The sequence below is a fragment of the Tenrec ecaudatus genome, chromosome 11, assembly GCF_050624435.1.
Source record: "Tenrec ecaudatus isolate mTenEca1 chromosome 11, mTenEca1.hap1, whole genome shotgun sequence".
In the NCBI taxonomy this organism is placed as follows: domain Eukaryota; kingdom Metazoa; phylum Chordata; class Mammalia; order Afrosoricida; family Tenrecidae; genus Tenrec; species Tenrec ecaudatus.
Genome location: NC_134540.1, coordinates 66,808,705 through 66,920,742, shown reverse-complemented (window position 1 = coordinate 66,920,742; position 112,038 = coordinate 66,808,705). Strand labels below are relative to the sequence as shown.

Genomic DNA, 112,038 nt, shown 5'->3' with positions numbered 1-112,038 from the left:
AGAGAATTTTAAGCTCCCAGGGTAATTCTGATGTGTAGTGAGAGTAAGAGTGCTAAGAGTCCAATGGTCTCTCATTTGCCATGAAAACTTAGCATTGGATGGGCAGGGTTCACTTCTGATGCTCAGAACGTAACGTTTTGAGTGCGTTCTTTAACTTCCGTGGACAAGCCTCGGTGTGTCTAAAGCCAGAAAAAGTTGAGGAGTGTTAGTGTCTGGCGTCCCTTTGCTCCAGGACACACCTTGCCACCTGGAACTTCAGAGCTGTGGCTGTCTGCTTGGCTGGCATTACCCATCAGCGCCGTCCAGAGCGCTCACCCCTTTGCTTGGAGGTCTTCCAAGGTGACCAGGTCGTTGGGCTGCAATTGTGGCTTGTGACCACCAGGGGGTGGCATTGCATCTTCCCAGCTGCCGGCAGCCCAGGCCTCCCTCCAGCTGCAGAGCTGGGCTCAGGGGAAGAACCTGAAGTCGGAGTTTGTGCCCCTGTGTCTTCACCAGGACCTTCATTATCCAAACCCACTGTGGCCAGGCCAGGACGCCCACCCTCTGGGCTTGTCTCTCTCAAAACAAAAGACTGGGACTCTGATACTCTTCTGTGGATGGAGAGGAAACGACTTTCTGAAGCCAAACAGGGATGCCTGGAGCTCCTCACAGATGGCGCCAGGTGACCCAAGATAGTAAAAATGGAGTGGCTCCCTACGCTCAATGTCGAGGCTATAGACCCTCAAACCAAACCCCTGCCAGCCAGTCGATTCCGACTCGTAGTGTCTCTACAGGACAGAGGAGAGCTGATCTTTAAGGGTTTCTGAGACTAAATCTTTACAGAAGCAGCCAGCCTCCTCTTTCATCCATGACACAGCTAGTGGGTTTGAACCACCAACCTTGGGGCTACCTACCCAACCATAACCTGTGGGATAGACCGAACCAGCACAGGCACAGCACTCTTGTGCCCAGCCCACCTTCTTTCCCATGCCTCCATCTCATTGGAGGCGAAGGGGGTGGGCAGTAAGGGCAGGTGAAGTGTGTCTCCTGTGTCTTCCATCCTGGGGGAGCTCAGCCTCATGGGGCCCTCTGCTATCCAGGGTGCTCTCCCCGATGTACCTCATCCCACCTCTCCTGATCCTGCTTGCCAGCTTTCAGCTGGTGACCCCCAAGCGTGCTGTTAGACAGACACCACAGGGGAGCTAACAGTCACTCCGGCCTGAGCCTTGGGTCCCTTTCTGGGCGCTGGGTCTGGGGGAGCTGACTGGAGCGTAGGGGTGAGGGAAACACAGCTACAAGGGAGGGCTGAGGCCAGAGCGTAGAGGTCCACGGCTGCACAGCCAACAATAATATTTAGCTGACAGCGAGCAAGGAGGCTAGTTCTCATGCTGAGGAGTGGCAGGCTCACGGATTGGGAGTTTTGCTTCATGAAGGTGGAATGACTAGTGAGCAGAGGCCAACTAGAAAGGTCGACCGCGGTCTGCCAGCACTTTATGCCGCTTTGTTCGACGTGCCTGTAAGTCTAAGCTTATTTGGGGCTCCCTGAGAGTTTACGGCTAGAATTCTCTAACCTACCACGTGGGCCCTTGGGGGTATTGTGGGTTACGAGTTGGGTTGCTAACCTCCAGCAGTTTGTTGAGACCACCAGCCACTCCTAAGAGAGAGAGAGAGAGGCTTTCTATTCCTATAAAGAGTTCCAGTCTGAGAAGCCCGCGAGGCAGTTCCACCCTGTCCGATGGGATTGTCATGAGTCAGAATTGACTCAATGGCAGTGAGGTGTTTTTCCTTCTTTCTTCCTTTTCTCTTTTGGGTTTTCCATGTGGGTGACCTGGATTCCACTGAGGACCAATGCCACTTGGGCGCAGCCACCACTCATAGGTCATGGCACCTGTGTGGTGCCATGATTTCCGGGGAGCTTCCCCGAGCAGGTGATACCACTCCCTGGGCAGGGGGCAGGGGGCTGGCAAAAGCAGATGCCGACGCTTGACCTTGGATTATGGGCCTTTAGTCCTTAACTGTTTAATTGCCTAAAGTGTTTTTCCTGAGAAGGAGGTGGTTGGGACACCTGTGTTCTAGACTTAGGGGGACTAAGAAGAAAGGCCTGGTCGACTACTTTGGAGAGCTGTCCAGTGGAAACCCCGGGGATCATGACGTCCGACTGAGCATGGGGGCCCCACTCGCTGTGGGCCTGCTTAAGGCAGCCGCCTCGGCAACACATTTAAAAATAAAGAGTGGGGACAGGGACCGTGGCCTGGACCCTTGGGAGTCCCCACGTGACATGGACTTGGGGACTCACATGTGCTTTCCTCTCCTCTTAGCTGCTCCCCCCCCTCCCGCCCACGTGTTCTCTCTCTCTCTCTCTCTCTTTGTGTGTGTGTGTGAGAGAGAGAGAGAAATTCCTGACCAGCCTACAGCATGACCCTCTGCAGTAGGTCCCTGACCATCCTTCTCCTCCAATCCTCCTGAAGCCATGCCCCTGCTCAGCCCACAGAGCCTCACCCCTGCACTTTTCCTACTCCACTTCTACCTGCATATGGTCAACTGACCTCTTCCCCTGCGAACAGGCCCTCTTCTCCTGTCTCAGAGGTTCTACCTGGCCTCTTTGGGTGAGTCCCAGGGAAAAAAGGCCAGTGGCTGAAGGTGGACCCTCGATAACCTGTAGCCGAGATCTGCATCTCTCCTTCCAACAAATGCACAGGACCTGTGACCTTGGCCCCGTCCTGACTTCCCTCACCTGGCTCTTGTTCACACCTTGAAAACTGGCTTCTGCCCCACCCCTTGCCCCCCCCCAAGAGCCATCAAAGACGTGTGTGCACATGCACACGCACACATGGTCACTAAATCCAATGTCTTGCATCAGGCTTCATCTCTGCGCTGGTCAGTGCCCTCTGATCTCTACCCCAGATCTCTGGTGCTCACCAAACCCAACAGGATTTGGTTTGAGGCAGTCAGGACCTGACGTGTGACCCACGGCACTTTCTAACTACCTGACCTTGGTCCAGCGACTTAGCCTCTGTGCTTCAGTTTGCTTTTCTATAAAATGGGGCTAATCGCAGTACTTACCTCACAGGGATGTGAAGCTTAGGTGAAATGAGGCAGGTAAACATCAGAGAACAATGCCTGGCACAGAAGGGAACTTGGTGACCTCATGCACCCACCTCCAGCCCCTGGTTTTCTGGGTTTCCGCCGAGTCTCTGCCCTCAGACACACCCGTTCAGCTTTGATGCCAGGCCCCTGTGCCTGGTTTCCTGAAACTGCCTCCTAACACTGGACCAGGCTGTCTAGGTCTGTGCGGACCCATTCTCAGGCTCTGGAGAGCCAGGGCTCGGCGGCTCTCTGGTCTGGGTCTCCGTTGTCTTGGCTAGGTGCCGTTGGGGCAGTTCTGATTCTGAGTGACTGCACAGCAGGTCCAAACACAGCCCGGGCCTTCCTGTGCCGCTCTTTCAACTGTTGCTGCGCGCAAGCCGGGTGCTGTAGCCCAGGACGCTGCCGCAAGCGGCCTGCTCCCAGCGTGGCACCAGGTGCTCCTGAAACCCTGCCGTGGCACAAGCCTGGCAGGTAGCTAGATTTATGAATCTTGTCTAGATTTATGAATCTCCTGGGGTGACCCTGCGCAGGCTCATATGCCTGTGCCTGGACAAGTCACCAGGGTGAGGCCTTAAGATAGGGCCCACCTCCAGAGAGATGGGGGCCTAGAGGTAATAACACCCGAAAGCTGGAAGCAGTGACCAAATGCTGAGGGATTTCAGGGACTGGTAGGAGTCCTGGTGGCACAGTGGTGACGTGTTGGGTGCTAACCATCAGGCCAGCAGTTCAAAACCCCTCTGAGGGCAAAAGATGAGGCTTTCCATTCCCGTTATGAGTTACAGTCTCAGAAACCCACAGGGATAGTTCTGTGTACTGTAGGGTCGCTATGCGTCAGCATTGACCCAGTGGCCATGGATTTTATTAAGACAGGAACTCACTCGCTCGCTCGCTCGCTCACTCACTCACTCACTCACAGCCTTCTGGTGCAGGCCGGCTCATAGCAACCCTACAGGACAGCATATAACTGTCTCTGGGAGTCTCAGAGGTGTAATTTTTTGTGTGGGGGGAGGCAGAACAATCCAGTTTTATTCTCCAGACAGACAGCATCAGCAGGTACACTACATACACCCACAATGAGTCATCCAGCTGCACAGCCTGTGGTGTGTTCTCTGCAACAACCCCCTCGCCCCACCCCTGAACAGGTACCATTACCTTGGTCACTTCGATTCCAGAAGGAAAGGCACATCTTGGCAAAAAACAAAAGCAGCACTTTAAAAAATGTTTTTCTTTTCAGATCCTAAGAGGTCAGGTGCAAGCACAATGGGGACAAGAAGCGTTTTTGGTGACAGTCTCTGTGCCCCTGTACAATGTGGGGTTGCCTCCTCCTCCGCAAGGGGAGCCGGCGCTGTGGCACTGTGCCCAGGAGCTGCTGCGAGCCCCTCCTGGCACCGCTTCTTACTGAGAGAGCACCTACTTAGCACCCAGTCGTTATTGTTGCTTTATTACAAGCAGGTAAAGGAGCTGCAAAGAAACAAAAAGCCAACAGCAGAAAGATCCCCAAGGTCCCGCGGGTTTAAGGCAGGGTCTGGGGAAGAGTCCAAGATCCAAATAGGAAAATGGAGACTGGCTACAAAACTAAAACATGCACGAGGTAGAGGAATGAAAGCTTTCCCAACCCAGGACTTGCCTGCTCTGATTTCCCAGCAGAGGCTGCGATTTTATGGGAGCAGAAAGCCTCACGTTTCTCCACAAAGCGGCTGGTGGTTTTGAACTGCTGACCTCATAGTTCACAGCCCAGCTGATCATTCACTGTGCCATCAGGGCTGCAAAGCCGTAGGAGAGTCAACCAACTCACTTCCAAATGTCACACTTCCCAGCAACCTCCTCCAAGTCCCTCCTCTTCCCCTTGGTTTATCGCATCAAAATGTACAACTTCTGGGCTCTCCATTTACGGTCCCGACTTGTCGGTTTGTTTTCTCTCCAGAGCACATCAACTTTGCCAGGTCCAGCAAACAGGGATTTTGTGCGTTGTGTCCACAGCCTCTGTTGGTTCTGGAACCTTGAGCTGAAAAAAAAATGCACATTTCAAAACGTTCCCCTCTCTGCTTCCAGCACACCACGATTGCCCGGGTCTGCCATTTTCTGGGTGGCGATTTTTCTCTGCCTCCTTTTGTTCCCCAGACCCCTAATTGCAGCCTTTCCAAAAGACTGAACGTCAGCAGGCTCACCGAAGTAGCAGCAGAGCCTCCATGACAGCTCCTAAGAAAACAGCCTCTGAATCGAAGCCTGGGCCTCCAGCTCAGCCGGGCGTTCTAAATGCCTGCAGGACGCAGAAGGGCCTTCAGGAGTGTGAACTGTCAAGCACTACAGAGGCCTTATAATCTTAGGATTGAACTTAATGTCCCTTCTCCCAGCTAGTCCTTTTAAAAAATTGTTTTCCAACTTATTTTTTTTTCTTGTGAAGCCCTCCATGCTCTTACCCCCGCCCATCTCCCCTCTTTCCCTCGTCCTGTCCCGAGTCCCCTGCTTCAACTGAGAAGTCTTGCTATTCACCCACCACTTCCAAAGCTCCCACAGTGCGCACTGAGGGCGTCTGAGCCTCCCCTGGGTTTCTGATGTTCTGACTTCCTACTCCCCTGACTTTCCTTGTCCCTGTTGGTGATGTACTCACGCCGTGAGCTGCTAACCACAAGGTCAGCAGTTTGAAACCACCAGCAACTCTGCAGGAGAAAGATGGGGTTTTCTACTCCCAGAAACATTTAGAGTCTCAGAAACTCACAGGGGCAGTTCTGCTCTGTGCTTCAGGGTTGCTATGACTCTGGCAGTGACTCCACGGTGGTGAGTTGTCTTTTTGTTTGTTTGTTTGTCTCTTGACACGTGGATTCAGAAGGAGATGTAAGATAGAAAGGTTCCTTCATTCGGGGTTTGTGGGACAGTCTTGCCAGGTCTCCTGGAACCTTCCCACAACCCTCTCCCCTCAGCACACACAGCCATCACCTGGGCTCTGGGCAGCACCGAGCTGGGACCTTGGACTTCAGCTGCCCACATGTCCTCTGGGACTCGGGCACGTGCATGTGCCTACTGGGGTCTAATACAGAAGGAAGCCCCCATGCTGGAGGGAAGCTTGAAGAATCCGGGTCTTTCTTTGTTCGAGGTAATCCTGCATCTCAACACTGGGTGAGCTTGGATCTGGGGTGACTGCTTCAGCTGGTTGCCACTGGGTGCTGCCGGGCACAGCGGAGCTGCACACCCTGGGGTGCCTTTGTGGGCACCGCGAACTCATGATTACCTCTTTGCAGGCCGGCGGGCAGTCGTCTTAGGTGCTTCCTGCTAGGCACCCCACTGCTCTTTCTGAGCCCGGGACTGCAGTCTCCTTGTGAGACCTGAGCACCAGGTAAGTGACTGTGATGGGCCTTCTCGTCTGGCCACCAAGTCCCTCGAAGCCAATGCCCAGCCCCACTTTGCAGCCTCCCTAGGCCACTCTTGCGCCCCGGGGCTGTGTTCTTCATTGGGCCCCAATGCTTTGTTTTACATTTGTATCTCACTCATGTAGTGCGTGCATTTCCGGTGAGCGGTCTCAAATCCTCCCTGGAACAACGTGGGGAATACATTAATATTTAAAATAAAACCAACACAGTGTTGGTGTGTGTGTGTGTGTGTGTGTGTGTGTGTGTGTCTTAGGCTGGAAATTCCTTAAGGGCAGGGACCATGTCTGTTTATATAGCACCTGGCACAGTGTCAAAATGAGGCTTAACGAATGAATTTTGATGAAGAGGAGAACGAAGCTGCCTGCACTAAGACACCCACAAACATTTAGGCCTCACCTCCCAGCGAACCCTCCTCCAGCACCCCCTTTTGCTGTTGTCCTCAGTACCCTGCCTCCTGTCTGATGCAAATCCCACCGGACTCCTCACCACCCCTCAGCCCCCCTTTCTTCTTCCCAGCACCCTGCCCACGCCACCCGTCCAGCTCTCTGGCAAACGAAAACACTCACCATTCCCACCCTCACTCAGAGCCTCACCCTGCAGCTCCCAGCCCACCCTCTCACCCACTGCCCTGGCCCTACCAGCTGGCCCCAGGCTGGGCAGCGGCGCATGATGCTAGGAAATACCACGCTGCCCGGACCTGGAGGTGCTGTCCCCACGCGTGCCTTGGCCCTGTGGGGGCCTCCAGCCAGGCGGGGACCTGGCAGAGGGAGGGCGAGGATAAGCGGCTTCAAAACCCCAGATGCAGCAGTTAAAAAGGGGACAGAGGCAATGATCCTTCAAATTGCCACATCTGTATAATCTGCCTTTTATTTTCTGCTTCATGAAGTTTTATTTCCTATTATTTATTCACCTCCCCGCCCTCCCCTCCCCCGCCTCTGCTCCTCCTTAGTAGGCGACATGCTCAGATGGGCCCCTGAGCCTTGGCCTGGGCCTGAGCCCACCCGCCCCCCTCTCAGCTCCCCTGGCTAGGCTGCTGGCACCTGCTCTCCCCTCCTCTGAATCCCATTCTTGCCTCCCTCCCGCTCTCCTCCTTGAGGGCATATGGGAACTGCACCAACCCCCCTACCCCCTACGCATACAGTCCTTAAAGGCCCTTCACTCCACTCATCCAGAGAGAACTGAGGAGCTATGTGTGCGGGGAGGCAGTCCTGGTTAGGCGGAGTGACTGTACCACAAGGTCAGCAGTTCAAAACCACCAGCTGCTTTTCAGGAGAAAGATGAGGCTTTCTGCTCTCATGAAGAGTTACAGTGTCTGAAACCCACAGGGGCAGTTCCACCGTGTCCTGTAGGGTCACTCTGAGCCCGCTCGATGGCAGTGTCTTTGAGTTAGGGGGCGGTGTTAAGGGAAACATGAAAGTGAGGCCTGTCCCCAAGCCCGTGTCATCAGCAGAGCTGAATGGGGAGGGACAACCTGAGATACTAGAAACCTCATTCAAGCGATGCCCCTCCATCACGCACCCAGCTCCACCCCCACCCCTTTATGCCTATCAGTTTTATTTTCCACCCTCTTTATCTGCCTCTTTCTCCCCTCTGTCCCTCTAGCTCCGGGGGCAAGTGGTCAGGGAGCTGGGCTGGCCCCAGCCTGGGTGTCTGGGGGATGTACTGAGGTGGGAAGGGAGGAAACCAGCCAAGCCTGTGCAGGGAGGGGCAGGGTTTGGTCTGTTATTAGGTCCTGAGCAGCCACCTGCCCCTTCCCCACTCAGCTGAAGGGATGCAGAGCCAGCCTGGGAAAGGCCCAACCCTTCCCATTCACCTTCCAGTCTGGAAAGGCTGGGGGCCAGAGAATAGTGGTGGAGCGGGTGTTGAGGAAAGGACACTTAGATCTTGTGTAGAGCCTCCTTCTCCCTCCATGGGCCCAGATTGCAGGCAGGTGAGCAGCCCTTTGCCAAGGAGAAGGGCCAATTTGCAGGCCTGAGCGGTTCTTGGGGTGTGGGTGGGGGATGCAAACAGCATGCTTGGCTGCTAGCTAAAGGGATGGAGATTCGAGTCCACTCAGTGTGGTTCAGAAGAAAGGCTTGATTCGCTATTATAATAACAGTATAAAATAATGACAACAACAACAATAAATACCTAAGCCATCAACACCCTACGGAGCACAGCTCTCCGAATACACATGGATGCCGTGAACTGGGAGTGGGCTGGGGGCATGGTGGAGCAATGCGGATGAACGTGACTCGATAGCACAGGGTAGGGCTGCCCTGTGAGTTTCTGAGACTCTCTGTCCTTCTCCCATAGAGCTGCTGATGGTTTTGAACAGCCAGACTTGCAGCTGGCTGCCTAATGTGTCACCCTGTGTCAGCAGGGGATGGGCCCGAGGGACATCACAGTCTCTCTGAACGGCGACTGCACTTTGTATGCACCTCTTCCATGCGCCCCCCACCCCCGCCACCCACACCTTGCTCTGCATCGGGGCCTACATCTCATTCAACACGACAGTAAAATCCCCACGCTCCGACCCCTAGTGTCTGTCCCTGCCACCTAGCCAATGCCGACTGGCAGCCACACCTGACAGGACAGAGACTAGAAGTGTCCCACAGGCTTTCCTGAGTGGTAATCCAGGTCTTTCTCTCTGGAAGTGGCTTGAGAAGCTCAGAACTTCAGCCTTCTGCTGAGCAGCCAAGCATCGGTTTCCCCTGACACACCAGGACTCTGTGAAGCTTATAGTCTCCGGGGCCCCTGAGCCACCCTCTGCTTTCCGAGAGGCTGTGGAACCCAGCTTTTAGCGCGCGGGGAGTTGAGTCATGGTCCAAGCATCCCGCCCCGAGTCACCCCACCTCCACCCCAGAGACCAGATTCCACATATGGAAATATGGTGGCTGCCTGATGGAAAAATACCTGGGGAATTTGGGAGACGGAGGAGGGTCTCATACCTGAATCAGTCAGTCAGATGAGGCCCTGAATGCCTTTCACTGACCCACGGAACTATTGAATCACAATGTGCGACTGGGGATCATTCAGGCTCAGGCTATGCAAATTTTACAGATGCAGAACACAACACAGAGAAGGGGTGTCCCAGGGTCAACCGTGGGTGGTGGCAGGTGAGGACACAGCCCCACACTCCAGCCCTTCCTGGGCCTGCTCAGCAGAACCCTGGGCCACTATTGGGAAGGGTGACTGAGTTGACTTTGTAGGGATCGGAAGGATGACCAGAAGCCTCCGTGTTACGGGAAACCACAGGCTCTTGTAGCACCTGCAGCTCCATTGCGGCAGAACAGCCCCTTCCCGCTCAGCAGGAGAGAGGCTGGGTCTAGGGCGACAATGGCTATACTTTCAGAGGTAAAGTCCTTCATAACCCCATAACTCAAAAAACCCCAAACTCACCTCTAGGGAATCGATCCCGACTCGTAGTAGCCCTGTTAGGACAGTGGAGAACTAACCCCGTGCGTTTCTGAGACTGTAACTCTTTACGGGGCAGAAAGCCTCATTTTTCTCCCAAGGAGTGGTTGGTGGACTCAAACTGCTCACCTTGAGGCTAGCAGCCCAATGCCTAACCCACTACGCTACCTTCACAGCTACCAAGGGGCATTTCCACCAGGTTCCTTCACAGCTACCAAGGGGCATTTCCACCAGATTCCTTCACAGCTACCAGGGGCATTTCCACCAGGTTCCTTCACAGCTACCAGGGGCATTTCCACCAGGTTCCCAGCCCCTCTTCCTTCCCTTCTCCCCTTTGGTGGGGAAAGATTCCACCCTGGCTAAGCTCATCCGTTTTATGGACGATTTTCTTCCCGCGGCAGATGAGTCTCTGGCACATGGATGAGAAGATTAGGCCCTGGGAACCTCCTGTCCCCGGGAGACCTGCGTGCCTGAGCCAGTGCTGCCGACAGCTGGGGTCCAGACTCAGGGTCCCCACCGGGGGCGAAAGGCTGGTGAGTTTGGTGACAGAACTACCAGGAGTAGGTTCCTAAGATGCTTCTAGCAAGGCCTCGAGTTGTCAGTTAAGTTGCGACTAATGCCACCCCCTGCACCCCCACCCCAAAAGCAAACCAACATAAATGAACAAAAACACTTATTTTTAAATGAGCGTGCATCTCTCTTGTTTTAGGACAGCTCCTGGAGTAGAGCAGTGGACAGCGGGCAGGCATGTGTGTGTGTGTGTTTGTGCATGTGTGTATGCATGTATGTGTGGAGGTATGTGTGTATATATGTATTCGTGTATGTTTGTGTGTGTACATGTATGTATGTGTGTGTTTGTGTGCATTGTGTGTGTATGTGTGCGTGTACGTGTACCACACTCAGTACCTTACAGGGCAGGGCCCCTTGGCTGGAGGGGAGAGCGGCTTCTTTGATGGGAATAGGGGAGGACCCAGGAGAGGAGGGGAAGGCAGGGTCCTCGGAAGGGTGGGGAAGGGAGGCGGGCTGGGGGGAGGGTGTTGGTTTCATGCTGTTACTAGTTTGATTTATCCCTAATGAGTTCTCAGCACATGGCTGCTCCCGGCTCACTCCAGGGGCCAGCGAGGCCTCCCGCGGGCTGAGCCTGCCCGGCTCTGCCGCCGCAGCCGCCGCCGCTCAGAAAAGAGCCAATTTCCACACTGCACAGTCCGCTTCACTCAAGGGGAAATCACATTTCCCTGCGAGAGCCGCAGGCAGAGCGCTCCCCTCCACAGCCGCCCGCTGCCACCGGGCACAGATGCGCGGAAGCTGGGCCCGCTCCCCCTCTCCCCAACCCAGGCTGTCACCCCACGTCTCAGGAGGACCCCTTCCCACAGCCTGGGCCTCAGCCTTCCTTAGCGGCTCCTCCGGAATGGGGTGTTGTCCGAGGAAAGACGCCAACAGGAAGAGACTGGGCGAAGGGCCGGCGGGCCTCCTCTGGCTTCCTCCTTGAAGCCAGGGGCAGGCTCTGTTCCAGGAACGGGGAGATGGTGGTGCAGGGGTTGAGGTGGTGGTGGGTGTGCTTGGCCTGAGATCTGGTGTCTCCTCTGACTTCCGGCAGAGCCATAAGGAAGGGCGGCGCCAAGTCAAAGGGAGAAGGCGTTGGGGGGAAATGGGAGAAGCAACTCCTTCCTGGCTGGTGGTTCCTAAAGCAAAGGGGCACACGGGAGGGGAGCCCCTCTCCTAGCACCCAGCCGGCCTCCCACGCCCCGGACAGCCCCGTACGTACAGCCAGTACAGCCCAGGAGACACGGGCCTGTCAGGTGAAGGGGGAACGAGTCACTGAGTGAGACTCCAAAGAAGAGGGAGTGAAATAGGAAATTAAGCAAGACAGAAGAAAGAAGCATCAGAGAGAGAGAAACCGCTTCTGTGGGACGCATTCTTTCATTCCCCTGAACACCACCAGGAGCGGGCGGACTCCAGTGGTCAGGGACTTGAGTGGAACAACGATCTTCCTGTGCCAAGGACTCTACTGCCGTCATGGTCTGGGGGCTGCCACGAGGCAGCCTGAGGGGCCCAAGGGAGAGACAGAATTGGGGTTCAGCTTGGCCCCCCCTCCCCCGCATGCACCTCCCAGCTTTCCTGCTCAGCTGGAGGCTGATCTGGAGCCCTTTCAGCCCGGGCTGACTTGCAAAGTTTGGGGTGTGTGGCTGCACCATTGGCGGTGGCTGGTGGGGCAGTTGCTCCTGTCCCTCCCACACAGGCCAGACCCCAGACAGAAAGTGGGAGTGTCAGGTTTGGGGTCCAGTTAGGCCTTAGACTAGGGATCAGCAGCTGTGGATGCTGCTTCTCTGCTGACAGACTTGAGTGGCTTTGAAAAAGCCAAGTGTTCCTCTAGGTGCCTGGGGCTGCCAAGTGGGGTGAATGCGGTGAGTCAGAGGCACACTCGGAGGTGAATGGATTCGTAAACAGGAAGAAAGTAAGCCTGTGTGACGTGTGTGTGTGTGTGTGTGTGTGTGATGTGTTCTCTGTTCGAGGAGAGACATCAATGAGGCTACTCGTGGGCAAAGGAGAGAGGCACTCCCTCTTCCTGCAGACTCCTGGTGAGGTCTGCTGCCCCTCCTCTGACACCCCCCCCCCTCAAGGTCACCGTCATCATGAGCGGTCCTAAAGAGGACGGATGACTTTTAGGTGGTACAAAGGTTGATCTGCGTCCATCCCACCCAGCGGCAACTCGGGGAAAAGGCCTGGAATCCAATGGACTGTCGGGAGTCCAGTTCTGCTCTGACATCCGTGGGTCGCTTTGAGTCAGAACCGATCAATGACAGGTCAACGGCTTGGCCTTTCTACGGACAGAGACAGAGAGAAGAAAGGCAGGTGGACATGGGGAATCGCTACCAAGTGTCTCCAGTTCTCTCCCTCGAGTTTTCTAGCCTGTAGACTGTGGCCACAAATTCCTCTGCCCAATACTAACCATGGCGAAAATCTTGGAGAAGGGATAAAGGATGGGTCACCGAAGGAATGGGAACTAGCCTGGAGGCTCGCCGTAGAGCTAGAGAGTTCCCCAAGGCTGGACCAGGGAATCACAACAGCATCAGCCCACCTTTCTCCCAACCTAGTGAGCCCCTTGCTGTGCCCCAGCAAGAACCCCACTGTCCTCCAGGGGCTGCAGGTCCACAGGTTTCCCGAGAGCTCCCTCAGTGGTCCATTGTCTTAGAAGGCCCGAGGGTGATGGGCCAAGGAGAGCTGGGTGCCTGGAGGGTGCACAGAAGTCTCTCTATACAGATGGAGAGAGGGGGTGTTCCTGGACTGCGGGACACCGTGCAATACCAGGGAGCACCCACGTGGCCAGAGAATCCGTCAGGCATAGCAGGCCCCCCTCTTCACACTCAGCTACCCCAGGGTATTTCCCACTACCCCCCACCCCCGCCCCTCCAGCACAACCTCTGCAGCACTCCTGCATGTCCCTCATCCTTCCCCCACCCCTCCACCCCACCCCCACCCTGCCACACACGCACACACCCCTCCCCTGTGGTACTTCCACCTCCTGACATGCTACTCAACTCCTCCCACACCATCCCCCATGCTGGGGCACCTCACATCCTCTCCTCCCCCACCACCTTCATGACTGTATTGTCCAAGCTCCAAAGAAAGACTCGGGGTTTGACCATGGGAAAAATGTCCAGGTACACAGGTACCTGCTGGCCTTGTGGTGTACCACAAACCACATGCGCGTGCACACACACACACACACACATACACACACATACACACACTCCACCCCCCATCTGAGCAGGGCAGCCTTGCATCCTCAGCTCCCCGCAGGCAAAGGAAAGATGAGTTCAGAACCAGGTTGCCATTCAAGAGTCCGTGTGGGTGTGGAGTGAGGGTTGTGACTATGCATGTCAATTGTGTCTTTGCAAGCTCCATGCACCTCAAAACAATTAGTGTGGTGGTGGTGGTGGATTCATCATGGTTCCAGAATCAAGAATCAAGTGGGTGCTTGTCTGATGGTTGGGAACCCAGGGGTTGAGGAGCAGGACAAGCCTCAGATATAATGGGATCCAGACTCCTGCTGTCATGCCAATAGCTAGCGGGAAGTACTGTGACTGGAAAAGGCACCTTATCTCAGGTTGTACTCAGAAGAAAGGAGGAACAGATTTGCTTCGGGGGGAGGTTCACCATGACCCGACTCTCTCACACCATTCTTGGTGAGCATCCCAGCTCTCACAGCTAAAGCCCCGTCTCACTGCCTCTACCCGGTCTGGGAGTCCTGGATGGATGAGGTGTCCCCTTCATCTGACTCTGCCCTTGGCTGTTGTCTGCCTGGCTTCTCCTCGTCAACAGACGGCAGCCCCTCGTCCCCCTCTTCAGCCTCGCCTCTCATGGAGAGGCACCAGGCACACCCTGGGCAGCCTTGAGTGCGCCAAGCATCCTGTGGGGGCAGAGACGCTGAGGTCACCTTTGCATTTCGTCTGTTCCTCAAAAAGGGTGGTCCCTCATCTCTCCCTTCTAGCTCCGCCACGCTGTGCCTCTCCACAGCTCACTCATGCTGAATTTAGGAACTCGATTCTTAGGGAGAGCCACAGGGAACTTCTCTTGGGGCCAGAACGATCCGGTACCATGGATGGGAACCCAGTGGTGTGGCATGAAAGGTCTGGACATAGGGAACTTGGTTGACTCTATGACTTCTCTGGGGAAATCATTTCCTAGTCCCTGAGCCTCAATGTTCTCTTCTGTAAAGTAGGGCGAACACTTAAGTTAACATCTGTAAAGCCCTCCACCCTGTGCCTGGTATATAAGAAATGTCTCCCAGGACTATTTATTTGGGCGCCAGTTGATAACGATTCTCAGGTTCATGGCCAATCCTCCCAGCTGACTCTGACTTCCTATTGATCACAAGAGTCACTATTGGTGAGGAGTCTATGATGGACTGGCCAGCAGCTCTGTGCCCTTCCCTCATTTCATCTCCATGCTCACTGAGACCCGAGGAAACCAAGACCCTGGGGTAAGTGCTTTGTGTAGAGGAATGACCTGTGAAGGGCAGAGAGGGAGTGCCAAGACAGGGCTCTTGGGCATCATGTGGTCCTTTCGAGGCCCCTGCTGTGCCTGGGTAGCACGATGGTTAATGGACCTAATTGCTAATCACATGGCTGGGGGTTGAGTCCACTCAGAGTCGCTTTGGAAGAAAGATCTAGGGACCTGTTTCTGAAAAACCAGCCACTGACAACCCTCTGGATGACAGCCCTTCTCTGATGCGCATAGGGGTCATCAGGGGTCAAGTCAACCGCAAGAGCCACTGGCTTGCTTTCACAACCCGCAGCCCCATCGTGAGCTCACCGAGGACTTGGACCTTCCCCCCCGCCTGCCCCCAACCCCGCCCCGGAGAAAGCCCACTACCAAAGCCCAGTACCTTCCCTGGCCAACCCCAAAGTCAGGCCTGAAGAGTAATGGTTTATTGAGTCATGTGGCCATGGCGAGTGGTCTTTAAAAAAGAAAAACACATCAACAAGAGAAGCCTGACATGGCAGGGAGACAATTCACTTGGAGGTCAAAGTCTGGGGGGATGGCAGAGGGAAGCTTGTCGCAAACAGAGCTTCATTTACAGTATTTACAGTCAGGTGTGGGCCAGGCGCTGGGCGGCACCTGGAAGTGTGAGCCTCTGTTGTCGGTTTCCAGGGGCTACTTCCAGGCTCTCTTCAGATGCAGCGGGGCTGGACTGTAGGAAGCACACTGGCTTGGAAGGAGCGCTTAGGAAAGGGAATTGGGTTCCCAGCTCTGCCCTCAGCCGAGATCTACTTCACACCGTCCGAGGGGCCAAAGACCCTTTGGATCATCGGTCGCAAGCTGTTTTCGGCGGTCTCAAGCTGTGATGGCAGCTCCCAAGCAGAGGATCCATCGGAGAAGAACTTGGGATGGTGTTTGTACATTCACCGCAGCAGGCAAAGGAAAGTCATTTGGTAGCAAGATAAGAGTTTTTGATTGGCCAGCCCCAGCCCTCAGCCCATACCCAGAGGGGGCACGGGAAGAGCCAAGCAAGGGGAGTAGAGAAGGTGGACAGGTGGGAGACTGAGGGAGGTGACTGTCAGGGACACTGGGGGCAACCACATTTGCATGGGCCTATGGCTTGTGGGTTGCATGGAAGTGCTTACAGCCCACAATTGTTAGAGTTGTGTTGGCAACCGAGCCAGGAGGCACCTCATTCACCCATAGGTTCCTCCGTCTTGCCATCCCCTCAAGATCGTCCAACCGTGCCCTCTTCTCTCCTTTGGTGGAAAGCCTCTGGGGCCAGAGTTCTCCTTCGAGTCTGTCTCTTGCTGAATGCGATGGTTCGATTCCCTTGGGCCTCCAGCCCCTCATTAAGGAGTCTTGTAGGGCAGTTTGGCTTTCTCCAAGGTCACTGTGTCCTTCATGGTTCATTAAATCAACCACATCAACCACGCTGGGAGTGAGCCGCCATGCTGGACTTGTGGTTATTTTTCATGTAATAAATAAAGATTCCTTTGTGCGACTTTCTGGGGCCTGTCCCAGGCCGAGTCCTCCTGTTGCTTGGTCCTCCCACTGTCCCCATGGCAACTACAGATGGTCAAAGGCCGTAGCGGTGGTGGGCGGTGCTGCGTTCGGCCTTGATGTGGAACTGTAATAATATGGGGAACCTGGACATGTTAAAACAAATAACAATGATAACACTGCTGGGCAGAAGGGGAAATTACACCACAGCTTTCCCTTCCCCGCATCTGCTGACCTTTAAGACAGCACCAGTTAATCATTGATCCCACTGGCCTATCTGATCATCAAAGATTAACTCCTCTCCGGCCCTGTTTCCTCCTCCTCTGGCCTCACCTTTGAGTCTCTGGCCAGAATGAGCGCAGTTGCCTCTCTGCCTCCCTCCCTTGGCGACCGCTTTGACCTTCAACACCCTCCATTCAACGCTCTTTGTTGCATCTGGAGCCCCGAGGACCCACGCACTTTGGAAGGGATCATCTGGATTCCCCGCAGCCCTGCGCAAGCAAGGCGAGCTCGGCGAATGGCCATCCTGAGACCCATTGGTAACGATCCTAGCTGGTTACAGGGGACCAGGATTTGACTGAGGCTTGTCCTGGGCATGATGGGCATCCAGGATGGCCACATAAGGTGCCCTGACACTTTCACCCACACCACTGCCCTCATCCTATCTGGTTCTGCTGAATAGAAGGGAGGCTTAGAGTTGAACTCATCTGGATAGCAGGGCCCAGGTCATCCTGGTGGCCAGTTCGGCCATTTCTGGAACACTCCACAGGTGTATAATCAGGAGAGGGGACTCTTAGGAAGTGCATTGGCTTGGGAGGCGCTATGAGGAAAGGGGATTGGGTTCCCAGCTCTGCCCTGCCCTGCCCTGGTCCTGACTGGCCTGGGAGTGGCCTGGACTTGACCACTGAGTCTCCGGCTTCAGATTAACTCCGAGACCCACAAGGCTGTCATGTGAGTGTGAACCTTGCAGCCTCTCTTAAAAAAAAATCTCTCCCCAGCATGGTGTCCCAGAGTCAGGGAAGGATGAAGAGAGAGCTTTCCGCTAACTTTCTGGACCTCACTCCGGAATATTCTCCTCTCCTTTCAAAGCAAGTGTCAGAGGACATGGTGGAGCAATGGATTTAGGTATAAGGATTTGGATGCTGAATCGTTAGAGGATCCACAGGCACGGCAGGGCAACAGCCCCAGCCTCTGGGGCCTCCCAGTAAAAAAGGCAGCAAGCATGCCTATAGATTCCTCTTAGTCAGTATCTGCTGGTTTTAGACTGTAAGCCCCTGGGGGCGGGAGGCCTTCTCTCCAACTTGTCTGGTCTCCACCCTCTCACCTCCGCTCAAGGCCTGAGCCCAGAATCCTACAAAACACTTACTAGACATGGCTGTGGGTAGTAGGAGGGAGAAGGCTTCAGGGAAGTCTCTTCCATCTTCCCCACAAACAAGCAGGGATACAGGCCTCCCTGGTCTACCATCTTGGATACTAAGAACATCACCGTTTCCCCAAGCCCTTCTCATATCTTGATGCACATAGTCCCCACTGCGTGGTTCATCTGATAGTTTCCTATGCCCATGTGTGCCTTATTTGCATGGGCAAAAAAGCTGGGTAACTTAGGGCCTCTGAACGTTCAAACGACCTCTGACTCACTCTGGAACCCCCACCCCACCACACACACAGCAGAAGCCCTTCCTGGCCCCAGGGGTGACTTACTCAGCAAGCTGGGGTTGGGGAAGCGCCAGGCCTCGCCATAGGAGGAGTAGGGGGCGTGGCCGTAGGTGTTGCCAGAGTACTCACTTCCTGTGGGGGACAGGACACAGGGAGAGAGCTGTGAGGTGGTGGGTATCACAGTGGAAGGGGTGCGGGGCGCGGAAGCGAGTCTGCAGGGCCAGCAGCAGGTGAGACTGGGGACCAAATGGCTGGCGGTAGTAGGGTTCTGTAGGTCCTGCCATCCATCTTTCGGGAGTCCTTCCGCCTGCATCGTTTTGAGTGGTCATTTCCCTGGGTACCACTGCCATCCTCACAGATACCCCGAGAGGCAAGGAGATGACTACTTCCATTTTCCTGATGAAGAACCTGAGGATCGGGGATCTGCGGAAGCTTATCCAACTGGACAGTTGGGTGGCGTTTGGAAGTCAGGCTGCGACACTGTAGCCCGTTTTCTGACTGCTGCTTCTTGTTGCCTGCCTCACTGGGGCGGGGCGAGAGGTCACCGAGAAATCTGTTTTATACAAATATACACACACACATAGCTCAGCCCCACCCCCCGCCCCGAGTGGTGTGCATGGTTGGTTAATGCAGTTGGCTGGAGGTCTCTCCCACCCAGAGGCCCCTCCGAAGGAAGACCAGCCACTGAAATCCTCATGGAGCACTGTCTGACACACGTCAAGTCAGCTGGAGTGGCCTTGGTGTCACCTGGTAGGTGTGGCTGTATGAACTATCTTAGCTTAATGCTAAGCATGAGTTTGTTGAAGAGTACGTGTGTGTGTGCATGTGTGTGTGGGGTGGCGAGGGATTAAGGACAGGAGAGGAAGCAGGGACCCTGGGTCCACAAGAGCTCTTGGGAAGACTGGACCCTGGGCTTTGAGGACTTTGTGATCCCATCCTAGGTCTACCCCGGAAATTAGATCGCCCTCTGAGACAATTGGCTTTACCAAAGGGATTACTACAGGATTCCTTTAAATAACAACCAAGCGATCCACAACACCACAACTACCACTGGTGTGACCTAGAGTCTGCAGCGCACTTCCACACACATCCTGCCCTTCATTTTCACAACCGTCCCATGACGCGCGCCTGCCAAGGGCTCCAAGAGGAGAGTGTGCGTGCAGCAAGATGAAGTCGTCCGCCTTGAATCACACTGTTGGCAGGGGGCAGGGAAGACCTCGACCTTGGGCTCTCGAGTCTGAATTCCAGATAATCCCTTGATGCGCTTAAAATATCATTATGTTTACCCAGCAAAGTTCTTGTCAACCCTGTGATCCAGTGCATGTCTCCAGTCTTCCAGGAGCTCATCGACTACTGTGAGCGGGTTGGGCTTAAACCCCCTTGTCCTGGAGCTGGACCGCCTACAGTCACGAGGCCCCCATCCATTCCCTGCATCCGAGGTGGGTAACCTTTGGCAAGGCATGGAACCTCTCTGAGCCTTGATTTCTTCATCTGGAAAATGGAGCAAATGATGGACCTCATCTTCCTGGGTAGCAGCAAGGATTGAGTGAGTCATGAAATCTTTATCAATACCAAAAACTCACTGCCATCAAGTCGACGCCCACTCACAGGGACCCTACAGGGCAGGGTACAACTGCGTCTGTGAGTTTCTGAGACTGGAACTCTTCACAGTAGAAAGCCTCGTCTTTCTCCCGTGGAGTAGCTGGTGGTTTTGAACTGCAGATCTTGTGATTCGCATCACAAGGTGTAACCACTATGCCACCAGGGCTCCTAAATCCATGTAAGTACTCAATAAATTTGCTTTTTATGAATTTCCCATTGAGCAGGTTCTAAAATAAAGTTCTATCATCCATTATTCCCTTCAGGCTGTAACCATGCTCTGGCATCTACCATCTTTGAAAATTCCTCTCCTCTCCTCCTCCCCACTCCCAGCTAGCAGCTCAATGATCTGTTCCATGATCTCTTTCTTCACCTTCTCCACGTCCCCCGTGCAGGTCAACAGAGATCCCCGCAACATGCCCGCAACTCCTGTGCCAACAGCCACTTCCCTGTCACTCACTTGACTTCTCGGCAGCCTCAGAGTCAGCTCACTACTCCCTCTGATGCCCTTGTTCTCATTGCATCCAATCTCCTGGTTGCCTTCCAAACTCACTCGTTTTTCCTCCTCAGGCTTCTTTGCCGATTGATTCCCTGTCAGACCTCAGAGCGTTGGAGAATCCCAAGGCTTGGTTCATGGGCTTTCTGTTCTTTTCTACTCCCATTCTTTTTCTGGTGATCTTGTCTAATCCCTTGGCATTAAATAATATCTCTCACAGGGGCTGACACTTGTACCTCTAGTCCTGATTCTTCTTGAGTTCAGACTTACCCATGGGCCTGTTTCCTTATGTAATCGTTTTTGTCGTAAAAATCTCAGTTCTAAAACAGTAAGACAGAACTTCTGATTCCTGCCTCCCCTTCACCCAACTTCTACCTCTTCTGATGTCCCATTCTCATACAGGCTGTTTCCTAGCCCTCCAACCAGGAGTCACTTGCATTTCCTCTGTTTTTCTTTTCCCTATAATTGATCCACCAGACTATCTTACTGGCTCATCCACCGAAATGCGCCCTCAGTGTTTCTATCACCCTTCTTTGCTTTTACCACGCTGGCAGGCTATGTGATTGCCATTCTTGCATGAATTACTGCATTGCCCAATGGGTATCTAGGTTTCCTTTCTTGACTCTCTACAACCCAACTCCAGCACCCCCAACCAACTGAGTAATCTTCAAAACTGGACCCCACCACTATCAGCATCTCCTCTTCCTGTAGAGATTTCTACCCCCACTGACTATTCTCTAAAAACCAGATTCCCCTTCCCTCTGCGGCAGCATGCTCAACTGGTTCCTGCCTTAGGGCCTTTGCACTTGCTGTTCTTTCTGGCCAGGGATGAGCTGCCCCAGTTAATCACTTGGCTAACCGCTTTGAACACCTTCTCAGAGATCACCCAATCTGAAGCAGGCATCTCTTCTCCCTATGGCTTTTCACGACATCACCCCATCTTATTATCTTCATGGTGGCTATCATTATCTTCTGAAATTATCTTGCTTTTTCATTTCTTTACTTATTCACTGTCCCTTCCCTCCCACTATCAGATGAATGCTCCGTGACTAAAGGAACATGTCCTGTTGGCTGTTGTATCTCCAGCATCTCACACAGGAGATCCCCAAGCAGCTTGTTAAATGAAGAATTAGATGGGCAGGTGGGTGGAACGAAGCCAGGATGGAAGGATGGGTTATGCAAAAAACAGATGAATAAAAGGAAAGAGGCACAAATGGAAGGATGAGTGGATGGATAAACAGAAAGATGTAAGATAGAGGGAATGGGTGGATGGATGAACAGATAGATAGAAAGACACACCAATGTATGAAAGGGGAATGGGGAAGTAGGTGGAAAGATGGATAGATGGATGGTGATTCAGCTTTAGAACTTGGCTGAGAGTCATTAACTCTGTTAATGAGGTAGGAACAAAACAAGGAAAAGGCAAACCATAAGGTGAGTACACAACAGAAAACTCTCTCTTGGCTCTGTTCCTGTGCCTCTCTCTCATTGCTTATATCTTCATTTCCGATACAGTTGGAGGCAGTGTGTGTAGTGGAAAGCATCTGAGATTATGAAGCGAAAAGACTTCTGCTTGAACAACTCAGGCCCTTAGCATGATGATGACTTTGAATACGATGTCCTTGTTGAAACCCATTTCCAGATCAACACAACTGGAAGCATACCAACCCAACCGCTTGGATTTAGAGTGGAGATTAAATAAAAAACAAAGTTATATTGGTGAATGGACTGAGTAGCTGAACACAAAGATGTGTTTAATAAGTGAATGCTTCCTTCCTTCTACACTTGATTAAAACACGCCATTGGCATACTTTTCTTGAAGAATTGATTGTGTATCTAGCGCAAAGCAGAGCCCCTGGTTGGTGCAGTTAATGTGCTTGGCTGCTAACCAAAAGGTTGGAGGGTTGAGCCTCCCAGAGGGACTTTGATCTACTTCTAAAAGAAAACCAGCTCTTCACAGCCCTGTGGAGCACAGATGCACGTGCACACACGGGGTCCCCGTGAGCCTCGTGGACACCACACAGGGCACTGGTAGACACGGTGGTGGGGCACACAGTGGCATTCAATGGATGTTCACAGGTAGGAATGGAGGGGATTGCCATTCTGTCAACTGGGAGGTCACAAGCAGTCATACTAGATAGATAGTGATTCCACAAAAGAATTCCTTAAGGATTCATTTGGGGAGTGGAGTTCTGAGGCACTAGATGGTGGATGTTCAAAATACAGCATTTTCTGAAGGCTGATTTGCAATGTTATTTATTGTGAGCCCTTCCACATCATAAGGGAGGGCCCCTCCCTTTTGCAAAATAGTACCTAACTCAGCCCCTAACTGTAGCACCTAACTCAGGGTGAGATCTTTCTGGAAACCACCTGAGGGCCTTTGATAAGAGGCCCAGGCCTTCAAGCTACCTCCCAGGTCAGACTCGGTGCCCCAGGAACCCCGTGCCCTCGGTCTGCCCCTGGGAATGGTTCATAATTAAGAGAAAAGCCCGGTGCTTTTCCTTCTTCGTCCTCCTCAGAGAGCTAGAAGCAGGGGAGGGGCGGGGGGGATGGGAGGGGGATGGGGGGAGCAACTGAAGCCTGGGATTTTGATTGAGAGGCCCCATTATCCACACTCTTAAAAAAATAACCGAATCTTTTCCTTTTTTATCTTGACCAATCTCATTTCACGCTCCAGAAGAGGAAGGAAGGGAGGGAGGGAGTCTGGGGCCAGGAGGGAGAGAGGAGTCAGTATTCTGTATTTTCAACACTGCATTAAGCACATCTCCACGGTAACCAGGCAGCAACAAGTGCCAGCTCAGCAGGTTCCCAGGGAGTGCACAGCCTTCTTCCCCCCTCCCCTCCCTCTGTCCTGAAGAGTCCAACCCACCTGCCTCAGCACAGGGCACCTGGGGTGGGTGGGTGGCAAAGATTAACCCCTGCCAGAGAAGGAGGGAATCAGCTCTGGGAGGATCTACTACATCTGAGCTCAGAACCAGGGAAGTTAGCCCTGGGCAGGCATGGGGATCATGTTCAGATCAAGTTCAGACCCAAGTTCTGAAAACACCAGGTCCTAGGACTCTCTGGGCAGTAGAAATGAGCCAATTCTACCCTGTGTCCTCCCTGTATGGTTCTCAAAAGAGCAAGACTTGTCCAAAGAAATTCTCTCTGTTCTCCCATGGTCAGACCTTGATAGCTTGAGTCCCTTTGGATGCTGATCAGAGTTATAGACAAAGAAACCCAAATAGCCACCAGGCAAGACTTCAGGACAAAGCAAGATGGAAAAAATACTCCCAGTTCATTTCACACTCTATGGTAGCAATTGGAACCTGGATTCTCACCACCTAGGGTTGGGTGAGGGTGGGATGGGATGGAAGATCTATTTTAACCATCACCATTCATGATTGGCACAAAGAGCAGGCTGGGATCACTCAAGGGTAAATCATGAGGAGATCTGAGACTGCGTAAAGGGGGAGCGGTGTTTATATTGGGTTCAAAGTGGTTGTGTTGAGCTTAGAGCATTCTCCAGCAGCGCTCACGGACTTGAGGAAAGAGAGCTGAGTTCATGTCACCCTCTCAGCCCTCCCTTTTCCTAGGTGATGGCAAAGGTCTCTGGGAAGAAGGGGGCCTGTGCTGGAGGAGGGTGAAGACCAGAACTGCACGGAGCTATTTCCCCAGGTTTTCACGAGAAGCACCCTCTGGTCTACCTTCTGTGCCTTATCCAAGTGTGAGGAACCCTCCCCCCTCACTTTGTCTCCTTCTGCTCCACCTGCTTCCAGCCCCTTGTTCTTTACACTGCTCCCCTGTCCTGCCCAGTCCCCCATCTTACCTGCCACCATGCCCGCGATGGCAGAAGAGGCATAGCTGCCCTGTCCGCTGGTGGGGATATGGGGTGGGTATCCGGGCAGCGTGGACCCCACCATCTCACGGCCTAGAAAAATACAGCAAAGAGACATTAGTTGAGAAGGCATCAATCTCCTAGACTTCCAGTCTTGCTTCTCTGAGGCTCAGCACACCTGCCTCATTCACACGCTCATCAAGGCCTTGCTCCAAACCAGTCTTCCCTCCTCCTCTGAGCCTGAGTTCCTCTTTCCTCCTTCCTCTGGTCTCCCAGAGCACAGCAGCTCCAGGATGCTCTTGTATTGGAGTCAAGGACTGTTCATGTGCATCTCATTCATCCAGATGAACGCTAGGTCGAAGGAGGCTGGGGGGCTCTGTCTTCTAGGTCTTCGTTCCCCTCAAAGCCCCTAGCACCAGGGCGTTGAATGACTCTTCCTTGCCCAGCCACAGCCATGAAGAGAAAGTAGAAAGGACTTGACTTTGTAACAAATGGGGAAATGTATGGGATGACACCTACTGGGAACGTGATCTCCCTTTTAGAAGACAAGGGAAATGTGCTTGATGCATAGCGCTCCCATCTCTTGACAAGCTTCAGCACCCAACCCAAAGATGGAGGCTGGCCATACTGCAGTGAATGCGTGGTCCTCTCCAACGGCCAGGTTAAGAACCTAATCTCTCATGTCACGGTCCTGCGAGAACTCACTACCCCTCTTCCAAATCTTCCATTCTGCTGCTTCTACCTGTCATTTGTCCCATTCCGACTACTGTTGATTCGATTCGAAACAATCAGGCTTGCTCCAGTTTGGCTTCATCAGCATGTCCGAGCCGGTGCAAAGCCTTGACTGGCCCAGCAGTGGGCACAGTGTCCTAAATACATGCACTCGAGGCTGGTGACACCGAGCTCACGTCCATCTGGGCCCCTTGCTCTGAGGAGTGCCGAAGAAACCGCATCTCGACAGAAGGATGGCAAGGTGCCGTCCACTGGCCCATCACTATCCTCTCTAGGGCCTGTGGCAGACATTGCTAATCGGTCACCACTGCCGTGATTGTTCCTACAGAGAGAAGGCTCCTACACCTATAGCTGGCCTTCCAGGGACTTACAATCCATCTGATTTGCAAGGGACATGAAGGCTATTAGCTATCTCTAACTTAGGAGGGTGGGAAAAAGGTGGAATGAAAATCTTTACCATTAACTCATGGTCACAAACCACACATCTTTACATCCAAGTCACCAAAAGAGCCATATCCAGCAAAACAGACATCAATTTCTCTTTGGTTAGCTCTACTTAATGGGTAACACCTCACTTTGCATTGACACTGAGGCAACTCTACAAAGACCCAGTTTCCCTGAATTAGCCTCTCCTTGATAACAGGAGCCCTGGTGGCGCAGCGGTTACTCAGTGGGCTGTCACTGCAAGGTCAGCGGTTTGAAATCGCCAGTCAATTTTCAGGATGAAGACGAGGCTTCCTACTTCTGTAAAGAGTTATGGGCAGTGGTTTGATAACCACAGGCTCATTCTGTTTGGTCTGATAGGGTCACTGTGATTCTATCACCACAACTGACTCAGGGGCAGCGGGTTGGGTTTGCGTTACATCAGGAAGGCCAAAGCTCCAATTCTGCAGCCTCCACCCAGCCTGGTGAGTTTCTCCCACTTTCTCCCACATATCTCACATGTCAACAACCACAACCCTTGGTGAACAGCTCTTCCTCCATCCCTCCTTGTCCTGCAGGTCCAGACAAGACTCTCCCTCACCCGAGGATGATTGAGAAGGTAGGCATATGTCCTAATCCGCCCAAGTCAGTCCAGGTTGTACCCAGTGCTCCGGAGTCTTTTATTAATATGCACGTTTTACTCTCAAAACATCTGAGTATGAATGATGAATGATCCAGTCATCCTAGCTCCCGGTGGTATGTGCAGGGTTGTCAACCTTGGCGCTCCCGGCCTCCTGCACTGGATGGTTCTTCGCTGTGGGGACTTTCCTGTGCACTGGGGAGTGTTTAACAGCGTCCTGGGCTCCTCTCCACTGTGCCGGTAGCACAGTGTGACATCCAAAAGTGTCTTTAGAGATGGCGAACGTACACATAAAGGGTAGAATTCACCCTAGTCGAGCACCACTCTGTTAGAAAATAAGTTTTACCAAACGTCTTCTGCCTCTTCCATACTGGGGGCCGCTTTTTCTCCCCAGAATGTCCAAAGTCACCTGTGAGTTCCTGTCAACCACCTTACCAAGCCCACCCTCTCCCTGGCACTGCAGGGCCAACTCTCCTGCCATCAATCCCCCAAGGTCTTTAAGAGCTCAGTCCTTCAGGGGCTGCCCAGGATGATGGAAGAGAAGGCACACCCCTCTGGAAATGTACAGCTGTCTGTACCATGCCACAGGAATGAACTCCTGTCTCTGGAGTTTCCTCTGGACCATTCATTCATTCATTCAACAAAGAATTATTTAATAAGTACTATGTTATTGCTATGTGTTGTCCAGTTAATTAGGACTCACTCTGACCCTATATTATGAAGTAGATATGCCCCATCGGGTCTCCTAGGCTGTAATCTTTATGGGAACAAATTTCTGGGTCTTTTGTCTGGTGATATGGAGGGCTGGTGGGTGGATTTGCTGACCTTCCTCTTAGCAGCTGAGTGCTTAATCATGGTGCCATCAAGGCTGCGTAACTACTAAGTACCACATACTTTTCTAGGCACCAGGGAGCACAGCAGAGAATAAGAATTCTACATGAATAAGGTCGGGCACTAAATAACATTTGGACACAGACTGCAAGGTGCATGTGGAGCCAAGCCTAGGGGTCAACAGGCAAGACCAGGCATATTCGACTTCACTCCTTCCCCTGGAGGAGAGCATCTGGATTGAGGGAATATGGGTTGTATCCTGCTCCTTCACGAATTTTCTCAGTACTCTCAGACTGTCTTTCTGCCTATCCCAATCGTCCCCTTCCGCACATGGAATGAGTAGCTTTCTTTACCAGGCATGTTATCATCAGGATGATAAAGAGTCTTACAATGATTGGCAGCATTCGGAGACCCGGTTTCCTACTTTGGAGGGATATTGATACCAATGGACACATTCTCAAAATAGCAACATGTTCGTGGAACTTTTACCAAACAAATCCTACTAAAATGAGCCATCAGCGGTGCTCATAACTTGAGTATGAATGTTCTGGTAGAAACACCCCCACCCCCCGCCGCCCTCCACTTTTGATACTCATTACAGTGTTCAGTTATGGTTGGCACAGACCCAAATACGGAGGACCTTCCCCTCCCCACCCCACCCCCAACACCCACGTTGGAATTCGACAGGTGGGTTCAGTTCAGCTGACACGGGTCATTGCAGGGACAGCTGAACACAGGTGGACGGCACGGGAATGGTGGCGCATTTCGCAGTAGAGGAAGGACTGAGCAGAAGGCATGTTATTACCGATGCTCTTGGGTGCCACTGAGTTGACTGTCAACTCAGAGCAAGACCACACGACAGAGCAGAATGGCCCCCGAGGGTTTCCGAGGCGGTAATATTTAGGGGAGACTCTGCCCTGCCCCCTAGCATGGCTGTGAGTCAGAATTGATTCGGGGTAGCGAGTTTGGGTTTGGATTTTAATATTTGAGGGAGCCAATCGCCAGGTACTGCTCCTATGGATCCACAGCAGGGGTGCAAACCACCAGCCTCACAGTGAGCCACTGAGTGCGAGAGCATTGTGCCATCAGGGCCCTGTGTAAACGATACACCAAAGGGAAACCCAATCTCTCTTTGAAGAAGCCTGCATTACGACTGACTCATCAACTCCCCACCCCATTGTTAACTCCATGAAGCACCCGGTGAGCCACACGCAGGAGTATGTCCGCGAGGAGTCGTCAGGTGGTGGAAGGGAAGGTGGCCACGGTAGGCCTGAGGTGGGCTCCCTTTCTTCCTGACTCCCTGCCTTCTCCCTGCCTGAGAACGCTTAACCGATGCCACCAGACTGGGGCTAAGGGGAAGCCACTTAATCGTTTTAAAACCATACCTTTCCGTCTGTTGCAAGAGGAGCTAGTTTAGAGCAGATTATAAATAGGGTTCACTTTACTCCTCTGGTCAGCGTTGACTGCAGTTCTTCCTCGCTTTCCAGGGCACTGTGTTGATAAGGGTTCTCAGGCTGCATTCATGTTTACTATGGTGGGGGGGGGGGGGGTTCCACAGACTCCGATACCAGTACTGAGACACACTGGGTCTGCTTCAAGTCCTTCCCAAACCCAGGAACCTTGCAATCTTCTTAGAAATGAAAGCAGAGAAGCTACGAAGGGAGGCCTTTCCATTGTGGCCTACTCCTCTCTACTTATTTCACGGCATCTCTAGATATCAGTGACAGTGGTTGCACACTGGGCTGCTAACCACAAGGCCAGCAGTTCGAAACCACTAGCCACCTCCATGGGAGAAAGATGAGGTTTTCGACTGCTGTAAAGCATTACAGTTTCAGACGCCCCCAGGAGCAGTTCTACCCTGTCCTGTAGAATTGCTATGAGTCAGAATCCACTCAATGTCAGTGAATGATTTGTTTTTATCTGGGTACAGTCACTCCACGTCGGATTCAAGGTAATAGTAGTGAGAGTTTTGTTGGGGGGTACAAATGGTTAAGTGTTCTACTGCTAATCAAAAGGTTGGCAGTTCAAGCTCACCCTGAGGTGCCTTGGCATTCGGGTCTGGTGATCTGTCTCCCATCGGTCAGACTGGATAAGCTAAGGAAGCCCAGTCCTAATCTGACATGATGGCAACTTTTTTGAAATCAGGATTTCTCCTTGGTGTAGAATTCCATCTCCTCTGCACTCCAGTCCACCGGAGTTGTTAAGAAGCCGACGTCAGCACAGGTTCATTTTGGCAGGTGGTAGAATGGAGTGCTTTAAGTGTTTTCTCTAAGGAAAGCCTGGCAGTCCAGAATTGTTGGCAAGTATTCCAAATATTGGTAAAGACGAGGGTCAGAGAACTATTACCGGGAGGAATTCAGAAGGTGGAGGTGACTTCAGACCATTTTATTTGCCCCCTTTGATGTCTGCCCTTTGAGTGACCCCTTTTTCAGTGCCTTATCTTGTTCTGATAGGAAGGAAAATTTATGGCGATCCAGAAATCTCTCTGGCAGGACTAACTATAATTCTGCACAAAAGGATGGAGGAGGGTAATGAACTCTTTGAAGGGTTCCTCTGCTGATAAAACTTAACTCAGAGTCTCCTGGTAGCTGAGCTGGAGCCCCCAGATGAGGGCAGCCCGAGAGCCGGGCATTTGCCAGTGTGTGGGAACCCCGGATTGGACATCTGAAGGGAACTGGCAGGATTTCTTCTCAAACTCAACTTCCTTTTTCTTGGCTGTCTGGGAAACACCGGGATCTGAGAAAGGCCATGGCTCTGGAAATTGCTATTAGAGTCACTGGGCAGGAGAGGAGGTGGCCACCAGGGGACATTATGGGAGCGGGTCAAAGAGCGCTGGAACTGGCAGGGAGGGGCAAGCCCACTTCATATCCCTGCCTGAATCTGTGTTCAGAGACACCAGCTTCCATGGCCACCTGGGTTCCCGCTCCTCTTGTGTAGTCCTGCCAAGTCTTTCTGCAGAGCGAAACGGAGGCAGGTTTCCCCAGCATCGAACACTTATCCACACTCTCGTCTTTCACCTGCTTCTTGCCATTTGCATGAGGCTCAGCTCAGCATTGATCGGTGTCCAACCACCCACCCCAGGTCTGAGCCTTCTCTACTCTCTCCCTGCCACCCCCTCCGCCCCCCAAACACAGACACACACACATTTTCTCTAGCTGACATCATTCCACTCAGCTCACAGATTTTTCCCCTTTAACCACTTTGGTCAGAAACAAATGACCCATCTCTGCTGACTTCACCCTCCTTTGAAATGTCCCACTTGAGTGGACCCTTTCTTCCTTATTTCCGATCTTTACCCGCTGCCTCTGCCCACATGCAGATCTTCCTCGATTCCCCTTTGCTTCTGTGCCCACCTTTTCCAAGCAGATCTGCTGCCTTAGATGCAGAGATGCAGGAACAACCGAGAAACCAGACAGGCTGGCAGAAATACGGTCCTTTATAAGAAGGTTTGCTAGGCGGACTAAGGTGACCCTGTGGACCTGCTGGGCTGGCAGAGATCTTGGGCTGGGGCAGCAGTTTTTAAATCCAAGGGTTTGGGAGGTGTAGAATTCTTCCTTCAAACAGATTAGCCCCACCATTTGCCTGCTTCGCAGGCGTCCTATAACGGCATTCATTGAGGAGTGCGGTGGGGCCGACGGCTATGGAAACCACTGGTCCGGATGGCCTGGCTGACTCGAGGTTGTCTCTGGAACAGCTCCCATGCCTTCCTCCTTGTCTGCTCTCATGGGTAGCGGCGCCGAAGAGGGGGAGACATTCACCCTGTCACTAAGTACCCACGCTCCTTGCAGACAGCTCTCCTGGGAAGACAATTCCTCCTTACACTGAACTGGAATCTGTCACACCTCTGGCTTCCTCTCTTGGTCCTGGTCCAGTGCCTTGGGCCCTCATCCAAAGCAGCCTCATCCCTGCGGAAGCCTTCAGGCTTCTGAAGACTCGGACGGGTCTTGGCTTCTATCTACACTCCACGTCAGGTCTTCTGCTGTTTCGGGGGCCTGGCCACCCACACAGCTCACCCCACTGAGCCCCACCTTCCTATTCGGGACCTTCCTCAGGGCCTTCCCCTTCCTGTAAAAGAGGGGACTCGCTCTTGGTGGTGCCTCCGATCTTTCCAGTTGTTTGAAAGCCCATGGAATTTCTGACAATGACATCTTTACATCCCATCTCCCAGTTCAACAACTTGAGTTGATCCTACTTCTAAAATTCCTGAGTGGCCTCACTAGAACCCACCTTTAAAACGAGCACGAAGAAAGCAAACTCAAGGAAGTCACTGGGTCAGGCTCCCACCTTGTTGAGAAACCCGGTCCAGAGAGTGGTCTTTCTAAACCAATAGCTGTTTCCCCTGCAGTTTTCTGGATTTCCTTCCACCCGGCCTAAAACTACCTATTTGGCAGCATCTGACCGCTGGCGGCGGGGCCTTTGGATTTCCAGGAGGCTCTGTGGGAGCAGGGTTTTTGGAACCCCCCCCAGGCACCCACTTTGCTGGGATCCCTGAGTTCCTGCCCCTTCCTGAGACCTGACTGGCCAGCTTGGAGCTCCTCCCAGCTTCCGGGGTGGAGGCGGAATTCAGCAACCGGGTGAAAGAGAACATACCTGGAGGTCAAACTGCTCTGGACCCCAACCTGGGTAGGAGTGGCTGGCCCTGAGGACGCCCCCCTCCCGCCCCCCCCGCGACACCTGCACGGCCCAGGAACCTCCCGGTCGTACCTGAGAGGAGGGCCTGGCCCGTGAACTGCCCGTACACGGAGGCAGCATGGGTAAAGGCATTGAAGGGCGGGACCGAGGCACCGGCTGGGACCCCGGAGCCGACTTGCTGCAGATCCAAAAAGGCGGAGCTAGATAAAGAGGAAGGGGTGGAGCTAGAACTGGACACATCGGGGGTTTCCTGCTTTATGGCGAAGGGTGAATGAGGATCTGCCAGAGGGAGGGAGACAACAAGGAGAGAGGGGTGTGAGATGAGGGGGCGGGAACATGCACACACCAAGACATGAGATGCGGGGAGGGATGCGGTGGGCGGGGCGCGCTGGGGGTGGCGGCCGACCTGGCTCCTCTCTGAGTCTGGGGGCGGGTGAGGGGGGGCCAGAGGAGTTACTGGGGGCTGGGGCGGAGGGGGGGAGCAGGAAGGACAAGAGATCAGCTTTACCTCCCTGCTGTGCCTTCTACTGTGCGGACATAGTGATTGTGCGAGACGAAGTGTGCCCCTCTCCCCACTGAGCAGCCAGGAGATGGCCACCTGGACCCTCGTGACCCACCTGGAGGCCCAGCCAGCACAGCCCATGTCTGTCTGTCTCCTCACAAGCCCAGGGCCCCAGGCGCCTTCCTCACAGCCTGCCAAGCTCTGCCTTCCCACCCCCACCCCCACCCCACAGGCCTCCAGTCAACACTCAGTCGAGAGGATGCAGGACATTCTGGTCTCCATACCTGCCACCACAGAATACGTCTGGTGAGTTGAGAGGTTGCGCCCCAAGGGGGTATTGGAAGGGGTCAGCGTGGCCTTCCCGTCATCCAGGGCGCTGTTGAGCAAGGGCAGCGGGTAGAGACCCTGCAGAGGAAAGAGACATCTGCTCACAGCAGGTCCCCCTTTGGGTGACCCTCCCCACCCCCTTACCAGGCAGAGACCCTGCAGCCTTATCCTCTTTGCCCCTGTCTTTCCCTTTCTTTCTTGACTTCACTGGGCATGCTGACGAAGTTCTCCAGCTCACAGCTCTCCTCTTCAGCAACTGAGCCCCTACCCAGGATTTCCCCTTCACCATCCCGGGAATGCTGTGTCACTGGTGGAATGCAAACCCAGCCTGGTGCAGAGCAACTGATTCCTTCCCACCGTGGTGGGAATGCTGTCTCCTTCCTTTGTCTCCTGCACACCGTTTGGCCCCACAGAACACACGATGGCATCTGCTCACACAGAGTGCGTCATCCATCTCAGTGAATTTAATCCTCTCCAGAGGGGAGACTGAGGCACAGCGAAATGAAGAAATGTGTCACACTTCCATACGGGGCAGCCCAGATTCAGAGGCAGGCAGCGCGCCTCTCATGCCTCACCAAAACCAGCCCTTTGGAACCGAACTGTCAGCATCACCTTCAGGCCAATGGGGGACCCCTTCAGCACCAGTGGATTTGCTCTTCTCTCTTTTCATACCAAGCAAACATCGATTTGCAGGTTCTGCTTGATGTCGATACGGGGTGGGGAGTGGGGCACAGGGATACTTCTACTTGCAAAGGCTCTTCATGAATTTCCGGGGAGTTTGTTCAAGATGATCTCATTGGAAGTTCCCATTGGCCTTCTCCAGCTCTGGCACTGCAGTCTCCTTGAGCGCTCTTTCCATAAAGAATGTGTTGCCTTCAAGGGCAAGTAGACAACATCCTCACCAGGATTCTTCTTGCTGTGCGACCGTACAGTACCCGCAGGCACACTCCCCCCTCCCCACATTACGGGCCCCGCACAGCACAGACCTGCTATCCCAAAGCAAGGCTGCCCCACTCTTATGTAACTGCATCGCCAGGGACAGTCGTCTTTCCTGATTTCCACAGAAGAGCCACGTTCTCTAAGGAGCCACGGTACTTTCCAGTTGCATGGCGGGCACTTTTGGAAGCGCCAGTCCTGATGGCCACCAGGGCACCATTAGCTCACAGTGGCAATTACTGATTAAACGGGTCTCTGGGTCCGTGCCTGCCAAGAGGGCCCACTCTGAGGCAGGGTGGAGATACTCAGAACTCACCCTGTTTAATGAGATTGAACAATACGCCTGATTTTGAGAGAGGGCTAGAAAAGCATCAGATGCCACATGAATGCCTCGATACGGCACCTAGGTCATCTATGCAAGATCCTGTGACAAACCCAAACCCACTGCCATCGAGATGGGGCCTCTGGCAGTGTACAACTTTATAGTCGCAGAGAGCCTCATCTTTCTCCTGTGGAGTGTCTGGTGGGTTTGAACCACCTGACCTTGTGGTTAGCAGCCCAATGCTCATCCCACAAGGCCACTTGAATTCATTCAGAGTCCTGTAGCTGCCCCCAAATTCAGTCAATTAAGTGAGAAAACAATCTAAATAGTCAAACACTTTGGTGCTGCTGCACGGACCAGCTTAAACACTCAGGTGACTGCTTTTCCTTCCCCACTCCCCCTAGACTTGGTCTTCAGTTGAGGGTTGGGGTAGTGTGACGTGCTTAGTGCCATTGAGTCAATTCTGACTCATAAGTGGCCCCACGAGGACAGGATAGAACTGCCCTTGTAGGTTTCTGTGACTGTAACTCTGTGGGACTAGAAAGCCCCATCTCTCTTCCTCAGAGCAGCTGCTGGTTTCTACCTGCTGGCCCTGCCGATCACAGGCCAACACCAAGGGTGTGCAGGGTGAAGCTTCCTATTCTTGGGCTCTGGCATCCCAATCAGGAGCCCTGGTGGCGCTGTGGGTTAGGAGGCATCGATTGGGCTTCTAACTGCCACATTGGTGGCTCCAGCGCATTGCTGACTGCCCGGAGAAAGGGGAGGCTGTCCACTCCCATAAAGAGGCCCAGTCCTGGAGCTCTCTGGCGGCAGTGCGAGCCTTTGTTTCTGGGCACTAACCTTTCCCAGTTGGTTGGACTGGTTCTTTGTGAATCTGTGAACACGGGGGACAGCTGTGTCGAGTGCCACCTGAGCCCAGTGGAGAAGGACTCCCCAGGAGCAGGCCAGAGGATGTTTCTGGCCAACATTTCCTTGCTTGTTTGTACATAAAAGGTGACTCTGTGTCGGTCCCATCCAAAGGCGAGGATGCACACCTGTGCTTCTCTTGGCTGCCCAAGCCCACGGCGGGAGGACGAGGACTGCTGAGTGGGCAAGAGAAGTCGGCATGATGAGGGGCAGCAAAGGCAAGCGGGAGGGGCCCTGGGCACCAGCTGGCCCCTCTCTCTCTCCCAAGAGACCAGGTCAAATGAGTGAATGAATGAAGCATGATGACCGCCTGCAGAGTGAATGAATAACTGATGGAAGGACCATAGACCTTATGAACGGCTGGCACTCAACTGTAAACCTCGAGGTTGACGGTTCAAACTCATCCACTGGCGCCAGGAAGAAGGGCCTCACAGAGTGCTTCCTTTAGGATTACAGCCAGGAAAACCCCACGGAGCTATTCTGCCTTGTGACACACGGAGTTGCGGTGAGTCAAAATGGGACTCAACAGCAACTAAGGACAGTGACACTCATGACAGACGGGCTGGACCCCAGTCTCCTCATCTGTAGGCTGAGGGATTGGAGCAGTTCAATGTGTCTCATATGTTTTTCCTGTACACGCTTTCCAAAGAACTTACCTAGAAGCAGACTATAGAAACAGATTAGAGTGGCCTGGTGGGAGGAAATCAGGGAGGGCTGGCAGAGGCCTGAAAGCCGTAATGGGCTGCTTGTCCCTGCCCTCCAGAACCTCTCTGCTCCTGGGTTATGTCCGCACAGATGGAGAAACTGGACTACATGGTCATCAAAGTGTCCTCCAGCTCTCAGACTCCCTTATTCTAGGGCTCCCCAGCGTGCACGCCATGCGGTGCTGGGATCCGTGTCAGCACAGAGTCGCCCAGTACCCCCGGAGAGCCCCAGAATAGAGCCAGGTCTGGGGAATGGCTTTATGTCATAGCACATGTCTGGGAACTCTGCCAGGTGGCTGTTGCTGCAATGGCTCTTCATTGGGCTGCCTGCTAACTGCAAGGTCAGCAGTTCAAAGCCACCAGCTGCTCCTCAGGAGAAAGATGAGGCTTTCTACTCTTGTAATGAGCTATCATCTCAGGACCCGACAGGGGTAATTGTTCCCTGTCCTGTCAGGTCCCTCTGAGTCAGAATCGACTTGATAGCAGTGAGTTCGTTTGGTTGGGCTGATTTTTTGGTACTCCTCACTTGGCTTTGCAGCTCACTCTCCCACTGTGACTCCCTAAAGCCCCCTCTCCTGTGCCCCTCGCCCCCTGCCTCCCACCGTCAAGGCCCCACTTCTCTCCTGGAGCCATATGACCGCTGCTGAGCTCCCAGGCTCACCAACCTGAGCTGCTGACACCTGCCTTTCTCCGCACCCCTCATGGTTGCCACAGTGCAGGCCGATAAAATCGCTGACGCAGATTCCCTGCCCAACTGCAGGTGCTGGCAGGAGCCCAGACTGTCACTGGCAATGGTTCAGCTGGTTCTTGGCACCGCCGCTATTTGCCCTCCTCGGATCTTAAAGGCACACGGGCCTATGCCACTCTGAGAATGGGCAGTTAGGGGTGAGCTGAACCCTAAAGAAGCTCCTCAAGCAGTTGAGTTGGTAGGGTGTGAGGGAGGGAGAAACTAAGACTGCTGGCTGACCCTAAGGAACCAAGAGACCAGTGGCTGTAGAAGGCCTGGCTTTTGACTCTCCCTTCTGCTGGACTCAGGGTAGGCCACCGACATCAGGCTGGATTCTCAGAGCAGCTCAGACATCCATTCCACCTGTCCTGAGCATTGGGAAGAACCATTCCCTTGTAGGCTGGCAATTGCTTGTCCTTAATTTCTTGAATCATCATTTCATAAAACTTTGTTGAGTCCTCGTTGGGTAGTGGGTTTTGCTCTGGGCTGCTAACCCCTAAAATCAGCAGTTCAAACACAGCAGCCGCTCCTCGGAAGAAAGTTGAGGCTGTCCGCTCTCTTCTGATCCCCTAAAGATTTTCAGCCTCAGAAATCCACAGGGGCAGTTTTATTTGTCTTACAGAGTCGAAATCAGCTCGATAGCAGTGGGTTTATTATACCTGGAGGCGTCGCAGAGTGGAGCTCATGACTCCTAATGGACATGTTGACGGTTCGAGCCCACCTGAGGCACCTCAGAAGAGAAGTCTGGCCGCCTGAAAGGTTACAGCCACGAAAGCCCTCCGGAGAGCAGTTCTACTCGGAACAGAGGACTGCGGAGAGTCGGAATCAGCTCGATGCCAACTGGTTTGGCTGAGAGGCTTGGGTGAGTATAGCTAAGCGTTTATGACGCTGGCCTGTCCTAAGAACCCCAATGTCTCTTGGCCCCTCTGTTCAAATGATGACATGCCCTGTGCCGGGGCGTGACCGCAGGCGTGGGGCTGGATAGACCGCAGCAGCACAGAGCAGGAGAGCTGCCTTCTGCCTGCCAGCCAGGGCAGGACTCCCAGAGTGGGGCTGTTAGACTGAGCTGACTCATGATGGCCAGGTGGTATTTTTCCAGGCAGAGAGGTGGGAGGAAAGGCATTTGGCGAAGAGGACACCCCATGGGCGAGGGCAGAGGTGTGGGCGAGGCTGGCATGTTCAGGGGCATGACTAATGCCAGCGAGCGGTCAGAGGTGGGGCACAGAATGTTGACTGAGGCCCCGTGGCTGGGCTTTGTGCTGCCGATTTACAGGTGGGACGCAGCCCCGCACTCGGGGACGGGGGTGGGGCACTGGTGGCAAGGGGGCAGCATGACCAGGCTGGGCTGAAAGGAAAGGACCAGGCTGCAAGGTCTTGGGTGGAGGAGGGTAGGGAAGGAGGACTGGGAGGAGAGGGAAGAAGGTGTCTGGACTGGATGAGATAAAGCACCTGGCCAGGTTTGGTGCTGCACCTACCACTGGCCTGAGCCCATTGAGACAACTTCTGGGCTGGCCTTGGTGCAGGCTGCTAATGGACCTTACAGAGAGAGCCCACTACATTGCAGACCCTGCCCCCCACCACCCCCACCCCACCCCATAGGTCCAGCATCTCACCTGCTCGCCTTTGGTGTGGCTGGGAGAGGCATAGGCCTCTGGGTAGTGCTGCCTGTCGAACGGGCACTCGATGGGCTCAAGGTGGTGCTGGCTGAAGGTGTCCGTTCGAAGGTGCTTTCGGGGGCCGCTGCTGCTGTTCTGGGAGTCGGCACTCAGTCGGCAGCTGTCCTGGTCGCCTGGTGCCCCGAGAAGGAGAGATCTCTCAGTGAGACCCATCTCCCTATGCCCTGCTTCAAGGCTCTGTACAGCAACACTGGCGTGAACGAGCAGATGAAGCCAGGCTCCCGGCTCCCGGGGACTGTGACTGCCTTGGACAGGTCATGCCACTCTGGGGTCTGGAGTCACAGAGCCATAACCAAATCCTGGGCATGAGAGGGGCCTGGGTCTCATCAAGCCTCAGCAGCTGCCCTTCTCCCCCTCCAACCTCTCCCTCATCCCTCGTCCCCCTCAACACTCACTGTCATCCATTTTCCTCTTGTTGTCGCTGCCAGGCTGAGCAATCCCCAGGAGCCCGTTGATGGAATAGGTGGAGCCCAGGGAATCGGACTGTGGTGATTCCGGGGGTGTCACGGCTGAGCTGGGGACTGCAGGGGTGAGAGGCAGGGGGTCAGCACTGTGGGAGGGAGGGGAACACCATCTCTGTCCCAAAGCCCCAGCTGCCCCTGTGTAGGAGGCAGTTAGCAACCTGTGAAGAGCTGACCCCAAAGGAAGGCCATTCCTTCCAGGGATCACTGGTGGCAGGGAGTCTTGGAATCAACAGTGTCTGAAGTTTGCCTACCACTGAATATTGCTTCATCCCTCTAGAACTTTCCTTGGACCCAGGCAAGCCTTTGTACCAATGGGACAGCTCACCCTACATTGCTAAGTGGCATGGGTGTGTAAGTGTGGGTATGTTGGTGCGTGATTCTGCGTACGTGTGGGGGCCGGAGACACTCACTCAGTGTGTGTCCCGGACTCAGGGACTTGGTGGCCACGCAGCTGTCCATGGGCAGGTTAAAGGGCTGCTGCACTTTGGTCCGGATGATTCTGTGGAGAAGAAAGCAAGTTTGTCAGAGAGAAGAGGAAGAGACAGCTCTCAGTTGTCTCCTAACTCTCACGCGAGTATCTCAAACTCAACCGGCCCACCGCCAAACCCATGACCTCCCTCCTCCCTCCGGGTTCTCCCCACTGTCCCCATTTAATGATTGACCCCCAAGGCAGAAACCCAGGGGAGGCTGCTACCCTCCAGGTCCTCAGGTTCCTATTGCACTCAGCCTCGTTCCATGCATTCGACCTTCTAAACCTCGCCAACAGCTCGCTCCACTCTCCATCTCTCTGCCAGCAGCTTAATCTGTGGCACCACCACTTTCTCTTTCCAGCATCATTCTTTAGTCCAACCTCATTCACTCTTACCCTGTTCTAATCTGGGGCCCCTACTGCGGTGGCATCTCTGTAACGCAAGTCAAATTCCTGCTTGACACTTGTCAGAGACTTCCTTTGCTCGTAAGTTGAAGGCAAAAAATAGGTGTCAAGGCATATTCTGGAAGGGCAGCCTCCGTTAGCATCTCCAGCCTTCTCTCAGCTTTCTGTGAACACGCCTGTTTGCCACAGGGCCTTTGAAGGTGCCTTTTCTACCCAGAGGCCTTGCTAATGCTTGCTAATGATCTCTTCCTTAGAGAGAGACCCTTCATAACTCCCCAAAGCCAACCACCCTCTGAGGGCTCACCGACCCCGGAGTTGTACAGTAGTTGGTGTGGTTACTGGCTAATGCCTATCTTCTCGTTAGACAATAGGCTCTGTAAGGAAAGAGCCGAACTCCTAATGAATGAATGATGCTGGCCATGCCTGTGGGAACGAATGAATGCGTAGCTGATGGATGCAGATCAGGAATGAATCATTGAACAACGAAACACATGCGTGAATGCTTGAGGGAAGTCCAAGTTAGGGGTCTCAGGGCTAAGGAAGACACCAACTTCAGGAGACTTACTGAAGCAAGGAGGGTGGATGTGTTCAGAAGCTTTATAGGGGGAGCGAGAAGATGCCCAGAGGATGGGACAGATGAAGCGGCAGGTGGGGATGGTATTTGTCAGGAGTCTCGTTCTTCACAGCCAATCTGCTTTTCCGGCCCCACTCCACCCATGCTGGGCCCTGGGTCGGCTTCCCCGCTCACCTGTTGATAGAGCTGACGCTGGGCACAGTGTCATTGTCGCACACACCCTCGGCCAGCAGCCGGTCTCGGATCTCCCATGCAAACATGGTAGGGTTCTGCCGCTTGTAGTCTCCAATCTTCTCCACCACTTTTGGGGTGGCCACCTTGGGCTTGGAACCCCCTATCACTCCAGGTCGGATGCTGCCAGTCTCGTAGTACCTACTCCAATAGAGAACCCAAAGAATTACCCAATAAATAGGTGGGGTCTTTGGGCGGGAATGGAATCCCAGACACGTACTCCCCTCAGAGGCTTCTGTCATGGGGACCCACGGAGGGGTCACATGTGCCCCCAAGGCTGGCCTCAAACACCTGGTGTTCTCAGGATGGTCTGCTTTTCTTGCTTGGGTGGGCTCATCCTCCTGCTCAATGAGAACCCTTTGCTAAAGACCTCACCCTGGGATCCCTGGCTCCTATCCAGCCCCCTCTCCAGCCTGTCTCCCGTAGGAGAACCCCTGCAGGAGCCATCGTATGGGCCACGGAAGATCGCCCTTTTCGGGAAGGACTGGCACACGTTCTCCGTGGGAATGATAGGTTTGCAGTGCTTTCTTTGAGCAGCTTCGCTGGACTCAACCGCACTCTGCATTCTCCTTGGCCCTCCTGGTTGTGCAGCTGCTTCAGGAAGTGAACTGAGGTCTCTGAGCGCTCTGCCCTGCCTTGCTGGGACCTTTCTTTTCTGCTTTGTCCAGGAGAGCCGCAGCCCTCCTTGCCACCTCCACCACCATCAACACAACTCTTTTCTACTGGGCGACTTGGTTCCAGTTGAGGCTGTTCTTAGTGTTGATTGTGGAATTCATGCCTGACTCTGATCCCTGACTCGGTCCTGTTCCTTAGACTGAGTCCCTCTTCCAGAGTCTCTACATTGTCCCTCTGACTCTCTACCTGGGCCAACTAGCTGATTTGACAGACATCCTTCATGGCATCTTTTGGAAACACGCTTCTTTTGACATGGGGGAGAAGTCTGGCTCTATAAAAAAAAATTCCATTCCCTCGTCACTCCCAGCCAGGGCTCAGCCTTTCTTTTCCGAACACCACAGCACATCTCAGAGAACCTCTTCTCTGACAATGTCACTCAAGCAGCCAGAACTTTCCAAGGTTCAATCACACTTCCCACCTCTCTGTCAGGTCAAACCAGAGCTCCTGGTAAAGCCACCAACGTATCGGAAGAATTACACACTGAGTTATCTTAGGGGCAGGGGTGTTTCCGGTGGAAGTGGCTCTCAATATTAGGATGTGTGGCTCCTTCGGCACAGAGGTGGATCTGCTGCCCTGGGTCCCTGCTGAACTCTTGTGACAGTGGCTCTCAACTCTGGCTACGTGTGGGAATAGATTCCCAAATCAAAAGTCTGCGGCTCTCCAGTTGATTCCAGCTCATAGCGACCCCACCGCGTGGAGCCGAACTGCTCGCCAGGGTTTCCAAGGTTGTAAATCTTTACAGAAGCAGATGAGCTCTTTAATCCCTTTGCCAACCAGGTGTGTGTGTGTGTGTGTGTGTGTGTGTGTGTGTGTGTGTGTGTTTGTTTTACAAAACATACTAATGCTTGGGTACATTCTGCAGAGGAGGTGATGTAATGATATGGGGTGGGGTCTAGACAGGAACTGGTGTTCATTGTAACTGGGGCTTTCTGAGGGAGTCCAATGTGCAGCCAGAGCTGTGAATCACTTGTCACCAGTGCCTCTCAATCCTTAGGGTTTACACGTGTCACCTGCTCCTACCACCACCAACACAGCATCCAGATATGCCTCCTGGAAATTATGGCTTGAGAGCACCTATTTGGACCCCCTCTGTGTAGGGCCTAGACCTGGGTGTATTCCTTCGCAGGGGGTCCACTTCCCTGGAGTTCAGCAGGGGGTGGGTCTTGGGGACATAGAAGATAAGCTTCTCTTGCTTCAGCTGCAGAGAAGCCTATGGAAAATGAGAAGCGGGGTACTGGAAGGAAGGGGAGAGGGTGAGAGGAAAGAGGTGACAACGAGGGGTGGGTGGTAGAGATGCCTGAGAAAACATGAGTCCCCCAAACAGCAGAACACGCTGCCAGGGTCCCGGCCCCAAATCTGAACTTCAGGGAGCTGACCTTGACTTCCAGAGGGGGAGCTTAGCTGCGAGGAAAGTTCTGTGGGGAGGTGGTATTTGGGGTGAATTTCGTGCTTACCTGCCAAGGATCTTGCTGACGCAGCCATGGCTGACGCGGAGCTGCCGAGAGATGTCGCAGGGCCTCACACCCTGGTGCGCCAGGTCTACGATTCGTTGGCGCACCACTTCTGGCAGGGGTCGGCCGTTCACAAAAGCCCCTCCCAGCTGGTTCAGCCCTCCATGGCCTAAAGAAAGAACAGTGCCAGGGCCAGTTAGTCAGGGCCAGGGGGCAGGATTAGGCAGGGATTGGCCGGTGAGCGTCAGTGTTGTGTATGCGCGTACCTGTGACTACATGCCCCCCCCCCTCAGGCAGGCCTCCACAGTCCTCATCTCCCAGTCCCACCTCCCACAGCTCGTGGCTGGGATGGGTGGCTCTGGAGGGGAATATCATGAGCTGAGGACCTCGGGTCTGCTCAGCCTGCTGGGTGGCTTCGTGGTCATCAGGTGCCATCCCAACCCATAGTGACCCCGGGCACAGTAGACCAAACCCAGCCCGGCCCTGCGCCACCCTCCCCATTGCTCCCATGCCTGAGCCCGTGGGGCAGCCACTGGGTCAGTCTGGCCTTCCTCGCTTTCGATGCCCCTCCACCCCTAACTAGCATGGTGTCCTTCTCCAGGGACTGGTCTCTCCTGATGATCTGTCCCAAGTACATGAGACAAAGTCTCTCCATCGCTGCCTCAGCCTGCTGACAGGCCCTCCAGGGCTCGCTCCCTGCTCTCCTCCCCGTCCTCTGGAAAGACTGGCACTCAAGACTCCACATCACGTCTGTCTGTGTACCCTGATACTGAGCCGGGGGACTTGGGGAAGGTTCTCTTCCTTCCTTGGGTTCTTGTTTTCTCATCAGCAGGATGAGGGTATGGGGGTAATCCAGTGGGTTTCAATGTGCCTGCCTTTCACCCCTTTTCACCCAGAGAACAAGGTTTTTAAAGAAAATCCTGATGAGAAGCACAAGGACAGCATAATAACAGCAGGGCTTCTCTGGTTGGCAGGGGAGGGGGAGGCAGAGCTCTGACCAGAATGACACCCCCAGCTCGTCCCCCTACTCCCACCCCATGGTGCCTTCACTCTAGCAGTCCAGACAAAGCAAACCCATCACCGCCAAGCCGATTCCACTCAGACTCAGGGAGACCCTCTGTGTTCCAGAGAAGTGCTTTCCACGGGGTCACCTTGGATGAAATCTTTACGGCCATAGATCACCAGACCTTTCTTCCGTGTGTCACTGAGTGGGCTCAAGCGGCCAGCCTTTGGGTTAGTAGTCAGGCTTCTAACAGGACAGGGCTCTGAGAATGACTGCCTGATTGATATCTCACGAGCTCACATACCCATGCGCTGAGCACCAACCTCAGTGGACTGCAGAGACCATTTCCACCACAGGAACGTGCCTTAGCGGCCTTCCTGACCCGGCCTCTGTCTCTGGCCTCAGCTGGTCCTTCATTCTGAGCCCAGCCATCTGTTCAAATGCATAGCTATTGGGTGTTGACTCTGGGCTGTACTCGGCTTGTGGCTGCCAAAGGGAACTGCTCAGCATGCGATCGATCCGACAGTTCATTATAGAGGCACACATGCTGCAAAGTAGGCATGGATACCACTGTTTGGTCACTGCTGGGGCCAGGTGAGTGCTCAGGGTATGGGAACCACTGCAGTGCAGGGACTCTGACTCAGGCTCGGGGGTGGGGGTTTCTGGAGAAGGCTAGGCTGACACGGAAGGATAAACAGATATTAGCCCAGGAGAACAGAAGGGAGAAATGTGTTCCAAGCAGTGGGCACAGCTTATGTGAAGGCTCAGAGGCAGGAGGGTCGCGCTCTGTATAGATTTCCCAGCTTCTTCAACTCCATAAAACCCCTAGATCTATGTTGGGGTCATCTCAGGACCACCATGTCCACTCTGTCCAGGAGAAGCCTGGGACTTGACCAGTTTCCATTATTTTATTTCAATGACTTCTGTCACCTAGCTGATATGAAAAGGGTCAAGGGTCTAGGATTGAGCCAGGAAGTGAAGCTCCAATCAGCGCCACTTCTTGAGGAAGTGCAGTCCCATGACCAGCACCGATCCTGGGACCATAAGTGTCAAAGGCACCTCACTCAGGGCATAAAGGGCAGGGTCTGGTGCTCTGGCCCGGCCAGCGAGCTGGCTGGGTGGGTCCTGGGTTTCGAGTCAGAGGCAGGAAAGGAGGATGATCCGATAGCTAGGCTCCGGTGTGAACCAGTTAAGGACTATTTATGGCCGAGGGTGGGAAGTGCCTTTGCTGGGCACACAGTGCCCATTATCACCCACTGACTTAGCACATTCAGAACCACCTTGCCACATCTCCTCAGGGGCCCCAGCTGTCCTCAGCGGAGCAGTCTGTTTCCATTTGAAAATAGAAAAAGTCATAAGCCTCTGCCTTGAGCAGTTCATCAGGAGGGAAAGGCCACAGGTCAAACCATGAGCATCGGGGACACAGTGACCCTCTCCCTGGCAGTGGCAGTTGGGTGAGCTTGGGCACAGCTTCCACCTGTCTGCGTTCTAGGTGAGGTGGCCCCGTGAGTGCATTCTGAAGACACTAGTGCTGGGAAGATGTCCGGGGGGGGGAGGCCGTCAGCACCCCTCAGATGGGCCGCAGAGTGGCCGTGCCCATGCCAGAGAATGTGCCGCTGGCTTTTCTCTGGTCACAGCAGCATCTGTGGGCAGTAGCCATTTCACATCAGTCCACCCTGGAGATGCATCTCTGCCCCTTTTAGGTCCAGAACTGAACACAAGGGGGCGCAAACAGCCACCCCAATTCAGACACAATGGAACCCCATTTTCCAGAACCTGTGTTGCCTCCTGTCCTGAGGATCACATGTTTGGGACAAGACCTCTCCACCGGGAGACGGGGCTTCCTATGGTGGCAATTAAGAACAACAGTTTTAATCGGAATGAATTCAATGGCTGTGCTATTTTAAAATTCATGTTGGTTTTAATATTCTCTGCTTTCTTTTCAATTGAGGTTTCTCTCCGGTTTGCTTTGTGGTTGTTAGTTTTGGTTACAAAATGTTTTTCTGTATAGGGAATCCAGGACGGGTAAATCTGTAGAGATGGGAGGGGCTCCCTAGGTGGTACAGCAGGGAGGTTGGGGTAAATGGGGAGCTCATTGTGATGAGTACAAGAACAAAGAAAGTGGTCTGAAATTGATTGAGGGGGTGATGTACCACTCTTCTCATTATGATTCAACTCTTCAATGGTATGTTTTGCCCAGCATAGCCCAATGAAACGGCTTTTTAAAATCTCTCCCATTCCTTCAGTGCTGCTGAGAATCTTATTGTCCTAAATCATCCTACAGGGCTGGTTCGGAATCCTTAGGAACACAACCCCCCAGGAACGCTTCTGGGTTTCCTTTGCCCAGGGTTTGCCAGGGTTTGTGTGAGGGGAAGAGGCAGCCACACCTCTGCCCCCCAAACTGTGAATTCTCTTGGCTTTATTTTGCTCCCCTTCTGGGTGATTTGTTACACAGAAAGCTCCGTGGGCCAGATTTCTGTCTGACTCTGCCATGTGTTAATCTTATCATTTGAGGTGCTTCCTCCCCCCCCCCCACTTTCTTTTATCCTTACTATTTTCACCAGTTAAATGGATCTAAACAAATTTTTTTGGTACTATGCTTTCGGCTAATCTACAACAGCTGCTGTATGAAGATAAGGGAAGGAGCCGACGATACCGAGACAAGTGTGTATTCTTTTGTTTGATCTTGTGTTTTTAACATTCACTCTGTTAAATACGATGGCCGAATCTTAGCCCTAGGTCTGGGTAGTGGTTCTCACACTTGAGTGTACATTGGAGTTAGCTGAGGTTCTTGTGGAAACATAGACTGCTGCAGACAATGCCCTGGGTTTCTGAACCATTCGATCTGAAAGGAGACCCAGAATCTATGTTTCGAAACAATTCCCTGGGAAGGCTGATGCTGCCAGTCTGGACACCATATGTTGAGAAACATTAGTTTAGTTGGCACAATGGCTAGTAAAGAAAATAACATCTCATATCCCCAACTTCTTCTACAAATAATTATTCTTATTGTTTGTGTATGATGGTCTTCATTTCTTTCCATCTACCCCGAGTCAGGGTCAGGCACAAAGCACCAGACTTACAACTTGACTAATAATACAAACTCTGACCCACAAGGAACTTAAAATCAGTTGGGGGCAGGGGCGGGAATGGATCAGGTAAGTTAGGAATCGCCAGGTTAAGTGTGTCAAAGGGGGATTTATTTTTAAAATGCATTAATTATGGAGCTATAATTAACTCAGCCTACAGCTCAACAGTACAATCCAGATAAGAAGGGTTGGGCAAAGATCGCCACGATCAACTTTGGAACATGTTCTACCTTCTTGTGCCATTGGTGCTGGCTTCCGTGCCCCCCACCCTCCCCTTTCATGGGTGCCCTGCCCCAGATAATGATGAGTTCAGTTACTGTCATCAATCCTGGCTTCCCTGTGCAGGGAAACATGAATGAACTCTTTGGAAACAGGTGAGCTCCGGCTCCCGAGGAGCCTGCAATGAGGACGCTTAGGAGGCAACCAGGTGAAGAAGGTTCCCCGGATAAAACCACGTGGGTCAAGGTGTGGATGTTTTCAAGAAATAGAAAGACACTCGCTGTGGCTATAGGACAGACGGGAGGGAGGATTAGGAAAGAGCCTGCTGGCTGCAGATACAGATGGTCCTTATGGTTTGAGGTTTTGAATTGAGTCTCTGTAATGGAAGGACGTGTGTCCTTCCTGTGTCCGGTGTGGGGGAGTGGATCCCATGGGGTGAGTCACCACCAAATGCCCCCAAGTGGGTGCAGCCTTCCTTCCGTCACTGACAAGAGCCTGGCTGCTCTGTGTGTGACCACCTTTGCCTGTGGCTATGGACCGGGTGGGCCTTAGGGCCGGAAACCAGAAGTGAGTGGGAGCCATGGTTGGGCTGGGGGCAAGGTGTGATGCAGGAAGAGGTTTGCAGCTTCATCGGCAAAGGTCCTTTGCACTGTTTAAGGACACTGCTGCAGGAACATGGGTGGGAGGGGTGGGAGGGGCTGGGGTGGAAGAAGACAAGACTGCTTGTTCCGAGAAGCAGATTCCCGAGGGTGAAGGTCCTCAGAGAAGGGGATGCAGACTTTCCAGGGCTGGAGAAGATGGAGCTTACAAGAAAGAGATTTGGCTTAGTGGAAGCCCAATGTCCAAATATGTTTAGAGAAATGACCATTTGGGAAGATCTTGGGATTTTCTTTGATCATGTCTTTGCCCCTTTGGGCCTTGAGATACCGGGATAACCTAACAAGTGTCACCGCACTGCTGTCGAGCCCATTCTAAATCGTGGCCAACCTATAGGACAGAGTAGAAATGCTCCTTAGGCTCTCTGAGACAATGTCCTCATGGATGCTGACAGCCTCATCTTTCTTCAGAAGAACAGCTGGTGGATTCAAACCATTAACCTTGCATTTCGCAGCTCACTATTGACGCCCCCCACCACCACACACACACCACCAGGACTCCTTAGAAATAAAGATAGAAAAAGAAAAGAGAGCATCCCATGGCTCAGAATCCTTGCCATCAACTCTTAAGATGTAAGGATACTGTGTCCACGCCCCAGCAGTCTCATGACTAGTCTCCATGCTAGTACAGATTGCAACCAACAAACTTCATCCTTTCTAACATCTTTTTGAGTTCCACCAGGGCAAGAAAGCTGTATTTTATCTATGTAGCACATGACACAAAAGTCTACTTCATGTTTCGGTGCCTCTGTGTCAGGGGAAATGAGGAGACAGTCAATGAAATGGATTAACACAGTAGCCACAACCATGAACTAAATATACCAGTGACCATGAGCTTGGCACAGAACTATGCAGCCGCTCGTTCTGCTGTGTACAGCTTCTCCACGAGTCAAAGCAAACTCATCTGCAACCAACCACAACATATGCATGCCACCGAAAAGTGCATTACAAATGTGAAGAGCTGTTGGGGGTGTTATTTCCATGGAGTCTCCGGATTCTCCACGGTGAGACCCTCGAGTTGGAGACACCTTCACTTCCCTCTCTCTCTCCCTGTCTAATCCCACAGGACTTTACACAAGGGAAGCAAGCATGGCAGTAGCTACTCTGTAAACATTTGCCGTTAAACCACCTAGGGATTTGTATTGGGGCCCAATAGCCTGCCAGGTGGGAGCCTGAGCCTTGGTGGGGCACTAGAGGTAAGTGCAGGGAGTGCTTTGGGTTGCCCTTCAAATCATGCTGAGCCAACTACCCTCTAGGAAGACTGGGCCTTGCCAATGCTAATCAGTTTCTGACAAGCTCAGCCTGGTGTTTTTGCTGGTCCTCAGCACAATCGCTTGCAGACTTGTGATCTTTCTTGTCACCTCCCAGCTGCTCTACTTGGCTTGGTGCCTTTCTGGACTCCAAGCCAGGGTCTCTGCCTCACACCACTCCCAGAGAATGGATCACAGAACTCTGGAATCCCACTGTCGTAGCTCTTGTTCTACCTTCTACTGCATGTCTGTGCACATGACCACTCAGTATCCACGACGTGATCGCTCACCTGAATATACATGAGCCCGTCTAGACCAGCGGTTCTCAACCTGTGGGTCGAGACCCCTTTGGGGGTCAAACGACCCTTTCATAGGGGTTGCCTGATTCATAATACAGTTCTGAAGTAGCAATGAAAACCATTTTATGGTTGGGGGTCATCGCAACATGAGGAACTGTATTAAAGGGTTACGGCATTAGGATGGTTGAGAACCACTGTCTAGACTAAGGGGCCGGTATGTTGGAGGACAGCATTCTGCATAAGTTTTATCCCAACTTGTGCCTTAAGCCTCTCCTCTTCAGGGTAACTGGAGAAGGGAGTTTTGGGTATCTGGAGAAGGATGGCACCGAGGCCAAGGTGCTACCCAGAGTTCTCCTTCCTTTTTCATTCTACCCATTCCGGGGCTCTCTTCCTTAACTTATCTTCTGTTTTGTCTGTATTTGTGTCTCCCTTCCACTGGGCCTGCAAGTGCAATTGAATTCATCTGTGCCTGCTCTCAACAAAAACCACGACAAAACAACAATAACAAATGTTCTCCCTTCGACTAGGAAGCTTTTCTTCTTTTTCTTTTCAAACCAGTCTCTCAAAAAGTAGTCGCACTCGCTGTTCTTATCTCTTTCATCTTCGCTCTTAAGATTCACTGCACCTCATGCTCTCTGCCCCATGCAGCCAAACACTCGGTGATGGAATGAGTGGTGATGGGTAGATGGTGGGCGGGTGGAGGACACTGTGCCTTCCTTCTTGAAGAGGTTTTCATGAGATCTCTGTGTCCTGTTGCCTATACCTTCAGACCAGGCTTTTTCTTTCTCTCAATAAGAGTTTTCTTTCCCCACTTTCAGTCACTAGGTAGCTGTATGTTCAGGCTTCCTTAAATCCCACTGCTGTTCTCACTCTGTGCACCTGTCCTTGGGAACCTCGTCATTTTATCGACTACCTGTACACTGATGGAATTGTGAGCATTTGCTTGTTTTCATCCTGAGTCTTTCCTCCACTTTTTAATTTAACTTTCTTCCTAGGCAACAAAGAGATTTCCTCTCTAGTGTTTTCCTGCTTGGTAACATCTCCAGATGGCATGCAAACTTAGCATTTGTCCCCTCAGGTTCATCTCATGACACCTCTCTTCTGCACTTCCTTAGTGTTAGCATAGCCTCCTTCTATTTGGGGGGCTCTGCCCAGCTGGTACCGCTACCTGGAACTCCAGCCTTTCCTTCACACCTAGTTCCCTCTCTCTCCTGCGGGGAAGCCCGGCCATCACTTCCTCTGGACAGACTTGCTTCTCCTATGGGGGTTAGGACCTCTGTTTAAATGCTCTCTTAGTATCCTTTATCTTTCTTGCATAACTTTCATCCAACTTTGAAAATTTGTGTTTATTTTTCATGATTATGTCTGCCTTTTGGTTCACTATTATCTTATGTAGAGGTCCAATAAATAGATGCTACATGGATGAGCTAACAGCCCTTGAACCCTCCCATTTACTCCACATGGGATACTTACCAACCAGGACGTTTTACCTCCTAAACATTGACCTAGTCAGCACTTTCCTAGCTGTCCCCAGCATTCACGCATCCACACATACATTGATCTGTTGGACATACATTGATTATCAAGCACTGTACTAAGTGGATTATATAGACTTGATCCCTGTCCTCATGGAATTTTCACTCTATAATAAGTGATCTAAGGATAGGGAGATTTAAAATATATATATAAATCACTTTATTGGGACTTCTGACAGCTCTTATAACAATCCATGTATCAATTGTATCGAGCACATTTATACATATGTTGCTATCATCAATTTCAAATTATTTACTTTCTGTTTAAGCCTTTGGTATCGGCTCCTCTTCCTCCCCCCCTCCCCTCCACCCTCATGTGCCCCTGATAATTATAAACTATTATTTTCATATCTTACACCACCTACTGTCTCCTTTCATCCTCGTTACTATTGTTTGACGCTGGGAGAGGAGGGCAAGCAAATACACACATAAATGTATGGGGTAAGTGCTAACTAGGAAATAACACCATGCGTGTCAAAGACTGATGGGGTCAGAGGTGAGAGAATAAATTCAAGGTGATCAAAGACGATCTCTCAAAGTGATCTATCATCTGAGATAAAGTGGAGGAAGAATTCCTAGATCATTAGACTCAGCCATCTCTGTACCCAGCCTTCCTCACGTGACCCCGGGGTACTCAGCTGCAGAGCGCCACAGCCCAAACCCAAGTCCAGTCAGATCACTTCCATGCTCAAGAACCCTTACAAGGCACGACTCCGTTTTCCGCATGATGATAGCTAAGTTACTGAAGCCGGTGAACAATGTCCACCCAACCTGACTCTGGCTCGCCTCTTTCACCTCTTTCCCTGCTTGTATGAGTCTCGAACCTGATGCCCTGACAACACAGACTTGCTTGCTTCTCTTCTTTCATAGCTTCTGATTTCTCCCCTGTGCCCTTCCTTGTTTGTGCCACCCTCCTTGCCTAGAGTGGCCTTCTCTCCCCCTCTCCTGTTACTCATCCCTTGAGAGTCAAGAAGGCACCCCCCACAAGGGGTTTTCCCTGACTCCCTCTTCCCCCCCCCCCCCCGCTTTCCATTAAAGGAAGTCAGAGCACCCTTGTCACCCCTTCACAAAGCTGCAGTGTCTGTCCTCTCTGTGCCCACACAGAGGGCGCACTCCTTTGAGAGAAGGTCCTGCCTGCTTATTTCTCTCACGGTAACCGAGCATAAAGCTTGGTTCACAGTAGGCACCCAATAAATGCTGCTTGAGTTCATTAATGGAGGGGGAAGGAAGGAAGGGAAAAGTTACAAAGAAGAAAGAATGAAGGAGGAAGGCGAGGGGGAGGAAGGTGCTAACGAACAAAAGGAGATGGGGGTGTAGGAAAAGCAGGCCCACAGAGCCCCTCATATGCTCTACCCCAAACAGAATTCTGTTCCTCTTCCATGTCCTTCACATCAGGTGTGAGGCCCAAACATCAGGACAACAGCTGGCCTTGCTTCTGAAGAACCTGGCGCACGGAGGCAGAGAGCTTCTTGCTAGGTTGTAAATAGGAAATCATGCAGTTATTGTGTTTTGTCCTCAAATAATTTGACCAGCACTTTCAGGGCTCGGAGCTTCACCATGGAATGTGGCACTATGTTCACCAACTGCCTTGTCTGTTCTGCAGGAGGGAAAATTCTGTGGAAGGTGAATTGTTTTCCCCATTTACACTTGGGAAGAAACGGTTCCCGCGGCAGGTCTGCAGATCTGCGTGGAGAAGCCTTTCATGCTCAGCCGCACTGTAGAGACTGTCTGGGGAATGATGAGCAGTCACTTGCAAGCCCTGTCCTCAAGGAGGTTATCATTCTCTTGGGATGTTTAAACCCAGAGGGCTAGGCTAAGCCAGGGAGGACTAGTGATAGCTCCTGACAACTTGGACATCCCAGATTCAGAGGCCCTACTTCGAGATAAGTTGTTGATACAGCCTTCCTGGAACTGTGGTTCCTTTCCTATCAGCCAGGGCCAAGATGACTAAAAGGAACTAGTTCCCCATTTTTCATTGCCACGGGGCCAAGGACACGACCAACACAGTCTTAGAATCCAGTTTCCTCAGACTTCTTCTGGGATCAGGTAAAGGTATCGCTAAGGGGCCAGCCAGAAAGCAGAGCCTCGGTATTTCCAAAGAGAAGCACTCATAAAGGTGATGATTTATGGGGGGTTGGAGACTTGTAAGTTCAGGAAGGAAGCACTGAGGTGCCCTGAAATAGTAACTGCAGGAAGTGGTCACTGGCCCTGAGGTTGAGGGGTGGGGTGAAAAGGAAGAGGCTTCGAGAACCTAGAGCAGCTGTTCTCAACCTGTGGGTCACGATCCCTTTGGGGGCTGAGTGACCCTTTCACAGGGGTTGCCTAAGACCATCGGAAAACACATAACTATTTCACAATAGATAATTACATCTTGTTTTGTGATTAATCACTATGCTTTAATGATATTCAATTTGTAACAATGAAACTACATCCTGCATTTCAGATAGTTACATGATGATTCATAACAGCAACAAAGTGACAGTGATGAAGTAGCAATGAAAATCATTTTATGGTTGGGGGGGTGGTCACCACAACATGAGGAACTGCACGAAAGGGTGGCGGCATGAGGAAGGTTGAGAACCGCTGACGTAGAGCCTTGGAGGAAGGGCCCCACAGGCTGCGGCGTGGACCTCTGCTCCTGGCCCGGATCGCATCTCGCGCTCTTTCCTAGGTGTGTTCTTTGAAGGGCACGTGGAGCTGGCTGTGGAAGAGCCTGAATTGGGGCCCAGCGGCTGCTATTGGAGTAATGCTGACAAGAAACACCTGTCGTAACAATGAAGACAGAGTTCCTCTACCATCTTCCAAGCATCTCACACCTGCTAGATGGCCCCAAGATTAGTGCTTCATAGACACCCAGCCTGATGAGAAGCTGTTCCATGTGACCCCTTACACAGGGAAGTGGGGGAGGTCTGTTTATTTCTGTTCATGGAAGCAGAGGCTTGGAAAGTGGGCCTGGGGACGGGCTCCCTGGATCCAAACCCGGGCCCCACCTCTTACAAATTTCATGACTGTACTCTGGATTTCACCTCTTTTTAATCTGGCTTTCCTAGGTGTGTTTCAAGATCTCAGTCTCACTTAATATGAGGGCTGGACGAGACTAACTCCTCCCCAAGCGTGAATCCAATCCAAGTGGAAACCATGGACTTGACCCTGACACCTGGAGCCCCACCATGTGCCAGTTGAGAATTGTGGCCCAGAGGGATTTCAATGGCTAAATTTTCAGAATTAGACTACCAGACCTTTTTTCCCGGGTCCTTGAATGAGCAGTAGGTATGTTAACCGTTCCCACTGTCCAGGACTGTCCCACAAATGTGAGCAGCTCCTGTAACCTCCGTGACCAACACTGTTTCCATGCCAGTCACTGCTCCATGCTCTGGGATATAGGAGATCAAGACATGTAGGCATCCACCTCTTGGAAAATAAAAACAAAAATAAATTCACTGCTATCGAGTTGAAGCGACTCATAGCAACTTGACAGGACGGTTAGAACTGCCCCCTGTGAGTTTCTGAGACTGCAATTCTTTATGGGAGTAGAAAGTCTCATCTTTCTCCCAAGGAGCAGCTGGTGGTTTTGAACTGCTGACTTTATGGTTAGCAGCCCAATGCATAACCACCAGGGCTCCCCGCCCTCTTGAAGGGTATAGTTTTATGAGAAGCAGGGTAAGGGAGGAAATTGTTTCTTTTTGAGATGCTTTGAATTTAATTACAAGCAGCCTCACCCCTTCTCGTGTCTTGTTAGCATCTTCGTCCAATCTTGTGTTAGTCCAAAATCTTGTCTTACCTCGTGCCGGTGATCCCAATGCATAGTGCCCTTATCACACAGAGTGGAACTGCCCTAAAGATTTCCAAGGCTGCAAATCTTTATGGAAGCAAACTGCCTCATCTTTCTCCTACAGAAATTTCTCCTACAGAAATGCTAGTGGGTTTGAGCTGCTGACTTTGGGGTCAGCGTTCTACCACTGAAATAACTGTGCCTCCAGGGCTCCTTTCCAGAAGAACTCCGCTCAGGTCCAGGTTCCGGGATGCTCCAAGGAACAGGAACGCATCCTTCCCAAGTAGAACCCATGTCTTTGATTATTAGCCTTGTTCTTGAGCCCTCCTCCAGGTCAGCTGAGCTCAATGGCTCTGGTGGGGACTCCATGCTCTTTAATGGGGCTCTGGTGGCCCCATAAAACTATGAGTCCTGAGAAATCCAGAGATCCAGTCCTAGCTCCCAGCTGCCTGGACTGAAAATTGGGAAAATCTAAGTGACGTGGGCCCTTGAGAAAATAAGTTAGGAAGTTTGCCTTCTTGAGACCCAGATAGTGGCTACGGTGGGAAGATTTCACATTATTCTTTCTTCTCCAGCAGGGACAGAGAGAAAGAGAGAAAAGGTAGGTAAAGAAGTTTCTGGACCCAAACAAGAGGGAACAGGGGACAGAAGGGGGGAAGGGCTGTCTTGCTGCCTACAGAATCCCACTTCCCTTCCCTGTTAGTCATTCCTTAATAGTAATCCAAGCAGCCAGAGTCCTGGGATTGACTTAGTGTTGGGCCATGCTCAGCAGTTTACAGGCATCTTTTCACTTTGTCCTCTTTGCCAGAGGAGGGAGGGAAACAGAGGTGCTTTGTCACTGGCTCCGGGGTACAGCACTACAAATGGGCAGAACTGGGACTTAAACAGAGGGCCCCTGATGCCAAAGGCAATGCCCTGCCCCGCTTAGCTGTTGCCCACCCTCCCTGCAGCATCACGGAGACTCCAGGCCCAATCAGACCCTGCCCGCAAGGTGAGTGGGTCTTCCCATCACCTACCACACGTGGCTAGTTTCTACAGTAACTTGGACAACTTCTCTGGGTTTTCATTTGGTTTGGGGCCTCCTTTTGCCTTTCCACGACTCTGTCAGAGGACTAACCTGGACTTTTCATTTTTTGACTGTTCACGCTTCCATGTTGATTTCTTTTTCTTCACACTCTTTATATCATCTCTGCTCTCTTTCTTCTCGGTCATTCCTCCTGTCGCTTTTTTATTTCTCGGTCCTCAGTCTCATCCAACTGCCTCCTTTTTGATTTCCATTCCTGGCTGACTATGTCCCCACTCCCATGCTCTCTTCCTTTCAGGTTCAGCCTTCCCTGCCCCAGCCCTCTCCAGGACTCTCAAAGATGGTGGGCCCTTCTCATGCCATGTCTCCCCTCACCCATTCACCCGGAGTTTGCTCTGCTCTCTCCCCGCCCCCCTACCAGCTCCTTTGGCCAATCCTCCCCCCTCCCTGCATAATCTTTATCGCCTGCATGACTGCTCAGGTTCTTTATCCCATCTTCCCCTCAAAGGCATTCACAGCTCGGCTGTTATTCTTGTATTAGCATTGAACCCATTAAAGCTAATTTGTTTGCCCTAATCTCCATTTATTTTTCCCTAGTTGATATTAGATTTCCCTTTCTATCGCTCCAGCATGGTTTTCTCTTTGTCTTCCTAATGATCTCCCCCCTCTCTTTCTCCATTAATCTGGTTGGCTTCACTGTGTGGTTTCAAGTCCTTTCTCGGTCTCCCCCAGCCCTTAAATTAACCCTGTCACCTCCCTCCCAGGAAGGGCTTCAGTTTGTGAATTTCCAGGAATGGGGCAGCTGCCAATGTCAATAGACCCCCAGGCTCCCGGAGAAAAGGATGGCTTGACAGGAGGGTCTGCTCCATCCCAGAGGCAGCCTGCGAGCCTGTGGAACACGGCGCTGGAGAGCCTCTCCCCGCAGGCTGGAGGCAGGTGGGACACCCAGGGTCCATCCAGAGCCCTGAAGGCCACCCAACCCAAGGGTTCCCTGGTGGTGTCCCTTTGAGACTTTCCTCAATGGTTTCGAGTGGCCTCTGTGAGGTGTCTTAGTGCCCTTCAGTGACATCAGTTGGCCAAACTACATGGGCCATTTTCTCGCTGCATCTAAGACCGCACACCGTGGCACCGGGGGCTCATGTGCCTCTGTTTCTCCAACAAAAGACACACCTTCTTCCTTCCCTTCCTGGAGAGAGATGGCTTTCTATCTCTGTGGATGTGAGTGGAGGGTGACTTTGGGCGACACAGACAGTGACATGCTTGACTGCTGGGCCAGGTTGGAGGGTTTAACTCGCCCAAAGGATCTCAGATGCAAAGCCGAACACTCTGTTTCTAAGAGGCCACAGCCACAAAGCTCCGTGGAATGCCCATCTATTCGGCACCACTGTTAGTCGGAATCGCTGGCGATTGCTTAATCGGACCCAGCACTCTGCCATGTTCTTTAAGGAAAGACGCCACTCAGAACCAGTTCTCCAGAACCCTCTTTATCCAGCACCCGGCTGACATTCCCCCACCCCTACCCCCACCCCACCCAGGAGGTGGCACCCATAGCTCTCTGAGTTTCCCTGAGGCCACTCTCGGTTCCTCTCGGATGCCGAGCTCCTGCTGGGCAGCTGCCCGCTCTCGTGTGATTTCACAAGCTGGCCTTCCATGGAGCCTCCTGCTGGTTTCCAGCCCTGCGTGGACATGAGAAATCGCCTGGGGACTTCAGGGCCAGACCAGTGTGATTGACCCTTTTGAAGTGGTGCCACTGGATCTGAATTTTCAGAAAATCCAGTGGAGGAATATTTATTGACTATCTACAACGTGGACCTAAACTTTGAATTTTTGAAAACATTCACAAATTGATTGAATATGAACTTCCAGCCGGAAGCTCCCTAGGGGAACTTCCCGTATGGAGGTTCTCGCTGAGGCAGTCTCCAGCACGCCAGACTCCTGGCCTCCTACTGAGGGGCAGAAAGACCCTCCGGGCCTAAGAAGGAGGGGCAGCAACCTCTGTGAAGGGGCTGTGTGGGGCAGGTGCGCCCGGAAGGCCAGCATCTGCACAAAGCGCTGTGTTCTACCCTCCTGCTCCCCTTGGGGTCAGAGGCCCATGGATATTAATGCTGCTTTTAAAAAATGGGCCTATTAAAGCAATTTTCAGTTCATTAGATTTCAATTCAACGAGTGTCTGCTCTATGTCTAATAAAATCTCGTGCTGTGGGTATGTGGGGAGTAGAAGACATCCTTATCCTTGAGAAAGTTACAATTTAATAAGCACCGGCATGTTATGAAACATTAAGGTTTTAAAGCACCTTCACTAGCACCTCCGTTCCCTCTGCGGCCCAACAGAATACGTATGGTGAGGTGTGGCAGCGAGTGTGTTGATGTGTATATGTGTGACTATGTGTTCTTTATCCTTGTGATGGAGGGTGGGGTTGAATAGAAAAAATAGCCCACCTCCCAGTGTACTGCCAGCTTCTGTCGCTCAAAGTTACCATGTTACCAATGTGGGCTTTCTGGACTCAGGGTTTACAATGAGGAAATAGGGAAATAGCTGGGAGGGCCCCTTGTGGCTGGCTTGTGAGAAGGGAAAGTAAAAGAGGCTGTGAACAAAGAGAGTGAGCAAGAGCAAGTGAGAGAGAAAGAGGAAGGGAGAGAGAGAGAGAGAGAGAGAGAGAGAGAGAGAGAGAGAGAGAGAGAGAGAGAGAGAGAGAGAGAGAGAGAGAAAAGAGGCAGGAGGAGAAGGAGAGAGAGAAGAGGTGGGAGGATGAGGAGGAGGAGGACGACAGGGAGGATTGCACAGCAGCTGTGGTTAGGTGACTGCAGTGACCTGAGAGGCGCACAGACGTAAGCAAAGAAGGGGTCGTCTAGAAGTCTCAGGAGGTCCAGGGGAGCTGACTGACTCCTCCTTCACCTAGAGGTTTGAATGAATGACCTCTAAGGTGTTCTGGTGTGGGAGAAAGATGAGGCTTTCTACTCCCTAAAAGAGTTTCTACTCCCTTAAAGAGTGACCGTCTGGGAAACAAGGCCTCAGGGGCAGTTCCATCCTGTCCTACAGGGTCCCCATGAGTCAGAATCATTTGAGTTTTGGTTTTTTTTTTAAGGTGTTTGGTTGTTTTTGTTTTCCTTTTTCTGACAAAGTGTCCTGGTGCAAGTGCATGGCTGCAAACCAAAAGGTGAGCTGTTTGAACTCACCCGCCATTCCCTGGGAGAAGGCTGTGGCCATCTGTTTCTATGAAGACCAACAGTCTTGGAAATCCCATGGGGCAGTTCTACTCTGCCCCACAGGGTCCCTGGGAGTCTGAATTGACTCCGTGGCATGGGTTTTATTTGTTTGTTTCTGCTCCTGTACAGATTACAGCCTAGGGAGCCCATGGGGTCATTCTGCTCCATCATAATCAGGTCATTTGAGTCAGAATGGACTCGTTGGCATGAAACAAGGTTTACTCTGTATCTGGGATTCTATGTTCTTGAGGCGCAGCCAAGAGAAGATGTGGAGTGGAGAGAAGTGGCTGGGGGCAGGGCTTCCTGCAGGTGACTGATTGGTGGAGGCAGCTGTTAGGGATGGAATTTGGCATGTATTTGAAGTGCAGTTAGAAAGTTGGTACAGAACGTAGGTGACTCTGTGGGGTGTGTGTGTGTGTGTGTGTGTGTGTGTGTGTGTTGGAAAGCCCTCAATGAAGAGGACCCTAGAGGAGCTTGTCTACCGTGGGACATAAAAGAGGCAGGAACAAATTAAGAAGAAACATTTTTGTGAGCATGGCCCACTGAGAAAAAATTTGTGACAAAATTTTGCATCTGTGGTTTCCACACCTGTCTACAGCCAGTTCCTCAGAAGCTGTCACCATAGCAAAGCAGATTATACACTCTAAAAACGACATTCACTGCTGCAGGAAGAAGCAAGAGAGAGCGGAGCTGGTGGATGATCACTTCAGGGAGGGAAGAAAGGGGTGAAGAATTAGGAGACGAGGGGTTGAGTCTGCTCTGTGACTGCCTCTCTGTGCCTCAGTTTTTTCATCTGGCTTGGATCTGTAGACAATTTTTTGAGGTTCTGCCTGTCCTAATACCTTTAAGACTGCCTGTAGGCTGAGAAGCAGAGGTCAGAATCCCTAGGAATAAGTGCAGAGAGCTTTGTGAGGGAGCTTTGGAGAAGGTCTTAGTGCAGAAAGCAACCAGGGGTGTTCAGAAGGCCGTTCATAGGACGCTAAAGGGAAGTGGGCATGCATTGAGCCCCGTGCATTGCCCAGGACCTGCAGCATGGAACGGCCGACTCTGCTTGGTGGGCTATTGAGGTAGACGTACACTACATCCCATAGAGCATGGGCTCCCAAACATATTGGGCTTTCCAGAACAACAACAACAACAAAATTGCTCAGTGATCTCCAGCCATTAAAAAAAATATTTTTAACGATAGTCCATAATCGAGGATAAAGTGTAGGCATCTGCTCCTGCAGCCCCATCCCCCATCACTCCAGAACACACAGACGGTGGGTGGTATTACCCACTAAAGGAAACACTACTAGAGTGTGGAAGGGTCTTCTGAGCACTCTCCCAGCCTGAGAGGGGAACCACATGGCTGACGACGTCACACATTCACTCATCCCAGGGCCAGCACATAAACTTGAGTTTCTGATCTGGGGTATTCAGCAAAGGGTCTGGGGGACACATATCCATCTCTCCTCTTCTCCCTGGTGGTCCCAAACCAGGGCTTCTGACTAGCTAAGAGTGGGATCTGGACTGAGTGGGGCCTGAGCTAGACTAGCAGATGTGCAATGCTACAACCTACAGATGGTGTGGGGAATGCCTACGCTGTCGGGATAGCTTACTGGCCCTCCAGGCTTCCCTTACAAATTACTCTTCATTAAGACAGGCTCCCTCAGACAAGCAGAGGGCAAAACCACTTCCCCCAAATCTGTGCCACACCAAATCATTCACAAAGAAAATGTTCTACATCCTACTTTTGTGTGTAGTGGCTTAAAAGTGTGTAAGCTCCCATTTAAGGTGTTACCACTGGTCTTGCCCCATTAAGAGCCAAGAAGAGGGGTTTGGGGGGGGTGAGTGGGAAGGGAGTATATAAGTGGAAATAAGTAGTCCAAAGAACTAAGGGACCATACAAACGTCAACTTCTACAACCCTGAGACCAGAAGAGCTGGCTGGTGTTTGGCTGCCATTATCCAACACTCCGAAAGGAATCCTGTTAGAAGGTCTTGGACAGAGTGGGAGAAACATATGGAACAACACTCAGAATTATAAAAATGACTAGGCTTCCTGGTACCGTAGAGAGAGGTGGGACTTCTGAGATGGCGGACCTGCGCCACACACTTGCTAAGAGCCGCTCCTCTCTGAGTGAGCCTGCTTCTCTTTATATCACGATGCCGGGTCTCCATTCCCGGGGCCCATCCTGGTTTCCGTTCTTGATCCTCATGTCAGAGCACTGAAGCAAGATACAGCAAAAGGCACAGCAGAGCCTCCAGATACGTTGGTCATGCCTGCTCTTCCAGACTGGGCTCTCCTAATCCACCAGGACTCCCAGGCTGCCTCTGTGAAGCAAACCCCATTCTCTCCCCTTTTCAAGGACTTTCTGACACTAGATCTAGAGTAAAGGCTGGTCACAAACCCATTTAATAGAGGTGTCGTTCATTCAGAGTGCTGCCAGGTAAGTGAATCTTAAGCGGATTTAATTCAATTCAACACTACTTGTGCCTTAGTTGCTCTGGCAGGTGTACCGGCCCTCTGAGCCCCATAGTATAGATGAAGACACCATCTTGGGAGGTGAAATGACTTATGTTCAGGTAGCCAGTAAGGAGGAGACCTGAGACTACATCCAGGTCTGATCTACTGACTACAGCCAGACAGGGAGCACTCTTGGAAGAGGTGCACCAGGTAGAGAGACGACAAGTCTACCAGAAGCTGGTATGAGAAAGTCCACTGGGGAAAGATCTCTGGATGCACTGATTCGTTCCTTGGTCCTCAAACAGTAATCTACAGGAGAATCCCCTAGGGGGAGTGTAAAGGCCCCATATATGCCAAAAGAACCCAAGCAGATTCTGGTGCTAAACAAAGACCGCACCTGAAAAAAGTTTTTAGAAGTCAATGGAAACACAAGAGATTCTTGAACTGGTCAAATATTTATTAAGCAACTAGTATAAAGATGAGACTTTCTGCTCCATAAAACTTTATAGCCTTGGAAACCCTATATAAGGTCAGTAGGAGGGCATGGAATCATTGGCAGGGGTTTACATAGCTAAGGAGCCGCAGTGGTGCTGCTGGGTAAGAATTGGACTGTGGCTGTCACATAATCTACTGTCAACTTGAGGAAGGGGTGGCGTCTAGCCTGTCAATCGGTTATAGCCAATGAGGCTTCTGTGTGAGCAAGACCTTTTCCTGAGGATTGTGGGAACTCCTGTCTCCCTCCCTGGAGGCAGGACACACACTCTTTCCCCTAGAGACATTCCTATGGACAAGCTTGATGGAAATACACTGATTCAGCCAGAGCCCTGGAGCTGGAGGAGCCACATGGAGACCCACACCAGCACTGAGATGCTGTCGCCACCATAGGATCCACAAGACTTTCCACCCACTGGCTTGTGATCATCCTGCATTTGGCTTCATTGCATGTGCTGTGTGAGTCTGAAGAGGAATTTATAGACTGGTATCAGACCTATGAACTAATATGGGACTTGACTTGATCTGGACTGGGCTGGGATGTTTTATTAATATACAATTATGCTTTTATATAAAGCTCTTTCTTTTACACATACAAGTGTCTATGAATTTGTTTATCTGGTCAACCCAGACTAACACATGCACTATGGAGCACAAGATTGGTGGTTCAAACCCACCAGTTGCTCCTCTAGAGGAAGATGAGGTGATCTGCTGCCACAAAGCTTTACCGCCTTAGAAACCCGCAGGGTTGCTATGTGATAGAATGCCAGTGGGTTCGGATTTCTCTACGTGTGCTTGGTAGTTTTACAGGAGTTTTATTTCCCATCTACAAAACCTTGTAAAGTTTGATTCTCACGGATCCTCTGACCCTACATCTGACCAACCACCATTGTATAGAGGGTTATCATGAGGTGGGAATCAACTCCATGGCAGGCAACTACAACATGAGTGAAACACAACATGTTATTGAACAGTGTGAAATGAGAACTAGGATCATGGGGACTTACGATGACTCACAAAAATGAGATTTTGTCTAAGATGCTGGAGACAGAGCAATCTAAAGGACCTCTTACACTTGCCTAGTGCAGAGACCAGGCATTAGTGTAGAAAGATGACTAATATTTCTCAGTCACATGTATAAAGTGTCAAATGAGGAGAAGAGAGTATGTGCGGTGGAAAGTCCTGTAGGAGTCACTACAGTCACGAAAGGAGCCCTGCTGACCCATTGGGGGTGATGGGCTGGGCTGTTAACCACAGGTTAATGGGTTGAGCCTCTCCATCTGCTCCTCTAAAGGACACTTCGACCCTGTCCATAAGGTTCCTATGAGTCAACATTGATTCGGTCGCAATGAGAAAGGGTGAAGATGTCACAGAAGGTCTCACCAAGTAGGGAAACTTGAGCCAAGCTTTTGTCAAAGGGACTGGGACTGGAGATGGTGTGGTTCCAGGTAGTTGCCATTGAATGGGCAAAGACACGGAGGTGGGAATGTGCATGGCGTGTTTTGGAAACAATAACTAGTTAACTGGAACATACGAGCTTGCATACGGAAATAAACAGGAGGGCCGAGCCTGGAACAGAACCTTCTGGGGTGGTATACCAGTAGTTTACCCATAAATGCATGTTAGTGGTCGGATTAAAGCAGGCATCTAAGATTCTTTTGGAAAATTACCAGACTATAACTCTCTGGAACAGGTACAGGGAAAATAAGAGATCAGAATATTTTGATATTTAAATAATTTAGTTACCATAGACTAAGTTATCACAAAGTCCAAAGACAAAAAGTAAGCCAGCACATGTTTCTGACAAGAGTGTTGAAAGGAATGTTAAAAACAAGAGTATCGCTAAGCACAGTAGAAATGGGGCAAACTTAAACCAGGTATACCTGAAAGATTATGCAGAAATGGATAAAGGCACCAAAATAGACACATTGAGCGACCTTTACCCAAGTTTCCTGATATCAAGACTAGAATAAATACCTTAGAATGGCTTTTTGTTGTTGTTGTTGCAAAAACCATCGATAGCTTCTCAGAACTCAATGCATACTCATATTTCCAATGTTGCCTCTCTTTACATGAGATTGATTGGTGATCCCTAGAGCCTGTACACCCTCCTAAGACCTGACAACTGCGTTCTAGCTGGTCCCTCCTCGCAGGCACTCAGGGACACCTGCTTCCGCCCCAGAGCCCACAAGACCTGTTCAATCACAGCCCACAAGACCTGTTCAATCATAGTCCAGCCCCTACCACGTCTACACCACCCTGACTCCTTTAACACATGACACGCACCTGCTCAGCACTTTGAAGTCCACTTGGACTGAAGCCTTTCCTTTCCTCTTCCACTGTGATCGGAAGTCCAGGCTTCTTTCTTTTTCTTCTGGAACAGTGGTTCTCAACCATCCTAATGCCGCCACCCTTTAATATAGTTCCTCATGTTGTGGGGACCCCCAACCATAAAATTTTCATTGCTACTTCATAACTGTAATGTTGTTACTCTTATGAATTTTGGTGACCCCTGTGAAAGGACATTTTGACCCCCCCCCAAAGGGGTCACGACCCACAGATTGAGAACCGCTGCTCTAGAATGTAAGCTTGCAGGCAGAAGACGCCCATCTCTTGAGCTCTCTAACCACAAAGCCTGCCTCTGGCGCTAGCACTTGGAGGTGTTCAATAAATCTTTATGTTTTGAGGTGAGGATTACAGCAATCATGCTTGCTGAGATAATCTGGAGTTTGAACTCCAGGTTTGCGTGGCCAGGGGAAGAATGAGCAGGTGACAGCCCCTCATAAGACCTGGGGGTCTCTCAGCAGAGATGGATGAGAGCCAAGCTGGGGCTCAGTCAGGTAATGTGGTTGGCCGAAGGACAGGAGTGCTGGTGATGGAGGAGTCAGGGTCAAGGTGTGAGGCTGCTTTAGGAGTTGGAGAAAAATTTGAGGGATTTCAAATATAGGGTCCAGACTAACCATCCAGTTAGGGAAGAAATAGACCAAAAGCAGAAGAGAATTTTATCACATGATTGCAGAAGTTTCGTAGTCCCTGGTTAACATGTGAGGTGGTACAAATTGTTCGCATGTGACCACTAAATGAAAGGTTGAAGTCCCAAGTCCACCCAGAGATACCTCCGAGAAGAAGGCCGAGTGAGATTCTTCTGAAAAGCCATTCGTTGTAAACACTATGAAGCAGAAGAGCTGGATGGTGTCCAACTACCGTCACTGGCCTCCCTACTCAGGGCCACAATAGTTGGAGACCTGGTTAGATGATAAAATGGGTGAGACTGTGTGGAGAGAACCTCAAATTCCTTTTTTAACAACCCCCAAATAGCAGTCCTATTGCACTGGCTGAGACTGGAGGACTCCATGAGGTGATAGCACTGAGATGGTCTTCGAACCACAGACCAAGCCAACTCCCCAGGCCATCTTGTCACTGAGTAATACATTGGCTCAACAGTAATGAATCCCCTTCATATATACCATGCTCCTCTGAAACATCACCACAGGACACCAACAAAGTCTTCAAGAAGACAGCGAGAATGCAAAGGCTTTGGGAACTGGGTTAATGGAAAGAGAAACAACCAGAACAGAAATCATAACAATATTCATGCATTAGGAAGAGCATAATCAATGTCACTGAGGAACATGCGTAGAACTTAGGGGATGAAACCATTAATGAGCACGTAAATCTTAACTCTGATACAATACAAATATTTTCTCTAAAGAAGCAAAAACACCTCATGGGGCACAGTTCTATTCCACACATTTGGAGTCCCCATGAGTCAGAATGGGCTCAGCAACAACGGGTGATAGTGGTGCTGATGGAGGTAGCAAGGTGGTGGTGGGAGACTGAGGATAGAGGCATCATCTCAGAGGGTGGCCAGATGACTGTGCACCTGAGAAAGGGACAGCATCCATCATGATGTCTATGGAAGGCCGGGAGAGCCTCAGGGTGACAGGTCTCCAGAGGGAATGGGGAGGCAGAGGACATTGGTTCAGGTATGCACTAGTGAGCGTGAAACAAGACAAAGGAGGGCGCATGCACCAGGCAGTGATGCAAGGGTGTATGGTACCTGCCCAGAAGGTTGAGTACTGCAGGAACTCTGGCCCCCGGTACACCTTTAATGCATATATTCACGTTCTTTCTGTCAGAAAGTGCCTGGACTCTTTGCTTCCTGTTGGCATTCTATTGTGCTTCTGGTAAGTGTTCACACACACAAAAATAGTTTTCTCTTCAATAATGTACACACAAATTGTTCTGTGAGGTTGGCTGTAATCTCTGCAATGCATCAGCTCGCTCCCATTTCCGCCTGACGTTTCCTCTTCCCATTCACCTAGTTTCCCTGCCCCTGCTTATCTTCTCACAGTTTCTTTGGGCAAATGTAGATCTTTCAATCTCACACAGTTGATTGTTCTAAGGAGGACATTCTTCATGGGTGTTATTGTTGGCCAATCTCTTATTTGGTGGAGAGGGGGCCATTATGAGTGCCTTCAGGTCCACACCAGAAGGATGACATAGGGCAATAGAGTCAGGGTTCCTTCAGGATCTATCAGTCTGGTCTTTTTATTAACTTAGTTTATTCTTCATTTTTCTCCCATTCTAACTGGACTTCCTACTATGTCCCTGGTCAGGATGGTCGGTAGTGGTAGTTGGGAACTGGCTGCTTCTTCCGGTCTCAGCCTGAAGGAGGCTGTGGTTCATGTGTGTCATTAATCCTTTGGATTAGTTGCTTCCTTGCGTCATTGGTTATCTTTACTCCTCTTTGCTCTGGGCAAAAAGAGACACATAGATGTATTGTAGAGGGCCAAGGAACTTTTAGGAGGAACCCAGACGTTACTCACCAAACTAGGATGTAGAACATTGTCTTTATGTACTATGCTATACCAAACTTTCTACGTGTCCCTGAGACTATCTATGGTCCTTATCCTTTAAGCTTACTCTCTCAGACCCACAGGTGTTTGGTATGCTTGAGAAGTTTTCACAGTTGTGCCTTTATGTGTGAATGCATACACACATATATATGCTCTAATATACTTATATGCTCACATATATACATATATGGGAAGTGCATACAAATATGAACAGGGCAGATTCATAATCATAGCGATATATGCCCATAGGTCTACACCTAGTATGTTCTCCCATATGCATTTAGCATACATATCTACTTATAGATCTACTCACAAGTTGTTGTTTGTGATTACTGCTATTGCAAGATTAGGATATATTATATGTATTTACCATAGCAAGTTTTATTTTGTGTATCTCTCACTGTCTTCCTTTGCCTTGGTCACATGATACTGACGTCCCCTGTATTGTGCATTGCCTTTCCCGTCACTGGAATTGACTTGTGTCCATGGTCCAATCAGTGATCCTACCTCCTCATCTTTCCATCTCTCATCACCAACAAGAAGCGTTTGTTTCTGTGTGTGAGCCGATTCTTAGTATTTTATAAATGTTCTCATATATTTGTTCTTTTAGGATTGACTGACTTCACTCAGTGTAATGTCTTCCTTCAATCATGTTGTCAAATGTTTCACAGATTCACCGTCATCGCTATTTTTCAGTGTTGTATCGTCCATGTATGTATAAGTCACAGTTTGTTTATTCATCTGTGGATGGACATTTAGGAGTGGCATCGCTGGATCATATAGCGTATCTATATTTCGCTCTTTAAGGACGCTCTATGCTAGTCTCACCAGCAGTCTATGAGAGTTCCAATTTCCCTGTAACCCCCCCAGAATTCATTGTTTTCTGTTTTGTTGTTGTTGCTCTTTTATCAGTGCCATTGGTCCTGGAGTGAAGTGCTAACCTCAAGGTCAGCGGTTTGAAACCACCAGTGGCTCTGAGGGAGAAAGATGAGGCTTTCTACGCCTATAAAAAGTTACAATCTTGGAAACTCACAAGGGCACTGCTACTCTGTTTCAAAGGGTCACCATGAGTTGGAATCAACTCCATGGCAGTGAATTGCTTGTTTATTTATTGGTTAGTGATCAAAAATATCCCTTCATGTGCTTGTTGACCACCTGAATGTCTTCTCTTGTGAAGTATCTGTTCGGGTACTTTGCCCATTTTTAAGTTGGATCGTTTGTATTTTTGAGGTTTTCTATAATTTGTAGATTTTCTATATTTTTGAGTTTTCTATAAATTATAGAGATCAGACTTTTGTCAGATCTGTCATTGCCTAAGAATGTCCCCCTGTTCTGCAGGTTCTCCTTTGAGTCTTTGGGTGAAATCTTGTGATGAGTGTTGTAAGCAATTTTTAGAAGGTTTGCTGGTGTAGCTTTTGCTGCCTGTGTATTTGTAGTTACGCTTGATTTTTTTTAATGCCATACTTTAGGGTCCCTATCTTTGTCTCTATTTTTTTCCTTTGATGATCTTTATAGTTTTAGGGTTATGATTTAATTATTTGATTCATTTTGTTACATTTTATTTTTCTGCAAATGGATATCCAGTTTTGCAGTACTTTTGTTAAAGAGACAATATCACAACTACGTAATGGGCATGAACCCCTTGTCAGAGATCAGCTGTCGGGAAGTAGACGGACTGGCTTCGGAGTTCTCACTTGTGTTCTCTTGGTCCGCGTGCCTTGTTACAGTCGGTTGTTGTGACTCCCGTGGCTGCAGTGACTCTGAGGTCAGGAAGTAGGAATCCCCTACGTCGTTCCTCTTCAGGAACACTGGAGCTCGCCAGGTCCCCCTTTCAGTTCTGCATAAAATCGGTGATTAATTCCTCCTTTCCTTCATCAGTCCAAGTTTCAAGCATGTTGTTGGAATGTGGACGGATGGGCTCGTCATATGACCGGCACACCTGTGCTATGCCGTGTGCCTGGAAGAGGGTTTTGTGAACCCCAAAAAGGTGAGATGAGGGCCCCACAATGTGGCTTTATCTCTGGGAGGCAGCGATGCGGATTCCCTATTATTTCAATCCTGGCCATGACTTTTCAGAGGACATGTTGAGCGTAGCAGCTCTCCGAACCAGGGAGCTGCAGCCACCATGTGGACATCAGGCAGTTCCAGAGCCAACATCAACACGATAGATGCTCATGCTTGTTCAGAGAGGGACATCATCCAGCAGTAAGCTCAACATGTGTCACAGCACGAGATCCTAGACACTAGGAAAATATGAGATATCGGCTATGGAATAGACTGTTTTTCATAAGGAAATTTAATATGGAAGTTATTTTTTAATCCACAAGCATATTTTTTCTTCCATTGATCTTTAGTTTTCTTATGACATGACCACCTCTGCCTATTCTTCAGGGAAATACACTTTTGAGAACCATTAATTTGTGAACATTTTACAAATAAGATTGAGTAAATGGACACACTCTTCACTAACACACTCTTGATGATCATCAGAAGCGGCTACAGTCGGCACAGGGTTGTGTGTCCACACTTTCCCTTTAGTCTGCAGTGAGCAGGAGCGAGCAGGAGCTTGGGTGGAGTGGATTCTAACAGGAGTTGGGGAGAGGACCAAGAGTCTGCAGGAGGAGGAGTTGCCCACATTTCTGAGCGAGTGCGGAATCTTGGTGACGTTCTCCCATCTTCTAAAGAGAAGCGCCCAGTGCTGTCATCTTTAGGGAATCAAGAGGTCGGATTCTGGACTAGAGGAGTTCTGCTGCTGTTCCCAGACAGGAACGAAGAGCACCATGAACTTGAGCTGGTGCCAGCGGTTCTGACACTGTTGACCAGACTAAATGGCTGGCCATCCTGGAGCCTTCCCTGAGAGCAGGAATGATTGATGAAGGCCCCTGAAAAGTCTCCATCATGCTCCACACCCTATACCTTTAGTGCTGTGCCCACATGGGCAGGCAGCGCCAGGGGCATGGCTAGGCACCAGGAATACTGCTATTCAGAGCTCAACCCGTAAGTTGGAAGAACAGGGAGGTGACAGGTTAGGGCATTGTAGATTCAATGGCGGCACATCGCACTTCACAGAAAAGATGCTCTGGTTAACTCAGACCTTGCTTTCCTAATTATGCCTGTTATTTGCTCCTTCTCCAGCAGCCGTGAATTCAGCCAGAACACTTGGAGGCATGCCTCCCTGGGTCTTTGAGAACAGGGGCTTCTCTGGTCTTCTTTTCATTGCTGCAGACCTAGGTTAGCCAAACTCGCGGCTCTCAATTCCGTTTCAAGTCTTCACTGCCATGGAGTTGATTGTGAATCATAGCAACCACACTGGAAAGAGTAGAACTGCCCCTTGCGGGTTTCTGAACCGCTAAATATTTATGGGAGCAGAAAGCCTTGTCATTCTTCCACGACCCTCTTTCAGGCAGTAAGTCTGAACCCCATTTTACCGGCGAGGAAATAGTCTCAGGAGCACATGCAGATGGTAAATGCACAACAGGGATTCAAAGCCAGGTCAGTGGGACTCCCAAGTCCAACCTTATAAGCACTGCCTTTGAGTCTCCGCTCAAAGGGACAAGTAAGCGCTCCGTGTCAAGAAAGGTTCTATCTGCACTGGGAAAATTGATGAACACACACAAAATAGCCTGTAAACAATAGAAGGCAGTGCATAATTGTGTCTAAGCCTGGAGGTACAGAGAGTGACTGCCAGAGTGTTCGGGATGAAGAGAAGCGTGGGCAGGAACGCAATGTACTCTTAGGCCTCAGATCTCCCAGAAAGATGGACACCTTCCAACCAATGAGACCTCACCATGCCCCGAGGGAAGAGGGAAGGAGAGCCTCGGGGACAACAACTGTGTCACTACCTCCAGGACGGCTCAGAGTCCTTCGCTTGTAAGATGGTGAGCGCGGCAGCCTGCAGCAGGCCTTTTGCAGGCAGGGACACCTGTGCAGAGAACCAGGTAGCCAACAGGAGAGGTAGGACATGTAGGATGTAGGGATCTTTCTAACAGGGGCACTGTCATGTCACCAGAGAACATTGGCGTTGCGAGGACCCATGTCTCACTGCCAAGGAGATGGAAGGCTTCCAGAGAGAGCAATGTTTTAGTCTGTTTGACAATCTACGAAGTCACAGGGATGAAATATTGGAAGCATTCACTGTGTTGTGATTAGAAAACGTAGGCATATGTTTCCACAACTTTGGCACCTAAAGCTCTGCCCTGATTTTGCCAGGCTACGTAAACCAGAGCCTCCATGTAAACATCATGGCGCTGGGCTCACCCCTCCACGGGCTCACAGGCTGCCTGTCTTTGGGAACAATGAATGCTCCCGAGACCCACCCAAATCCAACTGGCCAGATGAGTTTAGCTTTCTCGGGCAACTTGGCTGCATGGTGGTGGCTATTCAAGATAAATGACCTTGAGTTCGCTTGCTGAATAGGTTGTCTATTTTCCGCTTTTGTGCCTCAGCTGAATTGTTTTGTCTGACTATTTTCCCCTCCTGATTCTCTGGATCTGACCTCTTGAGAAAGAAGCCCAAGATTCTAGTTCTCTACACTGAAAAGGTGCCTCACAGCCCTGGCAGCAAATGCCACCACCGCCAGTGTCACTGCCCACCCATTGTGGGCAACACCCTACAAGGGCTCATTACACTAAATGAAACCACCGACCCTCCAGCTCTCGCTGCTTCCTAGCCCATGTCTAACACGTCTTCCACCAGGAGACTCCTCCCTCCCAACCTCATCCAAGTTATAGTCAACCTGGGCCTACGTGTCAGGAGGCCACTCCCATTCCTACCACCTCTATTGGAGACTTTTCAAGAGCCAACCTCCATATAGCATAACTCGATGTTATTACCTGGTGCTCAGCTGATGGCAGATGTTTAAATGTCAACTGAGGTTTGCCATAATGCGCAAACTAGATTGTTATGATGCAAGGTAGGAAAACATAAGGCAAAGGCGACACCCAAATCCCCTGAAACAAGTCTTCCCGAGCCCGGGACCATTCTGGATTCCAATAAGAAGCCCACGGGAGCCTCTTCCTAGCACGAGCCTAGAGCATCCTCTGTGTCCAGGTGTTCTGGTAGAATGAAATAAGCCATTCCTTTTCAGGTCAGCTGATAACAAGCACAGAGGTCTCAGCCAGAAACCCCTAGTAGCTCTTCATTTAATCCCATTACCAGCTACGTGAAGGCCCCGGCTGGCATACATGGTCAAGCGCTGCTCTCCTACCGAGGCTGGTGTGGTGGTTTGAAGCAACCCCCACCCCCACCCCCCAACCAGGACACCTTGGAAGACACGGTTGGTGGTTGACTTCCAGAACGTCGCAGCCATGTAAACCCTATGGAGTTCCGATCTCTTCGGAAACACATACGACGCACGTCAGCTGGAATGGACTGGAAGGCAATGGAGGAACTGAGAGGGTGGAGGGGGAGGGATAAAAGATGATTGCCCTCATCCATGTGGAATATTAGCAAATCTGTGCTAAATTTTAACCGGAACCAAATGTCAGCACTGGGTCTCAAGTGACTCACAGAGAACTGCACAGGAAGTAGTCCAAGGACATATGCTATTTTTGAGTTGGCCTGGGACAGTCTTCGGGAGCTGTCTTCTCCGGTGACCACTATGTGGAACAGGGAAAAGTCTTTGGGGCAGACACTCAACTATGCCAGGTAAAGCGTCCTGGAAGTCCCCACAACACTTCCATAATGTATACCACTGAGGAACGCAGCCCCGAGAGACTATGGTCTTGCTTAAGGTCACAGAGTGAGGGCGAGTAGTAAGGTCTGAGTCAAACACGAAGTCTCCAGTCCTTGGCCCCTCTTGCTGTCTGATAGCGAAAGTGGGGTATGGACAATGTCACAGTGGTTTTAAAAGCTCCTCATCCCCTTGACACTTGGTGACCCCTGAGTTTGTCCTAGCAATAGTCATTCTGCTGCCCCCCCCAGGGAAGCTAGAGACTCCAAACTGCAGTGCACAGAGAGACCTGGCTGAATGCAAACACACAGCTCACGTGATCCCCGCAGGCAGAGTAAGCTGTCCCTCTCTTAGATACGTCACCAACCCTGCTCCCTGGACCTTTCCGCAGTACTGGCCTGCCTGTGACAAGATGTCCCTGTGGACTAATTAGCACTAACTATCCAGGTCACTTGAAGGCCACTTAGAACAACAAGTGAACAAGACCCATCCGATGACAGGAGAAGAAAGAGAGCAGAGGAAGGAAGGGGAGGAAGACATGTCTTTTCATCCTCCCCCCCCCCCCCCTTAAACTAAAGGCAGATTGGCATTTCAAAGACACAACTTGCCCAGGGGTTAAGGCAGCTTCTCTCTGCACACCTTAAAAAGGGGACAACGTTACCAAGAAAGCGTCTTTCAGTCTAAGGGTGCAAAGGACACTTTGACAGAAGTCTCTAAAGTGCAGATACCTTGGTTGTGAATGCTGGAGCGGGAGGCCACCCTGAGGAAGCAGGAAAGGGGGCGGACCCACATTTGGGGAAGGTGCTGCCCCAGGGGGCCCATGCCTGCACTGCTGCAGGTGGATGGGGCATCCAAGACTGGTCTCTGGTTGTGCGGGAACTCCGCAGCTGTTTCTGGGCCACGGGCAGACTCCCTGGTCCCACACGGCCCAGGCAGGGGGGCAGCATCCAGCTGGAAGGTGCTGAAGAATAGTCACCCCGCTGTCCTCCTGTCACAACTCTGAGAGGGAGAGATCTGTGGTGGTGCCCTTGGCTAGAAGGGTACTCCACAAAAGGTGAGTTTCTGAGACTGTAACTCTTTGGGAGTAGAAAGCCCCATCTTTCTCCCTAGGACAGGCTGGAGGTTTCCAACTGCCAGCCTTTTCAATCACAATCCAGCACGTAACCAACACATCTCCAGGGCTCCCAGGTGTGGGTACAGGATTATGTTCAAAGAAGACCCTCTCCTCTTTCTCTCCTATTGAAGACACCCACCCTCCTTTGTGGCACAAATTGTTCAGTGCTCAAATGCTAATCAAAAGGTCTAAGGTGTGAACCCACCCAGTAGCTCTAAGAGACAAAGACCTGTGATCAACTTCTGGTGAGATGATGGCCAAGTTCTCCGATATCACCGGGGGGTTGCTATGAGTGAAGATCCAATGGATGGCGGAGAACGATGGCCATCTCAGGCTCCCCCACAGCAACCGCCCAGCGAAGCCTCCAGACAGGGGCCACTCTGCTCCTTGGACAGACAGGGGAATGCAAACTAATTCCAGAGTTCTATCTTAATTAAGTTCAGGACACTGAGGAAAAAACAAGCTGCTAGTTTGAAGACCCTGCTTGTCTCTCCAGATATGCAGCCATGCACCCTCTTACGAAGGGTGCTGGAGGGTGTTCCCACTAGGGATGCAGGTGTGGACAGTCTAGTGCTGCAAAGATTTTAGGGTGGAGTAAAAGGGGAGTCAGAGTCTGATCCACCTCTCTGAGCAATCATTCCCGTCTCCCAGACCGTCCATACCACGACCTTCCAAGCAGAGTTGACAGGAGACACAAACGTGCTAGTTCCTGCAACTGTGGTAGCCCCAGGCAAGACTGATGACAGTGTCCATTTTTGGAGGGCGCAGCAAGCCCGAGGACCCATGTGTGCTCAGCTCTACAAGGCTCCCTTCTGTCTTGGGAAGTAAAAGTGATAGCGGCAGAGACCTGGAAGCTGTGAGGCCGGCCACATCCCAGCAATACTTGACTTCTCATAAAACATCCAAGACGGGACTCTGGGAAGGGGGATTCTCAGGAATCAAGATGGAAAGAAGATCCAAGAGTACTCGTGAACTCCCTCCACTTGATGTGGAACATGCCTCAGTAAAGAACTGCTGGGGTCTACCCAGGCTCCCTCCCGAGGAAGGGTCCCAGTCAAGGTGCAATCCAGACTCAGCGAATTGTTCATTTAAAGTAGAAATCTTCCCATGGGGCTATTTCTGGTCACACAAAAGGTCATTGGTAGAGAGGGTGCCGTGCCAGAGGGGTTTCAACAACCCAAACAGACTTGTCTTCCTAAGCCTTGACTCGATGGAAGGCAATGATTCTGAGTCCTCCAAGAGGGCCTCGTCATGCACGAAAGAAGGGTGGGTACCTCTGCTCGGCCTACCCTGACCCCCAAAGGAAGCTTTGACAGAGGTCTCTAGTGCCAGAGCCACTCATTGGCCATGACTGGTTGCTACCAGAGTGGGCAGCACCCCAGAGACCATAATCTCAAGAACCAGGAGACCCCTGGATCTCTGTTCTTCACACTCTTTCTGCAGATGAGATCCCCACCGGAAGCAGTCATTTCGGGCAGTTTCCATGAGGAAGGCCTTTGAATTCTCTCTCTCTTTGAAAATCCCCCCACAACCGATCCGGAGCTAGGTACTAGTTCCAGTCTGAATGTAGAAAGACTCACTCTCCCAAGTTGTGAGTTTAGTGAACCATTCTCCTCTCTGAGTCTACGTGTGAAGGGAGACAGGTGGGACTCAGTGGCCTGCCCTTTCTCAAAGTCTGAGCTATAACGAAATGAAGGCTCCCTTCCCAGACTTTCCCGCCTCCAGCACAGCGCACGCACACAAACACACACACACACACACACACACACACACACACACATTCTCCTCCATCATCTATTCTCCCTTTTATCTTTTGGCTCCTTCTGGACTCGGAACCACAAAGCTCCAGCTTTCTCAACTCAACTGAGAACTCAGCCCCTCTTGGCCTGATAAATAGACCAGCTTTAAAATGCTTGGAATGAAGGCAGACCAACTGTAGCGAGAGACAGCAAACACATCCATGCGCCAGTCAACCCTAGCAAGCTTGAGATGAGGAGAGGCGGGTCCCCCCAGAGATGTCCAGGGTGCCAGATCAGGCTGGGGGTGGGGGAGCTGTGGGCTTCAAAGCAGCCACAAAGCAGCCTTCCTCTGCCTCAGTTATGCGCCAGAGGAGAGGAGTCATCTGGGAATCTGACCAGGATCCCGTTTGGTTGTTCCTGAGGATACCCAACTCTGGCAGCTTGTCCCCCATCTGTTTGGAAATACCCAGAGAGATGGGAATCCAGCTTCATCCCTCGATCGCAAGGGGTTTTTCCTCAAGTGCTCTGTGCACAGGTGAAGGCAGCCAGTAAGAGACTCTGAATCTTTCCTAAAATAGAATGTGGTGATTGCAGAATTTAATAGCCACATCGGAGGAACTTTTCCTATTGACAATATACACACCCCACTGCCGCCACACCACACACACAAATTGTTTTTATGAGAACCAATTAATAAATGCTAATTCATTCAGGCATATCTGCACCAAATTACTGTTTCATTTAATTGCAGGGGAATTTTCCATTACTAACCTCTCCCTTGCTGATTGTGTGTGTGTGTGCACGTGTGTGCATTATTTATCGATTTTTTTTAGTTTCACTAATAGTGAGGCTGGTATGCGATATTATCTGCCTTTTGTACGTCTGACATTTCTTTTTCATTTACAAGGCTTCCTCATTCTTGCGGCTTCACATCATCTGGAAGACGCATCCTTAAAGCAGTCAAGATTTCACACAGAATCGATTAGAAATGACCGTGGCTGGAATTACCCTGACGGAAGTGCGTCTTGTCTGATTGTGCCCCTCCTGTTCCAGGGGCGTGTGATTCTCCACTTTGGGGCAACGTGGAAGTGTCCATGAATCACATAGCAAACGATGGAAAGATTGTACATACACCACGCGCGCCAGAGATTACAAATCCCTTATATAAGAACATATAAGGCTCAAATCACCTGATAAGCCCCTGGAGCACCGGGAGCATTTTTTTGCTGTTCATACACATCAAAATAAAGATGATGGCGTCCACGAGCACCACCAGGAGCCTCCGAGACTACCTTGCCGGCCTCTTTTTAGACTTAGAAAAGTGGGGAGGTGGCCTAGGGGCTGTTTAGAGGTGCTCGTAGATAGTTCGAGAACAGAATTTTTATTTCCTTATACTGAATGGCAAATGTTGCATGCACCTGGCCACCTCTTTTCTGCAGTCCAGGGGTCTGTCATTCCTTTGCCTGTCAAGCCAGCTTTCTCTCTCTCCCTCCCCTTCCCCCTCCCCCTCCCCCATGCCTCCATTCAGCATCTTCCCCCTCTTCCTCCTTTCCTCTCTCGAAGTAAAATGTCCTAGCGGAGGTGAATGATTAAACTGTTTACTTCAAGGTTTAGGTATGAAAAGGCATGCCGCTGTAAGTGAAGTTTCACCTTTATCCCCAGCTCCATCAATAATTACAGAACAAGGATGACTACCCAGGGAGAAAGGCTCTAGTAAGTATGTGTTCCGCAGGCTGGCAAAGTTCAGCTTTGCTTTTCCTTTGCCGGTACGAGTTAAAAATCAGAGTAAGTTGCTCCAAAAGGAAGTCAGCACACGAAGGGCTTCTGGAGACCTCTACACCCCGAAAACGTCCGCCTCGCCCACACTGGAGATTTGAGGCGGACTAAGAGAAAGTTGTGACTTGATCCACTAGTAAAATGTTCTCTTCTGCACCAACGTGTCTTTTAATGATTACAATTCCAGTAGGTTAATTTTTGCTTATTTCCCTTCCCTCCCTTTGTCCTCTTCAGAAAAATTAAGCAGAGTCCTTTTGGGGATAGATGGATAAAATTAATTAACTTTCCTTCTGCACCCAAAAAAGTTCCAAACAAATGCTTCCAACAAACATCAAAAAAGTGTCAATTAGAAATAATTACTTCTTATCAATCAGCGGGGCAATTAAAGTGACAAAGCTTGAAAAGATACTCATCTTAAAACTAATTCACAAGGTAGCTAAATTATCTCCTAATTAACTTGCATTGAGCAGGGTGGGAGGGTGGACCATCTAGAAACAAAGATGAATTGAGGAACCCCAATACCTTTTTATGTTCCTTAACACTGTTTCCCCCGTTCGGGGAAGATCTTCGTTTCAACCCAGGGAAAAAGAAAAAAGAAACACTGGGAAGAAAACAAACCCTTCCCACAGGCATGGGACCTCCTTTCTTTCTTTTAAAACGAAGAGGACGGAAGCGTCGGAAGAGCTGACGTGACAGGAATGTCTTCCTCCCTGCTCAGGGGTCTCCTTTTACTCTTTGAATAACCTATTTTCCCAGGCTAGGGGTGGAGTTTGCCAACTTATTTCAAGTAACTTTTAATGGTAACCTGCTTTCTTTTGCTAAACTCTCTTCCTCATGGCGGCCACCTTATTTACATGTTGATATTTACAAGCCATTCCTGTCTCCCCAGGCACGCATCCTGGGATAGATGACACCAGGTTTTTCCCCTAGAGACTTGGTTTCTCGATGCAACGAAAATCCGAGTGGGTTTGACATCACGTTCAAACGCCCGTACCCTGACCTTGCGCGTCCGAATCTTGAGCCCTGGGATCCCTTGATCATAAAACACAGGGGCTAAAAATGACATCTGTCTCCTAGGCAAGATCCGCGGCGGTACCCTCCCTGGCTTGAGTGGCCCTAACCTCCTGGGCAACTTTCTCCACCGCCATGGCTTTGAGGATTTCAGAAAAGATGCGCGGCCTCGTTCCCGCGAAAGGCTGCGTGGGGCCCCGCCACCCCAGAGCGTTCGCCTGGAAAACTTGGAAGCCAGTGGTCCCCAAGCCGAACCGAATTCAGAGAGGAAGCTGGGGGTGATGATGGTGGAAAGTGGCTAAACCCTGAAAGAAAATGGGTTTATAAAAACAAAAGTGTCCGTTTAGAAATGAGCTTTCAAGAATCTTGGGCAACAACGTCACGTCCACTGACCAAGGAAACACGCACAGGAGTGTTCAGGTTTGCCCAAGGCGGGGTTCGGAAACGAAACACGGGAGCTTCCAGCCTTTGGAACGCGACTTTCTTTTGGTTTCATTACCATTAAACTCGCTCTCCCTCCCTTTATTGTTTTGGAGCAGATAGGCTCTACCTTCCCAGGCCAGAAACCCACCTCCGTCTGCCCCAGTCTCCGAAGGACTCTGCGGACCCCCGCCCCAAACCCTTGGGCGATTCGCACCTGAGTTCTTCAGAAAGATGTGCGTTGCCCTCTGGGCTAGTCGCTGATGGAAAAGACAATGTAAACTGAGTCGTGGTGGCTGGTGTTTGGGTCCAGGGTGCCTGGATTCCCGTTTACGCCAACGAACCACCCTTGGGCACCGCGGCACCGGGTTGGGTAGTGTCAGAGGGCAAGGGTCTGGCCCGCCGGGTCAGTTCGAAGTCGGAGCGCACCCCTGGCTCCCACCGCCTCCCGGTGGACCTGGGAAGGTCGCGGGAGGAGGGTCGAGCCGCAGACGCAGCTGAGCCGTCCGGGTGCACCAGCGGGGATCAGGCACCTCGCACTCTCCAGTAGAGACCATCTCGTCCTGCGCCCAGGTCTGGCGAGAGACCAGGGGGTGCCAAACCCTTGTCCCGACTTCAGAAAGTCGCCACGGAGGGCGCCTGGGCCCCGGAGCTGCTGGTGAAGGGAGGCCGGCCAGCCCTCAGGGTTCCCCGGCCAGCCGACCCTGCGGCGGCCGGACAAAGTGCCCTGACCTCGACTCAGACAGGCCTAGGAGCGGCCAGGCCTTGCGGCGGGCGGCGGGGCGGCGAGGGAGCGGCTGTCCGCGGGGAGCGGAGGGCCAGGTGTCAGCGTCCTGGGACCTGGCTCTGGGGTTCTAGCCAGAACTGGCTGAGATACCCTACAGGCGCTCCGGGAGGGGACGCCCCTGCCCCGAGCCCCGAGGCTCCTCCACACAGCCGGGCGACGCTGCGCGCTCGGCTAAATAGAGACCTCAGCCGCGCGCGGCACCCGATCCGACCCTCCTTATTATAACAAATGTCCCGTTTGCCTAGCGGGACTTCATATTCGCCTAGAATTCATCTGAAATATTGATTTCCTCTCACTTCGCCGGCCCAAATCGATCGCGCCGTGCCCTGGCCCCATAAATCGCTTTCCCGGCGGCCGGCCCGGCTCCATCCATCACCGCGGGCCGCGCCGCGCCTCAGCCCTCCGTCCGCACTCGCTCCGCACGGGGCGCCCGTGCCCACCGCGTCGCCGGTCCGGGCCAGCCCGGAGCCTAGGGCGCCTTCCGGGCTCGGTCCTCGCCTGGGCCGGGCCGCCAGGGTGGGGAGAGGCAGCCCCGCGGCCAGCGCTTGGCGGGCGCACTTGCAGGCCCGAGTCCTGGCGCGCGTGGGGAGGACAGCTCGGCCCCGCGGGCAGCGAAACCCTCATAGGTCCTTCGCTCTGGGCCCTGCTCTCTGTCCGCCTGGTGCTAGGCTAGGAGGGATCCCGGGGCATCGGAGTGCGCTCCTAGTACCCAGGTTTTGGACCACTGGCTTCTTTCCCTTTGGCTTGAAAGGCGGGTGGGGTGGGGTGGGGGCGTCTATTCAGGGTCCTGCTGGGGGAACCACAGGCCAGGGTTGCGCACAGCCACCCGGGAACCAGGGTTTCCAGGGACTCTGCAAGCCTAGCACCTGCGCAGCCCAAGGCCTAAGGGCACTCAGGGTGCCCACTGGACCGGCTGTGCGCAGGTGGTGGTGGGACATCAGAAAACAACCCCCCGATCCCCCCATGGAGAGCCACCCCCCTCCTGCCGCTTCGTGAGGTTCGCACAAACCCAGGCCTGGGAAAGGCAGCTCCCGGGGCCCTAGAGTGGCGACTCCAAACGGGAGAAACAGGCCCTAGGCGCCCTCAGCTTCGTGCTGGGAGCCCAAAGCGTACATTCCCCCAACCCCACCGACCAGAGCGCACGCACGGACGCACGATGGTGGCACGGGGTCTTGGGGTCCTGGCCAAGCCTTACCTGATCGGATGGAGTTGTGAGGCATCTCCGGAGAGTCGCTTGCAGCCCGCCAAAGGCTCGGGGCTTCCTCGCGCAGGTCCTGGCAGCACCCGCCGCCACGCTGCTGCCCTGCACAGACCCAGGAAAAGGGGCATGAGGTTGAATGCCTACTGAAGGAGACACCCCTCCCCGGGCCTGTCCCCTAGGTTTCCATCGCTTGCCAGGAGGGGTGGGGGAGTTCTTAGATGTAGTGGGGTCAACCTCAGCCTGGTCTAGGGAATACATAGCCCAGGGGGTCCTGGATTGAGAATGTGCAGAGGAAGCCCCAAACTCCAGTCCCGGTGTCCTAACCCTCTGAGATCCCCTGTCCCCTTTAACTTGAGAAGGAAAGCTTGCAAGGTTCCCGAGACTGCTGCCTTCTCTAAGAGCCGCTCTCTCCCAGCCAGCTTCCAACCAGCCCATAAGCAGCATACCTGGCCACCAGCAGGCCCCCACTGCTTGGGTCTGCCAGCGAGGGTGCCCTGGGCCCTGTTTCTCCCCTGCTTCTGAAGTTTGTTCCCATCCACCCGGCATCACCGACTGATTTTATCCCGCGGAGGCTCTGGGAGATGGGTCTGGCGAGGCTAGAAGGCCTCGGATTGGCTGGCTGGGTGCAGGGGGGTGCGGGAAGGGGAGGATTTTGCAAGGGGGACATGGCTGAGTGGACTCAGGAGTTGGAAACATTTGCTGGAGCTTCTGTTTCCAGAGGAGAGAGGAGAGGGAAGGCAGCTGAGCCCTAAACTCCACTCAGGCAGGACTGGAAATATTCAAGGAGTGAGGGATGGAGGTCTCAGGGCCTGAAGGTGAGGGTGCCGGGGTGCCCCTGGTGCTATTCACCACGGGAAGTAAGAGACATGGACCCTCAGTGGCGCCTTCTTCTTACACTTGTGTGATTTCTGGGAGACAACCTAGTCTCCTGACCAGGAAACGTATTGGCAGGCTGGTTTCTAAGGTTAGCAGGCTGGAAGTAAGATGACCCATCTTCTCATCACTGGCGTTGACTACTTTCTTCCAGGGCAGACCCTTCAACGTGCCCTGAGCCCATTCTTTCCTATCAGACAGGGTCCACACACTTAGTGTTCTTAGGTGAATGGAAATGGCCACGGCAAGGCCACAGGAACTCCTCCCTCTTCCCAGCCTGCAGCCACACTTGGCTCCTTGTGGCTTTCTAATTGGGGGGAGAACAGTGCAGAAGGGCAGCTGGGTTTAGAAAGGGACTGGGCTGAGCTGACTTTCTGGCCTCCTCTGAGGAAAGGACAGCAGCCTGGCCTCGGTGGGGTGTAGACTGGGGAGGGTCTCAGAGTTGAGGAGAGGAAGCCCTTAGTGAGGCAGATGCAGCTTCTACTTTTCTCCCAGGTTGCCCCCTTTGTTGAGAGAGTGGGGTTGAGTGAATATTTTGTGTGCAAAGCTGAGAGCAGCTGTCCCGGAGCGCAGGGCCTAGCCACCCCTTCACGCTGGATTCAGAGGTCCTGTAAGGGCTCTGCTGCCTGGTTGGTGGCGTGGGGTGGGGGTAGGGGGGTGGCATTTCTCTGTGACTGGAGAGAGAGAGAGAGATAACTGGGGTTATTCAGGGAGGGGTGTGTGTGTGTGTAAAACCACAAATAATTTTTCCTAGTTAAAAAAGAAAAACAAAACTCAAGGTTTTTTTTCCCCAAGTTAAATACTGCCTGTCTCGGCCTTTTTCCTCTTTCAACTTAACAAAAACGAATCATTTGGTTAAAAAATAGGAAGAGAGAATATGTGTCGAGAAATGGATATAGGGGTCTAAAATTAAATAGGTGCTTGTTGATATGCATACCCCAAATGGTTATTTAAGATTCTTTTCTAGTCCCCAAATATCCAGAAACTCCACTTCTCCAGCCAGATGCTCACTCCCTGCCCCCGAGCGGGTCAAAGATAATGGTCTGAGTTGAACAAGGCTCAGAACCAAGACCAGCAGGTGGCGGGATGGAAGAGGATCTAGGTATGTGTCCTGCCAGCCCCCAGCCCACCTTACTGCTGAGGGAGCCTTGGTGTGTAGAGGTGAAGGCACAGGTGCACTCCTTCTCTCACAAGAAGGTGGCACTGGGGGGTGGGTCACACCCACCCAGCTTGCAGGAATCTGATTCTACCCAGCAAAAGGTCACTTATCCCAACTACATGCATTCGTTCTTGCTGATGCACGGTGTGTTTCTCTGGCCCTTTCATGGTGGGGTGTGGGTGGAATTGGAGGTAAGGAGCACAGATTCACGAGGGGGGTCAGGGCGGCCCATTATCAAAGCATTCCTGTTTTCTTTGTGAGCTCCTTAAACAAAATACATTTCATGTGAAAATAATCCTCAAGGGAAAACCCTGCCAGAGCAGAGTGAGCTCCTTGTCCCCAAACTGTAGGTGAGGCCAAGAGGCTCCCCCAGAGGGAACAAGCGGGAGCAAAGAAGCCAAGCTCTTCTCTGTGATCAGGGCTAGGGAAATGTCCTTAACCAGCAACCACAACTCAGTCTCTCCAGCATCAGTCTCCTCTGGAAATATAAGATTTGAAGAAAACAAAACGAAACGAAACCCAACGCACTATGTGTGTATAGACACACACACACACACACACACACACACACACACACGCTTTTCATTGCAGTTTTGCCTCAAACTAAACCAAAACAAAAAAAACCCACGATTCTTTTAACTAAGCATAAAAAAGTAAATCCCTAGTCTGTCCTTGATGCTTTCTGAAATTTCAAAATAAATTTCACCTCAGGACACAGAGATTCTCAGATCCACAAAAAGTGTAGAAACACCTATTCTGAAAACAACATCAAGTTACAACTTTCAGTTGTCTGTTTTCCCCCCAGCGCAGTGTTTCCCCCGGGGACCTGGGAGGCCGGCTCCAGTCGGAGGTAGAGCCCACAGTAATGGTGGCTCTCCTTTCTGCTTTTCAAAGGGCAGCAGCGGAGCGGCCAGAGATGCAGGCTCTTCTTCCCCATCTTCTTCTTGTTCTGAAACATTTTATTAGGAGCTCTTACAGATATTATTGCAATCCATAGTTCCATGAGATCAAGCATAATTGCACAATTACTGTGATGATTTATTTATTTATATTGGGGGTTCTTACATCTCTTATCACACTCCATACATTCCTCCAATGTGTCAAGCACATGTGCACATATGCCACCATCATCATTTTCAAAGCATTCGCTTCCCACTTGAGCCCCTGCTATCAGCTCCCCATTTCTTCCCCCTCCCTACCCCACCTGGCCTCCCTCATGAACCCTTGATAAGTTCTAGATTATTTTTTCCATATCTTACATCGTCCTCCATCAGCCCTCACCCACTTTTCTGTTATTCGTCCCCCTGGGAGGGGGTTCTAGGGTGATCCTTGTGATCGGTTCCCCCCACCCTCCCCTAATCCTCCTGGTATCTCTACTCTTCTTGTTGGCCCTGAGGGGTTTATCTACCCTGGATTCCCTGTGTTCCGGGCTCTTATCTGTAGCAGTGTGCATGCTCTGGTCTAATCCAATTTGTAAGGTAAGATTGAGGTGATGATAATGAGGTGAAGGAAGCACCAAAGAGCTAGAGGAAAGTTGTGTGTTTCATCAGTGCTATACTGCACCCTGACTGGCTCATCTCTTCCCTGTGACCCCTCTGTGAGGGGATGTCCAATTGTCTTCAGATGAGCATTGGGTCTCCACTCCAAGCCCTGCCCCAATTCACCTTGAGGCTGGCCCCACCACGGGACACAGCATGCCTCACTGAACCCCAGTGCTGTGGGGGACAGCACTGGAGACACAGGGTGGGAATAGTGCACGGTGTGGCCCCATCATGCTGGCCCCATTACATTGAGGACATCCAGCAGAGCAGCAAGGGGAGCAGAGTGATGAACCCCCCGGGGAATACCAAAAACAGCGTGGCACCCCATCAGACTCCACTGGAAAACACTCATAAAGGCCAACAAACAGACCTTGAACTATTTATAGGCTTTTCCATTTGTGTCAGTGGCTTTCTTTTTGCTTTGTTATTTTGTTCCTGCTTTTTGCTGTTGGTATTATTGTTTTGTTGGTTTTGACTTATTTTATTTGGCTCTGCCTGGTTTTTGCACTCATTAATGTATCTGCATGTCTATATAGAAAAGATAGGCATATAAATAATTTGGAGATGAGAAGAATAGGACCATTGGTTCCCGGGGGCGGGGGGGGGGCTACGGGAGAAGGGGAGGTGGGAGAAAGGAAGGAGGGGGTGGGGGAACCAACCCAGGGACAAGGGAACAGCAAGTGAACTAAAACCAATGGAAGGAAGGTTGTAGGATACCTGGTGGGGCTCAATCAAGGGCAATGTAGCATCGAGAAATTACTAAATCCGAATGAAGGCTGAACATGATAGTGGAACAAGAGGGAAGTAAAAAGGAAATAGAGGAAAGAACCAGGAGGCAAAGGACATTTATAGAGGTCTAAATACAGGCACGTATACATGGAAATATATACATATATATAATGAGAGTGGAATAGAACTATGTACTCCTGTCTATATGTTAAGAATTAAGGTTGCAGATGGACATTGGGCCTCCCTTAACACAATAGCACTTTGTTCTAACAATCTGGCATTCTGTGATGCTCACCTTCCCGACACAATCGCTGAAGAAAAAATGGGTGCACAAGCAAATGAGGTGAAGAAAGCTGATGGTGCCTGCCTATCAAAAGATATAGCATCTGGGATCTTAAAGCCTTGAAGATAAACAAGTGGCCATCTAGCTGAGAAGCAACAAAGCCTGCATGGAAAAAGCACACCAGCCTGTGTGACCGTGAGGCATCGATGGGATCAGGTATCAGGCAGGCACTTCTTTATGGAAAGGAATAGTCTTTCAGGTTTAACATTCGAACTGTGCTAGGTGGCTGCCGCATGGCAGCCTCTATGTGCGTTTGCAAAATGCTCTGGGATTTTTAAATTCGATGTTGATCTTCTTTATATGACATAACATGGCTTTGCTTCCCAGGATTCGGCTCCAATCCACTGAGCCGGTGCTGATCAGCACGGTGGTCACCTAGGGGAACTCCTGTCCTGATTTGCTGAAGGTAAGGATCAAGGGCTTTTCAAGAGGAAGATTTTTCAGGGCTAAGACTGGGACAGTCCCGGCATCCCAGGATGCCTGCGTCTCCTTTGTTGGTTGACTTGGAAAGGGGGAGGGTTTGAGCATTTCTTTTAGATGAAAGATACCAGAGTGGAGATGGACCTTTTGATGAACTCTGATTGCACAGGTGAATTCTGACCACCTTTTGGCTCAGGTTACTAGTCTCCTCGATGGGCTGTGGAGCCTGTGACTCCCACTTCCCCTTTGACACGGGGTCTCAGAGGTTCCTCTGCTCAGGCTGCTCAGAGGTCAGCTTTGAATGAAGACCCCTTCTACAGCTCCTCTCCCTGGCCTGCCCGGCCACCTACCCCTATGTTGAGACTGATTCTCAGAATGAATATGTATCATTCCGGAGGAAAATAGTGCTCAGTATATGAGGTCAGAAAAGGAACGATTCAGTGCCAGCTATGTAAAATCAGATCATCTCTTCTCTTTGAGCCTCAGTTTCCTCTTCACGATGACGGGGCCAGGGGAGGGGGTGGGACTTGGGAGGGGGAGGCGAGGGAAGGGAAGACCTAACTCTAAGCTTTGTTGTTAGGATGAATAGAATTATGATTGTGAAAGCCCTTTGAAAACTACAGCCCTGTACAAAGTTAATTATTATCAGATAACAAAGGCTGGGCCATACTTCGAGAAAGGCAGAGGAAAGCTCCTCTAAAAATGTGCTGTCCGAGTCGGCTCCTTTAATCCTTTCCCAAGAACACCATGATTTTTTTTTCTTTCTGCCCCTGGGCCACCGAATACCCCAGGAGGAAAGACCTGTGGGACAGGCAAAGGTCGGCAAGTGTGTGTCTGTGGGTGCAGGGGTCTGCTGGGAGACAGCGGTATCTGTGAGGGCGGCCATCAGTATGCACTGACCCAGAAAGAGGGGAGCAGAGCCGAGGCCAGAAGGGTTGGGCCACTGCCAAGCCACCTTTCCAGCCTCACCGCTTTCATTCTGCTGCCGGCAGAGTGCTCCGGACACCCCCAGCCTTCACAGCCACCCTGTCTTCCTGCCAGAGCTGCCCAATGGTCTCCGGCCACACCAAACTTCTACCTTGTCCCCTCACTTGTCAGTAAATGGCTGACAGCCTGCCCCGAGGCCTCCTGGTGGCCAAGCCTGAGAATCAATCATTAATTATCTAGAGCCCCCACCCCCCCACCCCATGCCCCACCTCTTAGGCTTTCAAAACACAGAAATAGAAATTCAGGTCCTGGCAGGTGAAGAGAAAGAGCCGTTGGCTGTAGAGAGCAGTTTGGAAAAAGCCACACATAGCATTTGTCCACTTGGGTTCAGGTTAGAGCTGCATCCAGTGTTCATGTCCCTGAGCCCTTCCTTCCACCGCTTCATCCCTTGGAGGCTAGCACCTGGGCTGCTGAGAGGGGACCCTGGTGCGCACAGGGCTGGCAGGAAAGGGCCTCCTGGGGGAAGCAAACCAGAAGGTGGCGGCGGGCGTGGGGGGAGAGGATTCAGAGGAAAAGAGTTATGTATGAAGGGGATAATACAAGTCAATTATCATTATAATTATTCCCGACTTTTCAAACTGTCAGTGTTTCATTTAGCAGCTGGTGATTGCTAGTTGTGCTGCCCCGGGATTCCAAGCACACCAAACTGCATTGTCCGGGAATCGACCCCGGTCACTGATAGGAAGTCAGTTGTGCTCACTACTAGACCACGGACGCTGACCAGCGGTTCATAAGAAGTTACAAATCAAGTTCCAGGCCTTTTTCCAGCAGCGTCCTCTCTTGTAGGGGAGACAGTTGAACCCCAGGGAGGATAGGTCCCGGGTCACCTGGTTGGCGGGTGAGAGTCAATGAAGGAATAGGCACCAGTGGCCTGAACTTTCCCATTCTGCTCTCCCCGGCCTGGCGCCTCTCAGCTCCTGTCAGGAAGGAAGGTTCTGGAACCCAGGGAAGAGCCCGGGTGAGGTCAGACCCCATGGACAGGAACACCTTCCTGCCACCAAGGAGTGCAGCGCATGCTGTAGGAATGCTGTCCTGTGACCAGCCCTCTGCCAGTCCAGCCGGGAGCAGCGGGGGGAGTCCGGACAGGAATCTCTCAGGCCAATGCCAGGGCAGTCCTGACAGCTGCTCTTGGGGAGAAGCCAAGGAAAAAACCCAGACCTGCAGCTTTTGATCAGACTCAGGATTGACTTTGTTCTTCTAGGCCTTGGAATGCTGGGAGGTTCTGGTTATTTGCATAAACCACCCAACAGGGTGTGCCCTCCCACACCCCCTGGCAATGGCCTTGGCTGGTGTGCTGGTTGGTTGCGAAAGAAGGGACCAGAGAGAGCAGGATACCGGAGAAGGAGACCTGGTGGGGTGGTGGTTCTGTGTTGGGCTGTGATTCAATAGAAGCTCCTGGAGCGAAAGACGGGCATGTCCCCTCCTGTAAACAGTTACAGTCTCAGAAACCCACGGTATTAGCTAGGGGGCAGTGAGAACCTGTCTTCTGATTCCAAAGATCTGTCCCATGGGAAGGCTGCTGGTGCATTTGGAGCCCAGCCAACCTGGACACTCTGCCCATACCTCTGAGCTTGGGGTCACCTCAGACTGGTCTCCTTCCAGCAAGAACCTCTTGCTTGATGGCCCGGCCTCTTGGTAAATAGCCTACCTTTCCTGACTCGGGAAGAGTGGCCCATCTCGGATGTTGTGGGTCTGGACCACTTCTCTCCTCTCTCTGTCCTAATGTCCCAGCACGCTGACCACTCTTGCTGTGCCCTGAGCCCCATCTCCCAGCCACAAGGGCCCCACTCTAGGTCAACACATCATGGGGGTTGCTAAGCATGACATTTCACTTTTTAGATGACAGCTCTTGTTATCAGTGTCAGAAGAAGTCAAGCTGGCTCCAACCCATCTGCACGACGGAAGCAAACACTGCCCTGTCCCCGACCCTTCACCACCTTACACTCGATGCTATGTGTGAGCCCGTTCTTGCTATGACCATCAAACTCCCTCCTTGCGGGTCTTCCTCTAACATCCACCCTCTCTGTTGTCCACAGTGACTATTTCCTCCTGATAACAGATCCAGAGTGTGTCAAATACTTACCATTTCCACTTCTGAGGCACATCCGGACTGGGCTGTAGACACCGTAGACTTTCCCCAAACCTCTTTGCTCATTCTTCTGGAATGCCTCTGCGCCGCTCAATAGTCCTTGCCATTACCATCATTCAAAGACATCGGTCATTAGTGTTCCCCTATTCAACTAGTATGACTACTTGTTATTTACTAAGCGTCACTAAGAGACCCCTGGTGGCATAGGGTGCTATGTGTTGGGTGGCTAACTGCAAGGCTCAAACCCACCGAGAACTCCTTGGAGAAAGCTGAGGTATCCTACTCCCAGAGAGACTGACTGTCTCAGGAACCCATGGGGCTCGTTGACTGCGTCCAATAGGGTTGCCATGAGGTCAAATGGACAGGATAGAAGTGAGTTGGGTTGAGAGTTGTTCCAGGTCTTCCTAAGTGCCAGTCCAAGTGTTACCTGTTGAGTTCCTACCTTATGTACAATCCCACTGCCTTTTCACAGCACATAACGAAGCTAAGTGTTCAGGCAACTAGGGGCACAGGAGTCACCCCTCATCACCCAGTCCGTGAGTAATGTAGCTGGGGTCTGAACCCAAACCTACCTTGAAGCGGAGTCAGCATTCTTCCTGCTTCCCCACGGGGCATCTTCAGGACACAGGTGACTGCTCTCTCCAAAGTAAAGTAGGACACACTAGTGAACGAGGCTCTATTTATGAGGAAGGTGGGCACTCATCAGGAGATGGGCGCTCTCCGAGCTCCCCGAGAGGCTGGGGAAGCGGCAGCATGGAGGGAAGATCCGATGTGGAGGTGCAGGGTGTCCTTTCTCTCTCTGACTGGGGCCCGAGGCAAAGCACAGACACGGGACACATTTTTGGCATGGCTGAATGGGTCACCTGCCTGGATGCTTTGCTAAACTTTGTTGGAGAGGCCTTCCCATTGTTAAGCACACCCTTTTCTTGGTCTAAGGCAGAAGTGGTAGTTACATAATCTGGTGTCAATTTGAGAGGATTTTGAGTGAAGGGATGGGGTCTGGCCTGTCAATCAAGACATAACCAATGAGGCCTCTGTGTGGGCATGGCCTACTCCCGAGAATTCTAGGAAATCCTGATTTTCCTCCTTGGAGGTGGGAGACACTTACTCTCTCTGCAGACTTCCCTGCGGAGAAGCCACATGGGCCAACCCTGATGCAACCAGAACCCTAGACCTAGAGAAGTCACGTGGAGACACCAGCTAGGGCTGAGATGCTTACAACACCACTGGATCCAAAGATTTTCTACCCACTGGCCTGTGCTTGTCCTGCATTTGGCACCATTGCATGTGTTTCGTGAGTCTGAAGAGGACTTTATAGATTGGTATCAGACATATTGGCTAATATCGGATTTATAGGCCTGGACTGGACTGGGTTGGGATGCTTTCTCAATATTCAACTGCTCTTGTGTATAAACCTCTTTCTCAGACACATATGAGTCTCTATGAATTTGTCTCTCTAGTTTACCCAGACGAACACAGCAGCGTTTCCTTTTATTTGTCCCCAATCCTGCTCCTCTTAGCCTCCTAGGGTTACGCTGTGGCCCTGGTGAGTTCTGCACACAGTCTCTGTCACTGTAGACTTTGATCTGTCTTCTCGGAGACTTCAATTCCTCCAAAGAATCACTTCACTCAGGCTCACCCTGTGACGAGAGACCACAGCCTTAGGACAAAGGTCTTTTCCTCTTACGCATTGAATGTTGGCTGCCTCCCCCTCACCCCCGTTCCATAATGCAGGGGGCAGCGCAGGCATTGTGACGGTGGATGTGGCAATATCTGGCTACAAGAGCCGGAATCCTGGTCCATTCCTGGAGCAGCATTGTGATTGGTGTGCCAGTTACCTGGCTCCTCTGAGCTGAGATTTCCGAGTCTAGAAAGGGAGATGAATCATGGTCCCGCTGTCATGTGATAGCGTGGTGACTGAGTTGGACATCTTGTGTGGAGCCCACGTGTTAGAAAAATAAGCCACAATAAGGATGATGGAGAAATGTTGATCATTAATCTTGGCAGGTGTATTAGCCTGGGTTGACTAGAGAAACAAATCCAGATATATATATATATATATATATATATGAGAGCTTCATATCAAAGAGCAATTATATACTGAAAAAACATCCCAGCCCAGTCCAGATCAAGTCTGATATTAGCCCATATGTCTGATGCTAGTCCATAAATTCCTCTTCAGACTCATGCAGCCACTCTCAATGATGCCGAATGCAAGACGATCACAGGCTGGTGGGTGAAAATGCCTGTGGATCCAATGGCAGTGGAAGCATCACAGGGCTGTCTCCACAGGTCTTCACCACATGACTCACTGGGGTCTCAGTGTAGCTCCACATGGCTCAGCCACAGGAAGACAGAGAGCGAGTGTATGGCCCACCTCCAGGGAGAAAAAGAGGAAGTTCCCAGAATCCTCAGGAGTAGGCCACACCCACAAGGAGGCATCATCAGGCTGTGTCCTGATTGACAGACTAGACTCCACTCCTTCACTCTGAACACCCTGGAGGAGTTAACAGCAGATTATGTAGCTACCATGGAGGGGTATCACTACCACTACCGTCAGGGCTCCAGGAGACATTGAGGAGTTCCAAAGGTGACAATAGGGCGACAGGAGGAGGAGGACTCCTGGCACAAGGACCGCTGGAAGATGAGGTCTCTCCCAAGGGTGTATGAAGCCTGTAACGGTCCCTTTCACCTCCTGCTCTCTCTTCAGTCTATGTCCTCCATGTGCACTCTGTCACCTGAAGGGGCTGCCAAATTTCTCCTGCTTGAGAATCTTACTTTCAGGGAAGCTTCAGGTTACTAGGGAGCCTGTGGCCCTAGAAGGTGTTGCCCAAGATTAATGTAAGACACACAGACACACAGACTCTCTCTCTCTCTCTCTCTCTCTCTCTCTCTCTCTCTCTCTCTCTCTCTCTCTCTCTCTCTCTTTCTCTCTCACTCTCTCCCTCCTAGGAGGCCTGATGGTGTAGTGGTTACCCACTGAGCTGTGATCAGCAAGGCCAGCAATTGCAAACCACCAGCTGCTCCTTCCAGAGAGAGCGACAGGGCTTTCTACTCCCGGGAACTTGTCAGTCTCAGAAAGTCACAGGGACAGTTCTACGCTGTCTTGGCGGGTCACTGTGAGCCAGCATTGACTTGCTAGCAGTGAGTTTGAGTTTGAGTACCGAGAGGACAGGCACATGGCTGTGCGGTTCCCAGGCTATGATTCTCCGAGGGCGAAACGTTTGATCTGGTTGCGCTATCTGATTCATTGAGACGCTGGATCTTCTCTATTTTTCTTTCCATTTTTACTTTTTAAAGCCATACTTCCAACAGCGGCGAAAGATGTTCCCCTTCCCCCAGTCCGTAGGCGATGGGAACCCCGTATTAATTTGACGCTTCTCCTTCCAGGCCTTTCCTTTTACATCCATATATGCCTGTTACCTTAGAAAACGTTTGGAAGGTCCAGAAGCCAGGGGGATTCAGGCACATTTAGAGAATTTAGTTCAGTGTGCTTGAGGACAAATGAGAGAGAGAGAGAGAGAGAGAGAGAGAGAGAGAGAGAGAGAGAGAGAGAGAGAGAGAGAGAGAGAGAGAGAGGAAGCTTGTAGGTAGTATTGGGAGGATTGAAACATGGAGCTTAAAGTGGGCAGGCTCACAAAGCTTCTTGCAGATGTATTATGAATTCGGACTTTATCCTGAAAATCAAAGTGGAATGACTAGTGGGATTTGAGCAGGGGAATGGAATGACCAGACTCCTGTTTTAGAAAGTTCTTGGCTCCAGTGTGGTGAATAGTTTTAAGGAGGCCCGGTTGCAAGCTCCAGGCTCCCACTGGCCATGACGGGGGCTGGCCTTCAGCCATTGGCGATGGAGAGCACCCATGAGAGGGATGGGAGTGGGGGACATCGTACCCTAGCCAGCTTTTGATTCTCCATTGGGAAGACCAGATGGTGTGTCTCGACCTATCCTCCTCTCCCATGTCTTCCAAAGGCTCCCTAAAAGTGGTTGGCTCTGTAGGTAGACCATGGCTTTTCTCGTCTCAAAATGGTCACCAGAGGATGGGTGGTTCTCCCATGGCCGACGGGACATTTCTGTGTGATGCCATTCAGGTCTGATAAGAAAGAGAGGAAATGTTGGTCTGCGACCCAACCTTCCGTAGAGGGGCTGATGGGGCGGGGGAAGGATGCCAGTGCCTCAAGTAAGCTAGGGTCTTGGATCTTAACTCCCATCCTAACCTGGATACTGATCACATCCCTGTGACGGAGCCATGGAGAAATGCAGAGTAGGGTGGAGGGACAGAATATAATACAAGGGTTTCTGTCCTCTATACTAGTTGCATGGAGTCAGATCTGCCTTTTGGAAAGCCCATGCGTGTCAAGGTCGAAATGGTTAGTTTTTCTGAAGCAGATTACCAGGACTTCCTTCCAGGTGCCTCTGGGTAGACCAGGACCCCCAATCATGTAGTTAGCAATTGAGCTTTCTAACATGTTGCACCACACGGGGACTGCGTCCTCTCTACAAAGTTATAACAGAGAGCACTGGGTGACAGTTACCAGATGAGGGTCCTGGGCTTGGTATCAAGGCTGTGGGGAACTTGGTGAGATGGCTCAGTGGATCTGAACTTTGGTTTCTTATCCCTAGAAAGAGACAGACAGAGAGAGAGAGAGAGAGAGAGAGAGAGAGAGAGAGAGAGAGAGAGAGAGAGAGAGAGAGAGAAAGGAACATGTAGTAATACTATTACTTGAGGTTTTTCAGTCATAATGTGTATTTTCTAGCATTGTATGGTTGATAAGACACCAACAGAAAACACACTCACCATCTATGTTTTCTCATATTCAACAGAAATACTCCAAGACATCTTCCTTTGTCATTTCACTGGGGTGGCTCTTGTGAACCAGTGTGTGCAAAAGCACTTGGAAAAGCCCACGGACAGCATGGTAAATGGATGTAACACTGTCGAGTGAATAAATGCTGTCCTTGTCCCTATGCAATGCACTAGATCTGTGATCTGTGCCCTGCTGTGTAACCCCATGTCTATCTGCCATGCGTTTTGTATAGCAAGCAGAATACTCGTCTGATTCCAGGGTCTATTCATTCAGTGCTTTCAGTCTCACTCAGTAAACGTGGTACGAGTCTGACAGACTCCAGAGCCTTGCTTTACCAGCAAATGCTTCCCATGGCTCACCTCACCCCTCTTTCTCTCCTCTTCTCCCCTCTCCCGGCCCCAGGACAGCCAGATTGGTGGCCAAGGAGCTGATCCAGACTCCTGGCAACAACCTGTCAGTCAATCTAGAACTATAGTCCATAAGCTTCTCAATAGTCTCAAGGAAGTAATCGCCAAGCTTCTCTTCCACCGTGCCACCGGGTGGACTTGAGATACCAGTCTTTTTTTGTTGTTGAGATGCCAGCCTTTTGGTTCATAAGTATCCAAGTAAAGCATTTACAGCACCCAGGGACCTTGATTTAACTTTGCTGTTTTGTCCCCAGTGACCCACACACTCAGCTTCCTCACCTCCAAGACGAGGGTCAAATGTTACCTTCTCCGGGGACTCTATGATCTCTCCCATCATCAGCTTTTATTATTTACTATCTTCCGGAAAACTAGGTTGAACTTTCCTGTTTAGCATTTATTTCCTTGCTCTCCCCTCCCCCTGGGGAAGGTGGTACATTTCGTGAGGACAGATTTGTATTTTGTTCCCTTCTGTGAACAGAAAGACCCGGAACAGTGCCTAGAGCAGTGTTTCGCATCCGGGCGTGTTTGCCGGGATGCATTTGGACAGTGGGGGGAACCCAACGATCTCATCTTGTGGGGGTGGTGCTAGACAGTGGGCAGGTAGTGGTTAGTTAGCAAGACGAACTTGCTAATTTGTTAATTCTCAGCTGTGCCCACACCTCATTGCTTCTTGGCAGCCAGTGGCAGAGGGAGAAGCTCTGAAGCCCTTCATGCTGTGTCTGGGGGTGCCGCCGGCCTCTTCTTTTGTCCCGTGCAGAGAGGTAACTGAGTGGCATTTGGTCTGGGTGGGAGTGGGTCTGAGTTTTCCTCATTCGGGTCACAAACCCAGGGCAGGAGTGGTGAGGGGTGTCGGCTCTACTGGGTGTGCGGGGAGGGAAGGAAATGGGCAGCAGCCTCTCATTGGCACTCAGTCCCACGATCGACCGAGGGGTCCAAATCTCCGGGCAAAGTTCACGGTACCTGCTGCCAGGGGACATGTGACCACTTGAGATCTGCTGGGTTGGAACAACCTACACAATCAAGTCATTGTGCTAAACACGTGGGTCTCCTTGCCAAGTCACGCCCCATCCCTGTATTGCCAGACCCGTCTGGGACTCTACTTAATGGGGGCCCCACCCTAGGGATTGCTTTTGTCTCAGAAGCCTTGGGGGATAGTGGGGTCTCAAGGCTCTCCTTACCCTGGCCTTTCTCTGAGTTGCAGGTAGTAGTAGACAGGGGAAGGGAGAAATCAGTCCAGTTTGGCCCCAGGCTCCATGAGGAGTGGCAGATACGGACACGACCATTACCATTCAACTCCGCGTGACCCTCGGGCAGCAGCCATTGTCCTTTAACATGTGCTTTGATGGCAAAGGCTACTGAACACTTTTCTTGACTTCCCAAAATTCCAAAGGTTTTTACACTGCCACATCTGGGTCTAGAAATCACCATCCAGCCATTGTTCATTCCTGGAGAGCCATCCCACTTCACAGAAGCCTTGGGGGATTCAGAGGTGCCTGATCTGCCTTGTCCTCAGCATATATTTCCAAAGACAGAGAGGAAGAAACCATCAATGGTGTGCACCCAGTCTACTCATTTCCTCTTTTGCAGAAAGCCTGGAGGCCAGTGTGTAGACACACAAGAAGCCTTTGCCCATGACTCTGGCTGTTCTGAGCATGAGATGTCTCATGCTCTTGTCTCTCCAGGGTCATCCTAAACACGCACGCACACACACACACACACACACACACTTCCCTTGTGAAGGACTCTTGGCTTGGGGGGCATATTACCTTCACTGACAACTACTCAGTAAGGTAGGAGGAGCCTGGCAATTACTGAGCACCGACTCTGTGGGCAAGAAGCCCTGGTGACACAGTGGGCTAATCTGTCGGACAACTAATGGCAAGGGTGACAGTTTGAAAACAGCAGCCACTCTACAGGGGAAAGATGAGATTTTCTATCCTTCCAAGAGTCGCACTCTTAGAACTGCACGGGGCTAGTTCTGACCTCTGCCATTGGGTCATTATTGAGTCAAGAGCAATGGGTCTTTTGGTTCCTCTGTGAGCATCAGCAGTGTGGCAGGTGCTCTCCAAGGTGCTTCGTGGCCATCATTTTCCCTGTTCTGTGTGCCTTTATCCCTAGAGAAAAGAACACCACAACCTTGCCCCGGAGAGATGGACAGTCTTGGAGACGTGTGCCTGTCACTCGGGGTAGGATCCTTGACAAACCATTCGTCCCTTTGGAGTTCCAGTTGTTTTCACTGAGTGATGGAAATCATTGGTTGTGTGACAATGGACAGGAAGGTCAGTGGTTCGAGCCCATCAGCCACTCTGAGGCAGAAAGATGTGTTGATTCCCTTTCATACACATTTTTTAACCTTGGAAAGCCCACAGGATGGTACTATGCGGTCCTATAGGTGCATGGTGAGTGAAAATCGACTCGATGGCAGTGTGTTTAGTTTGGTGTAGGGGTGAAAATCATACCAGCTGATATATGTACAGCCACATGGAGCAGAGCTTAGGAATGCTTCTGCACGCTTTGGGGATGAAGGAAAGAAAGAAGAAGAGGTGTTGGGACACCCCCCCTCCCACCCCCCATCCCCGCCTGCCATCTCTGCCTGGGAAGAGGAAGGCGCTGATGCTGGCTGTCCATGGTGTTAGCCCAGTGACGTAAGGTCAGAGCCATTCCAGAGGACCCAAGAGTCCCTCTCCTCCAGGCTCCCGGCCTCTCTCCCAAGCAGCCCAGCCAGGTTGGCCCCCTCCGCCACCTACTCGAGGAGCGGGTAGGGGCGGGAAGGGAAGGGAGGGGAGGGAGGGAGGTGGCAGAACAGAAAGGGGCCTTGAGGAAAGGGCAAGCCCCTCCTCCCCGCCACCAAGGAGCGTGGCAGACGTGCTCTAGTTCCCTCCTCCCACCCACCAACTGGGTCTCCAGGTGCCGTCCTTTAATTAAAAGTATTCAGCCTCCCGTTACACTGGCCCTCATTTGCATGGGATCCTTCCCTTTATGCGGCCTCAGTATCAGAACACGCCAGGAGGTTAACGGAGCGTCCTGCAGCCGCAGTCCGGGACAGCCCAGTGAGCTGAACGCCTTTCCCCAGCGCCTCGCCCAGCCCCCTCCTCCGCTCCCCCGCCCCGCCCCGCCCCGCTTAGCACCCCCAGCCGGCCAGGCGGGGAGCTGCGGGGTTCCAGCCCGCCAGACTCAGAAAGCGGGTGAGAGGCGAGGCCCTTCAGCTTCTCAGCCCTGAGGCTTCCGCGTGGTTCTTGGGATGAAGCGCTTGGGGAGATTAGGTCCAGGCCAGGGGTGCGGACCTGTGAGGCTGGCTTCTAAAGAAGGGAGAAGAAGATGAGACGGGGTGCTTGGGTAGCTTATGTGGACAGCTGGAAGCCACCCAAAGGGCCTGCCTGATGGAGCAGTTCCCCTGAATGCAGGAGACTCCACACCGGCCAAGAGCACGTGGGACAGGCACTGGGCTGCGGTTTCAGTGGGCATTTCAGGGAAGGCGACCCTGCTCCCGTCCTGAAAGAACTGAAAGCCTATCGGGACACTTTGCGTGGGCAGTGCTGCCAACGCTGTGCGGTAGAAGAAGGTGGCCAACTGCTACAGGAAGGGCTCCTTTGGGGGCACTGCCGTTCAGGGAAGAATCAGAGGCCACCCCTCTGAGAGCCCTTCTTCCTGCCGGACCTGATCATGTTTGTTAATGTTGTTTGTTTCAAACAAATGAGGATTGCGAACACTTGGGAAGAAATGCTTGGGAAAAAGCAAGCAGCTGCACCTGGGGTTCTGGGCAGCCTTGTTCGCATCCCAGGCTCCTCTTTGCTCACTCGTTGGTAGATGCCAGCGAGTGGGTACCGGTTCATAGCCCCCCTAGGTCTTACAGTAGGAAGCACTGCCGGCCCTTTGTCATCTTCACAATTGTTATGTGTGAGCCCATGCTTGCTGTCACGGTGTCATTCCTCTGGTTCAGGGTCTCCCTCTTTCTCGCCGCCTCTCTACTTTCCAAGCATGAGGTCCTTTTCAGGACTGGTCTCCCTTGATAACATGTCCTACGTATGTGAGGTGAAGTTTCACCGTCCTGGCTTCTAAGGAGCATTCCGGCTGTACTTCCCTTCAAGACACTGTTGTTGTTGTTCTTGTGGCCGTCCATGGCACTGTCCGTCTTCTTCTCCAGGACCATCATTCCAAGGCATCGGTTCGGTCTTGCTTATTCCATGTCCAACGTTCACATGCATATGAGGCGACTGAAAACACCATGGCTCGGGTCAGGTGCAATGTAGTCCTTAAAGGAACAGTGTTCCCTTTCAGTACTTTAACGAGGTCTCGTGCTGGAGATTTACCCAATGCCTTGCTTCATTCCATCTTTGGTCTGCTGCTTTCACGAGCATTGACTGTGAATCTAAGAGATGAAATTCTTGACAACTTCAATCTTTTGTCTGTTCATTAGCTACTGGTCCAGTTGTGAGGATGTTGGCCTTCCTTACACTGAGTTGTAATCCACACTGAAGGCTGCCATCCTTGATCATCATTCGCAAATGTTTCAAGTGCCCTTCACTTTGAGCAACAAGCTTGTGTCATCTGCACATCAAAGGTCGGCTGAAGCCGTCCCCCAAACCTGTGGCCCTGTTCTGCACACAGTCCAGCTCCTCTTAGGAGGGAAGAAAGTGCCAGCTGGATAAAACCTCCTTCCCTTTCAGATGCCCGTATGCCTTACCCCGGAGCAGCTCAGACCTAGAGCCGGAGACATCCAGACCACCATCTTTTGCTTCTCACTTCCTGTGAACCTCCTCTACCTCCTAGCTCTCAACTGAGCTGAAGTTTTAATGCTTCCACCCTCAGCTTCCCCAGTGCCCCAGGGCTCAGAAAATAAAAGTAGACACACCCTTGTTTACTGGGCAGGCTGGATTTGTGCAGATAAAGAAAGGGAGTGCAGAAAGGGCTTTTTTGTGTGTGTGTGGGGGTGTCTCTTTTTACCATGTGTTCCCCTTTCCAGGTTGATTCTAAAGACACATTTACCCAGCCTCCATACATTAATTCTGTTCTCCTCTTTCTACAAATCACCTATCAATGACTTGGACTAGGAGAAGGGGACAACTGGGTACTCTATGTGGGTCTGGACCATCTTATTTATACTCTTGTTTCATACGGATTCTGTTATCTTCCTAAATAGAGACATGTTGGGCATCTGTCCTTCCTGAAATGCTGAAACAAGCAGGCAATCTTCCCACGCACTCTGGAAAGTCTCTGAAGTTGGTGGCCCAAGGGACTTCCTGTGCCCCTTAGATCTCCCCCAGACAGCTTGGCAGTTGGTGACTGGTATGCCAGATCCACAGGATGGTGGCAGGAGAGGGCAAGGGGAGCTCAGCAATTCTTTTAGAGCAGTGTGTGTTGGATGTTTTTTTTTTTTATTGGATTTTTAAAAACAATTTATTAGGGGCTCATACAACTCTTATCACAGTCCATACATACACATACATCAATTGTATAAAGCACATCTGTACATTCTTTGCCCTAATCATTTTTCTCCTCTTTTCTTTTTTTACATTTTATTAGGGACTCATACAACTCTTATCACCATCCATACATATACATACATCAATTGTATAAAGCACATCCATACATTCCCCGCCCCAATCGTTCTCAAAGCATTTGCTCTCCACTTAAGCCCTTTGCATCAGGTCCTCTTTTTTTTTTTCCTTCCTCCCCTCTCCCCCCTCCCTCATGTGCCCTTGGTAATTTATACATCGTTATTTTGTCATTAGCCTCTTCTCCTACCCTGCCAGCTGATAAAGCACATGGGAGATGAAAGTTTTTCAGTCTCTCTCTTAGCGATGTAGCCCAGCACGGGGTGAACTCACTCTGCCTCTCCTCCTGCCTCCTAGGTGACTGTTGATATCTCTGGTTCATAGATGAGTCAAATGAGGCTTGATAGGCTGGCCTAACTTCTGAGGGATGGAGACTTAGATGCAGGCCCTCTGATTCTAGAGATCGAGGCACCCGGGGTAGAGCTAGGAAAAGAATGATTAAAAGGGATGGGGAGTCTGAGTAAGACCCCTGAAACTCAGGCTTATCCAGGAATGTAGGCTTTTTCCTTTAGAGGATACCTGGGAGAACAAAGTAATCGCCCTGCTTGAACGGACCGCTAATAGGTTGTGTCTCTAATGAAGGTGTTGTGACTTTGGATAAAATTAACATGCTAACATATATGTTGGGAGGAGTCTGACAGTATCGATCCACAGGCCCAATGGGCTGATTAGCAGCCATTGAGTCATTAGATTAGCTTTCTGTCGCTCCGAGAGCAGAGAGCATGACCTGGAGGCTACAGACCTTCAGGACTGGTCTAATTCCATGGGAACAGGATGGGAAAGAGCACTCGGTTCTGAGCCGTGAACTTTGGGTGGGAAGCAGGACGTGAGTTCTGAATGCTCACTCACTCAAAACCCAACTGCCATCAAGTCTGGGCGCTAAAAGGCAGTAATCCCAGTAAGCCAACTAAAGCCAAACGTACCGGAGTTTGTGAAGATGGCACACAACAGATCAAATGTTTGTTCGGATGCACGTTGAGTTCCCCCATGCGTTGGCGCTGACTCCATTGCAGCTAACAATTCTAGGAATGCCCATCCTGCAGGAGGGAGGCTTGTTCCCACCTGATCGAGACATAATAGCATGAGCAGTGCCAAAGGTTTTTCCAGATCAGGTACTCATTGACACTCTTGAGTTGCAAGAAAAGGCAACTAAAGCCAATTTAGACCAAATAATACCATATATACTCGAGTATAAGCCAACCCGAATATCCGCCGAGGCACCTAATTTTACCACAGAAACTGCATATGTTTTGGGAATGATGAGGGCAATGAATGTACAAATGTGGTTTACACAATTGATGTATGTATAGATTGTGATAAGAGTTGTATGCATCCCCAATAAAATGATTTTTAAAATGTGTTGAAAAAAAAACTCAGCTTATACTCTAGTATATATGGTAATAATCATAATAATAGGAAAGGGGTTATTAAGATGCAGAATTGATCATGAAACTCAAGGTCAGGGATGCAGCTGAACCTCATAAATGAAGAGAAACAAGATTCAAAAGGCCACCAGGCCACCTGCCCTGTTTCCTTCATTTATGTTTTCCATCAGCGCCTGACTTGTCTCTTGGAAGGCAAGTTCTCTTTTCTGCTCTGCATCAGAAAGCAGGTGACAGCTGCCTGCAGTTCTTGAGATGGCCTGTTAGAGCTCCATGACCACCTCACCCTCCTCCTCAGCGAGAACCCGCAGACTCCAGCCTGTGGGATGCACCCTGACTCAGTCAGCAAGCACGAGGTCACTAGAAGTTCTCAGAGAAAGGCCGGTTATCAATTCTGTGGCTGCAGATATACTCAAACACCCGCAATACTCATTCCACATGCTTCCTCGGGAGATGTAGGGTCTTCCTAATTGCTCATTTTTCACAATTGAGCTAATCTGACAGAAAGGTAACGTTGCTGTAATTTTGGTGCTGTTAGACGTCATGGGGTTGGTTCTGACTTGTAGTGATCACAAATGGCAGATTCGAGCTGTCCCATAGGGTTTTCTTGACTGTAGATATTTTTGGAGGGATATATTTTATTGATTTATTTAAAAAATATTGTGAGTTTCATGAAAGTTTATAGAATAGAATCATCGTATTCAATGAATCATGCACATTTTGTTTCAACGGATCTGTTTCAATCCTCTCAATGCGCTATCATGTATCCAACTTCCTGTTTCCATTTCTCCTTCCTTTCCAGTTCTGCTTCCTAAATGATGGATTGTTCTAACCAGGAGTGAGCTCAGCTCCATACCTGAAGGATGATGAGAAGTCAGAGTCTTAGGGCGCCCAGCAGTCTCTTTCTGACCAATAAACGTTTGTCTTTCATGATTGACGTCCATATTTTTTCTCTCACTCTATCTAAGACCTTCTAAGATGATCCTTTATCAGAGCAGTCGATCGTCGGGCACACTCTAGGTTTTTATGGTCTCAGAGCCACGGAGACTGGTGCTTGTGTGGCCCACTGGTTTATTAGAATTGTTTCAATGTATCTTTTCATCCTCATCACTCACCTTTCCTCCAGATGGAGAGGGACCAATATCTGCACCTGGGACTACCAGAAGTCCTGAGAGGCAAGAAAGGGTTTTGGTCTAGGGGTCTCTGATAGAACATGGCCTGGCTGACATCCTGAATGGAAACTACTTCAAATTCTTTCAGATTCTGGTCACTATTTCCCAAAGTAGGATATAGAACTAAGTTACATACCAACTGACCGTGATGTCTTCACAGACTGTGTTCTAATTCTCCAGGCCCCGCGACTCATTCCCTCCTGATGTTTGGTTACGTCTAAGAAGTTTTCATAGCTTTGCTGCCTGTATGCTCCACCACATGCAGGGATATCTTTGTAGCAAAGAAATAGACATGTGCAAATACCCTTTGTCTAACACACATATGCCTACATAGACACACATGAATATTTCCACTCTCCTTCTCACACCTGTTTAGCCTACATGTCTATCAAAGTGTCTACTTGCAGACCACCACTGTGTGAGGATGATATGTACAACAGTATGTGCTTGGGTATAGTTTTATGGAAGTGCATCTTTCTTCCACAGAGTGGCTGGTGGATTTGAACTGCTGATCTCCAAATTAGCAGCCAGGCCCCAAACCACTGCACCGCCAGGGTTCTTTTCATGATAACTTTCAAAACAACAAAACAAACAAAAAGCCCCACTACCGTTGACTCAGTCCCAACTCATATAGGGCTTCTGAGACTTTCTTCTGTGTAGTGGCTGGTAGAATTGAACTAACCACTAATCGTGTCTGGAAATAGGGTCTTTGAATATGTTCTCAGTTAACATGAGACCATGCTGGAGTAGATTAGATTCTAATCCCATCTCAGCGATGTCTTTATAACATAAAGGGAAAAGGGCCACGTGGAGATGATGTACATGCCCAGAAATGCCTGGCTGGGACTACCAGATGTCCAGAGAGACAAGAAAGGGTTTCTATCTAGAGCTTTCTGATAGAACATGGCCTGGCTGACATCCTGAATGGAAACTACTCACCTGTAGAAAAGTGGGACAATATATTTCAGCCACACACTTTGCTCTCACGCAGACTATTGAAAGTATCCTGGGATTTCAGAAGAACAAGCAAATCTGTCTTGGAGGAAGTTCAGCCAGAATGCTCCTTAGAAGCAAGGACGGTGAGACTTCATTTCACATATGTTGGCCATGTTAGCAGGAGAGACCAGCCCCTGGAAAATGACATTATATTTGGCAGAGGGACAGCAAAAAGGAGGAAGACCCCGACAAGATGATGGACACAGTGGCCGCAACAACGGGCTCAACCAGAAGAAGAGTTGTGAAGTTGGCTCAGGAGTGGCCGCCTGTTGTACGTGGAGTTGCTACGGAGCAGACCGACTTTACTGCACTCTCACGACAACAGCAACGAGGAAGCTAAGACCCATGTGCTTGGTGAGAAATGGGTGGCGCTTGTGGAGTATTAGACATTGGTTAATATTAAGCGGCAAGATCTGTCTGTCTAGAAAAGGAATGGGCATTACTTAGGCGGGAGCTAACTGCCTACAGCAGAGTCTTCGTCAGTAGGCGGCTGGGCACCAAGGATATGGGGAGAGACCTTTGGCATTGGATGTTCTCCAACCTCACAGGTTAAACAATCACAGACTTCAACCAAGACCTGCTGAAGTAGAACCTTGAGTTTCAGGGTAAGAAGTTTTTAGAATCTCCTCATGTCATTCGATGATTTCCCGAATCTGGGCACCATCCAACCCAAAGACCTTTGACAAAAAACAACTAAACTCATAGTGAGTTCTCAGTCCCAGTGACCCCACGTAGGATGGCCTAGGCTGTAAATGTTTACGGGAACAGACAGCCTTGTCTTTGTTCTAAGAAGTGGCTGGTAAGTTTGAACTGCCAACCTTACGGTGAACAGTCCAATGTTCACCCAACGACGACACTAAAGCGCTGGGAAAATGTTTAAAGCCCCTCCAAATGGCAAGCTGTGATGGATTTCCGTACCAAGTGTGCTCTTGGTCAATAGCATCCGCATCATCTGGAAATTTGTTTAGATTGGGAATTGTGTGGCCCCACCGGTGACTTAGCAGCCCTGGTTGCTCAGTAGATACAACACCAAGCTGCTCACTGGGTGGTCGTTAGAACTCACCTGCCCTCCCCCCCGCCCTCCTCACAGAAGAAAGATATGACAGTGGGCTTCAGTCAAGATGGACAGCCTGAAAAACCCGGTGGGAGTTGGAATCAACCTGATGGTTGTAACTGCTCACTGCCACTGAGTTAATCCTGACTTGTAGAGACTCTGTAGTACAGGGTACAGCTGTCCCTGCGAGTTTCTGAGTCAGTAACTCTCGATGGGAGTGGAGAGCCAAGTTTTTCTCCCATGGAGTGGGGGTAGTGGTTTCGAACTGCCGACCTTGCAGTTAGCAGGCCAATGTGTAACCACTATGCCACCAGGGCTCCTTAGGCTACAACTTGAAGACAATAGGTTTGAAATTGTGGACATGGGTCTCAACAATCTGTGCTTTAATAAGTCTTGCAGGTGGCTCTGATACTTCTTCACACGAGAACCACCTGATCTATAGTTTTAGTTTATATATTAGAACATATATGATATATATTTAATCATTTTATTGGGGGTTCGTAAAACTCATCACAATCCATATACATCCATCCTTTGTGTCAAGCACATTTGTACATTTGTTGATATCAGTTTCAAAGCATTTTCTGTCTACTTGAGGCCTTGGTATCAATTTCTGATATTTCCCCCTCCCTCATGAACCCTTGATAATTTATAAATTATTATTATTTTGTCATGTCTTACACTGACCGCTGTCTCCCTTCACCCACTTCTCTGTTGTCCATCCCCTTGGGAGGGTGTTATAGGTATATCATTGTGATTGATTCCCCCTTTCTCCCTGCACCTACCCCTTCCCCTCCTAGTATGCCTACTCTCAATATTTGCCCTGAGGTATTTATGTGTCCTGGAGTCCTTGTGTTTCCAGCTCATCTCTGTACCCATATGTATGATATATTAGAATATATTATATATTAAAGTTTTACCAAGTCTGCTACGTAATGTATTATACTCCGCCTCAAAGAGGACCCTTCAATGACACCCCTCTCCCAATCTTCAGGCTTTTGTGTCATCTCCTCACATTCGATCAGGGATCATTTCAGTACAGCAGATGTCACTTACATGGCTAGATAAGAAAAGATAACATGGCTTGTGCCTGACTCCCTTTGATCACTTGTTCTGAGGGAAGCCAGCTGCCCCACCAAGAGAACATACAGGCATCTCTATGGAGAAGCCCATGTGGTGAGGAACTGGGCCTCCTGCCAACAGTCCCATTGTCAGAAACCATGTGAGGGGCCATGTTGACTGTGGACCCCATGGTCCTCTTGGGTCTTGGGGTAATGGCAGCCCTGGCAGACAGCTTGACCGCAGCCTCACAAGGGAGTCAGAGCCAGCACCACCCCGTTAAGCAGCAAATCATTCTTGATCCTCAGAAACTGTGTGAGATCATAAAGATTTCTAATTTTAGGTTGCTATGCTTGCGGTCACTGGGGACAGCAATAAATAACACGGAACTATTCTTCTATCTACTCTGAAAATGTCTCAGTCACATGACTGCTCAAAGAATATGTTCACATTTAGAGAAAGAAATGGATTGTCTTCTTCTCTCTCTCTGGCCTACAGTGATTTTTTTTTTTTTTTGCTTGAAGTCATCGAGACTCGGCAGACACACACATTGACTCATTCATGGCACTTTAGTTGCCATTATGATCAAAATTCCAGAGGGCTCCACCCAGTAGCTGGTCTGGGGACTTCAGGGCAGCTGGGCAGAGTCCAGCAGCAAATGCGTCATTCTGCTCTGGCGAGGCAAGGGGGATCCTGGACCGGAGGTCACCTGGCCTTTCCTAGAACCGAGTCAGAAAGAATGGAGATGGGGTGGCAGGAGCAGCCATCGAGGCTGGCGAGACTCCCCTTTGTGTGTAGAAACATTAAATCACCCACCCAAAGGCCAGTCAGAGGGCTCAACCAGTTCAGGGTCTCAATAACCACCTTTCAGCTGTCGTGCTTTCCACTGACTATCTTGGAAATGACCAAAGAGTCAGAGACCAGGGCCAGGGTGGACCAAACAGCACACGTTGTGTTTGTTACTTTAACCCTGGTCTCTATTTCCTTTCACATGCTCAAGGCCCTCCAGGAAAAAGAGCTACAGAGTGGGGGCAAAGGGGCTGCACCTCATCGGAGAAAAACATCTGACCTCCCATGGAGGAAGGCAAGGGGAGAAACACGCACACCAGAAGCTGTCTCTGGGTCTGTGTGGTTAAAATGTCCTGAGATTCCCAGAACACCCAGACAAGCATCCTCTTCCTGCAGCTTCTTTTCATTAGCAGGACTCTGCCTGTAATTCAAGCAAGTGCCACCAGGGGGAGAAGTGTTTGGAGTGCAGCCTCCAGGCTCAGATGGTTTTCCATGAGCAGGAGGAACTGAGAAGATAGGATTAATCCATCAGGATTAAAACTAGCCTACACACACACACACACACACACACCCCACCCCCCACCCCCACTCATTATTGAAAATGAATTCATCCACTAGCAAGTACTGGCAATTTAAGTATGAAAAGTCCCTTGTTGCAATCCCCTTCAGGCCCTTTGTGGCCTCATTTTTAAAATCCAAGTGTCGAGCAAGGAATTATCTAATGTTCACCTCTGAAAGTCGAGAATTCTCTATAACCCTTTGATGACAAGGCTGATTTGACTCACCTTTGCTGTCTCTCTGCTCCTTAACACGTTGGTGTCTCAATCACACCTCTCACCCTTTCACTCTCTCCAGTGTAATCGAATGCTGTCTTTCTAAACATCAGCAACCATTCTTCTCTCCAATCTCTTTCAGTTCTTCTCTATACGTCACCTATCAAATCCCTCTCTTTCCCCCTGGTCTAATGAGCAAAAACAATGTATGCTGTCTTCGTTTCTCTTAACAGCTTCCTAGCTGCATCTTGTCTGGTACCCTGTCTATGATACATACGCCCTCCTTGTCCAGATTGGACCACACCATCGGGCATGGGAGTTGGTCTTTTGCTGGACGAAGATGGAGTGAGACAGTCCAGACAGGTAGGGCCGCTTGTTCATTGTGGGCCAAATTTCATCGGTGGAAATGGGAGGCTGGAGGGAGACAGTCCCATAGATTCCCTGAATCCCATCAGAGGACTTTTCTCCAGAGCAGCCCGGCAGGCAAAGGAGACTGGTTGCAAGAGGGACCTGGTCTGGCTCTCCACAGCAACTCTTGCAGTTTCCAAAGCATCGCCCAGCCTGGGGAGATCACCATGCGGTGCACCTTTCTCCACCTCACTCTCCCTGTCCTGGGCTTCTCCCTCCCCTTCTAAGGGGCCAGCACTTCAATTCCTGCTCCAGCCTCTGCATTTCAGAGGATCTAGCCTAAGACAGCAGAGCTCAGGAGATGGAAGAGCTGCTCCTTTTGAAATCCGTCCCCTGGGCTCCCATTTAGCCCCTGTATGTAACCATTCTCCCATTGTTTCTAAGCTGTGGCTTCTCCCCGTGCTGCGGGAGTTCTTTCTCTGGGTCTGGGAACATCCCCAAGGATTTTCATGAAAAACAAACGTTCCCTTGATCAGTCTTGGATGCCATCACATGCATTTCTCACTGAGTTTTACTAACTACCTGGATTTTATTTTATGCTCGGGTTCCCCCCCCCCCCGTGCCCCCCAAAACACACACACACACACACACACACACACACACTTTATTATTTACATGGTTCTCCTGAAAGGTCACCAAGGGCAACTTCAGGAGCTCTCCTCAGTCCTTATGCTTGTGACTGGCCCGCAGTATTTATTTATCATGACTGACTTTCCCCATGCTCCTGGAAACCCGGGCTCCAGGGGTCTGTGTACACCTGTGGTTCCTCCTCCTTCCCCATTGCTCCCCCGACAGACGCTTTACACTCGGCCTTCCCATGCCCTCTCCCATCTCCAGGCCAAGGTGCGTTTTATGTTGGAGCCCTGGTCATCTCTTCTTTCAGCACACCCTCTCCTCAGCCTACTCCTCCGCCTTCATGCTTCGGTGCCCTCTCTTCTAAGCAGCTAACAGATCTATCTCTCTGCCCCACTGTCTCCCAAGCTCAGTGAAAGCATTGCCATTTGGAGAGAACTAAAAAGCATCAAAGATAATGTGTACTGAGCAGAATGCATCTCTCTCTCTCTCTCTCTCTCTCTCTCACCTTCTAAACAAAGAACAACTTGTTTCTCTTCCGGGCTTCCCAATGATCAGGAATGATGCCACCATCCATCTAGTCCTACATTTTTGTCAGCGTTTAGCAAACTGTCCTGTAGTCATTTGAATGCGGACAGTAGCCTGCAAAAGAGGGTGCGACGAATCCAGTGACATGCTCCTTTTTGTCATTCAGGTGGCTCATCTGTAGACACCGCCGAGGCCCATGACAGTCTGTCTGTCATCGGACTCCTTGGGTGGAGACGCTCAAAGCATCACTGGGAAACGCCGAGGTGGGAGACAGCTTAGGAAGAGTGGATCCCTGGAGGCCTGGCTCCAGATCAAATGAGGCCCGGGGAGAAGGCAACCTTGTGCGTTCCTATGCCGTTGACCTTGGAGCATGTCATTTCCACGATAAGTCTGCCTTTCCCCAGAGCCACTGGGGGAGTGCCTCCCACACAACTGGTTTTCCATCAAGGTGACTGAAAGGTAGGAATTCCCTGGGGGCTTCCTCCGCCACGGAGTCCAATACGCTTGCACTGGAAACCCAGCCCCTTCCCACGGAGTCCAGTATGACTCACAGCACAGCTTCGCTATGGGATGGATACAGCAGCCCCGCGTGGCTTTGAAGGCTAAAGCAGGCCCCTCTTGCTTCTGTCTCCTGCCGGGGCAGCGAGGGGCTTCAGGTGGTTGCTGAGTCACTGGGTGCTTTCATCGCTACGCAGGCTCCTCACTTACACTCAAAGGCCCTCGTTCTCTGGGAGGACAGAGAGCACAGCAGTGAGTATGTTTGGGCTTCAAGGCTGGAGAGGACTGTAGACATGGCTGGCGTCATGCCCTTCTTGCTGATGAGCAGGGTGGCTGGGAAACCTGAAGGGACCTCCCCATGTCTCTGCACTGGGCCTCGGTGTCTGGAGCCCGCTTTTATGTGCTTTCTCCCGAGCAAGGGCAACATCGGGATCAGACGGCCACGCTGAGTTTGTACGTAGGGTCTCTTAAGACTTCATCTCCATGCATGTGTCAGTGGGTGGGGAGTGTCTTTGCAGCCACACATGTCATTCTTCGACCCCCGCCCATGTCAATCAGCACTCACACTTTCCTGAAAATGCTCCTGCTGAGAGAAGCATCTCGGGGTGCCTCTGGGAGATTGTTCTAGATATTTTGGAGAGGCGGCTCAGTGTGTGGTGGGCTCATCAGAGGGACGAGTGGAGAAGAGAGACAAAGGGAACATTCAAAGGCTGACATGTACTGTGTTCATATGTAACCTGCTCAATTGTGGCCCCTGATGTGGTCACCTTTTGGTCACCAACTTTTTCTTTTCTGAGATGCCTCTGGATGGGTTTGAACTGCCAACCTGTTAGCTAGGAGTTGAGTGCTTAACAGATTGGCCATCCAAGGACTCTACCTATGTTCACAACCAAACTAAATATCCCATTATCAAGACCTCCGCTTGGACCATCTGACTTTTTTCGCAAAGGGAAGCCTCCTTGGACAGCTGAGAGTTGGGGGCATGTTGCCGTGACTTCTCTGGATGCGACAAGGGCCAGGTGTGCAGGCTTTATTTCATACTCCATCGATGTGTGTGCGCATGCGCACTGAAGGTATGCATCCTCAAGCCAGGCGAATCACAGGATGCTGACAGCCAGCAGAGGATGCTGAGAGGTCTAGGAAGGCCTTTGGGCTGTAGGTCACTGGCTCGGCAGACCCAGGACTGATGCTCTGGGCCTCTGCTGAGAGTGCTCCAGGTTGCAGGCATCACTGAGAAACTGGGGGCCTCCAGTCAACCCACTATTCACGAAGATTTCTCGGCCCTGGATGATCTTTTTGAAAAGCCTACACTCTCTGCTCATGTATCATTTTGTCAACCAGATGCGTGGCTCTCAGGAGGACACAACAGAGAGGAAGGGAGGTTTAGAGAGACCAAGTCATCTACCCAAGGTGTCACATGTGAGCACAGCGGAGCCATGATGTCAATCCAGCCTTCCATAACACCAGGCCCTTCCCTTGGTGCTGCCGTGCCATCCCCCTCACCCAGGCGGCTTGTTCCCAGCCAGCCCAGCAATGCCTAGAAGCTGAATGTATAATCCCGTTGCTCAAGCTGTGAGCTAGCGATAAAGCAAACAATGAAATGGCGTGTCTGTCAACCCACTGTGTGTCGGACACTGACGGCAGAGTAACGAACTTGACCCTCACAACAGACTGGGGAGGCAGGTACCCAGACACTTGCTGCCTTGGCAGAGGAGCTGGGATGGGATACCAGAGACTAAGCCCATCACCCTCCACAGCAGCCTCCGCCGATGAGAATGGAGAGCTGGTCTCCGCTTCTCCGTGCCAGCCCTGCTCATTACTGGCAGGGCTGCAGCAGACTCAGCCGGCTCACCTGAGCGTGCGGCTGGGCCAGGACTGCACGGCTGGTGAGTGATCTATGGAAAGCGTCTCCTCTTGCCTGACAGGCAGAAGATAAACAGCTTCCCGTTAAATCTCACTTAATGCTGATATTTATAAATTTATTCAGCCTGTGTTTACTGAATCGAGAGAATGCCTAATAACATAACGTGCTTCATCTCACATGTTCCTACTAATGAGAATGCAAGTATTGCTTAATTTTTCTCCCCCGCCCCAACATTTCATTTGCTTTCCACTCCTCCAACCCAGCCTGTTGTTATTGGCTTGGAATTCAATCTGCGGCCAAACTCTGGAAAGTTTGGGTCTCTTGGGTGTCAGGAAGGAGCGAGTCCAGTGGTCCCGGGGGGTCACTGACGCAAACCCTCTGAATGGGCGTCCTTTCCCCATGTGTCGTGCATGCCACCAAATCAGCACCTGCGGAGCCTGGGGCCCCAAAGGTGAACCATACTGAAGAGGCAGCAAATGGCCCTGGTCTCCCGCTCAGGTTTTGGGGGTGGCCGTGTTCTGCGGACCAGAGTTAGATTTTTTGGGAACGTGAGGACAGGGATGTGCAGGCCAAGGACAGGAGGATGGTGGCCTTAGCTCTGGAAGCACAAAGAAGATGGCTGGACTGGCCAAGGGAACGTCTGCAAGAGGGGTGCGGTTGTGCGCCACTGTGAGTGTATGGCTGTGTGTGTCTGAGAGAGGCGGGGAGGAGAGAGAAGAGGAAGGAGAAGGAGAAAGAACGATCGGGAGGAAGCGAGGCTTCGCTGCCATCTTAGTTTGGCCCACTGCCCATGCATTGGTATATGGGGAAAGGCCTTCCCTCCCTGACTGTCTTACTGGCTCTGAGTGCGCAGCAGCTATGTGGGTGGGTAGCCTTCTGCTGGGCCAGCAGGAGTCTCCAGCAGGAGAGAGGAGAGGTGGCACAGGACCAGCAACCTTGGGCAGGCCTATTGACAGAGGATGAAGACACAGAGAGCTGGGGCAGTGTAGGCTGGGCTTCTGTGGGGCGGGGTGGCTGAGATGGGGCGCAGGGCACCACACTTGCTTTGGTGGCCTGATGGGGAAGTAAGAAGGGCTGGAGGACCCCATGTAAAAGCCCAGCGCCAGGGGGGTGGCGGGTCTAGGGAGCTGGCGTGGGGAGGAGACAGGCTGGAGAGAGGACTGACTGGTGGGGCATGGTGAAGGGCGCATGAGTGAGAGGGGAGAGCAGAGACCAGTGCAAAGGGATGTGGGAGGAGGATCAGAGAGAGGAGAGGCCGGTTTCCAAGGGGGGGGGGGCAGGGAGGCTCGCTCCCCCACCCCCTGCTCAGCCCCACACCCAGTCTTCATGCATCCAGCTCCTCCAGCACCACGTTTCCCTCGCTCTCCTTTCTTCTCTTACCCCCTTCCAACGCCCTTGGCGGGGTTTCAGGTTTTCTTCTTTAAATGGAGGCTTTCTGAAGTGGCGCTGTGCTAGCACAGCGTGTACCCTTTGGACGGCTAACCTCAAGGTCAGCCGTGTGAAACCACGAGCCGCCCTGAAGGAGAAAGCGGGGCGTTCTACTCCCGGGAAGAGTTACGGTCTCGGAAACTGGAGGGTCGCTAAGCGAGTTTGCTTGCTTTGGAGAATATCAAAGTGGAGTGGAGGAGCTTGGACCTAGGGGCCACTGGGTTGACGTCTGCGGCGGCGGAATGATTCTGAAAAGGAAGATGGGAGCTTCACTGGAAGAGTGTGCCCACGGTCGCTGAATTGTAACCATGGGCGGGGGTGGGGGAGGTGGGGGTGGTGGTGTCTGTTGTGCACATCTAATTTTACTCTGATACAAAAGGCCGAATGGAATAATTTATACTTTCCTGTCACCAAACCCCCTTAAACCACAAGTATATAAATAATTGTCCATCTTTTATAATCTTTTTAGTCTCATAATTCCACTGATGATCCTTCTGTTTTTGCGCACTGGTTGGACCAGAGGCTGGTATGGAGAAGACCAGCGTTCCAGCCCTGGCCCTGCCTATCGTGGATAAGCCACGGGTCTCCTTGGGTCTCCCAATACCTGCACAGCTAGACTGTGCAGCCCGGCTTGGGTTGGCAAGTCAGTTCTGGATGTCTTCTGCTGGCCTGGCAACAGTAGGCACAGCCTGGGTGGCAAGTGGCATCACCTCTGAGGGCAGTGTTCTCTGCTCTTATGTCATGTGAGAGACAGGGGAAGCTGTCTTCCTTGGAGTCTGGCATCTTAAAGGACCCTCACCTTACACAGCCTAGTAACTAGGACCAATCTGGGCGTGCAGAGGCTGTCCTTTGGTGAAGGATGTGAAGACGGACTGGCTCTCACGATTAGAGAGTGGACACTACACTAAGTCGCAGTTCTGCCAGTAGCCATGTTTGCAGACTGAAGGGAGTTTTCCCGTCTGAGCATCAGTGTACCTGTCCGATTAAGAGAGTGTGGCCACCCAATAGTGGACCAATGAAACCTCTCCAGTACTATCTGTGGCCTAACTCCCACGGTCACCTCTCCAGGCAGTCCTGAGGTCCTCTCCTTCATGACCACAACTGTGGGGGCTCCCCGAGGCAGTGTGGGAGTGAGCAGCCTTTTCTACCAAGGCCTGTCCATTGTGGTCTTTCAGGTTTGCTTCCTGGAGGTTCAGGGACAGGTGAGTGGACCCTAAGGGTCTTAGAGAATAGAGGCCTGGTTTAGGCTGAGGGTTAAGAAGACACCTGCCCAGCCATTGCCGTCTCTTTCTGAGGCTGCTCCCCAAACACAATCCTTTCCACCCACAGGCTCAGTGACAGCTTATGCCAGGATCTCCCCAAGTGGGAGAAACCACCCCCACTTAGGGGCATTCTGGCATAATCCAGGCGGGAGGGGGACTGGGCAAGCAGATACCTACACTTTACTCTGGTTTATGGGTGATGGTACAAATGTTTTTCATTGCTGAGGGGAACTGAGTAATTTTTTTTTTTTTTTTTTGCT

The 112,038-nt window shown here is 51.2% G+C and overlaps 1 protein-coding gene across 1 annotated transcript; it reads right to left on the bottom strand.

The window, feature by feature from the left end:
- Window positions 1–15,247: 15,247 nt before the first annotated feature.
- On the bottom strand, window positions 15,248–96,587 carry PAX8 (paired box 8). Its single transcript, XM_075562660.1, has 14 exons — window positions 96,515–96,587; window positions 79,078–79,185; window positions 78,179–78,477; window positions 77,538–77,670; window positions 41,515–41,680; window positions 39,329–39,526; window positions 38,117–38,205; window positions 37,638–37,763; window positions 37,180–37,355; window positions 31,929–32,049; window positions 31,215–31,421; window positions 23,876–23,977; window positions 18,018–18,104; window positions 15,248–16,462 (listed from the first exon to the last, which is right to left on the bottom strand). The coding sequence occupies exons 1-14, from the start codon at window positions 96,585–96,587 to the stop codon at window positions 16,383–16,385; spliced, it is 1,965 nt and encodes a 654-aa protein (XP_075418775.1). The 3' UTR covers window positions 15,248–16,382.
- Between the last annotated feature and the right edge of the window lie 15,451 nt (window positions 96,588–112,038).

Coding starts and splice junctions, on each gene's coding strand:
- PAX8 (XM_075562660.1), bottom strand. CDS start 96,587: ATGGTCCTGGAGAAGAAGACGGACAGTGCCATGGACGGCCACAAGAAC. Junction 41,681..77,537: donor CCCAGGTCCACCGGGAGGCG/GTGGGAGCCAGG, acceptor TTCTTTCTTTAG/GCCATGGAGGGCTGAACCAG. Junction 31,422..31,928: donor GACGTATTCTGTGGTGGCAG/GTATGGAGACCA, acceptor TCCCTCTGGCAG/ATCCTCATTCACCCTTCGCC.